Source organism: Hibiscus syriacus, unplaced genomic scaffold (genome assembly GCF_006381635.1).
Source record: "Hibiscus syriacus cultivar Baekdansim isolate YM2019G1 unplaced genomic scaffold, ASM638163v2 tig00110893_pilon, whole genome shotgun sequence".
NCBI classification, from domain to species: Eukaryota; Viridiplantae; Streptophyta; class Magnoliopsida; order Malvales; family Malvaceae; genus Hibiscus; species Hibiscus syriacus.
In genome coordinates, this window is record NW_024062901.1 from 1,642,685 (window position 1) to 1,777,190 (window position 134,506).

General features: G+C 35.0%; 6 protein-coding genes and 4 pseudogenes across 6 annotated transcripts; 3 read left to right on the forward strand and 7 right to left on the reverse strand.

Moving 5' to 3' along the window:
- Positions 1-31,458: 31,458 nt before the first annotated feature.
- LOC120145270 lies at positions 31,459-33,005 on the reverse strand. The gene is made up of 3 exons (XM_039159151.1): positions 32,840-33,005; positions 32,240-32,684; positions 31,459-31,875 (listed from the first exon to the last, which is right to left on the reverse strand). Exons 1-3 carry the CDS (start codon positions 32,988-32,990, stop codon positions 31,524-31,526), a joined length of 948 nt encoding a protein of 315 aa, XP_039015082.1. The 5' UTR covers positions 32,991-33,005; the 3' UTR covers positions 31,459-31,523.
- An 8,869-nt stretch (positions 33,006-41,874) lies between these two features.
- LOC120145361 lies at positions 41,875-43,103 on the reverse strand. Its single transcript, XM_039159216.1, has 4 exons — positions 42,724-43,103; positions 42,346-42,674; positions 42,045-42,271; positions 41,875-41,976 (listed from the first exon to the last, which is right to left on the reverse strand). Exons 1-4 carry the CDS (start codon positions 43,101-43,103, stop codon positions 41,875-41,877), a joined length of 1,038 nt encoding a protein of 345 aa, XP_039015147.1.
- A 6,273-nt stretch (positions 43,104-49,376) lies between these two features.
- On the reverse strand, positions 49,377-49,957 carry LOC120145272 (annotated as a pseudogene).
- Positions 49,958-59,652: 9,695 nt separating this feature from the next.
- Positions 59,653-62,412, reverse strand: LOC120144966 (annotated as a pseudogene).
- An 8,313-nt stretch (positions 62,413-70,725) lies between these two features.
- On the forward strand, positions 70,726-72,951 carry LOC120145037 (annotated as a pseudogene).
- LOC120145363 lies at positions 72,650-79,783 on the forward strand (annotated as a pseudogene).
- A 13,262-nt stretch (positions 79,784-93,045) lies between these two features.
- Positions 93,046-97,538, forward strand: LOC120145089 (triosephosphate isomerase, chloroplastic-like). Its single transcript, XM_039158989.1, has 9 exons — positions 93,046-93,256; positions 93,542-93,568; positions 94,998-95,067; positions 95,399-95,522; positions 96,134-96,218; positions 96,324-96,456; positions 96,585-96,758; positions 97,225-97,307; positions 97,455-97,538. Exons 1-9 carry the CDS (start codon positions 93,086-93,088, stop codon positions 97,509-97,511), a joined length of 924 nt encoding a protein of 307 aa, XP_039014920.1. The 5' UTR covers positions 93,046-93,085; the 3' UTR covers positions 97,512-97,538.
- Positions 97,539-98,348: 810 nt separating this feature from the next.
- On the reverse strand, positions 98,349-99,057 carry LOC120145066. Its single transcript, XM_039158968.1, has one exon. The coding sequence runs from the start codon at positions 98,881-98,883 to the stop codon at positions 98,497-98,499; it is 387 nt and encodes a 128-aa protein (XP_039014899.1). The 5' UTR covers positions 98,884-99,057; the 3' UTR covers positions 98,349-98,496.
- Positions 99,058-103,463: 4,406 nt separating this feature from the next.
- Positions 103,464-104,396, reverse strand: LOC120145366. The gene has a single exon (XM_039159218.1). The coding sequence runs from the start codon at positions 104,394-104,396 to the stop codon at positions 103,464-103,466; it is 933 nt and encodes a 310-aa protein (XP_039015149.1).
- A 652-nt stretch (positions 104,397-105,048) lies between these two features.
- LOC120145367 lies at positions 105,049-105,672 on the reverse strand. Its single transcript, XM_039159219.1, has one exon. It carries the CDS (start codon positions 105,670-105,672, stop codon positions 105,049-105,051), a length of 624 nt encoding a protein of 207 aa, XP_039015150.1.
- Between the last annotated feature and the right edge of the window lie 28,834 nt (positions 105,673-134,506).

Below are 134,506 nucleotides of genomic sequence, written 5' to 3' on the forward strand. Positions count from 1 at the left end.
AAAAAACATACTTAATATTCTATCAGATCAGAAGTTTTCACTAATTTGTTGGCATGTATACATTATAAGACTCTCTAGACTTCGGTTTATGCCAAGAATCGACTAAACTGTAGCTCTGATACTATTAAATATAACACCCCTAACCCGTATCCGACCCGAATATGAGTCTGATGTGTCACATTGACTTTTCAAACTTTGTCACTTAAAGAAAAACAGGGAAATTTTAAACTTTCATTAAAACAAAATACGTTAATTTACATAAAAGAGATCACGAAATACAAAATCGACCAGAGCATTCGTAATTAACAACTTATTACATGCCAACACTCTATACACAACCCAAAATACCTACTTTGCCAATTACTTCTGATCTGATCTTTTAGTAGTGATGCTATTCTTGCCACTTCTAGTACTGCTCTTCTTGTTTCCTAGTACCTACGTGTAAATCAATTACACGCAAGTCATAGACTTAGTGAGGCAATAAATAAACATGTAGATATAGATTCATGAATATGCATTCTTACCATTTGATCATGACATTTCAATATGCATGTATATATTTCACTATAACCGATATAATCATGTCATGTACATATGAAACTTATATTCTTGTATCACTTTCACCTTAATTTATCTTTCAATTGCCCATGTACATCATTGAGAACAAAGGTATTTGAGTACATTGAGGTTGTGCACTAATGTTGTCACCATAGCTCAATAATTTCCCTCATGGGGCACCGAACATTTGTTCAGTATTTGTCCCGAAGGACCACTGGATACGTCCCGAAGGACCACTGGATACGTCCCGAAGGACTAATATACCATCGACTCTTGGCATGCCAACTATACCTATAGTTTTCATATCATATAACATGGGCTTTAATATGAATACATTTCTCATTTCATATCTCTTTCATCACTTTTCATATAAACACATAATCTTTTTCCATTATTTCACATGCTTGGATTATATTCTCTGGCAATGATATTCGTTCATTCAATGTCATATGAACATATAATGAATTATGCATGAAATCACTATTACAATAGTATATGTATCAATATACATGGGTATGGAATCATTAATTCAACTATCAGAGATAGACTTATCACAAGTCTTGTCTCTATACACTTTAACTATAAAATACACTCACCTTAGCCTTGCTTTGATTCGATTCTAATCGTTCAATTGTTCTAGAATAAGATTACGCTCTAAATCTACATAGTAATACATTGATACTTATCATCATACGAATTGATATATTCCAAACTATTAATCCTTAGGCTAAAAGAAAGTTATTTTCATCTCTTACTGAAGGTATGCATCGATGCACTACACCATGTATCGATGCATCCCTTGACGGGTACATCGATGCACTACCCATGCATAAATCCTATTCGATGTTTGTATTTTAAGCAGGTGCATCGATGCACTCCTTATGCATCAATGCACTAATGGCATTCGATGTTCATTTATTTTAAATGAGTGCATTGATACACTCCATATGCATCGATGTACCTTCAACAAATTCTGGGATTTTCTCTTGATTCATCGGTACACGTTGAATGTGCACCGATGCACTCTACCCAGAATTAATTTCTTGAACCCGAAAACTTAACCATTTCATCTTAAATCTTTCATGTTTCATCCCCTTTTATATTCTTAACTCCATTACACATACTTAAACCAATATATACTCATTTATTTCATCTTAAACCTCAGAATCCTATCCTCCTTGTGAAATCCAAGAATTATACCAACTTTGCAACATGATTTAATTCTACTTCTAACCCTTAATATGTCTTAACTAGATTAATGACAAGTCAAATTTAACTTCCAATTCTAGATATGAACTCTATTCCAGTATGTCATTCAAGAACCTCTAATCTTTAATCTCTTCTAACTCCATCATCCTTTGATTTTAAGATAACTTAAGTTTTCCTTAAGCTTAGTTATCATCTAATAATCAAAACCCAAATCTTAAATTTAACAAGAAACTCAATAATCAGAAAACTCACCTTTGTTTTGTTTTACACGTACAAGGAAGAAAGAAGAAGAAAAGAACTCTGGAAGCCTTTATATTCTCCCCTCTTCAAATCCACGTGGATACATATATAACCCTTCTTTTCTTATTCCCTTATAAATGACCTTTTTTCCCTTCTATTCCTTCTTCCTTTCAATTCAATTCCATACAATAATTTACAAATAAATCTTTATACTATTCAATCATTCTATTTTAATCACCAAATTATGAGACTTTACAATTTAGTCACTAACCCGGTATTGAGGATGTTACATTATTCCTTCTCGTAACTTGCTATCGTTGACTACTGTGTATCATTCTCTTCATGTTTCCTCCTTTTAAATTTAACTTTGACTTATGTTTCTGTCTATATGCAGAGATTTTTACGCAGAGATTTATTTGCAGGGATTACTTCCCATTATAGACGCGCATATGTAGACTGCATATGAATACTGTTCAACTATTTATTTATTTATACATGCATTGTATTTTATATATTTTTTTAATTTTCTGACTGCCGGAGGTCTTCCACGGAAGCTGCTCTCAACCTGGCGTTGGGGGCAGCTTACTACCCTACCTCCCCTTACCCCATTACATATGAGAATAAGGTTTTGTTGTTGTTGTATATAAATGGTAAAACATGAAAATTTCTTAGTTATCCAAGATTATGCATGTTCTGTTGATGACATGAGGTTTCATAATTAATTCTTAAAGTAACCTTTAGGAAACATATAATTCAAAAGAAACATTCAGAATAACACATTTAGGATATCGAGTCAGGGATTCTAATGTGTTCTGAAAAAACCAAAAATAAATGTACAAATAATTTTAAAAATAGTAGTAACAATGTATTTTAGTAAACCATATTTTAAAATCATAGTAATACCCTTCACCCGTACACCGATATGAAGTTTCTCAAAACTGCATCCATAAAGAATTACACAAGGCCCATTGAGCATAGCAACCCACCTAAAGGAGTACCTTGGGGCCTTAGCGCCTACCCAAGGGAGAACCTTGGGCCTTAGAGCCTACCCAATGGAGTACCTTGGGGCCTAAGAGCCTACCCAAGGATCACTTAGGTTCGTAAGGAATTATTAGTTTGATCAGAGTTGAACCTCAGAACAATAGAATCTTACCTAGACAATATCCCAATAAAATGGTATCAATAACTAGTGATATCAGAATTAGGAGCCTAATGTATCTTGTATTAGAAACTAGATATTAGAAATCATGTTTTTTTTTCAAATAGTAGAGTTAGACTTTTAAAATCAGAGAGGATATCCATAGACATAGGGAACACACTAAAGGATCCAATTATTTTTCAGAGGCGTTTGGTAGTTATTTGGAAGGGAAAACATGAAACTTACGTAAATTAATTGGATTCCAAAAATGACATCCCTATTAAAAGGGTCTGGTAGCTAAGTGATTTAATCAAACATCTAGAAATTTATGCTTCAAGAAACATTTATGATTCGAATACGCTGGGAAAGTATTCAAGAACTTTTACATTGAAATTTACTAAAGTTTCATATATAACCAGAGTGATTCTATTATTTAGGTCATCAAGGGCATTTTAGTCATTTTGTTACCGAGAGAAAACTTGGTAATTTGGTCTAATGACGATAAAATGATAATTTATGGTATTCTATTTTTTTGATTTATCAGGCTTTTAAGTCTCGTTGAACAAATCAAACTTCAATATCATGGTATATACGGATTATTCAGTAGAAACACTTCATGTATATGCACATCTTACTACTGACTAGATCAATACCTGAACAGTTCACCTCCACAGTCATAATTGAACTTACTTGAAAGAGACATACATGAATTCAAGTGGCATTCCTCTCTGCTATTGTAAACGTAATATGGATAATCGACATACATAGGTTGTGCTCCCAAAATTCTTAGCAGCATTACAACATATAACGCTTCGTTGGTACTTCCATAGCTCATCCACAAGCATTCCTTTAATCCAGGTAATTCGAGTATTTAGGTTATCTCAATATTATAGGTTATTTTGGTTATTCCAGAGCTTGCAAAATTTCGATCATTTTCTTTGATTCATTAGTATGCAAAATTTCCAATAATTCACTATCCAACTACTTGTTCAAGAAATAATAAATTCTAAGTATTTTACCCCATCCAAGGTTAAAAACCAATTACTACAATTTCCCCCAAACATATCAAGAATTTAATAGACGTTTCAGTGAGTTTCTCAGGTCGAATACGATCTCTAAGATAATTCTCACTATTATGGTCAATTCATGTCATTTTCTACATCTCAAGGGTATTTCGTTTTTAATTTTCATCCAAGTAATTTCGACATTAATATTGTCAATAAGAATCATCAAAATTTAATGATTTCGAGGTTAATTCCTTTATTTCTTAATCACCCATCTTAAAATTATTTTTTTATCGGTCTTCCAGTTTCTATATGATCCAATTGAGTCTTAACTAATTTAATATCCTTTTTGCATATTCAATGCGAGTTTAAGAATAATCATAAGGACTTACAAGATCAATCATATTAAATCATGCATCAACCAATTACTAACATGTATCGTAAAACATGCATAAGGTAGTAAATATTACCTCAATTTTCTAGTCATATCGATAAACCATTTAAACTCCATTCGATCGCCCTTGAACTTGAATTCAATGTCCCATAATATCTCATATGCATAGAAAAATAAATTATGTTAGAAACAAAATTTAATCAGGAAAAACAAATTGAATCGGAACATAAAATGCCAAAAATATCTTACATGGATCAAATTTGGGAAACGAACCCCAAAAACAAACTCAATACATAAAAAATCAGGATAGGTGGTTCTAGAAAAATTCAATGATCAGTTAACACCGGTTAACGTTGGTCACGATGGTTCGACTCGGCACACGACTCGGCTTGGCTTGGTTTATGGATCGGCTCAGGTGTTTGGCTTAGCATGGGTAGCCTGGACCAATTTAGGTTATCTAGGCTGGTCCAGACCGTTTTCTAGAACCTTCCAGACAAAGAGCAACCCCCACATGCAGCATGTGTGGCGTCGAGCACTGCGGTAGCTTACGGTGGCCAGACGACCACCAAAATTTCCAAAATCGTGATTCAAGGCGTCTAGTCTGTTGTTAGCGTTATTTCACGATGATGAAATGATGAAAAGCGACAAATTAAACATCCCACGATGGATGAACTCTTCCTCGCTTCACACTTACCGACGACAACTCCGATGATACAACACTAGTATCAGACGACTCGAGAGAAGTATGAAAAAACGAGGGAAACCATGGTTTTTAAAAAAGCTTTAAGACATCATCCCGACCAACAGAGAAGCTTCATGACGATAGAAAGTTTGAGCTTTGGTCACGGGACAAGGACAATCACAAGGGTGACGGCGGTATACACCAGAGACACCAAAGAACGGGGAATTGGAACTATAATGGTAAGATGAGAATGAGAGAAATTTAGAATTCTCTAGACTTGAGTTGGTGAAAGTCTTCATCTTTGGGAGAGTTTCAATCCTTTAAATAATACCATTAATATTTTACTTATTAGCATCAATAGTAGGTTAATATATTTGGTAAAGGCTTAGCATCCTCCCCTCCGTTTAGACACGTGTTCAAATCATTATTTCATTTTTTGGGGCCGAAAGTGGGGTAAAAATTGAGGTTGAATCCCTAAAAATTCTAAAAATTCAATAACTACCATAAAATCTTGAGAAACTTACAATTTGGTCCTTTAAAAATTTAAGAAAAATTTTGCCCCAACTTTTGGATAGACAATTCTCCTCCCATTAAAATAATTTCATCCTCGAAATTCACCCCAATTCCAAGAAATATGGAAACTGATCTTTCATTAATTCTTCGATCTTTCAGGTAGCTTTTACAAGATTATGATTCCTCTACCAACCTTAACCCTTTGGATATGTGTTCTCGCCTGAACTCTTTCTTATCATAATTCCAAAATATGAATAGAATTCTCCTTGTAGAATCAATCAGACCCTTATTACCAATCCTTAGTCAAATAACATTTGCTTAATTTCAATGCAACATTCAAACAAAATTATTCATTTCTAACACAACAGAATCACCTCGAGATTTATGTTTTTGTTACATACATGAACACCTTCCTTTCATTCTTATTTTGGTCATAACACTGAGGTATGGGACTTAACACTTATCAGATTCCAATATCATAAGGTTGAACAAGAATGATTCTAGAAATTCTTCAATTTAGTTCATTAATGCAGAATTTTAGGGGAAACACCTTGTTAAAGCTTGGACCAAAAACTTTTTCTTTAATCGCTTGGGTAGTAGTTCTTACTCTCAAAAAAATTAATAATAAACGTGGGGAAAATACGAGGAAAAAATTTAATAAATATGGTGACCCGATCTGAGGTGTCATATTAGGGCTACCAGAGCAACCCACATAAAATACGGGGAAATAAAATTTTTCATAAACCATTGAAAAATGTAAAAAATATAATAATAATATAAGTTCAAAAAATCATTCATATATCTAATAGTACATAATATCAAAATAAGTTCCAAAAACTGACATGAAAACAAAATGTGACATATATAACCCCTAATTCACAGGTACCATACTCATAAACAACACTGGAGGAACTTCGATTACTATGTTGATAACTACACAAGATCAAATCTTTCAACCTAAAATGGTAAGTAACATAATTAACTTTGGAAAGCTCAATATAAAGACTACCAGATGCTGTTATATGACCAGCAGATATGTGTGAAACATGAAAATATCATAGTTACCCAGGCTTACGCATGTTCTAGTAATGACTAGAGGTTTCATAATTAATTCTTCAAGTAACATTCAGGAAGCATCTAGTTTAAAGAAATATTCACAATGACAGATTCATGAGATCATATCATGGATTCTAGTGTGTTCCAACAAACCAGAAATAAGTGTACAAATAATTTAAAATATAGTAATAGTTTATTTTAGTAAAATAGATTTAAAGTCACAATAATACCCTCAACTTGTACACCAATATACAGTTTTGGGAAATTGCATCCATAAGAATTTACCATAGTCCATTGGGCGTAGGAACCCACCTAAGGGAGTACCTAAGGCCTTGAGACTACCCAATGGATAACCTTGGGACTTAAGCCTACGCAAGGGATTACTTTGGGGCCTAAAAGCCTACCTAAGGGTGTGCCTTGGGGACTAAGAGCCTACCCAAGGGTCACTTTAGGTCTGTAAAGAATTAAAGCTTGATCAGAGTTGAACCTCATAACTCTAGAATCCTACCCACAATATCTCAATGAAAAGTATCAATACCCAGTGATATCAGAATCAGAAGCCGGATATAATCTTATATCAGAAAATAAAGATCATAAATCATTTTTAAAGAAAAGAGTCAGACTTTTAAAATCAAAGATATACATATGCATAAACACACTAGAGGATCTAATTATTTTTCGGAGGCGTTTGGTATTATCCGAAAGGGAATACATGAACTTACATAAATTAATCAGATTCCAAAAATGGATCCATATTAAAAGGGTCTGATAGCTAAGTGATTCATTTAGACATCTATAAATTTTTGTTTCAAGAAAAAATTTGTGATTTGAATATGCTAGGTAGGTATTTAGGGAATTTTACATTGAAATTTACTGAAGTTTTAGATATAACTAGAGTGATTTCATTATTCAGTCCATCAAGGGCATTTAGTCATTTTGTTACTAGAGAAAACTTGGTAATTTGCGACGTTTCAAAATTTTTTGATTTATAGGATTTTAAGTCTCATCGAACAAATCAGACTTTAATAGCATGATATATACTGATTATTCAGTCAGAAAAACTTCATGGATATGCATCTTACTAGTGAGTAGATTAATACGTGAACAGTTCACCTTCACATCCATCATTGAACTTACCTAAAGGAGACATACATGAATTCAAGTGCATTCCTCTCTTCAGTTGTAAATATAATAAGGATGATGACATACATAGGTTGTGCACCTAAAATCCATAGCGACATTACAACCATAAAGCTTCCCATAGCTCATCCACAAGCATTATGTTGAACCATGTTTTATAATGTTTTGATATAACAATTTAAGGCAAAATGTTTTTGGACTTGATTGAATTTGTTCAAAATTTTCAAAAGTTTTCAAAAATAATTCAAAGTCCATTAAACTAGAATTTGAGCACAAAATTGTTTTTCTAGGTATATAGTATCAATATTGTTCTTACAATATCGATACTATATGAACAATATCGATACTATTTATATGATACCGATACCAAAGGTAAGATAAGTATCGATACTCTCTAGGTAGTATTGATACTACCAGGTGTTTTCCAAATAGTTCAAATTTCAGAATGCAAAATAGGTATCGATACTCAAAGGGGTACCGATTCTACTTTACATAGTGGTATCTATACCATGAAGCATAGTATCGATACTGGTTAACCCCAACAGTCTTTAACGACTAGTTTATTTAAATATTAAAAAGGTAGTACCTATACTCATTAAAGGAGTATCTATACTCCTTGTCCTAGGTAGTTTTATTTTGCAGAAAATTAATCCCCAATAGCTCCAAAACATCCCTAACGGCTAAAAACGGCCACAAACTCATTCCAACATATAAAAACAAGTTGAGGACACTTGAAGAAGGTTAATTAACACCTATTGAAGCAATCAAACACAAGAGAATAACTTCTCATTCTTATTTTCCTTTCTCTTGTAAATATTAATGTTTTAGTGAGCTTAATCTTGTAAACACCTACCTTTTAGAGATTTTCTTGTTTACATCTTTTATTCCTTTTGAAAAGGGGATTATTTATAGCTTAGCCTATGAAAAGCTAGGGATTTGTAAATGTTATCTCTTTATTCTAGAAAAAGAAAGAACAAATTAATGAATTTGTTAGAAAATCCTAAGTGAACAGCTTAGGTAGTGGATGTAGACTTGGTTGAGAAGTCGAACCACTATAAATCCTTGTGCAAATCGTTTCATATTTTTACTCCTTACTCCCTAAACTCAAAAAAACCAATTCACCCCTTTTTACAAATTATCTGGTTGTCAATTTGAGCTTCATTTTGAATCCCAACACATTTATTTAATCTAGGTCATTTGAGTATTTAGGCCATTTTAGTATTAGAGGTTATTTTGGTTATTTCATTATTAGAGATTATTTTGGTTATTTCAGAGCTAATGGGTATTTTGGTCATTTTATTTGATTTAGTAGTATGCAAAATTTCTAGTAATTCAGTCTCCAAAATGATTATTATAATTTTCCCCAAAGATATAAAGAATTTAATAGGCGTTTCAATGAGTTTCTCAGGTTGAATACGAACTCTAAGATAATTCCCTCTATTTGGGTCAATTCATGTCCATTTCTACATCTCAAGGGTATTTTATTTTAAAATTTTCATCCTAGTAATTACAACATTAATATTGTCAATAAGAATCATCAGAATTTAGAGATTTCAAGGTTAATTCCTTTATTGCTTAATGACCTATCTTGAAATTATTTCTTATCGGTCTTCTAGTTTCTATACGAGTTAATTAAGTCTTGACCAATTTAATATCCTTTTCCATATTTAGTGCAAGTTTAAGAATAATCATCGGGACTTACAAGACCAATCATTTTAAATCATGTATCAACCAATTACCAACATGCACCGTAAAACATGCTTAGGATAGTAAAACATTAACTCAATTTGTTAGTAATATCAATCGACCATTTAAACTCCATTTGATCACCTTTGAACTTGAATTCAACGTCCCATAATATCTCGGATACATAGAAAAAGAAATTACATCATAAATAAAATTTAATTGGGAAAAATAGATCGAATCAGAAGATAACATACCAAAAAAAGATTAACGAGATTGAATTTTATGAGACAGAATTGGAAAATGGACTCATGACATCGAAAAAAGTTAGGATTGATAGTCTTGAAAAAAGTCAACAGTCGATCAATGAAGGTTCAGTCCGATACGCAACTCAGCCCGACGATCGGCTCAGTTTGGTTCGCGGCTCAACTTAGGTGTTGGCTTGGCTTGGGTAGTCGGTTCGGCTTGGGAGGTTAGCTCTACTTGGGCAGTCCGTTACTTACGTTGTTTCACGATGAATAATGACAAAAAACGACAAACTAAACATCCCACGACGATTGAACTCTTCCTCGCTTCACTCTCACCGATGATAACTCTGATGATGACAACGCTATTATCAACAACTCGAGACGTAGAAAGGAATTCATTAATGTCAACGGTGTCACTCACGAGTTACTTATCGACAGTAAAAAGATGAAAAACGAGGGGCAACCATGGTTTCCAATGAAGCTTTAAGACATCTTCCACAGCTAACGTAGAAGTTTCACGTCGAGAGAAATATTGGGCTTTGGTCACGAGACAACATCAATCACAAGGGTGATGACGGTGTACACTGCAGACTACCAAAGAATGGTGAATTAGAGCTTTAACGGTAAGATGAGAATGAGAGATTTTTTAGAGTTCTCTAAACTTGAGCTACTGAATGTTTTCATCTTTGGGAGAGTTTAAATCCTTAAAATAATACCATTAATATTTTATTTATTAGCATTAATAGTAGCCTAGGATATTTGATAAAGGCTTAGCTTCCTCCCTTTCCCTTAGACACATGTTTAAACATTTTCCCCATCTATTCATTTCTTTGGGCTGAAAGGGGGTAAAAATTGAGATTGAATCACCAAACTTTTAGAAAATTCAAAAACTACAATAAAATCTTGAGAAACTTACAATTTAATCCTTTAAAAATTTAAGAAAATTTTTCCCTAACTTCGGGGTATAATATGGTATCAGAGCCTAGTTCAACTCTCAGACTGTGGAGTTCAACTACAAAATTTTTATTATAAAATGATTTTTACATTCATTAAATATTTTCGAGTCAAAATGAGTTTTTTTAATAAAAAATATTATTACTTTTCATTTTGGTTTATTATTATTTTAATTTTAAAATATTAAATAAATATTTTTATTTGAAACTCCAAGTACAAATTCTAATCTTAGGTTTTACTTTTGTAGATAGTTTACTATGTCAACTTGTAGGAATTTTCGATTAGCGGTCGGTCAAGTTTAAGGTTAAGGTTAAGGTTAGTTTACATATCGACCGAAGGTAGAGAATAAGATAGACATTCTAGTTATGGTTTAATTAGTAGGGGTAGACCGTCTTGAGTAAATGTTTTGCTAAATATACATTGAGATAACCTAAGTTGGTATACTCTACTATGAGGCATGAGGATTAAAATGAGTCAGACGATATTCTGAGTACTTTCTTAATTCATACTATTTCCATTCCAGTAAATTTTGAAGATAAAATTTTCGTTAAAGATGTGAGAATTGTAACACCCCAATTTTTTCCTAAATTCAAAACTCTAAAAATTGAGGATTTTTCTTCAAGTCCCTAAATTGTATTTAGGATCAAATCAAATTTAACAGAAAACATAATTGGTGATTATTTTTGCAAAGGAAGCAAAACTTGAGGACTCTTTCAAAAACTCTAAGGAATGTAAGGATTTATATTACTATTAACTTTTTGTTTTTTTAAAAAAACCATGCCCCTTTTATGTATAGAAGCGGCGTCCTCCCTATTTCTCGAATTCTTTTTCTTCGATTCCTTTGTTCACTGCCCTTGGTTGCGCGGCCTGCCTTACTTTTTTAATCTCGTCACTGAATCAAGGTTATCAATGAATATTTTTTTTTAAATCGGCTGCCCCCAATCGAATTGATATCATGTTTTTAGATTTTCTTTGGTTTATTTTTAAGTGTTGTTTTAACGTTGATTGTTTGGAAAGTTATGTTATTGGGGATTAATACGTACAATCGTATTTTGTAGGAGACTCTGACTCGAAATCAGAATTATCGACCTATTCATCTTTACTTGTTAATTTTGAATCGACTCGAATTACGAGAACCAAATGTGAGTTTTAAATTGTATTTTAGTTTTAGAATTGGTTTTGTCGTTGAATTAGGTAAATAATTTTTATTAATTATTCTGTAGGACTTGATTCAGTTCAATCCACTATTTGAGATGACAGTGGAAAATATTATGTTTGCCATCGTTAAATATTTTGTCGAGATGTGTCTCTTTATTCGATGATACATTATTTTGTTTGGTTTCTTAATTGTTTGCTTTGTTGAAATTTATTGAAAGTCTGTCTGATTATGATCTAATTGTGATTTATGTAATTCGAAAAAATTGTATTGTGTTGTATGTTGAACTGTTAGAATCATAATATTGTAGTGTATACATAATATGAGATTGTGTTGTGATATCAGAATCGAAATCGAAATAGAATGTATGCGCTTTGAAATATTTGTTCATTAAATATTGTTATTCGGATCAGACATTAGATATGTATGTCATTTGCATGTCATATTGAGACGAATTTTGATAGGGAAAATTGAACGTATTTTGTGGTGTGAATACCACTTTCAGATTCAGTAGTCTCTGTTTTTGTGGCTGACCCCACTTCATATGGTGTGATTTAATTGTAGATTGTGTGGTTCTGGGGAAACCACTCTTCGAATGGTGTGACAAGAGTACGGGTTGGTGCATAAGCATTTGCATAACATTCAAGTTTATGATTATCACTGTTTAATTCAGACTATAATTATTATTGATTGATTTGAATTATATTATGACTTGTGTTTGTTTGTACTTTAGACACACACTAAGCTTTATAGCTTACACCATCGTGGGTTTTATATCAGATACTCATGATTAAATGAACCGATACTTGGAAGGTTTCTTCATTATTTTTCGATGAATTATAATTTTCAATATGAACTTTATTTATTTATTATTATTATTATTATCATTATTATTATTATTTGTAATTTGAGATTTTGAACATTATGTTTAATTTTAGAACTATTTAGGCATGTTTCTAAATAATAATTATTTAGGGAAAAAGATTTCAATTGAGTTTTTTTAGATTCAACCTAATTCTTCTAGGTCGGATTTACGGGTTACAGGTATGGAGTTTAGTACTGGTTGTTACCTTTGTTCAGATGGGGTTGATTCTAGGGAGCATCTATTCTTCTTTTGTAAGTATTCCATTAGGATAAGGAGAAGGATCCTGTAGTTTTGCTGTTTGGAATTGGAATCTGGAGTTGATTTGTGCATTGGCTAAGTACAGGAGAGGTCTCCTCGAGCAATTTTATTCAAGTTTTCTTGGAGTGCTCATGTTTACCAGGTATGGAGGGAGAGGAACTCTAGAACTTTTGGAGGTACTACTAAGGGAGCTGAGGAGTTGATAAGGAAGATTCGGGAAAATGTCTGTCTGAGACTCTCAGGGACTTTCATTGTGGTAAGCATGGACCCTAGGCTTTGTTTAGGGTGGGGATTGGATTAGTAGAGGGTGCTTTTTGGGGTTTCGGTGGTTTTTTGTTGTTGTCTTGTTGGTTCAGGACCTTTTGTTTGTTTAGGGGAAATTTTATGGTTGGTTTTGGTGGCCATCTATTGTTTTTGTTTCACTTGTAGTTTTTCGACTTTCATTGGATATGAAAATTCATTATTTATATAAAAAAATAAATTTGACCCGAATTCGTAATGCCTCAAATTGGTTGGAGAAAGTAGAAAATCTAGTTTGATTGAAGTCTATTTTCTATTTTCTATTTTTGCCTAAAGTTCTAGTTGAGAAAAAAATAGAGATATTATTATAATTATTCTTAAATGTATAATACATAATTATTACTATAATATTTGATCAAATAAGTTCAAGAATTTTCCACCTAAATTTTGAATCCGTTCAATCCAACATTATCCTTAACAAACTCGACCCAGATTCGAAATTTTAAAAAATATCCAAATATAGAATTTGGTTGATTCGACCCTATAGAATTGGGTCCAATCGGGTACATATCTCATCCAATCCCTAATAAAAATACACAAAGTCGAAAAAAAATGAATTTTACTATTGAAGGTGTCGTAACCAGTTTTCGCCCGGGCACGAAATTTTTTTCTTAGCGGGAAAAGTGATGTGAATAAATTATTTTTAAAATATTTTGGGAGTCGCCATCGGCCTTTTGGGTTAGGTAGGTCGAATACCTAAAAATTATCTTTTAAAAGAGTTTTTAAGAAAATATCAGTTAAAAGATAAACTGATATACGTTTTAACCAAAAATTCGTTCTTTTTAATAATAAAAAAGGATTCGTGGCCGATTACGTTTGAGGAATGATTAGCACCCCCACAACGCCCAAAATTGGTACTAATTAATTATAAATTGTCTCTATTATTAGAAATTTAAAAATTTAAAAATATATTTAATTCATATCCTGTTATTCAAATTTATTAATAATTTTAAGAAAATATATTAATAGATATATATTTTATTTATAAATAAGATATTTATTTACTTTGAAATATTAGAAAAGAACTTCTAGGTGCTTTAAGAGTCCATTTCTTAATATTAAACATAAATACATATTAATAAAACATTTCTATAAAAATAATTACAATTAATATAATTTATAAATAGGATATTTATTTTTTAAGAATATCAGAAAATGACTTCTAGGTGCTTTAAGACAACTCATTTCTTAATATTAAAAAATAATTATTAAAATGATTATTTTCTCTAAAAGTAATTTATATAAATTAAATTTATAAATAGGATTTTTAATGTATAAAAAATAAGTAAATAAACATTATTTATTATATATATTTATATGACTACATAATAATATAACAATAATAATTAAAGTAAAATACTAATTTAAATATATCAAAAGTAATAATAAAATAATATTGCAAATAAATAATGATCAAAATAAAAGAATTAAAATTATAAAATTAAATTGCAAAGTATATTAAATAAACAATTATCGAACTATTAGGGGTTAAAAAATAAAATATATAAATTAATGGCCTAATTCAATTTATTATAAAAATATAATTACTAATACTGTAATTATCCCTTAATTATTAATCAGTGATTAAAATAATAATTATTAAAATTAAAGGCTTTAACTCGAATAAAAAAAATCTAAATGCTAATAATGTAATTTAGCCTTATTTAATTAATCGGGATTAGAATAAATATTAATTAAATGATAAGGGACTAAATCGATTATTTACCCTAAATATATATGAATAAGGTTGTGACTAAATTATAAGTAAATAAATTTAGTGTTCAAATTAAAATATTCATAAATATAATTTAGTGACCAAATTGAAATAAATAAAAGATACAGGGACCACAGAACGATTTTAACGGTCCATGAAATTATACAGATACCCCTCCCCAAAACGGTGTCATTTGGAGAAGGGTATTTAAACCCAGAAAATCGGCCCTAAAGGCCATTGCTTCTCATTTTGCCTTTCTTCCGTCTCTCTAAATGAGAGAAAAAATTTCTCTCTGTTTTCTCTCTAAAAACTCCACTCGATGGAGTTTGACCTCCGGCCGACAACTGTACTCTAGCGCCGGTCACCTCCGCAGGCCACCACCCACAGTGGCCGGAATGTACAAAATTACCCCACCTTAAAGATCTAACAACCCCAAAGTCGAATCTGACCTTATTTTCTCCTAAAAACCTCAAGAATTTCCTAGATCTAAAATAAACCGAAGGTTTTTACCTTCGATTAAACGACAGTTCCGGCGTCGTTTTCTTTCCTCTGTGCCAACAGGTAAGTTTTTCCTCTGGTTTGCTACTGTTGGTTGTTGTTGCACTTTCTCTGTTGGTTCCCGTTTACTGTGCGTGTGTTTTGGTTTGCTCTCTGGTTGCTGTCGATGTGTTCCTCCTTGCTGTCTGTCTCCTCATCGTTCTTGCAGGTTCGGCAGCTTTTATAGCCACCACCGAGGCTTGCCTTGGACCGGTCACAAAGGTAAAGTTCGGTGAGTCACCGAACTATGTGGTGACTCACCATATAGCTTTGACGTGTGGAAGGCGTCGTGGCGTTTCTGGAGTATTCTGGCGAGGCGATGGAAGGTGGTTGAGTGTCGGCAATGGCTGGTTAGAACACTTGGTATCAGAGGCGGCAGCGTGGTCGTTCTGGAAGCTCTTGGAGCGGCGGCGGCGCTAGGGTTAGAAACCCTTGTAGGAATGATACAAACCTTAAAGGGTTTAGGTCATCTGTTAGGCCATCTGAGTTGGGCCTGGAATTGATTGGGCCGGTTCTGTTGGGCCTTGTAATATTTATTTATTTTATTTAATAATAATAACAATAATAATAATTATAATAATACTACTAATATTTAATATTAATAATAATAATCTTAAAAATAATAATTTAAGTAAAATTAAAAATTAGTGTTTACAACTGCCATTCTTTGCTCATTCTTGTGTTAACAAGAATAGAGCAAAGACGAAAAAAACAATAATTTTTCATTTGACTTCTTTTGAGTAAGATGGAAATGTTGAAAACATTCTGCCCAGAGGTCTTATGAATGACCTGAAGGTTTTGAAAACATCATGCACTGAAGGGCTTACAGATGACCCGAAGGCTTTGAAAATATCAAAAAGCTCCCGAATGCTTTTGAAAATATCATGCACTGAAGGGCTTACAGATGACTCGAAGGTTTTGAAAACATCATGCACTGAAGGGCTTATAAATGACCCGAAGGTTTTGAAAACATCATGCACTGAAGGGCTTACAGATGACCCGAAGGTTTTGAAAACATCATGCACTGAAGGGCTTACAGATGACCCGAAGGTTTTGAAAACATCATGCACTGAAGGGCTTACAGATGACCCGAAGGTTTTGAAAATATCAAAAAAACTCCCGAAGTCTTTTGAAAACATCATGCACTCAAGGGCTTACAGATGACTCGAAGGTTTTAAAAACATCCTGCACTGAAGGGCTTACAGATGACCCGAAGGTTTTGAAAACATCATGTACTGAAGGTCTTACAGATGAACCAAAGGCTTTGAAACATCAAAAGCTCCCGAAGGCTTCTTAAAAACATCCTGCACTGCAGGTCTTATGGATGACCCGAAGGTTTTGAAAACATCATGCACTGAAGGTCTTACAAATATGGGAAATATTTTATTAAGTAAGAAACTATGGAAATCGTTTTCTTATTATTTAACAATTTCATTTTTAGAAAAGATTAAATGAGAAACTTTGGAAATCGTTTTCTCATTGAAATAACTTGTTGATTGGGTAACATGCCCCATTTAAAATAATGCTTCTTTTGTGGATTGGGTCTATCTATTCCTCATATGTTTGTGTGATTCTTGCATTCGAGGTTTTGAATTATACCTTCTCATTGTAAGGTATTTTTCATCATGAATCTTCTTTTTCATACGACAATCTGAAAAAAAACTTTATGTTTGAATGCAATCAGATGTATCAATGTAATGCATTGTCTATTGTGCAAATAATGTTCTTATGAATGCATTAATGTTGATGCAATCTTCATTTGACTTCAAAGTGATGAACTCGGTCTTCCTTCACTTGATCACTTATTTCCAGGGTTACCTTCAGATATCAGTGTAGCAACCTATGCTATATTTCTAAATAAGCATTTGATCAACTTGTATCTTTGTATGTTCTTTGTCTCATGAAAGTATCAGAAGAAACGTTTCATTTATGGAACTCTTATCGTAATTAGAATTATGAACTTGTTGCCCCATTTTATTGTGGATAAAACCGACTTTCTTTGTCTAGACTTGTGTAGAAATCCAATAAAGTTTTCATCTTTGAAAAGAGAATCTATCATCCTTGAAGAATGTAGATGTAGATATGCCAAACTCAGTAGAAATTAATTAGGAAAGTAGAGTATGTTCTGATTTGACTCTTAAAACACATCATAAGGAGGATTTATCCTAATTATATTTATGTCTCCACATCTAATTGGATCTCGAACAAAGCCATTCAGACCATATCATGTCGAGATGTTTAACAACAACCTGTTGTTCAACCTTAGTTGGCTCCACTAATTTCTTGTTGCTAAAATTTTCAACTTCCCTTCTGTGGAAATATATCTTCATCATATCTCACTTTAACCTTGGGGTTGAAGAAGACAAACTTCATCTTGGATTAACAAATGGAAACCATATGATCACAACATTGGTTCAGCATCAAAATAACTGGTTCGTAAAACATTTTGACAACACATTCATCCTTTTATGTGGTTTCTGCTCAGATGTTCACAAAGTATTTGACAACATATTCATCCTTTCATGTGGTTTCTGCCCATATGTTCGTAAAGCATTTGACAACACATTCATCATTTCCTGTGGTTTCTGCTCAAATGTTAGTAAAACATTTGACAACACATTCATCCTTTCATGTGGCTTCTGCCCATATTTCTCATCAGTGAAGCTCTTTCATAGTGTTCAAAGCTTTTGTATGATGTTACAAGACCATTTGAGAACAAACGTCAGTGGGAATACAAGTGAGATGCTGGTATGACCAAAAAGTTGGTCAAATTCAAAAATATGCTAGTGTCGAATTGAATAAAAACCAACTGATCTTGATATCATTTATGGCAAGGACAAGTGTGATATCGATCACGTTTTCTTTCATAATGAGTGTTGTAAGAAGTAGAAACACATCTATTATAGGAGCTATGTATAGAAGGAGGTTCATGGAATTCTTGTTATTGTAGATGAAACGCATATGATAAACCCAAATAGATGAAAACTCAGTTCAGTTTGACTGGCGATGATAACCCCAGTAACAACGAAAATAAGAAATACATAAGCTGAGCCTCTTTCTTCGATGTCATCAAGTAAGCGAAACTGATGTGAAAAATGACTTCGTGGCCTCAACAGTATGATTGAAACTAACTGCCAAAAATCTCAAAGAAATATTTACAATCATCACAGACACACATAATACAAAATTCAAAGCTGAGATTTGATTTTGAGGAACTGAACCCTGGATCGAATGGTCTATATGGGGACCATCTTTATTCATGTAACCGTGATGTATCTTAATAAAGAACATGTTGTAATGTGACACATGGTTTAAGAAGATTGGTTATTTGAAACCCTACTTGCTGAGTAGATATTTATTCAACAATAGGACCCTAATATAACTGTTTGATGAACGAAACAATTATGTATAGTCAGCTCGACTGTCACTACCTTCACGATTTTCATTCTTCATTTCTTTCTGTCTTATTGGAAATATTTTCTCAAGTCAATGATCTTTCCACAAAATGATATAGGCCTTCAGCATGCCCCAACGTTTACTGATACGAACATTCATAATGCATCAACATTCCTGATTCTGATTGAAATGAGCTTTTAGTATGCCCCAGTATTTGCTTATTGTTGATGAGCCTCCAAAAATGCTAAAATATTCATATTACTATGAGCCTTCAAAATGCATTCAAAGTTGTTTTCTTACTGATATGAGCCTTCAAGAATGCTCAAATATTCATACTGTTTTGAGCCTTCAAAATGCCCTACATGGATCATTTCTGTCTGAAATGGGCTTTCGGGATGCCCTGATATTATATTTCTGGTTCACTCTCAACATCTGTTTGACTTGAATATCATGATCCCCACAAGGTACAATTTTGACAATGCATTATTGTGGGTATTTGTGGCTTTATTCATGACCCAAATCTGTTTATCTTGAATACTCTCATTCTGGTGTTACTAAACAGTAGTTGTCAAGTAACTTGATGAATTCTCTTCATGTTGTTTAAGAAGTAATCAATCATTCTAACGGAAATGTCTGAGATATGCGCCTTTTCTGAATGAAGTGCCCATTTTTTTGGATCTGGAGGGATCTAATCGGACAGAGTGGTATAAATAGCTTGGTAATTCATTTCAGGCTGACACTGTGAACCTTGTTTTCAGTGAAGGCTATTTCTGAAATATACTTTTATGTGGGGGAGAAACCAATTTATGTGAACAATAATCCTATTTTCATGCAATAGCAAGACTACATATACAGTGGTATAGGCTCTTGAAAAGTCTGTACCCATGCAACATGTTGATTCTGATAACTACTCATCTGATTATGAAGCGATTTTTCAGGATGATTTCACAGATATTGATAGTTCTTCTGATACTGAGGAAATCCTGAATTCTGATTCTGATAAGGAGAATAAAATGTTATACTTGACGAAAATGGGGTACTCAAAGACTGAGGCTTCAATAGCCATGGAGAGATGTGTCCCGGATTCATCAATTGCAGAGTTGACAGATTTTATATCTGCTGCTCAAATGGCTAAGGCTGCTGATGCACTTCTTCCGCTAAAAGATAGGAAGCCATTATGCAATGATACCAATTACAAGAAAAAGCGAAACTCGGGCTATGATTTTTGGAAAATGAAGAAGAAGAGGAAGCTTGAAAAGAAGCTTCTTAATGAAGATGATCAGTTCATCTTTCAAATCCAATTATTGGTTTTAGGGTTCATACCGAACCAGATCAGATAACTCAAAGAACACTTCCAGAATATGCTATTGGGCCTCCTTATTTCTATTACGAGAACGTGGAACTTGCTCCAGTTGGTGTTTGGACCAAAATGTCACAGTAATTATACGATATAGAGCCAGAATTTGTAGATTCGAAGTATTTTTGTGTTGTTTCATGGAAAAGGAGCTATATTCATAATCTTCCAATTGAGAATAGATTTTCTCTTATTCCACTTCCTCCACGCACTATACATGATGTTTTTCCATTTACAAAAAATGGTGGCCTTCCTGGGCTCCAAGAACAAAGTTGAACTGTTTACAAATATGTACAGGAAGTGCCAAATTGACAGAAATGATCCGTAAGGATCTTGAAGGTTATGACGATGAGCCACCTTCGAGTGTCCAGAAGTACGTTCTTGATGAGTACCGAAAATAGAATCTGGTATGGGTTCGAAGGAATAAAGTTATTCCATTTAAACCTGATGAGGTGGAAATGCTTTTAGGTTTCCCTAAAAACCATACATGAGGAGGAGGATCTGCTAGAGACATGTTCCCCGGTGGTATCAATGTCATGTCTCTTTTCTCCGGGATCAGTGATGCAGAGGTTGCCTTCTACAGTCTTCGGATGCCTTTGAAAACAAATGCGCAAGAACTGAATGGTGATCGATTGGAGAAATTAATGAGTAGATTTGGCGGATTCGACCTTGTTGTTGGTGGCATCTAGTTTAACAACCTTACCGGAAGAAATAAACATCATCGGGATGAACTAGAAGATTTTTTTTTGGGTGCATTTTCTTGCAATGACTGCTACAGTGATTGTCTCTTCTGTTGCTCCAAGATATATCACACTCTCATATAAAAGGTCTACAAGTGTAGAATCTGTTCTGATGTCAAATTTAAGTTCATCAATCTTCTGAAAGACATAATGGATATAATCCTGATAAGGAAAATTATCGACATGGAAGAAGTAGTAATGATGTATCAAGACTTGAGCAAGTATCATGGTATAACCAGAGTGCAGGTGGTGACTTGTTCATTCCCATAATACACCTTAATGGGACTTATAGATCTGTGATTTAATCTTCTAGAGAACATGGATTGATCGCTGGTGAAAATAATTTTTCTGGTGATGCTTATCGCCTTCAGCATGAGATAAGTGACCCTTTTAAATAGGATAATCTTTCTTGATGAATTGCTAATGATGCCATAGGAGAGCGTCACAAGTTCAATTCTCCAGACTTTCTGGCTTCTTGGACCACTTACTTTCAAGAAAGTGAAATGCTTCATCATTATGGCCTCGTTCATTCTTTTTCTTCAATAGAGTTAGAATAGGCAACAACTTGCTTCAAGGACCTTCTTCATTTGAGATTGTCTTGTTTGAAAATATTTTTCCTCCTTTCTTTATCGAAGAATGAAAGAATTTTGTAAAGTGTTGCCTATCACAGATTCACAATAAAATCAAATCATAAGCATGAATTTAATGAATATCAAATAAATCAATTACACTTTTAAATCAAAAAATAATAGTCCTATGGAAAGTGTCAAAATTATTGACCGATTTAGGGCTTAGGTAGATTTTGGTAAAGTAAGGTATCTTTGGGTTGGTCCAGGATATATGTATCTTTGAACTTTCACAAACTTGAAGAAATAGTTGTTATTTTCATCTCATAGAGATAATTCTTGGTTCCAGAATCTCAGGAACGTCTTTGGGATGTGCAGTGCTTCATCAAGAGCTTAAGATCGTCTCTTATGTCGTTGTTGTACCATTCAATATTCGAGCCGCCTTTTCATGTTTTCAATTCGAATCCTCATTTGGTTTCAAGATGTTATTTAAAAATTTATATCTTGAACCCCCATTTTATCATTTTTCTTATCATGTATTAAAGATTTTAAAAAAAACCAATTTTTGCAAATAAAAAATCAATACTGAGAGGCGGAATGAAATCTGAAGATAGTCTCTTTCACATAGAAATCCATGTATGATTAGAATGGACTTTCAGGTACGCAACGTAGGTCAGGGCTCATGGTTTCGAAAGAAAGAAGGCCCAAACAAGTGTTTAAGGGTAATTGAACCAATGATCAATTTATTCTGATGCCTTCAATCTTGCCTTGCTTGACTTGGATCTGCTTTGCTGCTTGTCATTCTTCTTTTGGATCCCTCTAGACTGTCATTTATGGGTCCATTTCCATTTTTTCACATCTTCATCATTTCTTGCTCTTCTTGTTGAATATGAATTTTTGAATTGATTGCACTTGATCAACCTTGTAGCTTGAGGCTCAATAAGTCACCCATCTTGATTCAATTTTCCCCTTTTTTCCTCTTTTTTTTGATGGATGAGTATAGGACTTCAATTTCTTTGAGCATCTCCTTTTCCTCTTGTATTTTGGAAATTCTTTCGTTATTCTTGAATGGATTGATCTTCAAGCACTTTGCATTGATCTACCTTGTAGTTTCAAAACTATTTTCATTTCATGAAGATTGCCTTCGTATTGATAATATTTATTCCTGTGGCAGATATCCTTCTTTTTGCCCCCCCAATGTGGAGGGATCTTTGGTTAGGGTTGAATCAGAAAAAGTCATTTCATACACATAAGTTTTTGTAAAAAGAGGCATCCCCGAGGGGATGAATATTCAGGATTAACTTTATTTACATGAAAACAATGTAATTAATGCATGATATATTTATCTAAATCAATCTTTTTTTCTTCTTCTTTGAGTATGCCCCAATCATTAAAAATTATCTTCGATAAGTTGATCCATGATGCCTTATCTCGTCTTTTCTTGCAGGAAGATTGAAAGTTTGGTTCTTTTGAGGTCTTTTGGTTTATGATGGTTTGTATTTGGAAAGACAAATGTGCGACTTTTGAAGTCGTGTATATGGTGTATGTTATAAATCCAAAACTCTACCTAAGAAGGTAAATCTGGATTTGGTGTCTCAAAAATAGGTAGAGACATGACTTCAAAGTCTCGGATAAATGTATGTCATGATTTGGTTTTTTGTAAGGATCAAGTAATTGGCGTTGTTCGGGATACGGAAGGTATAATTTTTTTGGATAATTCATCAATTTTATTACCCAAAGAAGCATAGAATGCTATAAAAATAACCGATCACAAAACATTATATATAAACTACATACAAAAACATCAGATCGGTTCTAAATTATACCCCATGAAATACAAAGGTTAGAGTTAACTCTATTAGTCCTATTAATGCTTTTCCCCCTAAGGTTGATTCCTACGAAATCTTTGATGCAAGTTAGGAGATCATCGTTGGCTCGGTAGCATCCTCTAAATATTCGTCTGTTACGCTCCTCCCACAATAGATAAATGGAAGCACACCAAGCAATCTTTAGGATTGTAGATAAGAGAGACTTTCCTTTCCAATAACTATAAGTCCAAACTAGCAATTCCTCCCATGTTGAGTAGTGTTTGTTAATGCTGCTGAGTAGCAGAATATGTTTCAATAAAAATAAAGCAGTGTCGCAGTCAACGAACAAATGGTTCCTTGATTCCAATTTATCGTTGCACAGCACGTAATTCCCTTCTGTGATAATTCCCATTCGCATCAGTCGGTCTCGTGTTGGCAATTTGTCTAGGATTGCCATCCAAGCAATGAGACTGTGATTGGGAATATACTGCAGGAACCAAATCAGTGAATGACAGGGAACTTTGTTCTCCTTCACCCTAATCTCCTGTAAAATATCTTTAATGGAAAATGCACCAGTTGAAAGTGAGGTTGCTTCACTGCGCAATTTAAGGATACGATTGAAACTCCAACTAAAACTGGCTCTGCTTTCTATTTGCCATAGATTACTATCCTTCATTACGTAAGCATGGATCTAAGCAATCCATAATGAACCCTCTGCTGCCGACCCTAATTAGCAATGCTGAACAGGACTGCTCGAACGAGTTCAAGTCTTCCTGCGTAACTCAGATTCTTACCAGACCATAGTGCGAGCCTAGCTTTAATACTTGCAATGAGGGATTCACAGTCATGTTCATAGAGTTTACGAGTTATCAATAGGACCCCAAGGTATCGAATAGGTAAAAGACCATATGTGAACCCTGTGGCTTGGTTGATATGCTCGATGTGGCTAAGAGAAATTCCAGCACTGAAGAACATACATTTTGTTGCATTTAAGTTCAGACCAGACATCTCATAGAAGCTTTCAAGAACAATAATGACACCAATTACTGATTCAATATTACCCTTACAGAATATTAACAGGTCATTAGCAAATGATAAGTGGGTGATTCCTACTTTCGTGCATTTAGGATGATAATTAAAAAGTCCTCTTGCAGCAGCCAGATTAAGCATGGAAGAAAGAATATTCATTAAAAGAACAAAGAGGATCAAGGTATAATTTTACCACTTGCCAAAGATCTATAACTCTTGAAAAAGAATATTTAATCTACTTGATACTAAAAAATTTCAAGATTAAAATTTAATTCCTTACTCATAACCATAAAAGCAACACAAGTTTATTTATTTCAACATGACAGAGAAAGGAACAAAAGACAAGTTCAAACAAGATGCTGAAAATAGAAAGTACTACAGTGGTAGATAACACTTCCACTTATTTATACATCATTACTCCTCTAATGTTGGGTGTGTAATAGGATCAGGTTCATTGTCCTCAGTTGCCCCCCATTTCTTGATCATTTCTCTTATCTGGGCTCATTTGGATGATTCCTCAAACGTACCAACCTCTACTTCTTTCTTAGCAGTTTTGTGGTCAGATTTCATCTCCTCGTTTATCAATTGGAAATTGGGATCAAAACAATTCTTATTGGTTACAATAGCTTTGTCCCGGTTCTGAACACATATTACAACTGTGATTGGCGTAGTATTCGTCATGTTCTCTAAACTGCCCAAAGTTTCATCTGTCCTCAGGAAGTCTGATATGGGTGTTTGAGATATTTTCATGGTTGCATCTTCCCAGTTTATTTTTAGATCTATGGGCCAATCTCGAATTACATTCATGGAAGCCTTTTTGCCATTTTCTTGCCTCTGATATTCGTCACAGGATTTGATCACATTAGTCTCCATCGAGGCAATGATTTCTGAGTATTGAACCTTAACCTCCTCTTTTACCTTGCACTTTTGAATTTCTTGTTCTAAAGGATCTTGGAAATTTCTCTCAATGTTACTAGGAACCTTAGCTGAACAATTTGGAATTCCAGTCTGGTTTATCCAATAAACCTCCTTATAGGTCCAATTCTCATTTGGAGGCCACTGTGGCTGAACAAGTCGTGGAGTATTTAATCTGGCTGAGAGCATTTTTGAATGTACTTTTTCACCTGAAAAGTGGAAGGGAGGAAATTGAAAACCTTGTACATTCTTTTTCTTATTTATCATCCTTTGACCATTTTCTATACCCCTTTTCTTTAGGTAAAGCTTATTTCTTACAACATAACTTTTTTCTTTCATTGATTCTTCATTCACCATTAATTCACCAATGCCTCTTGGGACCAAATCTTGAAGCTGTCTTGAATTACCATTCTCACTAATAGGTTCTTGATCATCAGACATTATCACGTCGAATTCATCATTATCATTCAGAAACTCATTCATAGCCTTCACAACGGGATCCTCTAAGGGTTTCCCTCCATGGATCATATAATTCATCATGTCCGTTAAAGTGGTCATTTTTTCTTTTGAATCAACCTGAAATTTTTTTGCATGATCAGTCACTTCTTGTTGAGTCTTGATAAGTTGCTCTTGCAATTTCTCGATTCTACCAATCCTTGCTAGAATATCATTCATGGCTATTATCATTCTTTAGGAAGACCAAGTTAGCTCCATTTTGATTTCAAAAATTCTGTCATGGAATTCTCCCCAAATTATTCCACGTTGTCATGATTAAATGCATGTAAAATAGTTTGAAATAAAATGTAATTATGCAAAGATGCAAATGCAAAAATTAAAATGTAAATACAAACGTAAAAATGCAAAAATGCATAATGCAAATGTAAATATGTGAATGTAACAATAAGAATGCAAATTGTGCAATATAAAAGCAAACATAAAAGTATAAATGCAAAATGAAAATGCAAAGATACAAAATACAAATGCATGTATGAAAAGGTGTTACTCAAGAGTGATCATCTTAGAACATATTTCATTGAACATAAAAGTTTTCGTGCATCAAACAAAACTTTTACATGTAGGGGATAGCTTTCAGTCCTAACTTTAACAAAACTTTACATATAGGGGATAACTTTCTCTCCTAACTTCTATAAAGCCAAGTTAGTTTCCATTCATGCTCAAAAGTTGTCATGATTGCGGCTTCTTCCATGACATTCTCTTTTTCCATCATCTTTTGTGTCAACTCTCGAAGTTGTAGACAATATTGTTCATTTTCTCTTGTGAGAGAATCTTTATGTTCAAGAAGTTCTCGTACAATATATCCATAATCATCTAAACATTTCTTCAATGTCTTGTTCTTGGACATAGTGGCTTTTAATTCAGTATCAATCTCAAGCTAATGAATCTGATATGATGCTTCCATGTTGGTTATAGCACTATTCAACATTTGATTTTTGACTTGACATTTTCCCAATTCAATGACAGTTGTATTGCGTCTTACTTCTGCAACTCTTAAATCGTGAGAAAACTTCTTGGCTCGACTTTCATGTATGTCACAGTTCTTTTTCAGTTTGGTGACCCCTATTATCTACTATTCTGGGGTATTTCTTATGCCAGCATTTTGAAAAGCTTGTCTGGCCTTTTAGAAATCTTCATGCATGGTTTCCATTTTGATGCTCAATTTATCGTTTTCAATCTTTAAATGACGTATTTGAGCCTCAGACCTCAGTAAATCTTCTTCCTTCTGGGCGCCCCTACTAATATTCTTTCCTTTGACCACTTTTGGTATTAATCTACCAGGACCTTCAGTTACCAAACTAGGTCGATCATTTATCATAAATTGTAAGGTTCCACAATCCAAAAGACTTTAGACTCGACGTTTGAAGGCAAGACAATTCTCAATGGTATGTCATTGAGCTCCGACATGATATTCACAATAAACGTTGATGGCATACCAATTCGGATACGGAGGTTGGAACGATTTTATGTAGTACGGAGCCACTTCTCATGCTTCAAGTATCTTCTCATATAACTCTTTATATGATATAGGGATATCATCAAAATGAGAACCACATTTTGTCTTGGATGGAACCTGAGTTTTAGACGTCAGGATCAGACTAAACTTTGACAATTTCAGATTACATGATTTCTTCTCATCTCTGGGAGTTTTTACAGTTGTCACAATTTCTTTGGTATCTCCAGACAAATTATGAATACGAATGATGATTGTCTGTAATTTCTCAAATTGGTTAAGATCCGAAGTTCCTTGTATATCCTAGATTGTTGGGTTATGTTTATTGACCTCTCTCTCTTTTTGTGCAAGGGTCTCTTTTCCTTTGGCCAAAACAGATATTCTACCCATCATCTTAGAAATCTGCTCTCTTATTTCTCGTATCTCCTTTTGCTCTTCAATGGGCATACGATCTTTGGGTGTATAGCTCTCCTCTACCTTCGGAGTTTCATCAGGATGTCATTCCATGGTTGCGTCATATTTTGTTCGATCATAAAACATTTTGTCCATTTATGAATTCTTTCCAATTTGATGAGCATCTTTCAAGTCAACACCTTTTGGTTATGCCATGATCATGCAATGCAAACAAAAGAAATCAATATAAACAAGTTAGAGCAAAATAACATGCATGGGAAAAAATAAGAAAAAAGTAAAATGGTTAGTACCAACTAATGGAAAGAAAAAAAAATCTATCTATCAAGGTATAAACCCTAACCTCATGCTTTATAGTTTCATGCTTTGTTTGGAAAAATTAACCTAATTGCATAATTTCTAGTTTGCATGCATTTATTCAGGAAAAAGAAAAGAAAAGAAAATAAATTAAAAGCTAGCTTATTTCTCCTTTGTGTACACCTACGGACAGAGGTTCAGTACAGTCTTAGATCAAGAGAATTTCTAGGGTTTATTATATGCAAGGTTTCAGTTCTAGGAGTAAAGGTACTCGAACTGTCCTTGTTGGTGCCCCCTTGAGTTGTCAAACCCTCAATCCTAGTCCATTACAGACTTAAATGGATCGAGTTCAATTCGAGGGGACACATTTCTCTATGCCTAACACGGAGAATAAATTCTCACGAATACATAGAGCATATGAACCCCGAAAGCTACTTGTTAGGTCTGACACGAAGAATAAATTCTCACGAAGACGTCGTTTTCACTCCCACTTAAAAGGGACAAATCTCAATTATAGAGATTATGTTTATGCAATGCAAGTGTTGTGTGTGAGGAGAAATATTCAAACCTTTGACAAATAATTAAAGAATGAAATTTAATACCTGAAAATAAAAACAAAATAAAGAATATATATATATATATAATAGTATAAAAATTATAAGTATAAAAAATTTGAAAGAAAAAGAATTATAAATTAAATAACTATGAATTTTTAATTTCTAATTGATAGAGACAATTTATAATTGATTTTAAAGCTTGACTGAGTCCCCAGCAGAGTCGCCAAGCTGTCGTAACCGATTTTCGCCCGGGCACGAAAATTTTTTTCTTGACGGGAAAAGTGATGTGAATAAATGGTTTTTAAAATATTTTGGGAGTCACCATCGGCCTTTTGGGTTAGGTATGTCGAATACCTAAAAATTATCTTTTAAAAGAGTTTTTAAGAAAACATCAGTTAAAAGATAAAATGATATGCGTTTTAACCAAAAATTCGTTCTTTTTAATAATAAAAAGGGATTCGTGGCCGATTACGTTTGGAGAAGGATTAACACCCCATAACGTCCAAAATTGGTACTCGTTAATTATAAATTGTCTCTATTATTGGAAATTTAAAAATTTAAAAATATATTTAATTCATAATCCTGTTATTTCAAATTTATTAATATAATTTTAAGAAAATATATTAATAGATATATATTTTTATTTTTATAAATAAGATATTTATTTACTTAGAAATATCAGAAAAGAACTTCTAGGTGCTTTAAGGTAACCCGTTTCTTAATATTAAAAAATAAATAAATATTAATAAAACATTTCTATAAAAATAATTAGAATTAATATAATTTATAAAAATAGGATATTTATTTATTTAAGAATATCATAAAATGAATTCTAGGTACTTTAAGAAAGTCTTTCTTAATATTAAAAAATAAATATTAAAATATTATTTTCCTAAAAGTAATTTATAAAATTAAATTTATAAATAGGATTTTTAAAATATATAAAAAAATAAGTAAATAAACATTATTTATTATATATATTTATATGACTACATAATAATGATAACAATAATAATTAAAGTAAAATACTAATTTAAATATATCAAAAGTAATAATAAAATAATATTGCAAATAAATAATGATCAAAATAAAAGAAATTAAAATTATAAAATTAAATTGCAAAGTATATTAAATAAAAATTATTAAACTATTAGGGGTTAAAAAATAAAATATATAAATTAATGGCCTAATTAAATTTATTATAAAAATATAATTACTAATATTGTAATTATCCCTTAATTATTAATCAGTGATTAAAATAATAATTATTAAAATTAAAGGCTTTAACTCGAATAATAAAAAAATCTAAATACTAATAATGTAATTTAGCCTTATTTAATTAATCGGGATTAGAATAAATATTAATTAAATGATAAGGGACTAAATCAGTTATTTACCCTAAATATATATGAATAAGGTAGTGACTAAATTATAAGTAAATAAAATTTAGTGATCAAAATAAAATATTCATAAATATAATTTAGTGACCAAATTGAAATAAATAAAAGATACAGGGACCACAAAATGATTTTGACGGTCCCCAAAATTACATAGATACCCCTCCCCAAAACGGTGTCGTTTGGAGAGGGGTATTTAAACCCAGAAAACCGGCCCTAAAGGCCATTGCTTCTCATTTTTCCTTTCTTCTCTCTCTCTAAATGAGAAAAAAATTTCTCTCTGCTTTCTCTCTAAAAACTCCACTGAAGGGAGTTTGACCTCCGGCCGACAGCCGTGCTCCGGCGCCAGTCACCTCCGCAGGCCACCACCCACGGTGGCCGAAATGTACAAAATTACCCTACCTTAAAGATCTAACAACCCCAAAGCCAAATCCGGCCTTCTTTTCTCCTAAAAACCTCAAGAATTTCCTAGATCTAAAATAAACCAAAGGTTTTTACCTTCGATTAAACGACGGTTCCGGCGTCGTTTGCTTTCCTCCGTGCCAACAGGTAAGTTTTTCCTCTCGTTTTCTACTATTGGTTGTTGTTGCTCTTCCTCTGTTGGTTTCTGTTTGTTGTGCGTGTGTTTTGGCTTGCTCTCGGGTTGCTGTCGATGTGTTCCTCCTTGCTGTCTGTCTCCTCGTCGTTCTTGCAGGTTCGGTGGCTTTATAGCCACCACCGAGGCTCGTCTTGGACCGGTCACAAAGGTAAAGTTCGGTGAGTCACCGAACTATGTGGTGACTCGCCATATAGCTTTTACGTGTGGAAGGCGTCGTGGCGTTTCTGGAGTATTTTGGTGAGGCGGTGGAAGGTGGCTGAGTGTCGGCAATGGCTGGTTGGAACACCTGGCGGCAGCGTGGTCGTTCTGGAAGCTCTTGGAGCAGCGGCGACTCTAAGGTTAGAAACCCTAGCAGGAATTATACAAACTCTAAAGGGTTTGGGTCGTCTGTTGGGCCATCCGAGTTGGGCCTGTAATTGATTGGGTCGGTTCTGTTGGGCCTTGTAATATTTATTTTTTTATTTAATAATAATAATAATTATAATAATTATAATAATAATACTAATATTTAATATTAATAATAGTAATCTTAAAAATAATAATTTAAGTAAAATGAAAAATTAGTGTTCACATAAAGCGTTGTAGTGATGGATTCTTGTTGCGAGTACAACAACAAAGAATTGAATCAGGACTGCTTTTATGATGAGTAGTTGTGAGTTGAATCAAGAATCCTGTGAATATGAAGAATGTGTAGATGGTGACGTAGTTGTACTTTTACATCCTTTAGAGTTTAGACCACTCTCAACTGAATCAAAATAATTGAATTCAAATCTGGTATTAAGAGCTACTAATAGATTATTAATAGAGAAAGCAATGGCATTGGCAAACAATGGAAGATCATTGGCAAGGGGTTAATTTGCAGGTGACTCCGCCAGAGCCAGAATTAGCCCTTATGAACCGTAAAGCAGTGATAAGGACGCCTCGGGTTGAACTCATAAGGGCCCAATTGGTATGTGTAACGACACCAACTGAACTGTATGGGAACTGAAGGCTATTGTAGGAGTTGAGAAGGGCAGTTGTGGCTTCCCTTAGCAGAGTCTTGTAGGGGTCTCCTCGCCCTTCAAGGCTTTCCCGTAGGGTCATATCCGTTCCATATCTACTAGCAGCAAGTGGCCCGAAAATAACAGAAACCTTCGACTCGGGGTTCAGTTCCCTCCAGTAGCATTTGTACTCCCGCATTGTCCAGTACCTGGAAAAGTAGAAATCCGCAACAAAATCATTGATTACTTTATCTGAGTTCGATGAATTACTCCCGGCCAGCTAACCGTGACTTAAAATTCCTGTGAATTGGGAAACTGTAGCTCGATAAAAAGTTCCCAAGTCTGATCTGTCATTGTCAGCTTTGAAGTTTTCAGCTCACATGAATTTTAACAAAAAGTGCAAATATGCATTGCTACTTGATAGCAATGAAATGTAAGGTTGCATGTGTATTCTAGAGCATGGGGTCAATGTTTGCCCCGAGCCCGATGGCACAAGTAGATTGGGTACGTCTTAACTCCATGTACATTATGTGCTAATTGGCCCTATTGATATACAGATCTAATTGTACTTACTGATGTGAACAAGCCGATGCTTCGGAGTAGGGCAGCGGTGGCATCGGAGGCAATGGGGGCAATGGCGGCAGCCTGAAAGTCGGAGGAGACCCTGTCGGTGGTGCTGGTCTAGAAGGCGTTGTAGGTGTTCCTCCAGGTGCAGGCACAGGGTCGGATGACCTCGGGCAGAACGACATGGGCTGAGCAGGTTCAGAAAGCAAAGAATCCACCCCAAAAATCTCCATGCCAAACATCCTGAACATAAGTCTAAGTTTTTGGGCAGGACCAGGAGCTGCACCGCAGTCATTCGACCCTTCTCCACTGCCCGAAACCTGGGCATTGCAGTTACTTAAGTCTGGTGTACCATCAAATCTCATCACATAGGTTCCAAATACATTTGTAGTCTCTTCCCTTGACATTGTCACCTGTCCATCACCATCAGTACAGGTAATCGCGACCTTCATTCCTGCAAGACGGAAATCGATCCATAGGAGATTCTTCAGACCATTTGCTTTTATAGTATCACATCAATTGAAAACAAACAGACAAGAAAACTAGTTGCAATCAACAATGTAGCCATCTATTCTACAACAACTGAGCAGAGATCGAATCGAACGTTACCAGAAAGGGGATAATCGAAAAGGGACCTCTCGCCGTCTCTGCATTGGTCACAGAAGACTGCACCGGAGACCATGGCAGCAGCCTGTGTCCCATCAATGGCTGCTGCAAAAATGACAAAAGCTGTGAACAGGAGCTTCTGTGCCAAATCCATGAAAGCAGGAAGATGATAAAAGTGAAAAATGATGGAATTGTATCAACACCAATGGATGTACATCTGCAGTAGCAAGGTGAAGTAAATAACCCACATTTTCAACCCTCAACTACCTCCATTAATGAGTTCTTTTGAAATTTCTGTTTGTAAAGTATAGGAACGTACATACCAGAAAGGCTAACACATTGATTGCAGAGCAGATAGATCTAAGTTACTGTTTCAGAGACCATTAAATGCACTTACAGGGATGTATTAGAAGATAATGCTGGATTTTCACTAACACTAACCTCAAAAACGAAGATCTAAAACTATGTAGCCGAAAAGTAGAGTAGTAGTAGTAAAGTGATTGCTCCCTAGAATATCCATCTATCCTCTGATCCCAATTTTAATGATTAAACGGTTAAAGGAGCGGAGGAGGGCAACCCAGAACATATAGATATATCTAGGATGAACTAGTTTAACAATCACTCCTAAAATTTTTAAATTCTTATATAATTTAAGAATTATACTCACTAATTATTTAATCTTTTATTATCAATTTTTTAGATTTTTTTAATGATTAAATGGTTAAAGGAGCGGATGAGGCAACCCATGAACACATAGATATATTTCGGATGAGCTGGTTGAACAATCACTCCTAAAATTTTAAATTCTTATATAATTTAAGAATTATACATCACTCAATTATTTAATCCTTTTATTTTTATTATCAATCTTTAGAATTTTTTAATTTTATTTTATATCCAATCAATTGAATAGAAAACTACTTGAAGAAGAAATAATTGTTCAATAAAAGGAGGATTTTTAGACTCAATCATGTGTCCTTTGGGTTGAAAAACCCACACCGAAACAACCAAGCTAACCTATTACCTTTATTATAAAATGCAACATTTGATATATAACTTATTGTAACAAATACCAAACAAAAAAAGTTGAACATTTTTATTAATAATTATATATATATATATTAACTCAATTTATTTTTATTAAATATTAAATATACTTAAATCAAATTACTTTTATTAAATATATATATATATAATTATTTATAAAATAAATCATTTAATAAAAATTAGCAATAATATATATATAATCACGAAATTAAATATTTTTAAATTTAATAATTCTAATCTTTTATTAACAATTTCATATATATATATATATAACTCAAAGTTATTTAAAACTTTTAAAGTTTTTGATAAAGTTACAAAAAAAAATTATATATATCATTAAATTAATTTTTAACTTAAATAATAATTTTAAAAATTTTATTAATGGTTTTATATATTTTTAACTTAATTTATTTTTATTCAAATATATATGAAATTGTTTTATAAAAAGTTAAACTGAGTTAATATATATATATATACTAAACTGAAAAAATCAAGAAGGGACTTCTCGCCAAGTGGGATCTTCCTAGTTGGCATCTGTTTAAGCACGTGCAGGCCTGGAGTAAGATCCCAAGCAAGCTTAGCTAAGCTATCAGCTGATGTGTTTTGGTCTCTGGGGTTGTATTCGAACTCAACAATCCAATCTTTCTTCAGCATCTTGTCAACATGTTGCAGAAGGCTAAATTGCCTCCTTTTCATCTGTCCCTCCTTTATACACTTCACTGCTTCTTTACTATCTGATTTTATCACAACCTTCTTGATTCCCATTTCCAAAGCTTTTGAAGACCCTCATGGATTCCCCACAACTCCGCCTCGAAGATGGAGGATATATCAATATTTCCGCAAAACCAATCATCCATTCCCCTCTGGAGTTTCGTATTTCGCCTCCACAAGTAGCTTCTCCAGTAGCTGATTTATGGACGCCATCAGTATGGACGGTGTGCCATTCATTATCCTGGTTCTGTCCTAGTTCCTGGTCAAGATTAGGGATGGTCCCTTCCTGCTCCTTGTTAGATTTAAGAGCATCGATTATCTGCTTGGTAATTCTGTATCCTTTATTCATCACAGTCTCTCTTTCCACATTCTCAGTGTTAAAGATCGCCTGATTCCTGCGTTCCCAAAGAGTCCATATCAACGTTCCGAATAGGCTGTTCCAATTATTTGTCTTTTTTCCAGTGTATCTATCTTCAGTCAGGTTTACCAAGAGCCAATCTTGAATATCGATCGAAAGAAATTCTTCAAGTTTCCCAGGTGCAACAAACTGTTTCCAAGTAAGCAGTGCATTAGAGCAAGTCCAGAGAATGTGACTAACGTTTTCGACCTGGTTCCCACATCTCCAACAACTGGGGTCCGAAGCCATATGCCTTCTGACCCGTTCTGCATTTGTGATGATGCGATCTTTACTAATAAGCTATCATTGATGTTCCCAAAGTCGCGTATGCTCCTAATTGATGTTCCCTTCTAGAGCTTTATAGGCGGATTTAACTGAAAACTCCCTATTATCAAACCTCCCCAATCTGGCTTGTCGTCTTGATTATCTCCACACGGTGGAAGGAGAGCCTGAAGTCTATTCAAAATATTTCTAGGGAGAAGGTTGTTCAACTCGTTCCACTTTCAATCTCCTTGATCTTTGACATAATCTCTCACTTTCCTCTCATTCCCATCTAGCACATCGGGTTGCAAACAAAACTTTTTAAGGCCCTACATCTTGTAACCAGATATCATTCCAAAACCTGACAGAGTTGCCATCCTCGAGTGTCCAAATGATTTTTTATAGAAACGCAGGCTTTAACCTCTCCAATGGTGAGAACAACTTCTATGATTCAAAATATCAGGTACGTGGTCCTTTATTTTGTACTTAGACCGCAACACCCTAACCCAGAGTAAGTCCGGCTTAGTAATCAACTTATGAGCAATCTTCATAAGGAACGCCATGTTCTGCTTTCACAAATCTTTGAACCCCATCCCGCCATGTTTCACCTGTTTACACATCGTATCCCAGTTCACAAGATGTATGTTGTTGCCTTCTTGGTTAGAGCCCCATACAAACTTTCTAATCCACTTCTCAATTTCCTCGCAGGCATTTTTCGGCAAAAGGGTGGTTTGCATTGAGTAATAGGGGATTGTAGACAGAACCGACTTTGCTAATGTGATCCTTTCGACAAGGGAGAGATTTTGCCTTCCAACCCGAAAGACGATCACGGATCCGTTGGATAATCTAATGGTAAGTAGCTTTCGTAACCCTTTTATGTAGGAGAGGAATTCCTAGGTACTTGCCTAGGTCTTGAACTTCTTTAAATCCGAAACTCCCACTAATAGTATTCCGAAGTTGAGTCGGAACATTTTTCGAGAAGAAAAATGTTAGTCTTGGGGATGCTAATATTTTGGCCGGAACTGCTACAAAACCTCTGGAGAACCTCCCTCATTATTCTAAGCTGGGCTAAATCTGCTTCAGCAAAGAAAATTAAATCATCGGCGAAAAACAAATGAGATATACCTGGGCCCGAGGCGGAGAGGTTGATAGGTCTCTAGTTGTTATTGTTGACCTCCTTAGTAATGGATTGAGCAAGTCTTTCCATGCAAAGAACGAAAGATAAGGGGAAATCGAATCCCCTTGTCGAATCCCTCTCGAAGGCTTGAAAGGCTCGGTTAAGGTTCCATTTATGACTATTTGTGTAGAAGCAGAACTAACACAATCCATGATAACCCTTGTTAGTTTTATCGGAATTCCTATGTCATCTAAGGTGTCTTCAATGAAAGACCATTCAAGTCGGTCGTATACCTTCTCGAGGTCAATCTTAATGGCCATCCACCCCTTCTTGTCCTTCCTCAATTTATAGAATGGATGATTTCTTGAGCAAGAACGATGTTATCGGTTATCAAATGACCAGGTACAAGGCTCGTTTTGTTCTCAGCTACTAATTCGGGTAAAAGACCCTTGAGTCTATTGACGATTACTTTTGTAATAGCTTTGTAAAGAACGGAGCAAAGGCTTATCGGTCGGTATTAGGTTATAGCCTCAGGTTTTGTGACGTTGGGAATCAATACAAGGACGGTCCTGTTTAACGTTGCTTCGATAGCTTTGCCTCCCAAGACCTAACGCAAAAAACTGCAAACATTTCCTCCGATTGGGTCCCAGTTTTTTTGGTAAAAAACAGCATGGATACCAGCCTCTCCAGGAGCTTTCAATGCTCCCATCTCAAATATGGCATTTTTTTTCTATATCCTCAACAAGCGCACTTAGGAGCTGAAGTTGAGCCTCATTCAACGGGGAAAATGAGCCTCTAATATCAAACGCTGGAAGATCATTACCTTCGCTAGTGAATAAATTCTTGAAGAAGCTAGTAACGTGAGCCTTCAGGGATTCTGGCTCCGAGATTCTTTGTACAGTTGGTAGTTTTAGAGACGTAAACATATTCCTCTACTGTCTGGTCGTTGCAATTGAATGAAAATACCCGGTATTTTTATCCCCATATTTCACCCATTTACAACGAGCTCTTTGAAACCAAAGCAGCTCCTCTTTTCTGAGTATATGGTCTAGATCATCTCTTAGCTGCTTTTCGAGTTGAGCGAGGAAATCGGAGTATATTTCTGCAGAGCTCTATCGATTTCTTTGAGCCTAGTTTTAATCTCGCGCTTCTTCTTATTGATAGAACCGAAAGTTTCCCTATTCCACAACGTCACTTTTTCTTTAAACCCATTGATGTTTGCCATAAACTCGCCCGAAGTACCCAGTTCTTGGATAAACTCCCCAAACTTAGGATGATCCAACCAGGCTGCCAGCAGTTTAAAGGGTCTCTTAGATCTGTCTTTTTGGTGGTCATGGGTCTGAAATAAAATTGGACAGTGATCGGAACCTATCCGATCTAAGTGTTGCGGTCTGGAATGGGGAAACATCTCTAATCATTTTCCATTCTTTAAGCAACGATCCAGCCTCTGCCAAAGATTTCCTCGTTTCCAAGCAAAGTTGGATCCCTGAAAAACAGTTTCAAAAAGACCATTGTTAAAAACAAAATCATTGAATAATTTGCTACCTCCTTTAAATTGAGTGTTGTCACCACACCGATCCTCCTTCCTAAGGATACAGTTGAAATCTCCACCTAGAATCCACGCTTCGTCTCTTCTGGGGTTAAGAGTAGAAAGGAAATTCCAGACATGTTCTCTGATAGTGGGATGAGGGCTAGCATAAATCCTAGTAAAGAAAAATCATCTAGAATCTTCAACCTTTCTAGCTTTGCCATGAATGAATTGGTTGGAGATTTTAAAAATCCTAACCTCCATTATATCCTGCCAAATGAGCCAAATACCACCGCTAAAACCTTGCGCCTCTATCCGAAAGGAATTGGTGAAGTTAAAAGAATTGAAAATTCTTACCGCTTTAGTGCCGCTCGTACGAGTTTCAAGAAGAGCAAACATAATGGGTCTGTGAGTCTTCAACATTCCTATGAAAGTTCTTTGGAAAGTAGGTTGAACCACCCCTTGAGTATTCCAGAAAATAATATCCATAGGAGAAATTAGCATGGTTCCCTTGTATGTGACATACCAGGAGTAGGGTTCTCCTTTATACCAGTATCTTGGTGATTGTTTAAATTCCTTACTTGAGCATTTTCACTAATACCCGATGACCCTTCTTAATTATGAGGGGGATCTTGTCTTTGTGTAGTAATAGCTTGTATGCAGTCCGATAATAATGGAGGATCTGGGGCTTTATAGGTGCTCGGTTTTTTCACTTTCAAGCCCTTCTTCATTCCTTTAACATTCAACCCTTCTCATTGATTCTTACGCCCTCTTCGGATTCTTTGAGAGATACTCTCCTCTCTGATAGTTACAGCTTTGTGGTTACCATGGCCAATGGGTGGGCTGTATTCAATAACTTCCACTTCATTAGCGGCCATAATTTGAGGGTTCTCCGGTAAGTGGTCTCCATTAGGTTTGTCTCTGATTTCAATATTCCCGGTCTTAACTGGAACATCAATCAAGTATTCCTCACTTATCCTAATGTTACGTTCCTGCATGCTAAGTGTTTGATTTCAGAGGAAGAAGATCACAAAATTGGATGACAGAACAATGAGAGATAGCTGAACTTTTTTTTTATATATTCTAAAATGCTGAATAATACAATGTTTAAATACTAAAAAATTTGGCTAACAATCTCCACTAATCACGTCTAACAATCCTACGTGGTGCTAAAAATAACTTAAAAACAGAAACTCAAATTTGCTCCTAACAAATAGCTAAAAAAACCAGCAACAGACTTTTGACAGAGTCTTCCAACAAAGTAGCTAATTTTCTCTGACTTCAGCTTCTCACGTGCACATATGAGCTTGAATTATGTTGCAACACCTCCTCTTAATTCAAACTCATACATACCAATTTTCTCCATAAAGAACTGATGTTTGGCTTGAGCTAAAGCCTGGTAAACAGATCTGTATTTTGGACGTTTGTGCTGCAGAATCTTAGAGTGATTGTTTCCTCTGACACAAGCTTCCTTATGAAGTGATGCTGAACTTCAATATGTTTGGTTCTTGCGTGAAACGCTGGGTTTCTTGTCATAGCAATCGCAGACCTGTTATCACACCATACTCAGTTGCTCCTTCCTGCTCACAACATAAATCTTTCAACAATTTTCTAAGCCAAACAGCTTGTCTTGCTGCTGCACCAGCAACTACATATTATGCTTCACATGATGGCAGAGCCACAATATCCTGCTTCTTTGAGCTCCAAGTGATAGCTCATGAGCCAAAACTGAAAACTGACCCTGATATACTTTTCTTATCATCTAAACTGCCTGCCCAATCACTGTCTGTGTAACCAACTAACTTGAACTCACTGACATGTTCATACAAGATTCCAAAATGAGTTGATCCTGCAACATACTTCAGAATCCTTTTTGTTGCACCTAGTTGTTGCTTTGTTGGAGAGTGCATGTATCTAGATACCACACTTACACTATGAGCAATGTCAGGACGTGTGTGAGTGAGATAATTCAGACCTCCTACAAGACTTCTGAACAACTTTTCATCAGTTTTTCCTGTGCCATCCTCCTTCTGCAGCTTCTCATTAGGATTCATAGGAGTTCTGACAGTTTCATATATTTTCATTGAAAATTTCATCAGCAAATCCTCTGCATACTTCCTCTGGCACTGAAATATTCCATCTTCTCCTTGCTTTACTTCTAGACCCAAGAAATACTGAAGCAGTCCCAAGTCTGTCATCTCAAATTGCTTCATCATTGATGCTTTGAAATCATTTAGCAGCTTCTGAGATGAGCTAAAGTAGATGATGTCGTCAACATAAAGACAGACAACAATGAATCCATTCAAGCCTTTATTTTTCACATAGAGAGTTGGCTCATTCTTACTTCTCTCAAACTGATTTTGAAGAAAGAATGAGTCAATCTTGGTGTATCAGGCTCTTGGAGCATGTTTCAGTCCATAAAGTGCCTTTTGCAGCTTGTAAACCTTGCCTTCTTCACCATCTTTGACAAAGCCGAGTGGTTGCTCAACAAAAACTTCTTCTTGTAAGTCTCCATTGAGAAATGCATATTTTACATCCAGCTGAAACACATCCAATTTCCATTGAGAAGCCAAAGCTAATACCACTCTCACAGTTTCAAATCTTGTCACTGGTGAGAATGTCTCCTTAAAATCGATTCCTTCTTGTTGTGCATACCCTTTTGCCACCAACTTGGCTTTGTGCTTCTAAATACTCCCATCTGTATAGAACTTAGTTCTGAATACCCACTTAAGTCCAATAACATTCTTCCCTTCAGGAAGATCAACCAATTTCCATTTCTCATTCTTTTGAATGGACTTGATTTCCACCTTCATTGCATCTTTCCATTCAACTTCATCTTTAGCTTCATCAAAACTGGTTGGATCTGCTGCCATTAGTGCAAAGTCGCAGTTTACATACAAGTCAGCAAGAGTCTTGTATCTTCTTGGTGTAGAATCATTCGATGAACTTGATGATGAAAGACTTGAAGAAGATGATGAGCAGTGATTTGAAGATGATGGTGTTGTAGGAGGACTTGGAGACTACTGATTATTTGTTGGCACAATTGAGTCCTCCCCTGAACTATCAGTCCCAACTGTTTTCTGCTGAATACTGTCACAACTTTCTCTTTGCTCCCAATTCCAACCTGCATTCTCATCAAACACAATGTTCCTACTGACCATAATCTTACTAGTAAGAGGGTTATACAGTCTATATGCCTTAGATTGAGTAGCATAGGCAATTAATACACATTTCAAAATTTATTATCTAGTTTAGATCTCAAATCAACCAAAGCATAAGTTGTACAACCGAAAACTCTTAAATGATTTACAGATGGTTTTTTCCTCTCCATGCTTCAAATAGTGTCATGTTCATAACTGCCTTTATAAAAGAGACATTGAGGATGTACACTGCAGTAGCTACAGCTTCACACCAGAAGTTGTTTGGTACACCTCTAGCTTTGAGCATGCTTCTTGCCATCTCTACAACAGTCATGTTCTTTCTCTCAGCTACTCCGTTTTGCTCTGGAGTATATGGTGTAATCAATTCTCTTCTTATTCCTTGCTCCTCACAAAATGTGATGAATTTATTTGACAAAAGTTCACCACCACGATATGTTCTTAAGGTTTTCACACATAAACCATATTGTTTCTCAACCATAGCCTTAAAAATCTTAAGGTTTTCTCAGACTTAGCCTTTAGAAAGTAGACCCAACTCATTCTACAGTAGTCATCAGTTATGAGCAATAATACTTACTTCCAACAAGAAAACTGTTTGCATTGGTCCACAGAGATCAGCATGTTGCAGTTCCAAACTTTCACTTGCTCTCCAAGCTCTGCTACTAGGAAATGATCATTTTGACTGCTTTCCATATAAGCATCCTTCACACAACTCAAGCTCACCAATTTTAGGCAGCCCTTGCACCATGTCTTTGGAACTCATAACTTCAACCCTACCTATTCCAATGACCATACCTCAGATGCCACAGCTTGGCATCATCATCCTTTAACTGTCAGTGCTTTGCTCACATTGCCAGATAAATCAAGAAGGAACATTCTGTTTTTCCCCATAACAATCTTTACTACAACTTCTTTGGATTTCTTATCACAGATCAAACAGAAATCATTCTCAAACAGTACTGAATATCCAAATTGAGTAATTGACTCACACTCAGCAAATTGTGAGCCAAATTTGGCACATACTGCACATCATATAAGAGCTTAGTGTTTCCTTGCTCAGTTTTGATTGCAATCGTGCCTCTTCCTTCCACTTCAAGATATTTTCCATCTCTAAGCCTCACCTTGCTCTTTAAAGATTCATTCAGTTCTCTGAACATAGACTTGGCACTTGACATATGGTTGGAGCACCCACTGTCAACATACCACACGCCACCTCCTGCATCATTGCCAGCTGCACTTTGTGCTAAGAACAACTTTTGCTCATTCTCCACAAATTAGACTTTTGATCACCCTTTTGTTTATCCTCCTCCTTCTTCCAACATAGCTTCTTTGTGGCATGGCTTATTGCAATAGTAACATTTGAGTGGACCTTATATGATTTCTCTTTTCCTTTCATATTATGTCCTCTTCCACGACCCCTTCCTCTTGAGCCAGCTCTTCCTCTAGCTCTTCCACTGAATTGCCTTATCTTTTCCTTGTTTGAGGATTTTCCTTTCACATGGAATGCCTTATCTTCCTTCTTCTCACCATTTCTATTGAGTCTCTCCTCATGAGCTTGCAAGGATCCCATGAGTTCATCAAAGGTGTAATATGGCATGTCCTTTGACTCTTCAATAGCGCTACAACATGATCATATTTGTTTGTGAGACTTCTTAGAACTTTTCCAACCACATGTCATTGGTCATTGTTTCTCCATATGACACATTTGTTGTACCAAATGGATATACGTGACAAGTATCTTGGACAGATTCTTTGTCCGTCATTAGAGCTATTTCAAACTCTCTCCTTAGTGATTGCAGCCTCACTCTAATCACCTTCTTTTCACCTAGATACTCTTGCTTTAGAGTATCCCACGCCATCTTGGATGTGGTTGTCGAGGTAATTATGGGAAAGATTTCATCATCCAAGGCCTGTTGTATCATAAACAATGCCTTGGAATCTTTCTTTCTCTTCTCTCTCAATTGTTGATCAGGTTCTGGAGGTTGAGCATCTTCAAATCCATCTTCAACAAAACCCCACAATTCTTGAGACTTGAATAATATTTTCATTTTCAAGCTCCAAAACTAATAATTTATGCCTTTAAAGAAAGGCAATTGTGAAGTGGATTTCAGATCCGTTGTTCTGCATTATGAACAACATTTTCACTCTTTAACCCGTGTTTACCCTTGTGTTTAAGTGCTCTCTCTCTCTCACTCAACAATTCCCTGGATATGAACCTGATAATTAGTTAGCTCTGATACCAAATATTTGATTTCAGAGGAAGGTCACAAAACTGGATGATAGAACAATGAGAGAGAGCTGAACTTTCTTTTATATATTTAAAATGCTGAACATAAAATGTTTAAATACTAAAAACTTGGCTAACAATCTCCACTAACCACGTCTAACAATCCTACGTTAGTGGTGCTAAAAATACTTAAAAACAGAAACTCGAATTTGCTCCTAGCAAATAGCTAAAAAACCAGCAACAGACTGTTGACAGAGTCTTCCAACAAAGTAGCTAATTTTCTCTGAGTTCAGCTTCTCACGTGCACATATGAGCTTAAATTATGTTGCAGCACTAAGGTTAGGGTTATCGTTCCTTATCATGCTCGGCGTGTAACTTTTTTTCCTTTACCTTTGGCGTTGTTTTTGTTACTACCAGTATTTCTTTCCTCATGTGCTGGAATATTACCAAATTGCTTTTTTATTTACTTTCAAGGTGCTGCCCTTGCATCTGTTGTTGATTATCCTGATTAGTCTCATCTTCAAGGTCTTGAAGAATCGTAAATCTTGATTTTTGATGGCCTATTTTCTCCTCTTCTTTCTTCCGTATTTCCTGGTTGTTTCCTAGGTTTTATACCCCTAGTAAAGCGATCATCCAAGGTTCAAAATGCGATTCTTCCTCAAGAGCAAATGGATTCCCGATATATGGTGATCACTACCCTTCGCAATACAAACTTTTTTCGTGTGGCTATACACCCCACAATCAAAGCATATTTGGTGAATACCCTAATATTCAATTCTTTGCACAAAATCATTAATCCCGATATATGTAATAGTGATTTGTTTAGATTGACACTACGACAAGTCTCCCAAATTGTCCACGCTTACCAACATTAGTATTGTAATCTATCTTGATAACTCTACCGATAGAATTGGCTATTTTCTGAAATAAGATCTTGAAGTAATATAGATAAGGAAGACCCGGAAGACGTACCCAAACGATAACCTGATAGATAGGGTCGCGGTGGTAAAACTTCTGTTCCAAGGTTGAGCAGTCAAATAACTCCCATATATCATGGTCCTTCCAAAAGCACTCCCGCATAGTTTGTTTCGTTTTCCAGCCCGACCAGGTAATAATCGTTGTCAAGGTCTACTAAATGAAAGTTTTCTTTGAGTTTTCCACAAGGTCTGGATTTTGTTCAGTAGTGCTCTATAACCAATCTCTTGTCCATCAGTCGGATAATGACTATTAGTCTCATATTCCTATTAATAATTTCATGGATTCTCTCTGAAAAACGAATCTTTGGGAAAGAACCACTGGAACCACTGCCACATCCCCTTCTTGAAGGATAATTTCCTTTTCGACGAAATTCTTGGCTCAAGCCTTGTTTTTTTTGGTGTTGGCCTATCACCATTGTTGCATATGATTTCTTTCCGCCATCTAAGGATTCTCCCTCCTTGCATGGGATGCCATTGACTGATAGTTCTTGTTTTCTTGTACGCGATAATCTTTAGACGTTTCCTCAATGTCTGAAGAAGAATCATCTTGGCCCCCTTCTCCTTGAGCCTCTTTGTTCTTAGCATTCTTTGTTACTCGATCAACCTTCATGGAAGGAGATCCCGTGACATCGCGTGATGAGCCAATCTCCATAGTCTTGATTTTGTTGAAGAGTAGCTTTTATATATATATATTTGTTGAACCATTTTTTTATTTTGATAAAACATGATATTTAAAATGTTTTAAGTTGTTAAAATTTGTATTTTACGATTTTATAAATATTTTTTCATAAATTATTTAAAAGTGTTTTTGCGTATGAAAAATACATAAGTATTATTAAGTATTTTTACATTTTATAAATATTATTTTAAAGCACAAAACACTTGATTTAGTAAAAAACTATTGTCAGTCTCGAGACCATGTCAATTTCAATACCGAAATTTCAGTAAGCTTGTTGATATGGATACCATGGTATTGTTATTGATATTGGTGGGTGAGTATCGATACTCACATAAATAGTATCGATACCGACGGTTCAACAACTATATTTTTTATCGTTAGGATGGTCGGTTTCGACACCCACCTACTTGGTATCAATACTAAATGCGCAGGTGAGCATTAAATGCTCAAAATTAATGCATTCAAGGACTCCTAATCAATCCCCATGGCTCCAAACGACTAGAATGATGTAGAATACATAAAATGACAAAGATTCAAATGGAGAACAATAAGAATTTAATCGCAAGATCAAACCAACATCAAAAGAGTTTTAGAATTTAAATTGTCATATTCTTTGTAACACACTTGTGAGCTTCTTGTTTATTCTTACTCAAGTGTGATTTCGGTGTGTGCTTAATTAGTGCAAACTCATTTGTCTTTGTGAGGTTTTCTTCAGTTTTCTAAATTTGTAATCCCTCTTCTGGAGATATAAACAAGGTTTTGGCGTATAAACATCATGTGTTATTGTAAGGTTACACTTCGTCCTCAAAGATTAGCAGATCTAGTATATTTTAGAAATATTAGTGTGGATGCTAAGGTAGTGGATGTAACTTTGGTTTAGAAAGTTGAATCACTCTAAATTTTTTGTGCAAATTTTATTTTTCCACCCTTAATTTTAAAAGGTCAATTCACCTCCTCTTGGCTATTTAAGTTTTTCGATAAAGCTAATTGGTATCAGAACGGCTCTATCGATGGTTTAACAACCTTTAGAATGTCCTAAGAGAGCTCTATCAAATTCCACAATCAACCGAGAAAGATGACTTCAACCTTCAGCTCCCATTACATTGAAAATTCATAATCGGTTAACAAGTCACCATATTTTAATTGACAAATTATGTCTATTGAAGATAGAATGATGCTCTTCATTTAAGCCAATGATTTAGGAGTTTGGAACTCAATCTAATGCCAAGGAGATTTGGAACAAACTCCAAGTCACGTGAAGGAACTGATGAAGTGGGGGAAACGAAAATCAGTCTTCTCAACCATAGCTATGAGAATTTCAAGACGAAACTGGATGAAGACATCAAAGCTATAACAGATAGATTTTATGTGATTGTCAATGGTCTCAAGGGATATATGGAGAAATCATCTCTAATGAAAGTTTGTGAGGAAGATGATTTAATCTCTTCCAAAATCTTGGCAATCGATGAAGATGACGATCATCGAAGCAAAGAACCTAAAGTATCTCATCTTGATGAGCTTATTGGTTCCTTATTCACTCATTAGTTGATGGTAAAAGATGAGGAGCACGGAACCTGAACCCGGTGGGTTCTGCCCGATCGAGTTGGATTTTGTTATAAAAAATGGCTTTGAGTCGGGTTGGATAGGGTTTTTTAAAGTAGAAGTTTGTGTAGGGTCGGTTTAGGGTAAAAATACTCGACCCGAACCGAAAAATAATATAATTTTATCTTATATATTTAGGAATAATTATAAGAGTACCCCATCTTCATATTATTTTTTCAATTAAATTCTTATTTTATTAAATAAAATTATAATTTTTCATAAATATATTTATTTTCAGGCGGGTCAGATTTGAATTTTATTAAAAAAACTCGAATCAAATTTCAAGTGGGATAAAATCACTCTAAACTCAAATTGGTTCAAATTCGAATGAAACAGATCTATTTTTTTGGATTGGTCAAAATCTTACCCAATCCATACCCATCCTAACCTACTAGACGGAGGCGTTTTTACCGAAAAATTTCCCTTATAGAATTTATTTACTTATCAAACACCCTTTTAGAAACTTTACCGATCTAGCACCCTTTACAGAAAGGCTCGGATCATCATTTGCGCCTTACACTAATGTGTGGGCCAACTCGATTTACCGATCTAGCACCCTTTACAGAAAGGCTCGGATCATCATTTGCGCCTTACACTAATGTGGTGCCAACTCGAATAAATTACAGATGATGATTCATGCCTTTCTGGGATGAGCGCTAGATCTGTAAAATAAAACGCCACAAAATATTAAGGAAGTAACTTTGTTTTTTCAGAAAAAATATAAAATTTAATTAGCTAATTATTTTCATTTCTTATCTTCAGAAAAATTAAGTCCTATGACCATAAAGAAAAACACGTGACTTTACACTTATCATTTTCTTCAAATATTTTTTCCTTTTAATAAATTTTTCATTAAATCCTGAAAATAAGATAATAAAATACCTTTTTTTCTTCAATAATAATAATAATGAAAAATAGTGTCAATAAACTTTGTCTCGTCTCTTGATTTTTTCATTATTTAACCAATAAACTAGTGATGTTTACCTTAGACAAGACCGATGTGCACCTTGATAATTAAGTTTTATCATTGATTTTTCAAAAAAAATTATTATTATATTTTTAATTCATTTTATTTTGATAATTGAGTCATTAATTTATATTTTTTTTATTGGCATCACACATTAATAAAAAATTAATGAGTTAATGCTACTGAAAATTTAAATGTGTGTCATCCCCTTAAGTAGCGAATCCCCTTGAACCAGCAGTGGTTTATAAGAATTCACTAATTATCCATTCAATCAGTGTATCAGAAACATATTTATAAGAATTTTATATTTGATATATATAATCTCAATGTATCTAAGAATAACTTTGAAGCTCAATTAAATTTAAAACGTATTCAACATAAAAAGGTTGGTTAAATAATGACAAAATCAAGAGACGAGACAATTTTCATTATTTTATTACTATTATTGAAGAAAAAATGTATTTATTATCTTATTTTTAGGATTTAATGAAAATTTTTATTAAAAAAATTAATTATTTGAAGAAAATGATAAGTGCGAAAGTCACGTGATTTTCTTTATGGTTATAGGAATTAATTTTTTCAAAAAATATGGAAATGAAAATGATTGACTAATTAAATTTTATTAAAAAAAACAAAACAAAGCTACTTAATATTTTTTGTGGTGTTTTTATACAAAAATTACTCAAACAGAAATTAATTACCTATAAACACTGTTTAAAAAAATTACAGATCCAATATCTATCTTAATACCATATCTTTCTGTAAAAGGTGATAAATTCAAATTTTTTTAAAAAAAAATGTCTGAAATTAATTACCTATAAGCAATGTTTAAAAAAAATTACAGATCTAACATCTATCTTAACACCATACCTTTCTGTAAAGGGTGATTTTTCGATAAAATCTCACTATACGGAGGTGGTACTTGGTCTTCTGTTGTGTGAAGTAGAAGATGTCACACACTATACGGAGGTGGTACTTGGTCTTCTGTTGTGTGAAGTAGAAGATGTCACAGTAATGGGTCCACATGTCCCAGAAGCAATACTGCTCACATTTTAACCTGAGTAGTCCAGAAAAGAAAATCAACATAGCAGTTGTTGTGGGGCTAAACTCACGATATAATGCACTCAAAATAAATAATTCACGAAATAACGTTCTTCCAAGATTATTTGTTGAAATAAGGCGAAATCAACAGTGTGGCTGTAGGTCGTCATGCCTTCCGGGCGACCTACGACGTGCCTTGCTTCTGTGCATGGGACATGCACAACCCAACCATAGTCGCCATGCACTCCCAACGACCTCCTAGGTCGCCATGCACGCCCGCGACCAAGGAGGTCGCCATGCACTCGGGGAGACCAAGGATTCATTCATGGGGAGATCATGCCATGCACTTGGGGCTCGATTCATGCATGGGGCACTCGAGGCGACCAAGGATGACTAAGGATCGGTTCATGCATGGGGCACTCGAGGCAACCAAGGATCGGTTCATGCATGGGAAGAATGGGGAGATCGTGCATGTGTAGGTCGCCATGGAGTCCCGGCAAGGTCGCGAGCAGGCGAGCATGCAGCAGGGGATGTCGCCGCAGTGCATGGCGACCTCCTTGGTCGTCGGGCGTGCATGGACCTAGGAGGCGCTGGAGTGCATGGCGACCTACGGCCACTGTTGATTTCGCCCTATTTCAACAAATAATCTTGGGAGAACGTTATTTCGTGAATTATTTATTTTGAGTGCATTATATAGTGAGTTTAGCCGTTGTGGTGTTGAACAGTGATGACCCACCATTTTCCATTAAATTAAGCAGAGAATTATAGATTTCCAGGGAGGAAAAAAGAGTGAGAATTGGCAGTTTAGTAAGTAATCATTGCCTTTCTTTCCTAACAAAGCTGCCCACAGTCGGCGACCACAACAGGCTTCGAGGTCCTTCCACCGCTAGACCCAACTTTCTCGATGGCTCTAACCACGTCCATGCCTTCGACCACTTGCCCAACACCACGTGCTTGCCGTCCAGCCACTCGGTCTTGGCTGTGCAGATGAAGAACTGAGATCCGTTTGTTCCGGGTCCGGCATTAGCCATTGAGAGAACACCGGGACCGGTGCTTTTGATGAAGTTCTCGTCGGCGAACTTGGATCCGTAGATGGATTCGCCTCCGGTGCCGTTTCCAGCGGTGAAGTCACCTCCCTGGCACATGAAATTGGGGATCACACGGTGGAAAGATGAACCCTTGTAGTGGAGGGGTTTGCCAGATTCCCGGTGCCTTTCTCCCCGGTGCAGAGGGCACGGAAGTTCTCGGCGGTGCGAGGCACGACATCGGCGAAGAGCTCCATCACAATTCGACCGGCCGGCTGACCACCGATCGTCATGTCGAAGAAGACCTTGGGATTCGTAGCCATGATACTGATATTTTTTAAAAGAAGATGATCTTTTTTTTTTTGCAGGGATGTTTAGATAGGGCTTTGAGTCAGAGAGGAGGAGTTATATAGGAAGAGGAAGGATCTCGACCGTTGAGAGATAGACACGTGGATTAATCGTGACGGGGAAAGATTAACCAGCGTAAGGTTTACAATTCGACTAGGGTTAATCATTGGGATCCGAGCGGCATATGGTTTTTATCGTATTGGCAGCGGGGGAGCAAAACGACACCGTTGGTCTTCACATTAGTAAAATAGTAGATGGCCGGAGTTTAGTTCTATTTTTGAACTTTACCAGTCCACTGATAAAAGGACTTCATTAGAATAGAAAATTATAAAATTAAATCCCATAAAATGATATATATATATATATATATATATATATATTGCTTTCTTTGATAAAACCTATTTTAATTTTCTGAAAAAAATCATAATTAAATTATTATATAATATATTGTATTAATTTAAACCTTTTTTGGATAAAAATTGGGTTTAATATTTTATTTTTAATAAATAGAGAGTTTATTTTGAATATAAGTTTTTTTTGGGGGGGGGGGGGAATCAAAGTTGTATTTTTAACATAATTCAAAAAAACTATGTATTCCTTTGTCATATTCAACAGTTTTGTATTTTATTAATTTGAATATTTCATAAAGAGATAATTTATTTTAAATAAATTAGCTTATCTTATTTATTATTTTGAACTTTTCATTTTTTTTAAAATTTTGTATTAAGCAAATATTTAATATGGTTGTTACACACAATTAATATAATAACGATTTTTTAATATTTTTATCTCAATGATTTTGGTACATCCTAAACTAATTAATTTTACTTTAAAAAAGTGAAAGATATTTATTTTAAATTTCCATTTTTTAATAAAAATCCAATATAATTTAATTCAAGGGATAGAGGAACCCCTCCCTCCTTGTGACCTTATTTTAGCATTTCATGTGTGCAAACATTTCATATATTATATTTCATTTATCTTCTCGGTGAAACCAAAGGTGTGTCACCAGTTTCTGTTATTTTTTTAATATTCTATTTAGTTAATTTAGATCAAATATTATAAGATGAGATTATTATTTATCTTCTCGGTGAAACCAAAGGTGTGTCACCAGTTTCTGTTATTTTTAATATTCTATTTAGTTAATTAGATCAAATATTATAAGATGAGATTATTCTTTTAATTTAATATTTTCATTGAGGTGGTTCGAATTTAAATCTTAATTTGTCTAAGGAATGTAGTGTTATATTGCTCCACTCCTTGGTGTTTCTATTGCTTTAATGATATATGTTACACACACAGCTCAAATACTCTGGTTCAACTAGAAGCAAAACTGAAACCAAAATAACAATTACTTGGCATGACAGTGGAGGTAACTTTGTCAAACATTGGCCCGAATCAATGTGTTAAAATAGAAAATGTAGTGCAATCGCATACATTCAATTGAGCACAAAATCTAAAAAGATATACGTACGCCGGCATTTGGAATATCTACAACTCCCACCTTCTGAGCAGTTGTAGCTAAGATCCCACACAACTTAGGCTTTCATACAAGCCAGGTGGCTTGAACAGCAAACCATCTATTCCTGTGTGTTTGTTGATTAGGAAATTTACATGAAATGCAACAATAGTTTAACTATCGAATTGTTAAAATAAAATAATTTTGATATGTATATATAGATAGAAAGGAAGATGACAACGATGATGATCATTGAATTGTGTGTGATAGCGATGAATAGCGTTAAGTACATGACGAAGCAGAAACTCAGATTTTCAAAGAGAGAGCACAACCACCCGATGGTTTGGTGTGGCATTAATTGTAAGATGCTTGCTACTCATTTGGTCAGCTTGCACCGTCCTTTTTCCATTTTCTTTTCATTAATTCAAATTTAGATTTCATCATGAAAAGCCAAAAGATGGAGAGAAATACGTAAGACATTTCGTCTGCTAAACTCAGCTGGTGGTACCAGCACCAGAAAGAAAAATAGGAGAAACTTCTTGTAGGTTAAATTTGGATAAGCAAAGGAAAGCAAGACCATAATGTACTACTATTTATTGAACAGAAGATAAGAAATTGACACATTAATTAACAAAAATATAAATAATAAATTAACAATTTCACTCTTGATTTGAACTTTCTTGTGTGTTTTCCTTCATTCGTCCCTCGTTCAAAATACTTTTATTGCTTGAGATACTTTTGGACAACTTCTTCCACTAACCTGGTTTAATAGCTTAAAACGATAACCTTTTTTATGGCTACAAAAGCTTAAGGATGATGGGGAGAAAGTGGTGGCAATGGAGGCCATTTTCCGAACTTTGGTGGTGGTGGAAGGACCTTGGGAGGAATCTTCGGGAGAGGAGGAAGCTTAGGAAGGGGAGGGCATGGCTTCTTAGGGAATGGAGGGATCTTGGGAAGCGGAGGGAGGGCTTGTAAGGAATGGGAGGGAGGGGTTTTGGCTGTATACCGGAACTGGTGGTGGAAGCGGTTTCGTATAGACTGGTGTCGGAGGTGGTTCGTATACCGGAACTGGTGGAGGCAATGGTTTTATATATACGGGAACTGGCGGAGGCTTGTAGATTGGAACTGGAGGGGGAAGTGGCTTCTTATACACCGGAACTGGCGGAGGCTTGTAGATTGGAACGGAGGAGGAATGGTTTCTTATACACCGGAACTGGTGGAGGCTTGTAGATTGGAACTGGAGGAGGAAGTGGCTTCTTATACACTGGAACTGGTGGAGGCAATGGCTTCTTATATACGGGAACTGGAGGACTTGTAGATTGGAACTGGTGGAGGAAGTGGTTCTTATATACTGGAACCGGAGGAGGATGTGCTTCTTGTACACTGGAACTGGAGGAGGAAGTGGTTTCTTATACACCGGAACTGGTGGAGTTTATAGATTGGAACTGGGGAGGAAGTGGCTTTTGTATACTGGAACTGGCGGAGGCTTATAGATGAACAGGTGGAGGAAGTGGCTTCTTGTATCTGGAACTGGCGGAGGCTTATAGATCGGAACTGGTGGAGAAGTGGCTTCTGGTATACTGGAACCGGTGGAGGCTTATAACCGGAACTGGAGGAGGAAGTGGTTTCTTATACACCGGAACTGGTGGAGGTTTATAGATTGGAACTGGTGGAGGAAGTGGTTTCTTATACACCGGAACTGGTGGAGGTTTATGATTGGAATGGTGGAGGAGTGGCTTTTTGTATACTGGAACTGGCGGAGGCTTATAGATTGGAACAGGTGGAGGAAGTGGCTTCTGTATACTGAACTGGCGGAGGCTTATAGATCGGAACTGGTGGAGGAAGTGGCTTCTTGTATACTGGAACCGGTGGAGGCTTATAGACCGGAACTGGTGGAGGGAGATTTTCGTAAACAGGAACAGGTGGAGGAAGTGGTTTTTTCATAGGGATATGGGGTGATGGTGGTGGAACCCTTTCAATGGCGGAAGAGGAAACGTTGGCAAAGGAGGATGGTTCCACTTAGGCAATGGAGGATGTGCCACTTGGCAATGGAGGACTTAAAGTGAGGCCAAAAGAAGGCCGAAGCACACGTTACAGGTGAGAACCTCAGCTTTCCTTTCAACCCCAAGCTGTGTTTCTTATCGCTAGTGGACTTCAACACGATCTTGGTCGACTCCATGCCGTCATGAGCGGGACAAGGTGCAGCCGACACACTATGAAGCTGCGCATAGCATTCTTCCTTCAATCTCCCATCTTTAACCGTATCCTCGGAAGTGATACCTTAAAATTCCCATGTTCAACCCCCCGAACCTCGTGTCTTGAAGTACTTCCATCTTCTGGCTTGCAGTCGATGTTTACACGAAGCCCTGAAAAAAATGTTAACACGTATCACATATACACATTCATATTTACATGCAAAATGATACGCATGCAAATGACGTGGGTACCTGAAATGCCTGGCTAGTCTCGAAGTTATTCTCTGCACAATCGGCGCACTCACCAACCCCGATAACCTCGACTGTTTTACCATCCGCATTCGAAAACCTAACGACAATAGCAAATAGAGAAAGAAGCACACGGGTGCGCCTCCTCGGATCTTCATCGGGAACCGAGCTTTGACGGTGTCCCTCCTAAAACACAAACGGTTTAGGGAACCAAATCAAATGATATATCAGCTAATTAGCTGATGATCACAAAGCAAAATTGAGGTTGAGTGATCAGAGATTGAGTACAAAGGTTATATATAATGATTTAAGGGGAATGCAATGCATAGACACAATTGAGCAGATGGCATTATCTTTTTCATTCATGAGGTCTCAACTGCAAACAGCTAAATTTTGCTGTCCCTTAAACCTACTTATTGACTTCATAAATATAAATCTTTGATTACAGATGAATTTGGGTTGAACTACGAAGATGGTCCTTGCAAAAGCAGTATGAGAGATGAGGTTAGTGCGTTATCATTGACAGCTTCACGTGAATCAACCACATGCCAACCCGATTAATTACTTGGATAGTCCTATATTGAATTGCCAGTCATCCATGGCTTCAAAATTCAGGTTAGGGATTGATTAATTTGTAGGATATTTTCTTTCTCACGACCTAATTGTTGGGACCATACCTTCATTCAGAGAATTAATAACCAAGTGGCTTAGGGTCTAATGTAGCTGTGAGTTTGAATCATAATAGTGGAATAAAATCATTGGTTAATAGGTCTTTGAATGTAAACAGTAGGCTAATTGCAGTGGGAATACACATGCATATTTTGACACTACTTGAGCTAAAAGATTGAAACCAAAGAAAACAATGCACTAGTATAACCTTTATGATTATTCTTCTTAAAAATATCATTTTTGAGATTTGAACCCGAATCCTTTTAAAGGTAAAAATCCTCTTATGACAATTTCTATAAATTCAAAAAATCTGAATTTACTCTTTCTTTTTGCCTGCATTTAGAATTTGCTAGGTTTGCCAAAATTTGGCACCTTGGAATTTGGACGATATGACAGCCTTGAATATTCTGGTAAAATTTTAACCATGTGCAAATATAATAGGATGAGCTGAGTGATTGAACCATTGCTAGCTAATCGCTACATCTACTTTTCTGCACTAATTAATAAATCCATAAATACAATGAAACAAATATATCAGATATATAGTTTTAATGATGCTCGGAAAGAAAAACTGGATTTTCAACCCTTCGTTTTCAGAATTTTAGGTCATTATCTGCCAAAACGACTACAGATAGGATAATCATATGTTTAAGAAAAAGAATAAACGACACGATCAACCAGACGCATTAAGCTGTCCACATAACCTTGAAAACAAAAAAAAATCAGGGCTTTTAATGTGAAAATATAGCTACAAGTCACATAAAAACGTGGGTCATAAGCTCAAGCTCAACTAAATTAGACACTGTTATGATTATACCTTTATGTTTGGTAAGTGCAATGACGGATTGAGGTTTTGATATCTCTAAAGTTTTAAATTATCGTATATTTAATTTTTTATATTTTTTAATTTATCCCTTCTAATATTATAAGTATACTTCTCTAACATAAAACCATGATCCATCCATGATAAGATGGATTGTGAATGATATAAATTCACAAACCGCAAATGATAATGAAGAATTCTAAATTACTCGTAGGTAAAGGCAACTAAACCAATGTTTTTGACAAGGTCAAATATCAGTCATTAATTGATATCCCATAGGGCATTTTTAATTCTAAGATGACCATCCTTCACATTCAAGATGTGGGCCTGTATGCATGGGTTTTATGTTATGTGTAGAGATAGATGCCGCAAATTTAGGTAATAAGAATTGAAAACACGACTGAATTAAATTTTATGTACTGTAGCAGTATTTAGGTTGTACAAAAAACAAACCAGAGGTTAATAAAGACCCAGCACAGCAGAATTTGGTACAAACCCGAAGGATTTTAAGATGTTCGCAAGTTGATATTCTTGCCATATTTGAATGCTTCCAAGCACATATCAGCTTTTTTTTTATAAATCGAATACGGTACTTTTCGTGTACACAAAGTAATATAGCTGATGCAATGACTTTCATGGATAAAATCAGATCTCCAACTTTCACAAAGGCTTGATTTCAACATCCTCATGAAAATAAGAGTGGTAAAAGAATCGGTAAAGGAAATTTTCACATGCTACAACTGCAAGGGTCCTTTCTCCTGTGGCCTAATTCTTAACTACTTGCGCCCTCACTTTGAATTTCTCTGGACTTGATAAGTTTCGGCCATCTACTTTTTTTCTTTGATTTGGAAGCTGACTGAGTGGTGGTTCCCTGAAAATTAGGACGACAAAACAGGGGGGGGGGGAATTCGGCAAAAGAGTAAAAGAATGTTATAGATTAGTGAAGTATGCAACCAATTCACGATGTCCTATATTTAAGACAGAGGTCCATAATAAGAGGTCAATTTCATAGACAATCGTACCCACAAGATCAAAAGTTCCAGGCTGCATCATATTTTGACATATGAGCTTAACTGCAGCACTTTCCTTGCAAAATGAATTTATATACAGTTCTTAAGCATACAACCCCAGAGGAATCATTACCTGTAAGTACTTGCTAACAGCAACATGTACGGGAAAGTAACTTGCACTGAAGAGGATACAGTCGCATTGTTGAAGGTCTATATTAAACAACACATTTTAGTTACATAATCTACAGGCAAATGTGGCAGTTTCAATCCAACAACATAAGCCGTAAAACTCATAGATAAGTGGTGTTTTATCAACTTCTTAGCAATAAAGAAGGTTAAAATCCTTTTCAAATGATGCAACAACTATTTTATAGGGTTTGGGGTAAAGTACAAAAGAATGCAAAAACTAAAAAAAAACCACAGAATAGTCAAAACAAACAGCACAATATTACAATTGCAAAGGTGACCAGGTAGAGCATGATATCTAAACTGAATTGACATGCCCAGTATAATAAATGTAGGGTCCACACCCACACCTAAAAGTTAAAAATACAGAAAATTAACAATAGTAACACTGCCATTGTTTCTTAGACTGATCTAAATGCAGGTTCAATATCCATACTTCAAATTAATAAGCATCAGCAAAAATAATCACTTCCACTATCACTGTTAAAGCTCATTAAATTAAGCAGTAGCACAGGGAACCCAAAATAGTATAAGACGTTCAATAAAGATACCACGAGCAAGAGAATATGCATGATTTAGTCAATGCCTTTTAACCATGTAGACAACAAAATAGGAAAAGCAAGCATATAATGATCTAGAAGGGTAAAAAACAATAGATGCTTAGTTTAACTTATAAAAATAAAAGGAAAAATATTCAATAATGTAGAATTTTTAAGTTATTACATTATAGAAATTAATCAAAATGAAAACTGAGCTGGCTAATGATGCATGAGTATTTGAAAATATCACGAGAACAATATTATGAAAACCTATGCTTACATGAGCTGTAAGATTTTGAACAAGCAATTGATGATCATAAGGGAGATGAACACTGGCTTGGATTGCAATGATATTTAAAGGTGACTCCCCTGCAATTTTTTAAAAAGTATGGTACGCATGAGAGAGAACTGGCATGGCTAATGAAAAAGTGGCAAGCATTTAAGTCTAGCTAACTAAGGACGGAAAAATTAATATTTCAATACATAATATATCAAAATGTAATGTGAAAAGAGTCGGTAAAGTTGTGAAGACAAACTAATTACCAACATATTCCATCCCAACTAAAAGCTCAGTCTCTTCTCCGGCAACAACCACTGCCCAATAGAGAAAAGAATGAAGAGAGTTTAACCATTACCAACAAATAAAAATGTAAACCACTTCCAAAATCATGACATCAAAATGTTCTTACATTTCGCACTATTTTTGGGGAAAAGGCATACAGTTTCAACTCCCGGAGCTGGGCCAAAGCTCTAACCATCAGTATCTGGAACATCCTCACCAACAATCCAAAGATCTCCTCCATCAACAACTTCTGCAACAACATCTGCATCTGCTTCTGATTGACCCACCCCTAGCCACTATCACAGAAACATGTCACTACATAATTTAAAACAATATTGAGTTATTTATCTCTCAACAAAGGTAAACGAAGATAATGTAACAAACAAATTTAAATCGGGAAATACTACTTCAAGAATGTTACATAAAAGTAGTTGACAAGCATTCTCGCAAAAAAAAAAAAAGTACTCGACAAGAACGCTTTTTGTTGCCATTTCTTAGAGCAGAAAAAGAAAGGTAAACTAAACTATAAAAACCGGTAAAGTCAAGGTGGGAAAGGTATAAAATTATCGAAAGAAAATGAAATGTCAGGGACATGCAATACAAACATGTTAGAACACAAAGAAATCACGTCAAATTCACACTATCGAATCATAAATAGAGAGAGAAGAAAATCAATTCACATGGATGTAAAGGGGAATTATTTTTATATAAAAAAACACTAAAAGAGAACGAATAGAACCGCAACTCATTTCACAAATCAAAACAATCGCACGTAAGAATGCAAGACGAAAATCCGAAAGTGACATTAGAACATGTAAGCTCAAATAGCAGATTAATGTTAAATGAAAAAGAATAGATTTAGATCTGGAAAACAATTTACAGACCTTGAAGAAGAGGAGTAGCGCAAAGAAGAAAGCCCTGCAACTTCTCGTAGTCATCTTCAAGAGTTTCATATTTCGTTAACGAAAAGAAAATAATAAAAATAATATAATAGTATTAAAAGAGAGAAATGATCGGTCCGTAAGAAATATGTGTTAATGACTAATAAGGCTGGCTGGGTTTTCCAGCGCCAAATATATATCAGACCCGAATAACAGAGCTTAACGAATGATCAAAGCCAAACGTTTTGTCGATGGCAGCTTAAGTAATAGGGTAAACTCATAAATGGTCTCTAAATTTATAGGAACTTTTCATTTTCGTTACTTAACTTATAAAACTTACAATATAATCACTAAACTGTAATTAATTCTCATTTCAGTCAGCCAAGTCTCGAACTTCGCAAATGCAAGTCACAACCACCAGCTACGATCAGACCAACCAAAACTCAAGTCACCGTCTCCAGTCTTATTCAATTAATGTCCACAACAATGGAAGCTAAAAAACAAGAAAAACAAACAAGAAGTAAAGAAAAACGAACGAAAATTATTCATCTCGATCTTAGAGAGTTTTATAAAAGTTACAATTATCCAAAGATTAATATAGATTGATTTCAAGTTGATTCTACGATTTCTAGTGATAAATCAAAATGGTTTAGTTTGTAGTTTCAATTGAAAAGTGAGGAGATCAAAAACAAATTGACGAGTTCAAATCGAAAGAAAGAGAGAAAGAAGAGAAATAGTTCGATAATTTTTTTGAACGGAAAAACTACTAAACAACAACACAAATGATGGAAAATGAGGAACTACTAAACTACTATCGATTGGACTAATGCAAATTTGAGAATATTAAGATTTTTTTAGAAGGGAGAAGATGACTAACTTTTTTTTTACAATAATTAACGGCAATAATAAAAGTGAAAGCGAATTGAAAATTGAATGATTAAATTATGTCTTAAACGTTTGGTAGCCAAAATACAAATGCTCTAAAAATTCAGGAGCATTTAGGTAGTTTACCCTAAATAATGATACTGCCCAATACCTAAAAAAAGGTTTGCCGGTACAAGTTATTACCGAGTGAGTCGATTTGTATCCATCGAAATTAAAAAAAAAGAGGTTAGAGTTCCAAAATTTTCAGACCAAAAAAAACATAGCGTAGCAAAACCTTAAGATTTTATCTAATCTATAAATAATAAAAATGTGAGATACAATATGAAGATTAAAGCCCGAGGCAATGACACATTAACAAAACAAAATTCATCAAAATAAATACAATGAGGTCCTCCCCTCCCATGCACTGGAACGCCCATTACCAGCATAAGATCAATCATCAGCCTCCGTGGATGGTGTAGCGCTCCCATTTCTTTGTTGGGTCCTATATCTGCCATTGTACAAAACAAAATATAACCACTAAAATTTAGTCTTCATCCTTAAACATATCACATCACATCAATTCTATCAAGTTTCCACTGCATCAGTGGTGATAAACAGAGATATACCTCCCATCTTGATGCAGGGAAGATGTGCTTGTTCTTTTCATACCAATGCCTCTCAACTACTTTACCAGCGTGTGACTGTCAATGATCGATCAAAATGGGTTTCATTAAGCACCACGCTATACCAATAGTTTTAAACTCTTCATGCAACTACAAGAGGTGCGGAAAATACCTCATCTTTCTCAATTGTAGCATAGGATATTGTTCTCACATCTTGCTCGTCAAAATGGAAAAGCTGTTTTGAAAAAAAAAAAGACAAACAACATTGATAAGCAATTGATGGTAACTCACTATAGCAAGACTAAGGTGTAAAATTTTTTGAACTGCAAACTACTGATAATAACTTCTCCTTTTTGGCTCAGGTTCGATGTAAATAATAAAACAATTTGTGCAGTCAAATATACAACTACTCGTCAGACCTAAGATATGGCAACTGATACACAGAAAAATTTAGAGAGCATTACCGGTCCACTTTTTCCCTCGCCTTATTAACAATCAGCTCATAGCTATGTTGCTGAATTTTCACAAACATGAAAAGAAATGAAATGAAATTAGTTAGCATCCATTTAGCGCATTAAACATATTGCAGTAATTCAAAACCAATTTTATGTTCAACTCACATGAGGAATGATAAGATCTTTTACATAAAGCAGGCTTTCCACTGTATGTCCGAATCTCTCTGAACTCTGGTGCAAGCTGCTGTACTGCTCCAAGACATTCTCCTATGTATCACCCTTAGGTGCCTGAATAACAGAAAAAAAACAATTAAAATGACGGTCATCCTTTTCTTCTTTTTTCCCGTTAAAAAAGGAAGCAGAAATTAAAGCATTCAAATGGATAAATTTTGCTTAGGTAGTTTTACTTGCCTTGATCACTTGTCTATGGCCAGCTCCATCCGAATAGCTGTAAGTTATTTCAAGGGATTCATCTGAAACACACACACACACACACACAAAAGAGAGAGAGGTCAAGACACCATATTTAATGCATCCATGTCCAAACAGAAAATATCAGAACAAAGCTTACTCTTAATTAGCTCCTATTCAACAATCCACTGTTTTCGCAGAATTTCACGCTCAGCTTTTTCCTCAGCTTCCCGTTCACTGCAAGATCATCCTCATCAAGTCTAAGCTAAAATGTTGGGTCCGATACTACATGCATATAATACATGGCACTACCAGACAAGCATATAGAGAGAAATGTCACCTATCAGGCAGAAAGCTTGTTTCCACTGTGGGATCTTTGCCGAATTTCCCTCGACTAATCTTATGTTCTGGACTTTCTGCACAGAGAAATGTCACTAGTAGCCTATTACCATTTCCAGTTAATAGTTGAAAAACAACACTTTTTCATATCGTTGGGTTGGGTCTGTCCATGCAGATGCAATACTTGATATCACTTAGCCAGACAAATGTTAAGACAAAACAATTCTAGATCTCTGAACATAATCGAAAAACGGAACAGAGCATAAGTAAAAGAGTTTTGAGCGGTTAAAATTTTGCAAAAGAACAATTACACCATTACCTTTGATGCATCTTTAGCTAATTGCATCCACCAATATTTGTATATTTGAGACGAACAAATTATAATGCAATAAGCATAAAACTGCCATAAATTTTTAAGAGAAAAAAAAAAACCATTTCTCACTGTTTTTAGCATCTTCCTCTTCACTTCCATTCTCCAAATCGTCAGCAAACGATAGTCTAGAATTCCCTTTAACCTTCCTCTTTTTACGCTTTTGCAGCTGATGCTCTTCCTCTCTGCATATCACGATAACAACGAATCACTAAATAGAGGAACATAATTCATAGAAAAAATAAAAACAATATATTATACATCAGACTCACTCTTGTTTAAGCTTCTGGAGTTTCTCCTTCTCTTACTCTTCAATCTTGTTTCGGATGTTAACTCTCTATCAAAGTATCAAAAGAAATTCAAGTTAAGGCATCATATTTTTAAAAAGAAAAAATGAATAATACAAAACGGAATGAAGCCTTGAAGAATTAACCAAATTAAGAAACAAAATTACCTTCTCGACATATTGCTCTCTCGTGACCAAACCAACCGTTTCTTTTTAAAAGCAGTATCGAGAATCTGGAGAAACAAATAAGAACGAAAGAATATGGATCAAATGAAAGTATTAGGAGTAGGGAGGGATGGAAAAATAAAACCCTAGGGTTGTGAGAGTTGGCGGACCTCGGACGTACTTGAGCCGAATTGGAGGAGACCGGTTTGGCCCTTACCGGAAGCGGACTTGGTTTTAAGCTCTTGGATTTTGCGGCGCTCGGCCTCTCTCTCCTTCTCCAAACGTCGGATCCTCACCGCATCTTGGGCCGTGCCCACGTACCCGTCTCCCATAGCCGACATCTTCTGCGGTTTTTTTTTTCTTCCGTTTTTCTTCTTCTTTGTGTTCAGTGACCCCTCTCTAGATCGCATTTACTTCCCTCCCTATTTGGATATTTGTGCAACTGACTTATGCATAGGAAAAATAAGGCATAAATTACATATTTAATATCTCAACTATTATTTTTATTTATTTTGATCATTTAATTTTTTTAAATTATACCTAATGTTATATTTAAGATTCATTTTGGTTAATCGTTATTAAAAAATTAACATAACTACGGGGATGATATTTTTTTTTTCATTTTTTCATTGATGTCGTGAGAATATCTTATGATGATACAATCACTATTAATTTTTAACAATAAGTGAAAAAAATAAAAATAAATGATATGTATGATTTTTAAAAAATATATATGATCAAAACATATAAAAATAAAAATGTTAGTTAAAGTACTAAAATTATTTAATTTACCCAAAAAGATAAAAAATATAAATTTTATGATTTTTTAACAAAATATACTTTAGGTTTAGGTCATGGGTGGCTCCGTAGTTCATGGTATACCTAAGACTCAATTGTGATTTACAAAAGAATTTGCATATTGCCCACCAAGAGTGACGGTGGTAGGATTCGACTTAAATTCTCGAATCCCAATTGAGTTCGATAACAAATATAGTATTATATCTAAATTTTAAATTTTAATTAATCGTTTATTTATTTGTTACAGCTTACAAGTAGCTCGAGGCAGTTTGGCATGTTTTTGAAAAGTGACTTTTAAAAGTATGGTAAAATAACTTTTAAAAGTATAGTAGAAAATAACTTTTAAAGTGTTGTGTAGCAGTGCAGTTTAAAATTTAACTGTTTGACTTGTTAAAAAGTAAGTTTGAAAATATAAAATGTCCATAAATATTATGTTATAAATTAAAAATATTAAATTTAAATTTGTTGAACTATGTTTCGATATAACAATTTAAGGCAAAATGATTTTTGGACTTGAATTGAATTTACAAATGTATTTGGACTTAATTGAATTTATTCAAAATTTACAAAAATAATTCAAAGTTCTTTTAATTTAAAACATCCCCAACGGCTAGATATGACTTCAAAACACATTTCAAGCTATAAATACAAGCTAAGGACACTTGAAGAAGAAAGAGAACAACTATCCAAGCAATCAAACACAAGAGAAGAGTTTTCATTCTTATTTCATCTTTCTCTTGTATATATTTGTTCTTGTGAGCTCAATCTTGTAAACACCTACCTTAGAGAGGTTTTCTTGTTTACATTTCTTATCATTTTGTAAAGTGGAAAGGTTCTAGCTAATCCCGTGTAAAAGCTAGGGAAAGGTTCTAGTTTAGCCCGGAAAAACTAGGGAGTTTGTAAGGTTACTCTTTATCCTCAAAAGAAAGAACAAATTAGTGAATTTGTTGGAAAATCCTTGGTGAAGAGCTAAGGTAGTGGACGTAAACTTTGATTGAGAAAGTCGAACCACTATAAATCGCTGTGCAATTACTTTCAATTCTCTGCAAAAGCTTCCACCAAATTTTTAATTGCCAATTCACCCCCCTCTTGGCCAAGTCTGTCAATCGATTAACTTAACAATTGGCATCAGAGCCTAACTCATTAAGAAGGTTTAACCACCTTGAGACGATCCTAGAAGAAGCTCTACCAATTCCCGACACAACCGAGAAGATGGCTTCCACCTCCGGCTAGTTCCACATGGAAGACTCCCTACCAACGGACAAGCCTCCATACTTCAATGGAGACAACTATCATCATTGGAAGAAATTAATGAAGGTATTCATCCAATCCAATGATCTTGATGTATGGGAGATAATCGAGAATGGCTACTCTTCTCCAAGAAGAAGGAGAAGAAGCGGAGTAACAAAGAACGGAAGAAAGCTCAACTTAATGCCAAGGCCATGCACATGTTGTTTTGTGCATTTGGTCCTGAAATCTATGAAGGGGTTTCTTCATGTTCAAGTGCCAATGAGCTTTGGAATAAGGTCGAGGAAATCCATGGAAACAAGAAAGAAGAACCAACAAAGGTGGTGTCTCTAATGGCTTATGAAGAGCCCGAGGTATCTTCTAACTCAAATGAACTTAATTCATATACATTTGATGAGTTACAAGATGCTTTTAATAGGTTATATTCGGAGTTTGAGACCATGAACTCCAAATATAAGAAAATGATTTCAAAATTTAAAATTGAAACGATTTTCTTTTGAAACAAAAATAGATTTTGAAAGCCAAAATGAAATGTTGAAAAAGGATTTAGAGCTTTCAAAAATAAAAATTGATAGTTTTGAAAATAAAATTTGATTTAAAAGTTAAGCTTGAATGCTTAACAAAAGAAAAAGAAATCATTTTAAATAATTCATTTAGTTCAATAATGACAATATGCTCACATTGTCATTATCATAGTCATTTGGAACATACTTGTCCTTTGAAGAAAGGAAAACGTTTTAAAATTAGGCAAGTATGGGTTCCGAAAGGAACAAGGGGCATTGAAACTAATGTCCAAGGATCCAAAGCAATTTGGATACCAAAATCTACTTAAATGTCTCTTGTAGGTGTGTGGGAGCAATGGTGATGAGAGTGATGATATTCAAGATGCTCTAGCCACACATGAAAAAGGAATGGGTAACCTCTAAGCTTAATGCTTTTAATTTAGGTTATTTGGTTGCTCATTTGATTTTAAACATGCATGAGTTTTGGTTTTAAATGATTATGCATCATTGTTTTAATCTCATGTATGTTGAAAAGATGATTATGATGAACATTTATTTTGAGAATTTTTAGTTCATCATAATGAATTTTGGGTCGAAATTGGTTTTAAATGCCAATGATATCTCTCTAACAATTGATATCAAATTTCAAAATACTTTGATTTTTAAATTTTAATTTTTGGCCTAAATTTGAATGTTTATGCATGTGGTCTAAATGAAATGAATATCTCTAGCAATTGATATCAAATTTTTAAAATTGCATAACATTTTTGGAAAACTTTATGTAAATGCACTTAATTTTAGCAATTGGTATTAATATCAAATTTCAACAATTGGTATTGCATAAAGTATTTTAGACTTGGATACATTGAATTTCATGTGCTACAAACATGTTTGTTATTCCTTTTAGAAATTTAATATTTTGTTTAAGTGTCAAGATCTTAAAAGCTTAATTTTGTTTGGAATACATTTATTGAGGGGGCTTTGATTTTTCAAATGATTTTTAAATGTAAAATTTACTACTTACTCTCCAAAGTTATTTTAAACTTCAAAGATCGAATTATTTTTGATATAACAAAAAGGGGGAGAAGTTTAGTTTGAAAAATTCAATTTCTTAATGAAAAAGGGGGAGCTTAATATTTTCATATGTTTTCCAACAACTAGAATCTTTTTCATTAAACATTTTATTAAGGGGGAGTTTTTGCCAAAAATAATTTTTCAAATGTTTTGTTATATCAAAAAGGGGGAGATTGTTGAACTATGTTTCGATATAACAATTTAAGGCAAATGGTTTTTGGACTTGAATTGAATTTACAAAATGTAATTGGACTTAATTGAATTTATTCAAAATTTACAAAAATAATTCAAAGTTCTTTTAATTTAAAATTGAGCACAAAAATGTTTTTATGAATAGTATGTAAAAGGGGAACCGATTTCCCCCAAGGGGGTACCGATTCTCTCACTGTTCATCAGCCCAACGGTCATAATATTTGAATATTATGAAGGGGTATCGATTCCCTATGAAGGGGTACCGATTCCCCCCATTCTGGGCAGCCTATTTTTGCAGAAAAATCATTCCCAAACGGCTCCAAAACATCCCCAACGGCTAGATATGACTTCAAACACATTCCAAGCTATAAATACAAGCTAAGGACACTTGAAGAAGAAAGAGAACAACTATCCAAGCAATCAAACACAAGAGAAGAGTTTTTCATTCTTATTTCATCTTTCTCTTGTATATATTTTGTTATTGTGAGCTCAATCTTGTAAACACCTACCTTAGAGAGGTTTTCTTGTTTACATTTCTTATCCTTTTGTAAAGGGGAAAGGTTCTAGCTAATCCCGTGTAAAAGCTAGGGAAAGGTTCTAGTTTAGCATGGAAAAACTAGAGAGTTTGTAAGGTTACTCTTTATCCTCAAAAGAAAGAACAAATTAGTGAATTTGTTGGAAAATCCTTGGTGAGGAGCTAAGGTAGTGGACGTAGACTTTGATTGAGAAAGTCGAACCACTATAAATCGCTATGCAATTCTCTATCTTTCAATATCCTTACTCCCTAAACACAAAACCTTTCTGACCCCTCTTTGCAAACCGTTCCGATTGTCGATTCGAGCTTCCGAAAATCCTAACAAAATTATACTTACACTTATTAATACTATCATATATAAAATATCACTTAACCTATAATAAAATATAAAAAATATTTTAAGATAACTCATAATTATAATAAAAATATTTTTATAATAACTCATTATTAACATTTAATATATAAACCATAAATTTTATTTATTTTTAAATAATTAAAATAAATTATTAAGTAATAAATTATTTTTTAAAGATGTTAATATTAAATTATTAAAATAAAATGATAATTGAATGGAGTTCATGCATTAATAAGGATAACATTATAATTTGCTCCCAAGTTCAAAATGAAAAAAATTGTAAATCCTAGCTTTTGCGGTTGGTTTGAAACCATAGTTTCCACTGCAATTTTTTACTCATTTGACATTGATTTTGTGATCAAAACGAACTTTTTAACTAAAAGTACGTTTAAAAAACCACGCCAAGCGGGGCCTCATTATCTATAATATTAACTAGATGAGATATGGTGTGTTAATAGTTTGACATAAACAAATATGTAAATTACATGTTTAGTATTTAAATTATTACTTTTGTTCCACTTTAGTATCTAAAATTTATTTTTTAAAATTATATATAACGTTTAGTTTTGGTTTCATTTTTACACCCATCATTAAAACTTTAAAGTAATATTGATGTATCACCACAAAATAATGTCACTTTGTCATTAAAAAATTAAAAATTGTCACACCAGTAGTTTTGTTAATTTTTTAATGGCGAGATATCAAATTGATACCTAAATTAAACATTAAATATAGTTTTGAAGAAAATAAAATTTAAGTACCAAAACAAAATAAAAGTAATAATTTATGCATTAAACATGTAGTTTATCCTAACTAAATAAGTAACAAAAACATTTTAATCTTGGCTTAAATGTAGCATTACCCCTAAACTATATATATTTTACTTAGTTACCTATTAAAGTATTTTTCGAAACATTTTGTCTCCAAAATTTAAATCGTTTTTTCATTTGTCTCAAATTATTAACTCTATTAAAAATATGAAAGTAAATTACATATTTAAGCATTCAACTATTCATGTAGTTCTTTTGGTCACTCAATTATATATTTTTTCATAATAATCATTAAACTTGGGCCTGTTTAGTTTCAAAAAAATATTTTCTATGTTCTATTTTGTTTTCTGTTTTTATTTTCTGAAAATATTTTTATTTTCAAATTTTTGAAAATGAGAAAACTTGTTTGGTTAATTGAAATTAAAATAAAATTTAAAAATAAATATTGAAAATATATTTTATATCGAATTTTTAAAATAGAGATGAATGGATATTATTAAATAATTAAATTAAAAATATATTTATAAAAAAAAATGCATTACATAAATTTAACATGTAAGTTATGCAACTATTAAACAATAAAATTGATAATGAAATTAATATAAAATTATTTTTTTAGTTTATAATAAAAATACGATGTTAATGTCTATTAGACATCAATTAAACTAAAAATGCACCCAAAAAATACTGTTGTAAAAAAGAGCACACAAAATATCATCAAAATAAAAATACATTTAGTGATATTAAGCCCTCAAGCTTTTAGAAAAAAAATTGTATAGCCACGAAGGGCCCGTTTGACAAGGACTTTTGAAAAATAACTTTTAAAAATGTAGTAGAAAATAATTTTTAAAAGTGATATTTAGAAGTGCAGTTTAAAATTTAATTGTTTGAGATTATTGTTAAAAAGTAATTTTGAAAAGATAAAATGTTCATTATAGACATTATGTTGTAAATTAAAAATATAAATTTAAATTATATTTACACTTACTAATATATAATATATAAAACATATCACTTAAACTATAATAAAAATATAAAAAAATATTTTAAGAGAATTTATTAATAATATTTTTAAACTATAATTTTTTAAAGATGTTAATATTAAATTATTAAAACAAGATGTTAATATATAATCGAGTGGAACTCATGCATTAATAAGTGTAAAATTATATTTTGCTTCCAAATGCAATGTTGAAAATGAAAAAACTACAAATCTTGGCTTTTGCGGTTGATTTGAAACCACCGCTTCCATCGCATTTTTTATGTTATTATATTTTCACTTTTATTGTTTCATTTTTCGAAAATCATTTTCTAATTTTACAACCAAACACATTTTCTTTAACGTTTTCTATTTTCTAATAAAATAAAAATAAATTTTATTTTCTTAAACAAACATACCATCAAATTTTTAAAAATTTAATGATGATTTTTAAAAAATAGCTTTGTGACTAAAGTAGAATTGTGAAAATAATTGAGTAGGTAAATTATGTAATGTACTCTTTTGTTTTTAATGGAATTCACGATTTAGATCAACGAGATAACGATTTAGATTATGAGATACAAAATATTTACAATTATATTTTAAGGAACAACTTCATGCAAATAGCATATACTTTTATATTTAAGCTTTTATGGTGCGTTTGGTTTACGGAATGTAAGATTATCAATGTGAATAAAAGATTATCGGGGAATAAGATTACTGAGATTATTATATTTTGTATTTAGTTGGTTTAGCAGGAATGTAAGATTATATTGTTTGATTAAAGGAATAAAATATTATTGGAATGTGTATTTTATCAAATTGTCTTTATTATATATTTATTTTTTTTAACAAGTTAAATTCTACTATAATATTACTATAATTAATTTATATATATTCTTTAAAAAATTTAAATTCATAAAATTTATATTTTTTTTTACAAAATTGAAAAGATAAATAAGTTTAATGAAAGGGTAAAATTTTATTTTAACCCATGAACTTCATATAAAATTTTAATTATAGACTTTTTTTTGTAAATCTAAAATAGTTTAAGGATAAATTTGTTAGATAACCTTCGTAGAATTTTTATTATTCAACGACAGAAGGAGGATATTTTTGAGAAAAAAATTAAGGGTATTTTAGTCCAAAACGCCGGTAATTCAACAATACCAAAGGGAAGGGGGTAATCACATCCCCGATAATATACCCAAAAATACACTGTTGGTAATAAAAGATTACTGAAAATAGGATTATTGGCCAACCAAACGGGAGAATGAAGATTTTATTCTCCGGGTAATATCTAGGGGTGTGCAAAAATACTCGACCCAGTTGACCAGACCCATCGACCCGGATAAAAAAACTGGGTATTTTTCTAAAAAATTACTCTGCTGGGTCAGGTACATGACCCGATACTTTTCGGGTCGAGTCCGGGTCACAAAAACTGATTTTTCCGGGTACCTGGTTAAGTTTTTATTTTTTTTTTAATTATATATATATATATTTAATTTATAAAATACTTATAGTCTTATAACTTTTCATATTGAAAATGATTAAAACGTATCATTTAGTTCAAATATTATATAATAACATTATCAATTTATCATATAGTATTTATAATATGTACATGTAACATATAGACAAAAAGACAAGTTAAATCAATTCATAGTAGTTAAATTAACAAAGCTGGCATGCTCATAATTTACTAAACATATCAACAATCACTACACCTATTATACACTTTATCTCATACATGTAACTATACTAAACATGTTTTTATTATCATATATTTATATTATCAGTATTTATTCTAAGTATTCTTACTAGATTAGTTTAGATTTAAAAATTTTACATTTGAAATAATTTTTATCATAGTATCAATTTTGTATTTCGAACTTTTAAATTTTGTGTTTGGATGTTGGAATGTGTAATTTGAAGTTTCGAATATTTTAATTTGTGTGTGTTTTTTAATTTAATAATTTGAAGAAAAAAAATTCGGGTATCGGATACCCATAAAATTCGAATACCCGATTACTGAATATCCGGAACATCTGGATCGAAACACAAATCGAAAAATCACTAACTCAGATATTCTACATACCGATAATTGAATATCCGAAAATCCAGATATCCAAATTTACACCACCCTAGTAATATCTTATGCGACGGCCCTTATTTTTTTACTATAGTGCAGTGTAGAGACTGTTCGATATAAAAAGGTCAAATTTCCAATAAATATTCATTTGCGTCAGAAAACTACGGAATCTATGGTTTACGATAGGCTTTATGCTCTCATGCGTGGATTTCCAATCATCAAAAGGCATAATAAGAGCCAAGAATAGACGTTATAAGTGAATTTGTGAAGGTTCTGTTTAATCTCAAATCATGGATCAACTCACGAGCGATTCTGCTTTTGTTCAATCCATTCCATCTTCTAATCCAAATCCTTCAATCATCAAGTTCCTTCAACCCCCCATCGATCCACTCCTCCCCTCTACCAGCCGCGCCCAATCCAAATCCAGGTTAGGTTTTTCTTATCTCCATTTTTCGTTTTTCAACTTTTTTTAACTTTCCACAACGATTGATTTTTTTGGCGGGATTTAGTTTTTTTTATTATTGTATTCCATTGATTTCATGCTTTTCTGGCAGCCAAAGGGTTGAAGGGGAACCCAAAGATTGTATCGCGAAGAGAAAACTTCAAAAGGCTGACCGTGAGAAATTTAGAAGGGACCGTCTCAATGAACACTTCCTTGAGTTGAGAAATGCACTTGGTAAGTTTTTTAACTTTCCTTTAAAACAATCACTTTATATCCCCGCCAGAAGAAAAATATTGGTTCTAAATTAAGAAATTTGGAACCTGCATAATTTGGTCGCTACAATTTGATTTGAAGCTATTGTTTTTATTTGCATATGATTATTGGTATTGGGTTTGGGGCCTTGAGCTTTAATTCATCGTGCAGAATGCTAATGCCAATGAAATTTGATTGGAAAATTGCTACTAAATGCTTCCAGGTTTTTTACACCATTGAAATTTGTTTTTTTCCTGGTATTATCGGTGAAAGTCTTAGTTCATATCTATGTGAACAAGAGTTTGACTATATTACTTGATATACAGTTGTAGTTGTTATATTTTTATCTTTCCCTATAAAAAATTCTGAAGGGTGATGCTTATTCGTATGAACAATCCAGATCCTGATAGGCCTAAAATAACAAAGCAACCATCCTTACTGATACAATTCAATTGCTGAAGGACCTTACGTCTCAGGTCACGAAGCCGAAAGAAGAGTATGTTACATTGACTGAAGAATTTCGTGAGGTTATCCCTGTCTATTTGACTTTATCTATGGTTCTTAGGTTTGCAAAACTCCTGACGGGGATTTTACACGGTCATTTTTTTTCTTTTGGAGCAGTTGACACATGAGAAGAATGACCTCAAAGAAGAGAAGGCATCTCTTAAATCTGATATCGATAATCTTAATATTCAATACCAGCAGAGAGTCGGAACTGTGTTTCCATGGGCCACGATGGATCGCTCAGTTGTCATGGCCCCTCCTTATCCATATCCAGTACCAATGGCAATGCTTCCTCCAGGAGCCATTCCTATGCATCCATCCTTGCAACCATTCCCTTTTTATGGTAATCAAAATCCGGGGATCATTCATAACCCCTGCTCCACTTTTGTCCCATACATGACTCCTAATACTATGGTTGAACAGCAGTCAGCACAGCCTATTGCTCCACCTGCACAACAAAGCAGCCATTCCCATGGTTCAGGCAAACAAAATTCAAAAAACAAGTCCTCATGGGAGAGCAAGACTGAAAAAACTGTGGATTCAAATGATGTCTACTAAGCTTGAGTTAAAAACACCAGGTTCAATGGTAGATCAGTTTTGTTTAGAATGTTATCCCTTGGTTTGTGCTTTGTGGTTGTCCTAGTGGGTATTGTTCCATTATATGATTTAACATTAGTTAGAGTGCATGCCTGCATGGCTGACTTAATGGTGTACATCTGTAGGATTTATCATCAGGCCAAAAAAGGATGAAGAAATCTTTAAGGAAAGATGACAGTAATACAGAAAGGAGTTATTCAAGTAGGTGCTCCTCATCTTATAGTGTACGGGATAGCTCATCCAATAGCATGGTGGGTGGAACAAAGCCTGATGACGTAGATGGGTAAACAATTGACAAATGCCCGAGCCAGGTTGTTTGCAACTTCTGCGCATCCTGTTTTCCTTTTATTCTATGCCCTAGTAGTTCCTAATTTCTCGTCCACTTGACAATCTAATTATTTTCCCAGAAACTTTATCAATTGGAATTGCTGTTATGAATTCTAGGCTGGGTTTGTCCTGAATCTCACTTTCTGGAGATGGAAAGGGATGGTGGTGATAATCTTCTGCTCCTTCTGTTGTGGAATAGAATTTCAGTGGAACTAACAAGCAATGTTGGAACTGATGGTTGTAAAGGTTGATAGACTTGGTTTTTATGTAATCCATTTATGTAAAGTATTTCAAAACGGGGAAAAAGTATTTTCTCTCTCTCTCTCTCTCAAAGGCTGATATCCCAGATTCCAGGTAGAAAAGTATTGATGAAACACCTAGATTGCTGGAGTGTAATGTTGACCATTGTTCTATGATATCTGTTAAAATTAATCTGTTTCGTGCTACAAAGAATAATCTAGCTGTGTTGGACGTTTGCAAGCTTTGTGTAGAGCAATATTGTGCATGGTTAAACATAGCTTTCTTAGGTTCCCATATGGAGAATATTGAATTGTAAATGTTTGAATGTGGAGTTGTACTGCCAGTGACAGAATGGTAAAGGTTTGCAGTATCTTGGTGGTTATGTGGATTTTGCTTGCCAAAAGAAAACACATGGAAGATGGAGAATTTTCCCAGAAAGTCCTTGCCTCCCTCTTTGTTTTGCTTTGGTGCCTATTATAGTAATAAAATATCTTGTTTTGAATATTAAATCACATTTCCAGCCAAGTCCTTTACAAAGTTTTCTGCGTAGTTAAAGCTCCCCTCTGTTCGTGTTTTGGAACCTGGGAAAATGGACCCAGAAATTTGTTATGAAAGAATGCCAGTGCTCTTAAATGTTCGTCTCATTCATTCACTTTATTATTGGTCGCAGCCAGGCATGGACCGAGGAGGGAGGAAGGGTTGTTGTGGTAGTCATTTTCTCAAAAATTTTAAACAATCATATATTTTAGACATTTTTGTTAAAGTTTCTATTAATAATGTATTTTTGTTCCTTATAATTCTACATGTTCATCTATCTCTAAAATTTTAAAAGTTTACCCAACAATAAAATATTACTCCGTACAACATTCATGGTTGGTGGTTGAACCTATTGGAGATCAATGATCATGTTACTTATTTTTGTTTAATCCACAATTCAGCCCCTCAAATATTTATACTTTACACTTTTAAGGCTTAAACTATTTTTTGTTCAATTCGCCCCTTAAACTACCATTTTCGCCTAGTTGTCCTAAAAATTATCAATTTCCGACAACAATGTGTCAGCTTTTTTGTTTTGGATAAACCAGGGGGCAAATAACAATTTAATAGGCAATAAAAGTATAGGATGTAAGTGGGAAAAATCAGGGGATAAATTGTGAGTTAAGCCTTTTTTTTTTTTTTTTTTTGCTAATGCTTGAACCAAACAATATAAAGACCATGACAACGGTGAAGTAGGCTGGTCGTTGTTGGAAAGAATTAAAAAAAAGGGTAAGACAAAAAGTGATCTCAATGTCTCAACCATTGTAAAGTGTCTTTGACATGTTCATTACATGCAGTTTCACACTTTTTAACCACTTCGTCATGTGATTAATCTGTTCAAAATCTTAACATCTCAACCCATTGTTTTTTATGAGTTGACAAATGCATATCATTTTACAATAAATTATCATTAAATTGAAACTCTGGATTCTATATGTGTCTCCTGAAATCATCAAGTGAAAACCTTTTCTCACCTTTTCACAAAGATTTGGATAAGTGACGGGATGGAAACGAACCGAATAAATATAAATGAGAATATATTCATTTGTTTAACTTTACTCGAAAAAAAAATGAAAATAAATAGTTAAACGAATAAAATCTTTTGTTCGTGTTTGTTTGTTATGGACTTATTCATGTTCATTCGTTAGGATGATAAATAAATAAAAAATATATTTGAAATAAATAGAACAAGGAGAAAAGATAAGGAAAACGGCAGCGGAGAGAAGAGAAGGAGAGCGGCAGCTACTTACCTGAATACCTGGCTTCTGGTCTTTGACGGTCCGGTGATGCGACGGTGGTGATCGCGCTGGGTGGATGGAAGTTGGAAGGCAGAGCAAAAGTAATTTAGGTTCTTTTTTCATTCTATGGTAAAATGAAAATGATAGTGAGGTGAAAAATACATATGTAAATAAATTTAAATGAATAGATATAAATAAATAAATATAAATAAATGAAATATTGAAAGTTTATCAAACGTTTCTTTTGTGTATATTTATTTAATTAAACAAACATAAAATCTTATTTATACTCATAATAAATAAATTATTTCAATTATTCATTGTTCCTTTCCCTGGAATGATCGTAGACTTTGGCTCATTCGATTATAAATAATTCTTAATCTCGTTAAAAAATCATATCAATTATCCATCATTATATCTTTAGATTAATTTTTTTATCAACATGATAACTCCTAAAAGTTGAATGATCATGAGTAATTTACGCTTAAAAATTAACTTATAAGATTATTTGGAATTAATTCTTATTTTTCTTTTTTTACAAAATAATATTTCTTCAAATTCAATAAATTTGAAAAACAACGTAGATATACCCAAAAAAAATCATTTCACTTTTTGTTTTTGTTTTTTTAAGAACAAAAAGAAATCCAATCCAACGCAACGGAAAACAATTATCAATACAAAATTAAAATTAATTATTATTAGGGGAAAGTGGAGGAATTTTGGAGAGATAAGTGTTGGCAATGGAGAAGGATGTGATTCAAAGCTTAATAATGTTGAGGGAAGCAATGAGAGGTCAAATCATTCAGCTTCTAATGATGGTGCTTCCAACAATGCTCATCAGAGATCTAAAAGCTTTTCATTTAGAGCTCCTCAAGAGAATTTCGGTATCCAGGATTTTGAATTGGGCAAGATATATGGTGTTGGTTCCTATTCAAAGGTTAGTTTCATGTATTTAATTTCTGCTACCTGTGATTTCTGGGTTTCTTTTTGTTTCTTTTAATGTCTGATTATTTATTCACATGTGCATGCCATGGCTTTAAGATTTTGATATGATGTGATTATTTCTGATAAATTGTGTTTTTTTGTGGATAAGTTTTAGCTGTCTTTTTGGGTTTTCAATGGTGATATTATATGTTTGAATGGAAGGAAATAGATTTGCCTAGTTTTATAGAAATTTGATGCACAGGAAAGAACATAAAACATCCTTAGTTTCCCAGGAAATGTGTATTATTCCTGGTAAATAGTTATTGAATTGTTCACTTAGTACTAAATTGCGGTTGCGGATGTTGCGGCGGTTGCAACCTGATTTATTTCCTAAAAATAACCATGATTTTGTGTTTCGGTTGCGGTTTGTGATATCATTGTGACCTTGAAAAACGTTATGATACAGCCGTTACACATTGTTGCGGCCGCAATTTAATTCTATGGTTAGTATATGTTTGTTTGCTCACCATTTTCTCGTGTGAGCATATGCCTTGTTCGGACTACTAACATTGTCATCAGGTTGTGAGGGCAAAGAAGAAGGATACAGGAATGGTGTATGCTTTGAAGATCATGGACAAAAAGTTCATCACCAAGGAAAATAAAACAGCTTACGTAAAGTTGGAACGAATTGTTCTGGATCAACTAGACCATCCTGGTGTTGTGCGCCTGTATTTCACTTTCCAAGATACTTTTTCACTGTGTAGGTATTCTTGGATGTATTAACTTATAGTATTCATCTCTTGATGCTCTTCAGCTAGTTATATCTTTCCAACTCTTTTGATTTGCGTTGTTGTTTGATGAGGTTTTCTTTGATCATGTTGTGAAGACATGGCACTTGAATCTTGTGAAGGTGGAGAACTTTTCGACCAAATTACAAGAGTAAGTCGCTCTTAGCATATGACACTACATAGTTGTGGAGATTTCACAAAAAACAGATGTGGTTTTTACTTGATTGCATCTCTGCTGGTTTGTTTGTGGTTCGGTACTCACCTTCTGGTTTCATTTTCTGCAGAAAGGTCGTTTACCCGAGGATGAAGCTTGCTTCTATGCTGCAGAAGTCGTAGATGCTCTTGAATACATCCACAGCATGGGATTGATACATAGAGATATTAAGGTATTCCCCAAGCATGTAACTTTTGCAAAGAACAAACTGGGATTTACGTTTTCAAATCTTAATTTTACATTAACCATACTAACATTAAGCTAAATGGCATTTTGTTGTTAACTATATATATATATATATATTTACGCTAAGCAAGTGTTAAAGTATTTAAACATTAAAAGTCAATCCTCCTGGTTCAACTGGTGAACCGAGAATCAGAGGTCTGACTGGTTCAATCTGCAGTATGGTTTTTCGAACATTGATTTTCTGTTATATCGACATCTGAGAAAAGCTAAATGTTTCTTCCTCGGCAGCCAGAGAATTTGCTACTTACTACAGATGGGCATGTTAAGATTGCTGACTTGGTAGTGTAAAGACCATGCAAGATAGCGGATTACAATCCTTCCTAATGCATCATCAGGTAAAATCATCATTTTCTTATATTACTTGGGTTCGGGTATGAATGTTAGATATGGATGTATGTCCAAAACAGGTATAATCATATATATATTTTTTAAGTTTTCCCATGTGTTCGGAGGATCTTTGAAGGTTAAGATTGTCTTTGGTGCCCTGTCCAGATGACAAGGCATGCACGTTCGTTGGTACAGCTGCATATGTTCCACCTGAAGTCCTAAATTCTTCTCCTGCAACTTTTGGGTAAGAGATCTTCAATTTCTTATTGAGTTAGTCTCATTCTAGATTAAAATTGTCAAATCCGAAACAAAATCTTAAGCTTACAAGAAGTAATTGTAGAATTCTTTTCTCCTTATTTTTTGTTTCCCCCTTGGCCCCTCTTCTACCTCTGTTTCCTTTTATCCCACCAATTGGTTTCCGAGATAGTGCAAAAGTAGATAATTGTGTTTTAGATTATTTTTCTCCTTGATCTATCCATTTTGTTTATGATGACTAGTTTGTTTGTATGTACATTTCGCACAGAAATGACCTCTGGGCACTTGGCTGTAGCCTATACCAAATGCTTTCTGGGACGTCTCCTTTTAAAGACACAAGCGAATGGCTTATATTTCAAAGAATTATAGCCAGAGATAAGATTTCCAAATTATTTTTCCGAAGAAGCCCGAGACCTTATTGATCGCTTATTGGTGAGCTGCAATTTTATGCATGTTGGATTTGGTTTCAGCTGTGCATCCAGAAACTTGTATGCTTAAGATCATGAAGTTGATCTCGTTATCTAGTTTTGTTTTTTGATCCGTATCATATTTGTTTCCATACATTTATGAAAAATCGACTATAAAAGAAGCTCTGTAACAGGTGTCATTCTGATTTGTCGACTTTGATCCAAGTTTTCAGAGAACTTAGGAACTGCATAGTTTTCCTATGATGGAAGATCAGCTTATGGTTTTCAAGATCATGATATAATTTTCCATCATTTTGCTTTAATATCAATCTTTCTGTTTTCACGAGCTTCATGATAAAAATTCATAGCCTGTTATCTTCAAGTGCAACTGCAAATACTTTTTCATTTTGATTACTCTTTTCAACCAGGTTCGAGTCAAACACATTACATTGTACTTTTGCCTCCTTTGGCTTCAGGTTATCCTATGTTATGGGTGATCTTCACTTAAAAGTAAAAATTTTAGCGATAGAATTGTAATGCAACACTGCTGCAGGATCTTGATCCCAATAGACGACCTGGTGCCGGACCTGATGGTTATGCCGTGCTCAAGAAGCATCCTTTCTTTAAGAGAATCGAATGGAGTAATTTAAGAGCACAAACCCCTCCTAAACTTGCTTTAGACAGAGGGGTATGATTGCACACATGTTTTCAGTCATTATTTACGGTGGAATTCAACTTCTCTTTGCATCTTGTATTTCAAGAGTTTTAGATTTGTGCTATTATCTATTAATTTCAGGGTCAATCAAGTAAGGGAAAAGATCGTCACGATTCTTCAAGGGCTCCTTCGCATGTTAGATCTGGTTCGGGTCGACAAATGATGGAAACGTTGGCACTTCATTGCAAGCTGAACCACCTGGCCGTATACATGGATCTGCCTCTATTGAGTCCTTCGACTCGAAATGGTATTTCTTTTCTATATTCTTAGCTCGTGTTCTTTAATGATAGAGCTGAATCATACATATTTTCAACTCGGCGAAGCAAGTGTAGACCGAACATAATCGAATTCACCATGAATCATTCGGTTGGAAACAATTGTTTGCATCTGTGTAATCGGGTCTTAGTGTTTTTTCATTATTTTCCCTCTGGTTGGGGCAGACTGAACTACACTGGTTGTCTAACACATGCATCATATCAACAGGCAACAATTTTTGGACCAGGGTGAATCTGTCCTTATGATCTCCATGGTGAAGAAATTACAGAAGTTATCGAGCAAGAAAGTCCAGCTTATCCTCACCAATAAACCGAAATTGATCTATGTCAATCCCGCACACTTGGTTGTGAAAGGTAACATTATTTGGTCCGACAATTCTAATGACCTGAGTGTCCAGGTCACAAGTCCGTCGCACTTCAAGATCATTACAGTAAGTTTATGACATCTTTGTAGCAATGCATGCTTTTCTACTTGTTTTACTGTTTTATCTTCTGATCTGTATTTCCGGTACTTCAGCCACTAAAGGTATTGACGTTCGAAGATTCGAAACAAAGAGCATTTCAATGGAAAGACGCAATCGAGAGCCTTCAAAAACCGGCGAAGTGATCGATAGTCATTGTTATGAAGCTCATTCTTTCCACAGTATGATATATTATAGAGGAACTTGGTAATCAACATCCTGCAGCAATTATTTATTTCATGAAAGTGGTACCGGGTTCTCGGATTCTCGGATTCTACCGTTTCCGAGTTCCAGTAGCTTCGGGTTCGGGTCCGGGTCATTAGGGTTTTTTCTTTTTCCTATTTCAAAATTCAAACCATGCATGCCGGGGATATTTATATAAATTAAACATGTCCAAAGTACGGCTCATACTTTGAAAAGGTATTTTCAAGTTTGGTATATTCTTGTCTGCTTGAATTAACATTTAGGAAAAAAATAAGTTAAGTGCTCTATTTCAATTAGATTTTGAAATTAATTAACTTTATTCTTTGACCAAATTAATATTTATTATAAAAATTATATCTGGATAGTAATTTTATTTAGATACTGCAATTATTTATTTTATTTTAGTATCAAATTAATATTTAAATACTTCTTTTATTGATTTACAAATTGAATTAAAAGTGCTATCAAAATTATCATAAAATTACTTTTATAAAAAGAAGTCAAATAATTTTTTTTTAAAATGGGTCAATCATGATTATCATACTTTTAAAATATTAATAGTAACGATTAAAATAACATTAAAAAAAGTCAAAAGGATTAAAAAAAATGCGAAAGCTAGGGGTCAGGACCTACTAATTTATTATTATTATTATTATTATTATTTATTATTATTATTATAAAAACGAACGTTCCATATATTAGCCATCAGCAATTAACATACTAGAAATAAATTCTGGAGAACCATAACTATAAAATAAAGGTAAATGAAGTTCTAAACCAAACTTAGCTAAGTTATGTGCTACAAAGTTTGCTGAACGACGAATCCCACGTACTCGGAGACTGGCATGTGCATGGATTAATTGCTTTGCTTCTGCAAGGTGACACCCTACGATGGATAAATCCAGTTGAGATGAGTTCAGTTGTCGGATGATATTCAACGCATCACTTTCAATATAGACATACAAAACAGGAAGCTCAACTGCCAGGCGAAGGCCATAGGCAATAGCATTGGCTTCAGCAATACTGCTGTCCGAAATCCCAGGGAGAGGAATGACTTGGCATGCAATGACTAAACCATTGTGGTCGCGAGCCACAACACCCAAAGCAGATCGTCCTGCAGAGATAGAACAGGCAACGTCTGTTGTGAAATTCGGGTTAATTTCCACCAATAACAGATTCACCTTCGAAACTATTATCTAGGTGACTAGTGTGAAAATGATTGTACTAAAAATCACCCCAAGGTATATTCCCAGGAAAGAGGAGGGGTCACAATGGTCCCTCTTAAAACCCACTTTCCTTAGACAGAACTACCAAGACAAGTAATTTTAATAGGACAATAATTAACAACAACTATACCCGACAATAGCTATTAAATAGACATAAAAGAGAACACCAAAATATTTCACTAATAGAGGAAATATTACAAAGAGAGAAAGAATACAAATAGCCTTTAATATAGAAGAAGGCTTATATTTGTGGGATGATAAACTAAGGAGGATGATGGCTTTATTTATAACAAAAGAATTTCCCCTCCTCCTTATACACAACCAATGTGGGACTTTGCCAAAAACCAACAAATCTCCACCTTGGCAAATTCCACACACATCTCTAAAAAACAATCTTTTAATTTGTAACAATATTGACCAAGTCTAAACAATGTTTAAACTTGACCGCAGTTACCACTTTTGTCAACATATCAGCAGGATTCTCAGTGGTCCGAATCTTATGGATTATGACTCCACCTTCTTCTAGAATCTCTCGTACAAAGTGATATCGAACATCGATGTGCTTCGTCCTTACATGGTAAACCTGGTTCTTTGCTAAATGAATAGCACTCTGACTGTCACAATGCACTTTGATGTGTTTTTGTTCCATTCCCAATTCACCAAGCAACCCTTGAAGCCAAATTACCTCCTTCACAGCCTCTGTAACTGCCATATACTCTGCCTCTGTAGTAGACAAAGCCACTGTTGACTGTAAGGTGGACTTCCAACTAATTGGTGCCTTTGCAAATGTAAACACATAACCAGTAGTTGATCGACGCTTGTCCAAATCACCTGCATAGTCTGAATCACAATACCCAACTACACACTGACCGTCTTGTTTGTCCTGCTGAAAGACCAAACCAACATCTACGGTGTTCAGAATATACCGCAGAATCCATTTCACAGCTTGCCAATGCTCCTTTCCAGGATCATGCATATACCTGCTCACAACCCCAACTGCCTGTGAAATATCGGGTCTCGTACACACCATTGCATACATCAAGCTACCAACAACACTTGCATACGGAACTTGACATGTATTCCTGTTCTGCATCATCCTTAGGTGACATTGATGCACCGAGCTTGAAATGAGGAGCAAGAGGTGTACTAACTGGTTTTGACATCTCATTTATGCCAAAACGTTTTAGTACCTTCCTCAGATATTCTTTCTGAGACAAACAAAGCCCCCCCCCCAATTTCTTATCCCTTGAAATCTCCATGCCTAGAATCTTCTTCGCTTCACCAAGATCCTTCATCTCAAACTCCCTGTTCAATTGAGTCTTTAGTTTCGCAATTTCTGTCTGACTCCTGGAAGCTATCAACATATCATCAACATAAAGAAGAAGATATATATAGGATCCGTCTTCTAGCTCGTGTAAATACACACAATGATCATATTTACTTCTTGTGTACTTCTGCCCTATCATAAACTTGTCAAATCGCTTGTACCACTGCCTTGGAGATTGCTTCAATCCGTACAAAGATTTTTCTAATTTGTACACCATCTCTTCTTTTTCAGCAACTTTGAATCCATCTGGCTGAGTCATGTAGATTTTCTCATCCAAGTCTCCATGTAAAAATGCAGCTTTTACATCCATCTGAACTAGTTCCAAATACAACTGCGCTACCAAAGCCAACAAAATTCTGATGGAGGAATGTTTTACAACTGGAGAAAATACTTCATTATAATCAACTCCCTCCGTTTGAGCGTAGCCTTTAGCCACCAATCTTGCTTTGTAGCGGATGTTATTCTTGTCAGGAAATCCATCTTTCTTTGCATATACCCACTTGCACCCAATTGCCTTCTTTCCCTTCGGAAGACTAGCTAGTTTCCACGTATGATTCTTTTGAAGGGATTGCATTTCTTCATTCATGGCGATCCTCCACTTTTTATGTTCTGAACTTTGGACTGCTTCATTAAAAGTGGCAGGAACATCATCAATTGCAATTGGTGATGCAAAAGAGACCATATCAGCATAACGAGCAGGTTGTCTAATGGTCATCTTTCCCTTTCTGAGTGCAATTGATTCATGTTGCTGTGGAGGTTCTTGGGTCCCTCTTCTTCTAGCATAGGAGAGTCAACATCAGTTTCTTTACTGGCTGGGTCAATTCTGCTTCCTTCAAACTCCACCTGTTTGGGAGTTCCATCTGTCAGCTCCAATTTTTCTGAAGTCACCTTTCTCAACATGGTAGATTCATCAAAGGTAACATCTCTGCTAAAGATTATTTTCTTTGTTTCTAGACACCAAAGACGATAACTTTTCACACCAGAGGTGATCCCCATAAAGATCGCCTTCTTTGCTCTTTGATCCAGCTTTGACTCCTTAACATGGTAGTATGCAGTGGAACCAAACACATGTAAGGAATCATAATCTGTAGCAGGTTCTCCAAACCATTTCTCTAATGGTGTTTTACCACCAATAGCAGTCGATGGTAAGCGGTTGACAAGATGACAAACATAGACCAAAGCCTCAGCCCAAAATTCTTTGCCTAACCCAACATTAGACAACATACACCGAACCTTCTCCACTAATGTTCGGTTCATACGCTCTGCCACCCCATTCTGTTGTGGTGTACTTCTGACAGTGAAGTGCCTGACAATACCTTCCTCTTCACAGACTTTCAGAAATAGATCATTTTTGTACTCTCTACCATTGTCTGTACGGAGACGTTTGATTTTTCTGCCTATTTGAGTCTCCATCATCTTTTTCCATTTAAGGAAAAATCCTAGCACCTCATCCTTTATCTTCATTGGATACACCCAAACTCTCCGGGAAAAATCATCAAAAAAGGTGACATAATAGTGTGTTCCTCTCAATGAAGTTGTCTTGGAAGGCCCCCATACATCTGAATGAACATAATCCAAAATACCTTTAGTATCATGGATTGCTGTTCCAAATTTCACCCTCGTCTCTTTCCCTTTGATGCAATGCTCACAAAAAGCTAATTTGCAAGTCCGAGCACCCTTCAATAATCCTTGATCTATGAGTAATTTCAAAGATTTTTCACCAACATGCCCCAAGCGCATATGCCATAACCTGGTTACTTCTGAATCATGTTCATCAGTAGAAGCTGCCACTGCTGCTGTCCTAACAATTGTACTACCCAGAAAGTAATACACATTGTTTCTTTTTCAGATTCCCTTCATTATCACCAGTGCACCAGAGATAATCCTCATAATCCCATCTTTTGCCCTCACTTCTAAACCTTTTGACTCTAAGGTTCCCACAGAGATGAGATTTCTCATTAAATCTGGTACATAATGGACACCTGTTAAGGCTCTGATTGATCCATCCTGATTCCTCAAGCGAATTGAACCAATCCCAAGTGTGTCAAGAGGGGAATTATTTACTGTGTAGACAATTCCACCTTTTAGTTCTTTAAAATCAAAGAACCATTCTCTATTGGGGGTCATATAGTGGCTACAAGCCGAATCTAACAGCCATGAACTGGAACAGCTGGTTGATGGCGTAGCAGCGAATGCGAAATCTGAATCTGCATTATCATACTCGACCACATTTGATTCTGAGACAGCCTTCCCCCTTTCAGGTTTGCCTTTATTCTTTAGCCTGAGACATTCTTTCTTCCAGTGCCCTTTTTCTCGACAAAAGGCACATTCATCTTTGCTCAATCTGGACTTTAACTTCGATCTCCCTCTCCTTCCTTTATTCTGACTCTTCGAACGGCCTCTAACAACAAGAGCTTCTGCTTCGACACTTGTGTTTTCTTGTTTGTCTTTCTTTCTCAATTCATAACTATACAAGGCAGCAGTTACTTCACTGAGAGACACATCAACCTTCCCATTAAGTAGAGTAGTTTTAAGATACTCAAACTTATCAGGAAGTGATCTCATCAACATCAGAGCCAGATCTTCGTCTTCAAAAGTCACGTCCATATTCATCAGATCAGTCACCAGCTGATTAAAGCTAGTAATGTGATCATTCATAGTGGTACCTAGTACATAGTTGAAGCGGAACAATCTCTTTTTCATGTAGAGTTTGTTCTGACCGCTTTTCTTCAAAAATTTCTCCTCCAGTGCCTTCCACAATTTACTTGCAGAAGTTTCCTTAGAAAATGCATACTTCTACTCTCTAGAAAGACACGATTGAATAGTACCACATGTCATTCTATTGATCCTCTTCCATTCTTTCTCCTCAACATCATCTGGTTTCTCTTCTTCAATAGCAATGTCTAGACCCTGCTGAAATAGGGCATCTAGAACCTCACTTTGCCACATGCCGAAATGACCGGTGCCATCAAAAATCTCCACTGCAAATCTAACATTTGTCACAGCATTTCTTGCCAATATTGAAGATGAAGAAGCGTCTGTCATTTCTGCTACAAATTCTATTTAATAGCTGCCAATGCGGAATGTCAATTATCCAAGGAAATTTTTTCTGATGTGGAAGATCAGTCTAAGCCGCAACCACAGAGCATACTAAAATAAACCAAGAGCACTGATACCAATTGTTGTGAAATTCGGGTTAATTTCCACCAATAACAGATTCACCTTCGAAACTATTATCTAGGTGACTAGTGTGAAAATGATTATACTAAAAATCACCCCAAGGTATATTCCCAGGAAAGAGGAGGGGTCACAATGGTCCCTCTTAAAACCCACTTTCCTTAGACAGAACTACCAAGACAAGTAATTTTAATAGGACAATAATTAACAACAACTATACCCGACAATAGCTATTAAATAGACATAAAAGAGAACACCAAAATATTTCACTAATAGAGGAAATATTACAAAGAGAGAAAGAATACAAATAGCCTTTAATATAGAAGAAGGCTTATATTTGTGGGATGATAAACTAAGGAGGAGGATTGCTTTATTTATAACAAAAGAATTTCCCCTCCTCCTTATACACAACCAATGTGGGACTTTGCCAAAAACCAACAACGTCAACGTTGATCTTTAGGGTATAAGTGGTAGTTTAAACCATTTATCCCAAGAGACCCCAGTTGAAGAGAATGACGATGCCAATAACCTATGAGCAGTGTCAAAAGCTGAGAGGTGAGCCTAGCTTGAACTTACTATCACCCAACCAGGAGTTAGTCGTCCTTCCAGCACGAATTCATATTCTACAACACCACTGGTAGAAGACGGAACTGATCTAGCGATAGTAGGGATTGGAGCGATTGAAGCCAATCTCCTGATGAGCTCATCGGTTGAAAAATCCTGGAGTGTATAAAGCCGGTTCCTTGCAAGATTTGTATCGAGTCACACAGCTGCGCAAAGCATGGAGGCTATTCTCCCCTCCTTAAAAGAATTACATCCTCAAAATTTACTCAAGTCATAAAAATATAGGAACTGAGCTTCCATTCCATCTTCATTCTCTTAGATATCCTTTCCAGGTATATGATTCCTCTACTAGACCTTAACCAGTTGAATAGGCGTCATCGACAAACACTTCCTTATCAATATTCCAGAACTTGAACAGAATTCTCCTCATATAACTAAACATATCTCATTCTCCAATCTACTTGAGTAGCAAATCTTAATCTCATCATTTTACTTATAACGTTTGGTTATGGCTTAACCAAAACTCAAATTCAGGTCAGGAGTCGGATCAAGATTCTTGAACAAATAATCTCCCATGTTACTCGCGAGGCAACTTCCAAGATTGTGACTAATTCTAACATTAATCCCTTTTTCACATATTGCGTCATAGCATATAGAATACTTTAGTATACTTATTACATAATGATTTCTTAACATTAGAGTTCTAACTTAGAGGGTACGATCATAATCTAGGGGTATGTACAGACCAGACATCTTTTGACTATCGACCGACCGATCTATCTAAAAAAATTCGATTCAACTTAGGCTCTAATACTACTAAATGTAACCCCCACCGACCGATGCGGGTGACCCGATCAGATCCGGGGTGTCACATTAGGGCCACTGGAGCAACCCACCGTAAAAATCTTGGAAAAATTTAAATTTTTGTTAAAACACGTAAAATCATAAAATAATTTATAAATACAAAAGTAAAATTTACCAATATTCAAAAATAAAACAGATTTCAGACTATTATATAAAAATAAATTACAATCTACATGCCCCATAATCACATGCACCGTTATTCGCTAGTAACGCCAGAGGAACTTCTTTACTGATATCGATAACTGCACCGATTTGATTCTTTTAACCTGAAATAGTGAGTAATAGAGTGAGTTTTGGGAAGCTCAATAATACAATACAACCAGATGATGCTGAAGAACATGTAAATAATAGGTATGAATAATTTTCCTTATTGGTTCATACATCTACAGACTCTTATGCTAAGTTGAGGTCCCACTGATATATCAGGTAATAAAATACACGAAACTTCCAGTTCAGAGTAAAAGTTCAGAGGACTAAGTTCAAGAGATTATAAAATGATATCTAGTGTGTTCCCACAACACCAGTGAAGATGTACATATCTTTTTTAAAACAATAGCAATTTAAAATATATTTTTAAAAAACCATAGTAAAACCCTCCAACCGAACGCCAATATGCAGTTCCCCATAACCACATAACCTAAGGGAGCACCTTGGGGCTTGAGAGCATATCCAAGAAAGTTCTCGAGGCCTCAAAGCCTAACCAAGGGCCGCTTTAGGTCCATAAGGGATTATCAGTCGATGTTGAACCTATACAAGGAATTACCAGTAGCGAATGAACATGCCAGAGTCTTTAGTCATACCAGAGTCCTAGAGTACCCCGTATAAAAATAATTTCAGTCAGTAAATAGAGATATCAGAAATCAGAGCAAAAATCAGATATCAGAACAGAAATAAGAGAAAACATCCGTGTGAGCAGGGAACACACTAGAGGTTCCAAATATTATTCGGAGGTACTTGATAATCTTATCAGGAAAGGAAACACAGATCTTCAGTATACCGATAAAATGCCATAAATTAAAATCACTATCGAAAGAGTTCATTAGCTGACGGAATCATCAGTTATTCAGAATGTGATTTATCAGGATCATATAATATTCGGATATTTTCGGAGGCACTATGTAATCAGAAATGTATTCAGAATCCTTTGCAACAGAGTTACTTGTGTTTTCAGATATGACATGAGTGATTCCATTATATAGGAAATCAAAAGCATTTTGGTCATTAGGTTCTTGGAGAATTCTTAGTGATTTGAGCTAATAAGGAAGAAAAGAATATTCAGGGTATTTACGATTTGTATCGATCTATCAGAGTATCGAGTTAACTCGAACTGTACAAGTCCCAACAATGATACTTGTGAACCGGTCAAATTGTTACACTTCAAGGGTATTCACTCTTTAATACAGAGAAATCTTGTCAAATGATCATCTTTAGAATCATCGCTGAATGGATCTTAGGGAGACGAACAGATTTTCCAATGGTCTTTATTTCATTTATACATTGCAACAATATCAAGAAATGTCGATGTGCTAGATTCGTGGTTCAAAACCCTTATGGACGGTACAATAAATAAGATTATCAGTGTTTTCAGACTTATCCAAGCTATTCGCTTAATTCAAGGTCATTAGGGTACTTAAATCAATTAGTATTCAAGTTTATCCCAGACACTTAGGAGTTTCTTGAGTAATTCTATCGTTTTAACAATTCGAATACATACAATACTTCCATTTAGTACAACCTTGTCATTTCGAGTAATTCAGATGAGTAAGGCACATTCGATAATTTAGCCTCCGAGTGTTCATTCAGGAATTAGAAATTTTAAGTCATTTACCATCTCAAGATCATGAGTGATTAACATGATTATTTTCACTTTCCAAGAAAATCCTTATCTTTATATCATACCGTATTTTTGTTGTTTCTTATCCAAACATTTTCGACATTTAACCTTTAACGAGATTAATCAGAATTTACGAGTCCCGAGATTGATTAATTTACTGATTAAATCGTTGAACTTATATTTGTTTCTGATTGGTCTACCAATTTCTTTTACGAGCCGTCTGAATCTTATACAATGTTCCGCCTTTATTCCAAATTTAATTTGAGTCCAATGATAATTAAACTACATGTCATTGACCAATTATTTTCATCCACGCAATTACCAATTATCAATGTGTTCCGGAAAGCATGCAAAAGGTAGTAGAGTATTACCTCGATTTTTGTGCTCCACCAATCGAACATTTAATCTCCATTCGCTCACTCTCGAACTTGAATTCAACGTCCATTAAATCCTCGGATACATATCAAACGAATTTACGTTAGAAACTGAACTTAAATGAGGAAACAACTTGAATCTGAAGATAAAATAATGAAAAATGACTTACTGAGTGCGATGGCAAAACCGACTTCGGATTCAGACTAAGGACTTCGAAAAACATTAAATATGACTTTTTCAAAAAAAAAATTGACTTTTTCGATCAAAGTCAAAGTCAACGATCAGACATGTCAACGGTCAACGAGTTGACCTGGTCTGAGTTGACTCAGCTTCTAGAATACTCGGTTGACTCGGCTGAAACGAAGCCCACGCGCATTAGAGACGCATGGCAGCGCGTGTGGTGGACGAGGAGGATAGGGGCAACGACTGATTAACCAGAAAGCAATCAAACATCAAAACAACCCACAATCAATCCACGAATCAACCAAAATCTATCAGAATAAAAGAAAATAACTGAAACACTTATCCACGGCCGGTGATATGCGAAAACGACGACAATGGGCGACGAACCCTGTCAGGTTTTGGTCGCACGACACCGGTGATTGCAATGATGAAGGCGGTGAGGAACGACGGTCGACGATTTGGCCAGAATCGACAAAATTCACGATGACAGCTGGGTTGAAAATATCGAGACTTCACAGTGAACGACGTCGATTCACGACGGGATAGGGGTCGGGTTTTGATCGGAATAGGGTAGTGGTCATTTTGAGGGTAGCGATGTAGGCTAGGGCGACTGGATGACGATGGATTGAGGCAGTAAAAAGGTCGACGGGGAGAAGGAAATTTGGGAGTTAGGGATTCTGATTTGGGGTTGATAATTTCAGGTTGCTCTATCGGGATGTTTATTTTTCACTGAGTAATAAAAACAAAATAATTCAGGATCAAGTCCTTGAATTTTTCACAAATTTCAAAATCGAGCTACAACTTTTAAAAATTTACAATTTGAACTCTAACTTTTCTATTGTTACTGGCAGATCTCAGTGGACTGTGTGCATAGGTGACATCGACCATAAGATAAATCAGCGAGTTGAAGTCGCCGACATACCTACAGAGCTTCATGAAGTAGCCGCCATACCAAATTATGTATTTCTAATTTGTTTTACTAAAAACATATTTTGATAAATGAACTTTATAAAAAATATATATATATTTTAAAAAAATTGTTTAAAATGATCACTTGAATGATATCTATTATATCATTTTATGTTGTTTAATATTTTTAGAATAATTAACTATTTATTGTAAGTATGTACTAATATATTTAAAAAATCATATAAATTCTCCAATTATATGTTTAACATGAATTTTAAGTAAAAAAATTAACTTACATCTATATAGATGAATATTAATATTAATATTATATATATATATTATGAATTTAACAAACATTTCGACTAAAATCGAAGAAATAAAAGAGTTAATCTACAACACCATTCAGAATCAAATAACAATGAAATTAGCAATACCTCATACAGTTAAACAAATTCAGATATTAGAGTTTTAAAGATTAATAGAAAATTGGATTACCAAAATTTTGAGTTTCTAAAAATATTTAAAAACAAAAGGAAAATGAAACTGAAACTGAAAAAAAATCTTACCCACAAATTTTGTTCACTTGGTTTAAGCCACGTGGATACAGTATAAGGGCACTCATTGTCATGTTGCTATTAGTTTGCTTATAGACATGGTTTTCAGAATCAGAACGGTTAGCGAACTGATCATGTTATCAGTTTATTGATTTAATCGATTGAATCGGTTCGATCGGTCGAATCGATTCGATCGGTCGAAAGAATCAGACGACGTCATAATTATTTAAAAAATTAAATAAAAATACCAAAAATATTTAATAAAAAATAATTTTTATATCACAAGTCATATTCAAAGCAAGTCATAATATATATAAGTTAAAAACCATAAAATCAAGTGAAACAAACTGATTCAAATTAACTACAACATAATATTTAAGGTAAAACATATTAAATAATAAATATAATTATATAACTATAATTAAAAATTAAATTTGGGGTAAAAAAATCATAACAAAATGATATTGTTTGGTTTAATTTAAAAAACAATTTTCACATGGCTAAGAAACATAGAAGAGCATACTAAAAGTCTAAAGAGTAAAAATATGAGAACAAAACAATCCCACATGACTAAGAAACATATAAGAACATCCAACTAACTTCTATAAATAATAGAATTAATTTGACATTCAAAATCATGGAGCCTTTTGGTGAGCATTGAGTGAACTATTCTTTTTCTTCAATTAAGCTCGAATTTTAGGCTTCAATCGAGCTTCTAATTTTTTTTGAGTTCAAGCCTTTTCAAGTTCAAGTTTTAATATTATATTTTGAGTTCGAGTTGAACTTGATAATTCTTTTAAAGTTTTCAAGTTCGAGTCGAGCTCAACAATACTCGAGCTCGATTTGGCTCGTTTAACAAACGACGTTGTTTGGTTTAATTTATTTAAAAAAAATTGACGGTTTTTTTCGGTTTTCAGCCGGTCCGGTTTGAACGGATCAGCGGTTCTGGCCGGTTCACTAGTAGCGGTTCAACCGGTGTAGATTGAACAAAACTAGGCAACGATTCCCCGTTGAACCGGTCGGTCCGGTTTTCAAAACACTGCTTATAGAGTTTAGTATCTTGTGAGCATCTCGAATTTGATTTGGTCAAAATTTGATAAATGTTCGAATCGAGTTGGTTCGACTTGAACTTAAACTCGACTCAAAACCTTAACGAGTTAAGCCGAACAAAGTATAACTCGACTCGATAAGTTCGCGAACAGCTCGTTAAATATATTTTTAGTAATTACTTCAAAATTATTTAATTCAAAAAATAAATCTAAATAATAATTATTAATTTATTAATAAAAAATAAAAAATAACAAGTTAACTAAAATATTATTTTTAATAAATAATAAAATATTATTGGTTAATAATATTATTTTAATACAAAAAAAACACAACCCTAATATCCTCATATAATATTAGTAAATTTTATTTTTAGTTAAAAAAATAAGGTAAATTTTTAGTAAGCTTAACGAGTAACGAGTTAAGCTTAACGAGCAACGAGTTGAGTTGATCAATATTTTTTTAACGAGCACGAGTCGAGCATAATTTTAAAGAGCTTAACAAGTAATAAATCGAATCGAGCAATAAATTTTTTTAACAAATATGAGTTCAACATTACACAACTCATGATCAACTCGCTGGTATCCAACCACTAGTTGGTATCCAACCACTACCAGTACTAGATCTAAAAAACAATATTGAAAATCTAATCAACATTTAAACGACATCGTCTCATCGAAATTCTAGTTCACTATAGTTCGAATTTATTCTCTTGAAAGGGCGGAGACAACTACGAATCATGAAAGTTGATTCTTTTTTCATTGTAAGGTCATATCAACGCTCTCTTTTTTTATTATTATTTTTATTATGATAATTATAAAATATTATTTATTTTAAATATTTTTAATTATTTAATAATAAATATTTATTCATTATATTATAATTGTTGGTGTTTGAATATATAATATATAAAAATAACAACCATTATTTTATCTATTGAGATAAGTTAATTTGTGTTGTACATTGACTACTTATCCTCTTTTATATCATTACAAGGATAATTATATATACAATTTTTTAAATAAACTAACTAATAATTTATATTTAAAAAACAAACATAAAATTAATAGATTTATAAATAATTTATTATTATTTAATTTATAATCATTTATTTATTGAAATGGTTTCTAGTGAATATATATATATATTATTCACAAACATAACTTTCAAAAAATAAAACATTAAATTAATAAATATATATACACGTTTTTTATTATTCTAACTACTGTTATTTATTAAATAAATTTTAATAAAAAATAATTTTAGTTTAAATATAAATAAATATTTATATTGCATTTATCATCGACGGGGTTGCATCCAATCCAACAGGTTACACATCACACCAACCAAACCACCCACCTCTGCTGGAGCGTGAGGTTGACGGTATGGAAGGCGCGTGAGAAAGCTTATTAACGCTATCCTTTGACAAATGACAAGAAACATAAAATCCCTCGGAGAGCTTATCACCTCACCTACCTAGAAACACCGAAGCCAAGAAACAGTCCAGCGGTTAAATATGGAAATGGTAGCTACTTCTTGCCCGCAGTTCAGTGGACTTCGCCGCTCATCTCCCACCTTCCACAATGCACGATCTCAATCTTTCATTCAACGCACCAACTCTCAACTCCAACTCTCCTCTTCTCGCAAACCTTGCCGATCTGTTGTTGCCATGGCCGGCTCTGGGAAGGTACCCACCGCTATTCTTTCCTTTTTTTATGTAAATCTTTTAGCGGCTTTGAGGAAATTAAATGTATAATGCATAACAAGATATAAATATTCAAACTAGAGAAGGATGAGATAAACTATTTTGTCGTTAGGTGCCTAAGTATATGTGCAACTTTTTTGGCTGAAAATGAGTTAATCAAGTTTGTTGAGAATATGAGCAAGAGTTTTTCTAAATGTGCAGGTTTAATTGTATTCATTTTCCCTATATTCGGTCGTTTATTAACTAATTTTCCCCTTGTACTTGCAGTTCTTTGTTGGGGGTAACTGGAAATGTGTAAGAACTCTTAATCTCAGATATTATGTTGTCTATGTTCTCTAATCTCTATGGCCAACTATTTGAAGTGTTATTTTTTTTTTATTTCCATTTAGGCCTTGCTTTAAAGTTTTTGTGCTTATCTGGTGTGAACTCTTTTTTCTAAGCTAATACTTGTCTCTGAAGTTTGTTATGGCTTCTCTTGAGTAGACTATTGTAATTTTGAATCAAGTGTTTCTTCATGGTCGTTCTCGTTCTGTATTTTTTTACTTGCCCTCCCTCTCCTAATTTTTCACTTTTGCCATTCAAGTTATGTACATCCAGTGTTAAAAAGGGGCAAGGATCACTAAGGCGATAGGGGTTTTATAGCCAAGGCGCAAGGCGAAAGACACGTGCCTTAGTGAAGCGAAGCACACTTTTCGAAAATAAAAGATATATAAGTTTTTTCCCGTTGTATAATCAAACAAAAAGAACGCTTCATGCAATATGATCATCAAAGAGTATTCCTTATCAGCATTTTATGTATTAAACACCACTTTTGTTCCATCCACCATTGAAGAACCAAGCAAACCCCCTTTCCTTCCTTGGTCCACAATACATAAGAAACTGAAACAATAAATAAAAGTCTCATAATGAGTTGGCATCAGCTTCTTACTTGTCTCCCTCTTGTTAACACCACCTACACCCTAATCCTCCCTTTTCATATTTCTAAATTTTGTTTCCAAGCTTTTATTCCTTTCTCACGGATTCAAATTTCTCCGTATGTTAAATGTGCTGCTCAAGAACCCATAACTATGCAACAAAACTCACTGAAACCTATCTTTTCCTCCCGATTCTCAATCCGTGCATGCATGCCTCTCTCATTTTGTCTGCTCAGTCGGTTGTCTTTTTTAACACCAAAAATGGCCTCTATTCATCCCCCTTTGTTTCTCTCTCTTTCAAACTTCAAGACAAACAGTAATTATAGAAGGTAAAGCACCCACCTTCATCTGTATTTCAGGCCAAATTTTCTTACGTCTCCCATGAAACTCTCTTTTCTAATCACCCTCACCATGTTTTACTCTTTTCTCCACATACATTTCATTTTTTTCTCTCTTTTTTGTTGTTGATATACAAGTTAGTATGTAAAACATAATAAAAAATATAAAAAAAAGACAAAATAACAACAACAACAAAATTGAAAGGCGACGCCTCGCCTTAGCGCCTTAGGCGCGCCTTTTTTATCAGAGTGCTCTCTTTTTCTTGTTAATTTTCACTTTCTACATTCTAGGTACTGTACATCAAAATATAATTCATTTTGTTGTTCTATATATATATTTGGGTTTTTCCTGTCAGTATGATTTCACACTGTAACTGTTGGGCTCTGTTCATGTGTAACAAAACTTGCATATCCATCTTATTAGTTCTCTTTTAGTTTCCTTTATTAATGATGTTTATTTTGTTCGTGTAGAATGGAACAAAAGACTCCATCACGAAGCTTGTTTCTGACTTGAACAGTGCAAAGTTGGAGAGTGATGTTGGTAATTTACAGCTTTCACTTCCCAATCTGCGAGAGATGTTAAAATCATTATGGAACTATGCTTGGGGGTTTATATTGGCTGGTGGCGAATAGATTTGACTAAAAGATTTGTTAACGTTTTTTGTAATATTGTTGGCAATGCTTTCACTTTTCACATGCCTCCTAAACAAATGCAACTTCTTGTGCTTTCTTGGAAGCAATTTGTATAGTGGTGATTCTTTTAATTAGACTTGCTAAGTGCATTTTAGATGCCATGTGCTTTTATTTCATTATGTTAACTGGTTTCATGTTAAATGTTATGAAGATTGCTGATATTCATGCTTGTCTAACAGATGTTGTTGTGTCACCCCCCTTTGTCTATCTCGATATGGTGAGCTCTTCATTAACTGATCGGATTGAGGTATCCGCTCAGAACTCTTGGATTGGAAAAGGTGGGGCTTTCACAGGAGAAATCAGGTTAGCTAACTTTTGCTTTATGTGCAAAACGAGTTAATATCTTTTAACATTTTGTAGCCTTTTAACATTGTTTTATTATTTTTATCTCTCACTCCATTGTTGAATATTATTTTGTGTTGAAATTATTTTGTGGAACTTTGATGGACAGAAGGCTTATTGCCTTTTGGCCATACTGATAACAGTGATCTCTTTTTAATGTAATTTCTTTCTTGTGTCAAAGTGTTAAATTTGTTGCCTTGATGCTAGTGAATATTTGTTCTTGCTGGTGTATAAGTTTCAACTTATTCAATTAATATCATTGACTCATTGTTAAGTTTATATTTTATCTCCCGTAGTGCAACTACTTCTGTTGATTTAATGGAAAAAACCTAAACAGAAGTGGCAGTTCCTGTCTCATATCTCTTTCTCAACCCATTGATTGGTGTAAGGTGTGGCAACTTATAATAGGTTTCAACTTTCAAGTTTCAGATGACATAGCTTTACCTTTTTTTAGTTAATCTGTTTTGTAAACATATTGGAAGCTGTTTGCTAATCTTCGTTTTTTTCAAAGTTTTGGGTATTTGGTCCTAACTTTTGTGTCTATGATATGATTCATCTGATTCTACCTGTAGCGTGGAACAACTGAAAGATACTGGCTGCAAATGGGTCATTCTGGGGCATTCTGAACGCAGACATATTATTGGTGAAGATGATCAGGTTCGGTAGTCACGTTCTGCAAAAAATCAAAGGGCATGGTTGTCTGTGGTTATTAATGCAAAATATGAAAATACTTAGTACTGACTGAAGATTTATTGTCCTCAGTTTATAGGAAAGAAAGCTTCTTATGCTCTGAATGAGGGTCTTGGAGTGATAGCTTGTATCGGTGAATTATTAGAAGAAAGAGAAGCGGGGAAAACTTTTGATGTATGCTTCCAGCAACTGAAGGCTTTCGCTGGTAAATTTGCTTGGCTTGTTTTTGATTTCTGTTACTTTCTTTCCTCATGAACTATCATTTTAGGTTATCTTGTGAAGACTGAAGATGGGAGGGCTGTGACTTAATTCCAATGATTCCATCATTTGCAGATGTTGTACCAAGTTGGGACAATATAGTTATTGCTTATGAGCCCGTATGGGCCATTGGGACTGGTAAGGTGGCTACACCCGAACAAGCTCAGGAGGTACATCTAGCTGTTCGTGATTGGCTTAAAAAGAATGTTTCTGAGGAGGTGGCATCTAAAACACGTATCATATATGGAGGTAGCTTGGTTACTATATTATTCTTCTATGTTTTCTTTAAATTGTCATGCAATTCCTCTTCAAGTAGTTATTTGTGTGCCATTGATACTCTACATTTTTAATCTTTGATATGAAAAGTTATAGATTTTATGATTGTGTATTTCTAAGGATCCTCGTGTGCAGGCATGTCATCAAAATTTGCATGATCTTCTTTATGCTATTGTATATGTAAGCAGAATGTACTTGCCTAAATTCAGTTCTGAGAGCGTTCTTCATTTCCCTTTCCTCTGATCTGAGGAAGGGGATGTTGTATTATCCTGACAAGTTTGATTAGTTGTTTAGTGGCATTACAGTTGAAAGCTGAAGAGACCTTGATCTTGTTCTAAAATATCGTCGTCAATTACATCTAGCTTTTGAGAATATCCTATTCTTCTAGATCAAACTGTCACTCACTGCTAGCTAATGACTCTCTTCATCTCTTTTGCAGGGTCCGTCAATGGAAGCAACTGTGGTGAGCTTGCAAAGCAATCTGATATTGATGGATTTCTTGTTGGTGGCGCTTCTTTGAAGGTATATTTCCCATTAATCATTCTGTTTCATAATGCTATCGATAAAATGCTAGTGTCTGGTTAGAAGAGTGCTTAGAATACCGATTAGCAATCAGTCGGATCAGTGCCAATGATTTCATTCTATTTCAATCTAATCTTGATGCTGCAGGGGCCCGAGTTTGCTACAATTGTCAATTCTGTGACGTCCAAAAAGGTTGCTGCTTAAATACATATATATATAGTGGGTTCGAGTGACAATAAAAGGAGCAAGAGAAGGTGTTTCAGGTTGAAGCTTCATGGGTGACGTATGAGTTATAGTGTTATCCAATGACGTTTCGATAACTTATTCAATTCCTTCCCTTCCCAAAATAATAGGAAAAATATCTGTTGTATCTTTCTAAAAGAAACTGTTGCGGGCACTATACATAATTCACTGCCATTGATAAAAGAGTGCATGGTGCACTCCAAATGCTTACTGTTTGATTCTCATCTGCTAATCTGAACATTTACTCATTTGGTTTGTTCTAAATTGTGGATTGAACCAAGAAAAAATGCCCTTTTTTTCCCTACAACATTATGGTATCGTATTCGAGTCTTGAGAATGATACAATTACTTGAAAACTATAGAAGAATCATGATCCAATTTTTATTTTCAATTAGTTTGGAGTAATTATAAAGTAGTATTTATTTTTTAAAAAAAATAGTTATTATTAATAAACACACACGTTCTCGATGTAATTGCCTAAACTTGGACTTCTAGGAATAATAAATAATTATGACTGCTGAAAAACTCTATGAAATAGGCAATGTTGCTTGGAATGGATATTCATGTTGATAAAACACTGGACCACTTGGCCAACGGTAGGTTTGATTTTGTTGAATGGTGCAGTCATCAAGGCTTAAAAACAGGGACAGCTCGATTGTCATGACAAACCCGAAACAGAAAGCGTCAAATTTGAAACCGACGTTTCATTTGGTCGACAAATCGAGAATCAACAGAGGGATGGTCGGATATCTTTTTTCAAGTCCAATTTTCCCAGAAATAAACTTTGGGTTTCGGAAGTTAAATAAAATAAGCAAAATCCACCCTCAGTCTTATTGTTTTCAGAACTGTTACTAGCATACATATCATTGGATCTAACAAGGCAAAACCAAGTTAAAAGAAATAGAAAATTACAGCATGGTTTCACAAACTATAGTACTAGTACTTATCATACAAGCCAGCTCTCACGAAAAATTGACTGGTACTGCAACAGGACTAACAACAACACAATGAGAGCAGCCACTGCCCACGGCGATGTGCCTTCCGAAGAGAGTTGATGAGTCCGGCGGATATGTTGGTACGCTGATGAACCAAACAGCATACCGAAAACATCCACAGACGAAAGCCATCTTGCCAAGATGATCAACACTACTGGTGTGGCGAAAAGCACCCAACTCATTTGCTCTTCAGCAGATTCCACAGCTGATTCGTAGTTAAGGTAGGTTGATATTCCGAGAAACACGGACGTGAGAGCTAGGATTAGCATAACTGGGTAAGGCAAAGGGCTTAAAGAGAATGAATCGAAGATGGAGTATTTTCTTCCATAATAGGCCATTGAAGAGGTCAGTCTGTATTTTCTGGTGTGTGAACTAAAGAATGTATTTATAGCAAAAGAGGGTGTCTGGTCTGGTTTTTGTGGTTCACAGCTTAGGTTGAACCAGGGTGCTTCTGGACCGTTGATTTTGTTCCTGTTTATCTGTCTGAACTGATTGGATTTAGGTTTTTGAACTTGGCATTGTGGGACACACAAGGGTTGAAATATAAGCACGTACTTTTTGTTTACATTTGTCGTCATCTTCTTCCTATTGTCTTGGTTATGGTTTTAAGCATACATAGTATAGGAGAGATGTTGAAAACCTCCATCAAAATGTTGTTTTTTCAATACAAAAACTTGATATCCAAAGGATTTATTAATTATTAATTTGATCAACAATTCAAGTCTTAAATCATCATTTGTTTATCTTATTCTGATTTGAATGGAATTTCTGTTAAACTATAACAAAAAATTAAACCAGATAATTCTTCAGAGTACAAGGAAAAGTTTGCAGAAAGGTTAATTCTTGGAATGCTGCTGTCTGCAATACAAGAATTTTGAATGATTAAACATATAGCAAAGAGAAGGAAGGATGCATAGCAAGCACCTAGGAATTTGTTGCATGGGAAACATACGTTGAATTTAATCATCTCCCTAATCCAACGTCTTAAAATTAGCAAATATATTACTTCCCGTTTCACTTATCCCCGCTACAAATCATTTAAAATCAGAATCATCTCATTAAAAATAAGGTTTTGTTTTGAGGTTAAATTAAATTCAGATTCTAACAATTAAGATTTGCAGAACATACCCATGACGAGGAGAATGAAAAATGAATATAAAATTGGAAGTTTTAGTATTCATGAAACCACCGGCCTCCGGGATTATCATGTTGCCTGCCTCCATGCTAAACCACAATATTTCTTCTCAAAACTAAACTAATTTCTACAAACTGCATTTAAATCATAGGCCAACACGTACAAGGTCAATTGACAGAGAAATAATTTGCTAAACAACTATTGTTCTTTGTTTTGTAAACCATTTTCTATCACTAGTCTCTCAATTACTCAACTTTCTAGAAAAATAAGCATATGAAAAATGACTACAATTATTGGCTAAAGGAAATTTCAAATTCAATTCTCTTATAGGGTTTTTTTCCAACTAAAATATCTCTAGATTTATTATCAAGATTACTCCAATTTCTAGGATCATAAATGTCTCAAGGAGGGACCATGTTTTGATCAATCCCAACATCTTCAACATTAGTCTTATTTTGTGTGTGATTATGACCATTTAAATTAGAAATGTCATCATCTATATGATTTAGGATATTATCATAGTCATTTGCATCAGTAGCACCCACATTGGTATAATTTAGAGAACTATCAAGATTATTTAAATTCACATGAACATCATTTAAATTTTAATTAGAAGGTGCTCCTACCTTGTTTTTAAAGAATTTGTCAAGAGTTCCCTTTTGTGATACTATTTTTTTGAATTAAGAAAGGAGACTATTACAAAGAAATACTAAGTGCGGAGGGAGGCAGGACCATAGAGGTCACGGTGGAGAATAGATAATCTCTTGGGGGGGTTCTATGTAGGTCTGAACTTGTTCATTTGTAATAACAGTAGATTTGGCAAGGAAATCTGCTGCAGCATTGGCTTCAAGCCGAATGAGGATGAATTCAATCATCCATTGCTTTGAGACGAGAGTTGCAATAGAGCGAACAAGGGCGATGGTGCTGCAGCTAGCCATTGGCGAAGATACGAGATTAAGAGCTTTGGCACAGTCGGTTTGGCATTGAAGGCGTGTGATATGAAGGGAGATCGCCAATTGAAGTCCTTCAAAAATTCCCCAAAGTTCGGCTTGAAGAGGCGTTGAAATTCCAACCGGTTTATTAAAGCCAATGATCCAGTCACCATTCGTATTCCGGATGATGCCACCCACCGATCCGTAGGAGGAAACTTTGTGAACCGCTCCATCCGTGTTAAGAGTAGACCAGTCTGGGGGCGCTGGCTTCCATTGCACAAGTTCTGGTCGAGCAGCAACAGAATCTGTTGGAGTAATGATATTTGCCTTCGATGATATAAAGGGCCCAATTTTTGTTAAGACAGAGGAGTTGGTCATTATGGATGAACAAATTTGAGAATATGCATGCATTTTGCCTCTTCCAAATCTGCCATGCGATGGAGGAGAAGAGTACCTTCCATGGGATGCTTGTGCCAGCAAAAAGGTTGTTTGATTCAAGATTCATCACGAGCCAATCAGAGGCGTTAGTGAAGAAGAAGTTCGGTAGGGGCTGCTGTCGGATAATCTGCTACCAAAGTGCTGAAGAGTGCTGGCAGTCACGTAAAACATGCAGAGTAGTTTCATTAGCTAAGCCATATATTTGACATAAAGGATCATCTGTAAGTTTCCTTACACAGCGATTGACATTCGTAAGAAAGCGATCTTTGTATGAAAGCCATAGAAAATTTTTAAGACGCTCCGGGATGGTCATACGCCAAAGCTTAGTCCATATTGCGTCTTTGGGGTCCCAAAGATCCTTGGTTATAAGATCATATGCAGATTTTACTGTGAACTCACCATGTTTTCCTTGAGACCAGCAACATCGATCCTTACCAGCTGTTAGGTTAGGGGTTGAACGTTCAGATGCGGAATTATGGAGGGCTGGAGAGACTGCGGAGTAGATTCCAGTTCCAATTACCATTTGGCAGAGTAGCTTCGCAGACTAGCATATTGTCTTCTATCGAAACATGATCTTGTTTCCATTCTGATAAGCGTCCAAGATTTGGCATCCAAATGTCATGCCAAAATTTGATCATAGTTCCATCGCCTATAGACCAAGATAAGAAGCTGTAGAAACCATTCCAGACTTTGGATAAGGACCTCCATAAGTGGGAACAATTCGGTCGGAATATGGAGGGGGGCAGTTGGAGAGAAGCTTATACTTTTGACGAAGAAGCTTTATGTAGTATTTCTCTGTATCCGAAGCAATAACATAACATAGTTTCATATGGAAGGCAGAGTTATGATGTTGTAGCCTCCGAATGTCGAGTCCTCCATTATGCCTAGGTTGAGATAAGGTGTCCCAACTGTCGAGGGGGATGCCTCGGTTTGATTACTAGAACTCCAAATGAAATACCGAACTAGTTTTTCAATATCGTGACAACACAAGAGGGGAAGCGGCAAGTTTGCATGAAATAAGTTGGGATAACCATGAGTACGGAGTTAGTGAGGGTAATCCGTCCTGCAAAAGATAAGGTTCTAATCGACCACCCATGGAGCTTTGATTTTATTTTATCAACAATGAAGTTATAAAATCACAGGTGGCTCGCTTATGCATCACCGGCATTCCAAGATGGACTCCTAAGTTAGGAACTTGTTTGATGCCGAGATGAGAACAGACTGTATTTACTGATTCTACACTTGTGTTGGGCGAGAAGTAAACATGGGATTTGAGATTGTTGACTTTGTGGCCCGAGTAACGACCAAATTCCTCCAGAATGTTGTCAATTAGAATTGCATGCGCTGCAGTTGCTTTGGCATACAATATTAAGTCATCTGCAAAGAATAGGTTTGTGATAGGAATACCTCCACGAACTAACTTAAATGGTTTCCAAGCGCCCTCCTCGGAAGCAAGATGAATGAGATGCCCAAGTCTTTCCATGGTAAGAACAAAAAGGTAAGGAGAGATTGGGTCTCCTTGTCGAACTCCACATTGTGGTTTAAAATCATTGCTAAGCCCTCCATTAAATTGGACCTGCAATGAAGAAGATGAAATACAATATAAGATGAGTCGCTTAATTGCCGGTGGGAAGCCTGCTTCGGAGAGTGTATCGGCTATGAAGTCCCAGCGAAGATGATCAAAAGCTTTTTCCAAGTCCACCTTTATCGCCATCCAACCTTCTTTGTCCTTTTTGGATTTCATGGAGTGGATAATCTCCTGATTAATAATGATATTTTTTGGAGATTCTACGGCCTTGAATTAAGTTGGTTTGATTAGGCGTGACAAGTCGAGGCATAATTTACTGAAGACGCTTGACAATGATCTTAGTGACCAACTTATATAAGACCGTACAAAGACTGATAGGTCGAAAGTCCTTGAAGCTCGAGGGACTTGGGATTTTGGGGATAAGGGCAAGAATTGTTTTGTTCAAAAGGGGATCAATATTATTACCACTAAAAATGTTTTGGATCGTAGAGTAGACTGAAGTGCCAACAATGTCCCAATATTTCTGATAGAAGTGTGCGTGTAGACCATCAGCTCCTGGAGATTTGAGTGGAGCCATATCGAATAGCGCCTCCTTTATTTCCAATGAGTTTGGCATCAATTCTAGCTTTTTCGTTAATTCAGGGGGAAGAGTTGGGAAACACCCCGAAATAGGATAGGTGCCATGTTCTTTCTCACAAGATGAAAATAGTTTCTGGAAGTAAGAGTTGGCTTCTTGTTGAAGAGTATTAAGGTCTGAGAACCAATCTCCAGTTGAGATTTGAAGAGAGTAAATTCTATTAGCTCTCCTGTTTGTAATGGCTTTTTTATGAAAATAAGCTGTGTTTCTGTCGCCGAATGATATCCAATCCGAGCGAGATTTTGCTTTCATAAGAGCTCCTCTTGATCAAGGATTAATTCAAGTTCAGCTTGAAGCTTAGTCTCAAGTTGCAAGAGATAAGCACTGTGCTTTTTATCCAGATATCGTTGGATGCCCCTTAGACGCCCCATAATGTTGCGCTTGCGGTGAGAAAGCTGCCCAAAAGAGTGTTGGTTCCAGATTTTGGCAGCGCTACTGAATTTAGAGATAGCTTGTGTAATTAGAAGTGAAGAATCCCAGTTATCGAGCACAAGTTTATGGAAATCTTTGTGGAGAGTCCATCCCACAAAGTATCGAAATTGACTTTGATGCCGCTTATTGGAGTTTTTGCCAATAGAGAGTAAAAGTGGTCTATGGTCGGACTTCATTCTGAGAAGGTGATAAACCAATGTATCAGGATATGCATCAAGCCATTTGTCGTTGCATAAGCATCGGTCGAGGCGAACGGCACAGGGTCCTCTATACCAAGTAAAGTCAGGTCCTTGATAACCAAGATTATGTAGACTTGAATCAAAGACAATATTACTGAAATCTTGATCCGATACAGGGATACTAACACAACCTTTTCGATCATTTGGAGATAATGCTGCATTAAAATAGCCTAGGATAACCCAAGGCTCGTTAATATGATTGGAGAGTAATTGGAGATAAGACCAAAGAGTTTTCCTTTTGGCAGGGTTTGGACTTGCGTAAACAAAAGTAGCGAGAGCGGAATGGTTGTTGGACTTACAGTGGATTCTGCACTGGACGAATTGAAAGTGATTGAAAAGAACATCTATTTGAATGTGATCATACCAACAGATCCAAATGCCTCCAGAAAAACCATCAGCTTCTACTCTAAAAGAGTTCGGAATTTTAAGTTGAGCAATAACTCTGTCAGCGACATGTTTACTTATACGGGTTTTAACGAATCCTACAACATCCGGAGAATGATCTCGCATATATTACCGAGTAACTCGATTGAAATTTCGATGGCCACAGCCTTGAGCGTTCCACATAAATATGTTAAGATTCATAAGTAAAATAGAGTGTGAAGGGAGTGGGAATAAGATCCCATTATTCTATCATAGCTACAGTTCCTTTGCTCGTTGCAGAAGGAGCTAGCACTTCGGTTGGGATATGGGGATTATCTCCATCTACCAGTTTCACAGCTTGGTGCTTGTTCGGGTCAAGGTTCTCAATCAAGTTCAAACGTGACAAATTGGAGGAAGAAGCTCCACTAGATGTATTACGTGATCCATGCATGGGAAGTTTAGATAATACATGCAATTTGGCGGGTTTACCTCCGAGATGAGTTTGCTTCTTGAGGCCGGAAGGGACAGTTGTGGCTTTTTTTGGGTTTGCTAGAGCCTTATCCTTCGATTTTTTTTTGTCTGTGTGGGTCAAAGGAGATATTGTAGGGGGTACCATAGGTTCCACTTCGATCACCCTAGTTTTTGGGTGATTTTCCTGATTATTGGGGACAACTTCAAAAATGGGATTTGAATTTGTTATAATGGGGCTAGAATCATTGACCAATTGCTTTGTAGAATTAAGATTTCTTGAATTACGTTTTTTCCTTTCTACGAGCATCCATGGCCCGAATGCTTCATCCTAGACTGAATTATCTGTCGTCGGAGGTTGCACCGAATGAACCTCAGACGCTGGTTGAACATCTTCTTGTACTGGTAGTTGCGAACAAATGTCTTTATGGTGACCGTAAATGCCACAATGGAAGCAAATAGTAGGAAGAGACTCATACTCTATGATTTGAAGATGACCATTGATGAGGAGTTTGGATACCAAAGGCCGATGGAGATTGAGACTAACGGCTAGGCGTGCAAAACTCCCCCTGCAACCATTATCCGTTTGGAAATCGATTTTGATCACAGAGCCAACCTGGTTTCCAATAGCTTCAATGAAACTCCTTTTGTACAGGGTGACTAGGAGTCCCGATAATCGAATCCATGCCATGAGATGGCTAGGATAATCTTGGCTTGGCTGAAAATCAAGAGACCATGGCTTAACTGTTAAGTAATGCCCGAAAATAGTCCAAGGTCCTTCTGTAAGTACCTTCAAATAGTCACCATAATTGTTGAATTTCACAAGGAAGTAGTCATTCTCAATATCTATAAGTTTGAGAGGGAAGGAAGGCTTCCAGATACCATATATGCAATTGTACAGGGTATTGTAACCCACTCTTCGACCAAGAACTTTAACTACGAGTGTTAAATCCATGCTTTTAACGGCCAGTATTGGACTCGTTCTGAAAAATCTATGGTTGGAATCCCGTTAGAGGAGCCGAGAGTAATATCCTCTTCAAGCATATCATCATCTATCGATCGTTTAGGATCTGGGTGAGCAATAGTAGCACAGCGCTGTGGGGAACTATGGTGGAAGAGTTAGGCGGGTTTTCATCTCTACGTCTTTGTTTTTTGGGGAGTCTGGCATCGGCGGAGGGAGCTTCAGAGGGTTTTATAATTTTTGGGGCCTCCCCTTTTGTGATACTATTAACTCATCTCTTTATTTTCTTTTTTTTTTCACTACCAGACAAATGTTTTTACGCGACATTATATGCAATGCAACTAATGTAGAAAAGAACCATAGAATCTGTAAAATGGGAAGATCCTCGATCGAAGTATTTATATACCAAATCCGCAACACGAACTTTGAAATTAAATAAATAATTTACATTAAAATTTTAAAAATCAAATTATCGATAATAGTGTAATAAAATATATTTTAAAAACAAACCCACGAACTTGGTTATAAAAAATCCCAAAAGAAATAAACTCCAATAGAATTTTACCTTCATAGTTATATTTAAACTTGGAAATGAATTGAAAAGTCATAATAATAATTTTCAGATAAATTTTGAAACATGAAAGAAAAAATGCAGATTAATTATATTTAAATTTTTCTCTCCTCTTTGAGTTTTATAGAGAAAAAAATAACCTTTAAAAAATTTGAAAAGATAGAAGTTGAAGAGGTTTAATTGGATTTTGTTTTTGAATTTGAAAATAATTCTTAAAAAAAGTTGAAAAGATTTTTTTCAACAGTAATATAAAATTCTAATAATCACAATTTATGAAAATTAACGTTTTGAAAATAAACCAAAGAAAATTAACATTTGGCAGTTCAGTTAATAGAGTTTGTGGCTAAAAACATTTTTATGGGAATTAGAATTTATGAACTTGACAATTACTTGTTTGAAATGGGCACAATACAGTTCCTGGAACTAAAATTCATGGGCCCGACCAAGATATTCTGGTCCATGAGTCCAGCTTTTGCAACGGCCAATTGTGTCCCTTGACATTCCTTTGACACACTAGCAAATATTATGGCTAAAATTACATCTTAGGGGGAGTTTGGTTAAGGTAGTCTTGGATTACTGGAGGGGAATGGAATGTCATTCTTTCATTTAGATTGCAAACATTCCCAACACCCGGTAATTTTGTATTCCCAACAGTGATATTTTGGGGGCTTATTATCAGGAATGTGATTCCATCATTCCCTTAGGTATAGTTACATTCCCGAAGTTTTGGATTAAAATGTCCTTAATTTTTTTTTAAAAATATCATTATTTTGTCGTTGAATAAAAAATTTCTACGAAGGTTAAATTGTAAATTTATCCTTAAACTATTTTATATTTACAAAAAATAGTTCATAATTAGAATTTTATATGAAGTTTAGACGTTAAAATAAAATTTTCGTTAAAATAAAATTTTACCCTTTCATTAAACCTATTTATCTTTTCAATTTTGTAAAAAAAAATATAATTTTTATGAATTTAAAATTTTTAAAGAAAATATATAAATTAATTATAGTAGAATTCAACTTGTTAAAAAACAAATATAAAATAAGAACAATTTGATAAAATATACATTCCAATAATCTGTTATTCCTTTAACCAAACACTGTAATCTTATATTACTGCTAAACAAACCAAACACAAAAATGCAATATTCATAGTAATCTTATTCCCGCCAGTAATCCTATTCCCCGCTGATAATCTTACATTCCGTGAACCAAATGCACCTTAAGGGAATTAAAATTTATGGGCCCTAGGTGGGTGCCCCTCTTGCCCCGGCCCAGGGCTAACCCTGCTAATGACTTATTTCAGTTAAAAGATCAGGTTTCTCGTTTATGATTTTCAACTGCTCGAGTGGTGAACTTTTGATATGGATGTTCTTCAAACCAATGCACTTTACAGTTGTAGACACTCATTTTCGTCCGATTTTTTTTTCTTTCATTTCACATTATTTATTATATTATATATATAGTAGTATAACATCATTTTTTGAAAATGCTTTTGAAATGATATAATATATAATTTCCAGAAAACGGTTTTCGAAAATGTATAAATTATATAGTTTTGAAAACGTTTTTAAAATATATATATCATATATAGTTTTGAAAACGATTTTTTGGGATATATATATTATATAATTTTTAAAACATTTTGAAAATAAATAATATATATTTTTGAAAAAACATTTTTTAAAATATATATATTATATAGTTTAAAAAAATTATATATAATATATAGGTTTTGAAAAACATTTAAAGAAATATAGTTTTCAAAACATTTTTGAAAAATTATATAATATAGTTTAAAAACATTTTTTAAAACTCATATAATATTTTTAAAATACTTTTTGAAAACTATATAATATATAGTTTTGGAAAATTTTTAGAAAAATAATATAAAGTTTTAAAAAATGTTTTTGAAACATATATATTATATATATTATATTATTATTATAATAATTATTATTATTATTTATTTACTTCCCATTTTTTTATTTATTTGTCCAGGGTCCAACAAGGTCAAAAGGGGATAGTTCAAGTCACGGTTTGGGTCCAGAAGCGGGCCTAGACCAACCCAAGACCTTAGGGTTTGAGAAACCTATCATAACAGTCATCACGCCGCAGCCGCATGGGAACCGTTGGATCTGGCCGTCTGATCCAACGGCCAGAAGTCATCAAGAACAACCAAGTCACTGGTCGACCGAAATCCTCGGCCAAATCGCAGGAGAATCGGAACCAAGGCCAATTGTTCAAGCACGACCACCATGACTGAACCATCCCGAAAAATCGACGAGCACTCTACAAGATCCGAGGCTACAACGGTCAGTTATGGGGTTATAAAAGCCCCAAACAGATAACCGAATGGGGTCCTTCAACAGAATACAACCACGGCGAACCAGAAACAGAGAGCCATAAAACCGAGACCATAATATCGGTCTACACAAAAACATCAACATAGAAAATAGAGCCATCACAAAACAATAACCACGGTAACATCATAGTACCATCAACACAAACAACATCAACCAAACGCCACTAAACCGAATCACAAACGGAAAGAAACACAAAATAAAAACCGTAAAAAAACTGAAGAGAACCAAGAGGAGCCAAGCCTCACAACCAGAGGACCGCTAGAAGTCGAAAAAATCGACGGTGAAGGTAAAAGTCAAAGAGTTTTTTGTTAGATCTACTCCGATCGATGGGGTTTTTGGGGATTTAGGCTTTGGGAAAGTGTTTAGGACGGTGAGGGGTTTGTTTTAGTGTGGTGTTTGTTTTTTTCGACCGCCACCGGCAGCGACCGGAGCGGCGATCGGCGACGGTGGCCAACTTCCCATCGGTGGGAACTTGCTAGAGAGAGGCGAGAGAGAAGTATATTTAGAGAGAGAGGGAAAAACAAATAAATGGGGAGATATGAGGAAGAAAAGCTTTATTTTAGGCTTAAATAGCCGCATCAAAACGATGTCGTTTCACCTAGAGGTCTTTTGCGCATTTTTGGGCATGGGTAAACTATTACACCGGTCCTGTAAGTTGTATGTCTTACGTTTTGGTCACTGGATTAAATCTTCAATACTTTTTATTTGGATTTCGAATTTATTAATTTTACATATTAGTCCTTTTTATTTATTTATTTATTTATATATGTATGTATATATGTATGTATATATTTTATGGTTTCTTTTTTGTTAATTTTTATAGCAATTTTCATTATTATTTTTTCTCTATTTATTTATTTCATTATTATTATTATATTTTTTTTACCTTTTTGACTTTCTTTTTTTTATTTTCTTTTTCCCTTTTTGATTTATTATTTTGGTATTTATCTATTTATTTAATATTTTTTATTTCTTGGATATATTTAGTTCTTATTTATTTTATTTATTTTAACATTTTGATTTTTTATTAACATTTTGCCCCTTTTTAGAAGAATTCCAACTGATCCAAGGTAAGCAATTCGAATTGAATTTTTTAAATTTTAATTTAAATTCTTAATTTTCGTAATTAAAGACAACCGACCAATTAATTGGTACGGAAAGGGCGGTTCAAGGGTGCTAATTCTTCCTTGACCGTAACCGACTCCCGAATCCGATACATTTATGGTAAAACGCAGATCAGATAAGATGTTATTCGATCCACCTAAACATCTTTTAAAGTGATCGGTGGCGACTCTAACCCATTATTAAAGTCGAAGCCCAATTACGGGGCCCAATCGGAAGATGGTCGCTACAGCTTGGCGACTTCGCTGGGGACAGGAAGTGAGTCATGCCGAAATTAATTTTTGGTTGTCTTTTTTTTAGCAAAAATTAAATTTTAATTTATTTATTGATTCCAATTATTTATCTTTGATTATTTTTTTTTCAAATAAATAGTTGTAAATGTTTTTTCAAAGATTTCAGATTTTTGAAAAAAAAATTCATCTCATGCTCTATACGCGAGCTCTGAACCCTATTTAAGTGAAGGTGAAAGCGACGTCTTCGTGTGAATTTATTCACCGTGCGAGCCTAGCAAGTAGCCTTCGGGATTCATACCTTATGTCTTCGTGTGAATTTATCAGTACGGGCATAAGGGAATGTTTTCTCTCGAGTAACTTAGTCCACATAAGCTTGTAATGGGTTAGGACTAACGGTCTAGAAAGCCCAAGGAGGCACCGGCAAGGAGAACTCGATTACCTCTTTTAGAACCTAAACCGGGAGAGTACATAGAATTAAAGCCCACCCCAAAACCTCATTCCAAACCCTAGGCTGCTTGATTTTATTTCCTGCTTTACTTTCTGTTCAAAGCATACGAACTAGACAAATATGCGGTTTAGGATTTGTTTGAAATTAACATGTGGGATAGAGATCATGTCCGGGTAGGAATTAAAGCAAGTGGGGTAAATATCATGTGGGGTAAGGCTTTTATTTTTTTCATGATTTTTTTATTATTTTCACCTCACTAATTCTTTTCATTTTTGTTTTATTTTAATTTATTTTCATCATTCGCATCATTTAAAAGAGGTGTTGATCCACCAAAAACGTGTTTGGTAAACATGAATAATATGTATTAATGGACAAAGGGGTTGTAATACAAGAGATGAAAATGCATAGGATAGTCTACAAGGCGACTATGTGTCGCATTCAATCCAGAAGAAGTGGTACCCACAATTGAAGAATGTATCACTGCTGCATTATAAGAACTCATAATGAACTGGTCTACATCAAGCATTAAAGTCTATCTTTGAAGAACTGACTGACAGAGGTTGCAGGGCAAGATGAAGTTACTGATCTTGGGAGTCCTTCAAAGACAACAATGGCAAAACGATAGCTGAAATTTGAGACCCTTGTTGACTAATTCAGAAACAGACAAATGAACTTTACATAATTCCTATCAATTGAGGGCTCCAATGACGTATTCGTTCGGAATAGGTTCAACAAAAAATAAATGTCATAGATGCATCCATTCGAGACTTCTTGGACCAGTACAAAAAGTAACTCAACATTTGCACGGTTCGTCCAGAGAAGCCAAAGCGGTTCGACAGGTTATTCAACCGGTGATAGATGAAGGCAGAAGACTAGTCAGTATCAGAAGTTGTCAGGATATTTTTATCTCTTAAAAATAAAACACTTTTGTCCCCAATAAGGATTATTTCTAATAACAGACACATTTTTAGGATCAATGCCTCGAACATTGCATGCATTATGCATTTAAACATTTTTGCATTTTGTTATTTTTTCTTTACATCGCATTAACTAACGGAATAATGTCTAATCAGAAGGAGCACATACTGGATACACCACCTCAAGCATTAGACACCCCATCCGCATAAACCGCTTAAAAAAGAGGAAAATGGAAGCCATAATTGCTCAGATCAAGGAGAACATGTTGAAGCTCCAGAGGGAGTTGGAAGACAAATAATCAAGTAGTTCTGAGTACTCTGTACAATCATGAAAAATCAAGAGTCCTTGGTCGATCAAATTGTGGCCAAGTTGTCTGGTCTACATCAAGCAAGTGCACCTAGGATAGGTTTACCAGAATGGTAACTATACACCTACCCCGCAAGTGGTTATCGTACCTGGAATCTTACCTGAACTTTAAGGGGACTTATCTATGCAGAGATACAAACTGCTATATTTAACCCTAAGAACAATCGGGTTATTACCATGTACAGGATTTGGACGAAGAGGACAAAGCGAAGAAGATGGAGGAAAAATCAAGCAGTTGGAGGAGCAAATGAAGGTAGTTAAAGGAGACCATGACTACCATGGAGTCGATGTTGCAGAACTCAGTCTAGTCCCAGACTTAGTTCTTCCTCCGAAATTCAAGTCCCCTGAATTCGAGAAGTTTGACGGGAATAGTTGCCCATCCGCTCACATCACCATGTTCTGCCGAAAGATGATAGGATATGGAGGAAACGATCAACTCCTGATTAACTTCTTCCAAGAGAGTTTGTCGGGCTCAGCCATCCAGTGGTACAACCAGCTAAGTCGATCAAATATCAAGACCTGGAAGGACCTGACCAAGGCATTTCTGGAATAATACAAGCATGTCAATGACATAAGGCCAGATCGAGTTATGCTACAAAGCATGGAAAAGAAGCATAACGAGAGTTTCAGACAATACGAACAAAAATAGAGGGATTTGACGGTACAAGTTCATACACATTTGGATGAAAAGGAAACCCGGAAGCTTTTCGTACAAACCCTGAAGGCTCCGTACTTTGAACACCTGGTTACGATTACATCAGGGAGCTTTTCAGACTTATTTATGGCCAGAGAAATGATCGAGTCAGCCATAAAGCACGGCAAAATTAAGGATGGGGAGGCCAGTAAGAAACCCCTATGCGAGAGAGTGATAAAGAGATTAAAACATCAACCATGCCAATAAAGGTATTACAATCTCCAAACCAAAATCAACTGCAACTGTACCGTCAGGTACTTCTAAACAAGATTCCAGAGAACCAATGAGGGAAAGGGAACATTTCGACCCTATTCCTATGACCTACAAAGAGCTTTACCAGCAACTTCTTGACACCCATGTAGTGTCACCATACTCGGTGGAACCCATGAAGCCCCTATACCCCAAGTGGTATGATGAGAATGCTCATTGCGAATATCACGACGGTGTCCCAGGGCACACAATTGAGAACTGTTACACATTCAAGAGAGTCGTATAGAAAATGAGTAACCAGAACTGGATCGACTTCAACAACTTGGGGGCATCTAAGTGAGTAAGATCATTTCATCATTTGAGGCATTTTGTTTGAACTTGTTTTTTTTCACTTTTTCTCAAGTTTTTGTAAGAACATTTGAATAATTTATATTACTTTAGTGATAATGAGCAATGAATCACATTTGCAAACTTGCAATTCTTTGATATCAACTGAATTAAGAAACTCTGTAAATGTTCAAAGTTACAGACCTTTGATAAAGTAACATGATTTAAAACAAGGACTTTGACCTTACCCAGAATATACCCTCAAACACTATACCCTGCTCTTGCAATTAACCAATATAACATTTTCCTTTCATAAGGTGCGGACAACATGGGGCATCCTTTTGCATATGACATTACTATGCTTTTTATTTAAGACGTTCAGTGATGATAATGATTTTCACAGATGGAACAGTCGAGTAGGTGAATCTAGTTTAGGTCAATTGCTTGAAAATTGAACTCTAAAGATGAAATTTTGACTTTCAATAACACCTTTACTATAACAGGTTCTTCTTGACAATATAAAGAAATTAAATCCGTAAAGATGAGCTATTCCACTAAGGTAATTGGTTATAGAGGAAACTTGAAAGCCTTGGCCTTATGAGTAGATTTCAAACCATGACATTGTTAGAACACTTGGCAATTCGGTGTTTGCTCCATTGCTATTGTCCGGCCGTAGACTTTGTGATGAGATGAACCCTTCAGTTAACTTTATAAAAATGATTATAATGTTAAGCTGTCCCTCTAAAGCAATTGGTTAAATGCCCCGGCTTTATGGATTCAGCTAGCTAGATAACGACAAGTTAAATCAAATTTATATAAGCAAGAAACTTTCGGTAATGATGGACTAAGGGAGTTAAAGAACACCTGTTAGTCAATTTCACACGAGCACTCAAGAATTTCATTTTTAGACCGATATTTATGCACTACCTTTGTTAGAGAAGCTTACAAAACTTGAACAAGTGGAAAATTTTAGAGAACTGAAATATAAGGTCTAGTAATTGATAATGCTAGTTGCGTCATTTTGTCCGCATCCAATTAAAATGCCAGGCCAAAGAAAAAACATGTTCAATGACCAAGCAAAATTATATTTTTTTGTCGGAACCTTAGAAAGGAGGCCAACCTAAAGTCAACTCATCCACTTAAACATTTTTCAAAGAGCTATAACTCTGAAAGCATTAAAAGAGCTATTGATTCCTTTGATATACTTTGAACTCATATTTATAATTCGATTCAATTGCGAGCCTGAATTAAGGAGCAATATTTTACAACATTTTTATCATTTTTCCTCCTAAAACAAGAAAAATGAGAAAAACATTTTCAAACAGAACAATCTCAGATTTGAAAGGTTTGTAAAGGCAAAGCTCGAAAAGAGAATGAGGCACGATCGATTCCAATGACCAGATTGGCAGACAAAGCACGAGACTCCATCCAAGAAATAACACATAATTCATTCATGTTGTATGCATCTTAGATATACTTAGGTACATCACATTCATCATTTCAGCATACATGATTTTTTACAGCTTTTAGAGTCAAGTTTCGACTTCAAGACGAAGGATACTCGATTCCAAAGCACCTTTAAAGATCGATGGTGGTTGCTTAACTCAGCAGCGAGAAGCTACACCTTAACCGACTCGACATATTACAAGATTGACAATCAACTTCAGATAAGTTCAAGACCTTATTTAGAATGAATTCATTTCGGCTAAACTCAATAATGAGTAGCAAGTTTCCAGTTAACACTTTCAAGCCAGATTTCAATTCCACGATGGAAGATATCCGACTAACAGAATTTATCAGTGAACTTTCTCGTGAAGAGAAGTCATCCAAAAATCATATTACTTGGTTCAGACCCGCTCAGAGGAACCACCTGAAGAACTATGACCGGCTTAGACCTGTGAAGGGAATCCATTTTTTTAAAGATAACATTTGCAGCATAGATTAAGTCGAGAAGGGCTATCTGCCAAAGACCCACGAGTTCGATTACACTCAGCTTCGAGGGCATCATTTACACATAACTCAAGGCTAGAAGGGTTATTTGTCACCAAAGACCTTCGAGTTCGACTACGCTCAGCTCCAAGGCATATCATTTGCATCATAACTTAAGTCGAGAAGGGTTATCTTCCAACTAAAGACCTTTGAGTTCGACTACGCTCAGCTCAAGGCACATCATTTGCAGCATAACTTAAGTCGAGAAGGGCTATATGCCAAAGACCCTCGAGTTCGATTACACTCAGCTTCGAGGGCACATTACAGCATAACTCAAGGCTAGAAGGGTTATCTATCACCAAAAGACCTTCGAGTTCGACTACGCTCAGCTCCAAGGCATATCATTTACAGCATAACTTAAGTCGAGAAGGGTTATCTGCCAACAAAGTCCTTCGAGTACGACTACGCTCAGTTCCAAGGCATATCTTTTGCAGTATAATTTAAGTCGAGAAGGGCTATCTACCAAAGACCCTCGAGTTCGATTACACTCAGCTTCGAGGGCACATCATTTACAATATAACTCAAGTCTAGAAGGGTTATCTGTCACCAAAAGACCTTCGAGTTTGACTACGCTCAGCTCCAAGGAACATCATTTGCAACATAGCTTAAGTCAAGAAGGGTTATCTGCCAACCGAAGACCTTCGAGTTCGATTACATTCAACTCAGAGGCAAATCAAGCTTACATCATAGCTCAAGGCAAGAAGGGTTATCTGTCAATAAAATTGTCGAGTTCGATTCCATTCAGCCCGATGATACCTCAATCACACTACTGTCGGTTACAATCGAGGTTTTCAAGTCGATTAGAAGACACGGGTTAACCATGCCTCAGTGACAAAAAACTATTTCCCGACATCATAGCTTAAGTCGAGAAAAGCTATTTGTTAACGAATACCTTTCGAGTTCGATTTCATTCAGCTCGATGGCTTATCAACCACATGGTGGAGTCAGAGAATTACTTTCCAGTCGAATTTTTAAACAAAGGTATTTAAACCGAGAAGAAAACCGAAACCGACTACAATGAGAAGCCACATTCCGATTCAAATTCCGAACTACAACTTCAATTCCATATCATTTCAAGTTGGGCTCGATTTCGCGACGAATGAGTCATCCGCAACCCAATTTGACAGGGAAATATTTTTAAACTCCACCGGACAGAAATTTGTGTCCTTTTATCTTTGTCCTACTTTTTGTTCCACGAAAAATGACAAAGAGGGGCAGTTGTAGACACTCATTTTTGTCCGATTTTTTTTGCTTTCATTTCACATTTTATTATATTATATATAGTAGCAATCATTTTTTGAAAATGCTTTGAAATCATATAATATAATTTCCAGAAAACGATTTTCGAAAATGTATAAATTATATAGTTTTGAAAACGTTTTTAAAATATATATCATATATAGTTTTGAAAACGATTTTTTGGGAAATATATATTATATAATTTTTAAAAATTTGAAAATAAATAATATATTTTTGAAAAAACATTTTTTAAAATATATATTATATAGTTTTTAATAACATTTTTTATATATAATATATAGTTTTTGAAAAACATTTTGAAAATATATAGTTTTAAAAACATTTTTGAAAACTCATATAATATTTTTAAAATCATTTTTGAAAACTATATAATATATAGTTTTGGAAAATTTTTAGAAAATAATATAAAGTTTAAAAAATGTTTTTGAAACATATATATTATATAGTACATATTTATTATTATATTTATTTATTTACTTTTCATTTTTTATTTTGTCCATGGTCCAATAAGGTCAAAAGGGGTAGTCCAAGTCACGGTTTGGGTTCAAAGTGGGCCTGAACCAACCCAAGACCTTTAGGGTTTGAGAAAGCCTAACATAAACAATCATCACGCCGTAGCTGCATGGGAACCGTTGGATCTGGTCGTTTGATCCAACGGCCAGAAGTCATCAAGAAAACCAAGTCACTGGCCGACCAAAATCCTCGGCCAAATTGTAGGAGCGGAACCAAGGCCAACTGTTCACACGACCACCGGACTGAACCATCCCGTAAAATCGGCGAGCACTCCACAAGATCCGGGGCTACAACGGACGGTTATGGGGTTATAAAAGCCCCAAACAAAGAACCGAATGGGGACCTTCAATAGAATACAACCACGCGAACCAGAAACAGAGAGCCACAAACCGAGACCATAATATCGTCTACAAAACATCAACATAGAAAATAGAGCCATCACAAACAACAACCACAGTAACATCACAATACCATCAACAAAACAACATCAACAAACCACTAAACTGAACCATAAACGAAAAACAAAGCAAAACTGTAAAAAAAATGAAGAGAACCAAGATGAGCCAAGCTTCACAACCGGAGGACAGCTGGAAGTCGAAAAGCTCAACGGTGAATGTAAAAGTCGAAGAGATTTTTGTTAGATCTACTCCGATCGGTGGGTGTTTTGGGGATTTAGGCTTTGGGAAAGTGTTTAGGACGGTGAGGGGGTTGTTTTAGTATGGTGTTTGTTTTTCCGGTCGTCACCGACGACAGTCAGAATGGCGATCGGCGACGGTGACCCGGTGGTCGACTTCCCATCATGGGAACTTGCTAGAGAGAGGTGAGAGAGAAGTATATTTAGAGAGAGAGAGAGGAAAATAGATAAATGGGGAGATATGAGGAAGAAAGCCTTATTTAGGCTTAAATAGTCGCATCAAAACGATGTTTCACCTAGGGGTCTTCTGCGCATTTTTGCGCATGGGTAAACTATTACACCGGTCCTGTAAATTGTATGTCTTACGTTTTGGTCACTGGATTAAATCTTCAATACTTTGATTTGGATTTTAAATTTATTAATTTTACATATTAGTCCTTTTTATTTATTTATTTATATATGTATGTATATATTTTATGGTTTCTTTTTTGTTAATTTTTTATAGCAATTTATTATTATTTTTTCTCTATTTATTTATCTATTTCATTATTATTTTTATTATATTTTTTACCTTTTTGACTTTCTTTTTTATTTCCTTTTGATTTTTGATTTTGGTATTTTATCTATTTATTTAATATTTTTTCCTTTCTTGGATATATTTAGTTCTTATTTATTGCTATTATTATTCTTAACATTTTTGATTTTTTTATTAACATTTTTGCCCTTTTTTTATAAGAATTCCAATTGATCCAAGGTAAGCAATTTGAATCGGAATTTTTAAATTTTAATTTAAATTCTTAATTTTCGTAATTAAAGACAACCGACAAATTAATTTGTACCAAAAGGGCGGTTCAAGGGTGCTAATAATTCCTTGATCGTAACCGACTCCCGAATCCGATACATTTCTGGTAAAACGCATATCAGGTAAGATGGTATCCGATCCACCTAAACATCGTTTTAAAATGATCGATGGTGACTCTAACTCATTATTTAAGTCAAGCTCAATTTCGAGGCCCAACCGAAAGACGGTCACGACAATAGTCATAAAGATTTAAGGACTTGAGGGAACATAGCTATGAAATTAAATCACTGAAGCACTTATCAGGGATTCTAGCATATTGCAGCATCAAGCTTGGACTGACTGTCTGTACACGTAAAAGGTTGAAGCAATTCCATAACCATACATGCTACCATTGAAATAATATCGATTTATAAATGTTAATTGTCACTTATTTAGTTAGATAGTTTGTTATTTTGCAGTTAGTTTTAGTTGGAGATAAAATAGTTATATTAGCCTTGTAAACATTTTTAATACATGAAATATATGTGAATATTCCACTGTTAGGTTTTTAACGTGGTATCATGAGTCATACGATTCGTTTTGCTTGCGTCAGGTATTTTTGGGTTAAGTCAGAAGAGTCAACATTTTGGTCAAAATTGTTTTAGGTTTTCTTTTCCCCTCTTTCTCCTCTATTCTCTCCGTTTCTCTCGATTGTCGATGGAAACCTTAGCACTCGATTTCAATCACCCCTTATTTTTACATGCTTCTAATGCACCAGAATGCCTTCTCGTTTCTCATCAGCTTCTTGGCATCGAGAATTATGGCATCTGGAGCAGATCCATGAAGATTGCCTTGCTTGCAAAAAAACAAGCTAGATTTTGTCAATGGCGACTGCACGAAGGAGAATTTTGTTCAGATCTTGCATCCGCAGTGGGAGATGTAATGCTGTCGTTTTATCATAGCTTCTTAACACGGTGAGCAAAGAACTCTCAGCTGATTTGGTTTCACGTCTAGCGCTGTTTTGTATGATAGGATTTGAAGGAGAGGTTTGATACGCTCGATGAATCCCGCACGTTCTTTCTTCATCGCGAAATAGCCTTATCGACGTAAGGTTAGTCCACTATATCTGCCTATTTCACTCGCCTTAAACTTTTGTGGGACGAGTATGGGGCTTAGTACCATTCACTTCTTGTGGTTGTGAGATCTCGCACAGAAATTCTATACATCAAACACAACATAGGCTCTTCAATTTCACACGGGTCTCAATGAGACATAATCACTGTTCGAAGCCAGATCATGTTAATGCAACCATTGCCATCCGCGAATCAAGGATATTCAATGATTCTTCAAGAATCACAACGATCTCACACGTCTGGGCTTTCTCGAATTTCTGATGTCAGTGTCATGTATTCTATTTCCATTGGGCCTACTGATCGTAAGCGTTTTTTGGGCGTTTGTGATCACTGCAAATTGTGAGGACGTAATAAAGAAACTGCTATAGGCTGATAGGTTTTTCTGTTGATTTCAAGTTCACAAAGAAGGAGAGTCGGACGGCTTTAGCTTCAAATCATTCGGTTCTTGGTCCTCACAGTCAGGAGGGTGTTGAGTCTCATTAATCTGTTGCTCCAAGTCAACCAATAGCTCCAATGTTACACATGCTCAGTACAACCAGATTCTAACCTGCTAAATAAGGAACTTTCTGCGGATTCGGCTTTAAATCCTGTAGTTACTGTTTCTGACAATCTGGTTCGAATTGTCATTCTTTTAATTGGATACTGGATACAGGGGCTACTAACCATGTGCTCTATGATTTTTAAAATTGATTTCTCCTATGTGTAGCTCAGAGTCTAAGTTTGTACACTTACCCAATGGACAAACTGCCCTAATCACTCACTAGGTTCTTTTTGTTTTAATCAGGACCATTCCATACCAATGATTTATTTATTCCCCAATTTTCACATAATCTCTTATCAGTTTTCAAATTAATCAGAGAACTAAATTACAGTATTTTTTAATCCTGATTTTTGTGTTCTACAGGATCTCTCCACCGAAAGGATGAAGGGAATTGGTAGAGAATCTCGAGGATTGTATTTCTTTGATTCTTCTGGTTTAGGTTCTAGTATTTTTCCTTACCAAATTGTAATTCTGTTTTGCCAATTATTCAGACTCCGTTTCTGTACGTGTTTCCTCTAATTTTAAGAGTCATTTCAGTATTAATACCACACTTTGGCATGTTCGTTTAAGGCACTCTTCATTGTCTAGTTTAAATAAGGTACCTTATTTACAATCATTCAAAATTTCATGCTGACAGTGTCCATAAATGCTCAATTTGTCCTCTAGACAAACAATCTAGGTTACTCTTTTTCCCATCGGCACCTCTCAAGCATCAAAACCTTTTGACTTGATCCATATGGACCTGTGGAGCCCCTATAGAATACACATAGTGGCTATATATCTTTTCTTACTAGTTGATGATAACACAAGGATGTCTTGGGTTCTTTATTGAGGCTTAAGAGTGACGCCTTCTCTAAAATAATTCATTGCTTATGTACAAAACCATTTTTAACCACTAATAATTCGTTAGAAGTGATAATGGTTTTGAGTTCTTTGACAAAGAGAGTTCTTCTTTCTTTCTACTCTAAGCATTATTCATCAGAGTTCATGTGTACATACCCTTCAGTAGAATAGTATTGCTGAAAGAAACACAAGCATCTATTGGAAGTTGCTATAACCCTTAAATTCCATTCCAAAGTCCCTATTAAATTTTGGGGTGAATGTGTCAACTCATCCTGCTATATAATCAATAGACTGCCATCTTTTTCCTTGGGTGGTAAGAGTCCTTTTGAAATTCTTTATGGTAAACCTTCTAATTTGTCTCACATGAGAATTTTTTACTGTTTATACTATGCCACTCAACCAAACTATAAAGACAAATTCTTCTCTAAAGCCATTCATTCCATTTTCATGGGATATTCAGCAAACCAAAAAGGATATTACTGTTCAATAGAGAAACAAAAACCTTCTTTGTTAATAGGGATGTTAAGTTTCTTTAAGACATCTTTCCCTTTCATTTTCCTATTTCTTTATCTTCGCCAATTTTTTTTCCTGTTCAAGATATTTCAGAATCAGATTTTCTGATTTTGCCTTTCAATAATCCTTAATCAAGTTCCTCACCTTCTAATTCTCCAAACCAGTTTGCTTCACCTTCAGTTTTTCAAATGCCACTGATGATCTTGAACCAGTCCCTAAACCAGTTTAATCTGTTTTTCCTGAACCTGTTCCTAGTTTAGAACAGCTTGTCAGTTCTGATATTTCTTTGCCAACAAATGATTATGTTGTTCCTAGATAGTCTACCAGAATCAAGAAACAGCTAGTTTGGTTACATGATTATGTTCAGTCTTACTAATCTTCATCCCTTCCAGGTACATATCCTATCTTTAATTTTATTTCTTATTCCCATTTGCCTTTTGAAACTCAACTTATCTTTCCTCTATTTCTCACTTGATCCCAAGACTTATAATGAAGCCATTCAACACCTTGCTTGGACTCAAGCCATGATGAAGAGATTTCAACTTTGAATTCAAATAACACTTGGTCAATGGTTCCTCTGCCTTCTGGTAAAGTTTCTAGTGAGAGTAAATGGGTGTACCGAATTAAATACAAACCAAATGGTGAAATTGAAAGATTCAAAGCCCATCTTATGGCCAAACATACACTCAAAAAGAGGGGTGGACTATGTTGAAACATTCTCTCCTGTAACAAAGTTGGTCATTGTCAGGGCCATTTTTGCTATTGCATCCATTCACCAGTGACCTCACTTTCAAATGGATGTATATAATGCCTTCTTGCAAGGTGATTTGGTTGAAGAAGTTTATATGACTTTACCTTAGGGATTCTGCAGTCAGGGGGAGACTAGAGTGTGTAGACTACAGAAATCCTTAAATGGATTAAAACAAGCATCAAGGCAATGAAACATTAAGTTGATAGAGGCATTATTGATGTCAGGATACTCTCAAAGCAAGTTTGATTATTCTTTGTTCTCTAAGTTACAAGGGAATAAAATTGTCATGATGCTTATTTATATGATCTCCTAATTATAGGAAATGATAGTAACTTGATTAAGGAGCTAAAAGGGATTCTGCATAAAGATTTCAAAATGAAGACCTTGGAGAATTAAGGTACTTTCTTGGTTTGGAGATTCTAAGGTTAGACAAAGGGAGACAAAAGGATAATGAACCAAAGGAAATATGCTTTGAAATTAATTGAAAAAACTAGACTAGGGGGAGCTAAGCCTTCTTCAACTCCTTTGGAACATAATAAAATTGACTTCAAATGATCTAAATGATGTTTCGAATGATGAGCTGTTAGAGGATAAGATAGGTTATCAGAGGTTGATTGGAAGATGATCTATCTTATTAATACCAGACCGGACATTGCTTATTCAGTTCAACTTTTGAGTCAATTCATGCAGAAGCAAAGATCTTGAAACAACTTTAAGAGATGTAAGGTATGTTAAAAGAATCATGAGCAAGGAGTTTTATTGAGTGCATCAAGTCAATACCAACTCCAAGCATATTGTGATTCAGATTAGGCAACCTGCCAAATGACCAGGAGATCGGTGACATGATTTTGCATAAAGTTGGGGGATTCCTTAGTTTTGAAAGTCTAAAAAATAGAACACGATAGCACAGTCTTCAACTGAGGCCGAGTATCATAGCATGGCTATAATTGCTTCAGAAATATTTGGTTGACAAGACTATTGAACGAACTAGGTTTTAGAAGCATGAACCTGTAAAACTGATGTGTGACAGCCGAGATGCCCGCCAGATTGTAGCAAACCCGATTTTTCATGAGAGAACAAAGTAAATTGAGATTGATTACCACTTTGTTCATGAAAAAATTCAAGAAGGATTAATTGAAGCCAAACATGTGAAAATAACTAGGTAGCAAACACGTACTAACCAAGGCGTTGGGAATTCAACACACAATTACTTAGTTTTCAACTTGGGGTTAATAGACATTTTTAATCACCTACTCGAGGGGAGTGTTAATGTCAGTTATTTAGTTAGATAGTTTGTTATTGTGATTAATTTTAATTGGAGTTAAAGCAGTTAGATTAACTGTGTATAAATACATTAGCCTTGTAAACATTATTGATACATGAAATAAATGTGAATATTTCATTTTTAACAATAAATCACGCTTAGAATCAACCTTGTCATAAGTTTATTTCACATCTAAAAATCACTTTTAAATAATTTAGTTAACTGTATAATTTTCGTAAACGACACAGACACTGGGAAAAAATGCAAGTGAATAGTATAACGCTTGCGGGCCAGAGAATAATATGATGCTATTGTATGAGTACAATATGTGACCCGAAACCGAGACCAATATGATGCTTGAATTACATAATAGTATGGTACTCGGAGAACAAGTTTGATTGTTTGATGCACGTGATTTTATGGTTAGTCATGTAACACCCTAAAATCCTAATGAGATTTTGTTTCCAAGTCATATATCAAAAATAATTTTGAAGATTAATTTATTGCTTCAAGAAATAGATTGTGTTTAAGGAGAGAACTTAGTTGATTAAATGTGGTTCAATTCGAGATTGAACTGGAAACATAAAGGTGATAATTGAAAGTTTAGGAACTGATTTTAAAAGACAATGAAATTTGAGATTTCCCTTAGTAATGGTACAAAATGGTACCTTTAGTGGATTTGTAATTGGGGTAAATTACACCATTCATCACTGAACTTTATCTTCTCTCTTATTTTGCTCACTGTATTTTCAATTATTCCAATTTACTGGCTGAAGAATGCTCTTGTTTTGGTCACCTTAAATTATTTTATTATTATTATAGCATGAAGCGACATTTATTATTATTATTAAATATAAAAATAATTTAAAATAAGTAATAAAAAATTTATTATTATTATTATTAAATTTAAAAATTTAAAATGATTACCACCCACTATCGACCACGGTTAATAACTTTCGGCCTTCGGAACCGAAAATCGTTCGGTCTCAATTTCATGTGCCACTTCGCCTCAACTCCTTGAGCCTGAATCTGGTGGTTGTTCACCGAAAATGTCCTAAAGCCCGTGAATCTCAATTAAAATGTTTCAGTTTCCTCTTTTTTGATCTTCTATTCGTGGACTTTGAAGCATGTTCCGAAAAAAATGGAGGTTGGACTCAGACTCATGGGTTGAGGTGAAGTGATCCATGAAATTTGGGATTGAACGACCACCATCTACAGTGGTCGACGACGATTGATGTTTCGATTTTCTCATTTTTGATCAGATTCGAAGCATGTTCCGAAAAAATAGACGTTGGATTCAGAATCAGGGGGTCAAGAAGAAGCGGCCGATGAAATCTAAGACCGAGCGGGCACTATCAGGTTTTAGTTTCGCAGCTCGTTTGTTTAGTAAATTAATTGACAATAATGAAATCATCTAATGTTGGTCATGTTTGGATAGATTTGTGTTTTGGAGGGTCATGGGAGAATGTTCATGGTGTTTTATAATATATGCCTTTACCCATGAATCTTCAACTAAAACTGTCATTAAAAAAGTTAACTTATGAAATTCTAATGTTACGTGTTGCAAATAAATTGAATTTAGAGCCCCTAAGTGGATTTAGGCTATCTTATCAGAAAAATGGTAAAGTTTATTTGTTAACCGACAATGAAGATGTTGAACGATTCATTGCTTACATTAGTGTTTCAAGTGATGATGTTATATTGTATGTTGTTGAACCTAGAAGTAGTGAAGTTGGGTCAGTAGCGGGTAGTAATCAACTAAGTTTTTCAACCCTAGTTTATGGTGCTCAAAATTTAATGGTTCCACCACAATTTCATCACCAAGCAAATATTGTTTCACCATATTTCCAATACCAAACACAATCTCAAAACCCACAACCTTTCCCTAATCCAAATTCCAATCAACTTTCAGCACCAAATTCCGGTTTTCGTATTGACCAGTTAGACGATGATGAGCCAACAAAAAAAAATTGTGAGTACTAGTCAGTATTCGAAATTTGATCTTGGTCAATACCCGGACTTTGATCTTGTTCAATACTCAGATTTTGATGATTTTTCAGAAGAAGAAACAGACCCTGCGTGTAATGATTTTGATATTGGTCAATACCCGAATTTTGATGATGAAACAGCCGTTGCCGAGGAAGATGTTATTGATGATAATGAGGAGGAAGTTATGACTGTAAATGAACATGTTGAACATCCATTCTGTAATTCATATAACACTGAAGAAGAAAAAGAAGAAGAAGAAATCCCTAAAGAAAAGTCCCCTAAGAAAATGACACGGGAGTATAACTGGAATATGCCAGAATTACTTCAGATACCGGAAGAAGAGTTGGTGAAGATAGCAGTTGATTGTCACACAAAAATTATTCGTATCAAAAGATGATTGTTTTGATACAAAGGAAGACTTGAAGATAGCTTTGTATACGAAATGTGTGGAAGATGGCTATCAACTAAAAGTTAACAAATCAAGCAAAGATCGTTTCAAAACAAGGTGTATGATTGACAAAAACTGTATGTGGCGTATGATTGCAAAGAGGATAAAAGATTGCGAAATGTTTCAAGTTAGGACTTTTATTGATAAACATACATGTTCAAGAACCCAAGTTTTTCCTCACCATAGACAGGCAAACAAAAAGGTGTTGGGTGGTTTTCTGGCTGAGTTAATGTTTTTGAATGGTAGGGTATATCGGGGACATGAAATTATGACTGACATGAATGCTCGGTTCAAGATTAGTATCTCATATTCTCAAGCTTGGAGAGCAAATGTTATGCCTTGGAATTGTTGAGGGGTCGCCAGAAGCATCGTTTGCCCAACTGACGGCTTATTGTCACAATTTAAAGCTGAAAAATCTTGGGTCGGTAACTCATATCAAAACAGATAGAGATGGACGCTTTGAGTTGCTGTTTATCGCCATTGGTGTTGCGGTTAGTAAATCAATATAATTTTGTTGACTCATTTTGTTAGTTACATGCATTTCACATTTAAATGATTATATTCTTGTGTATATGATTTTGTAGATTCGTTCATTTATTAATGCATGCGCCCATTTATTATAGTTGACGGAGCACATTTAAAAGGTCGATACCTTGGAGTAAACTTATTAGCAGTAGCCATGGATGCTAACAATGGGATACTACCAATAGCTTACGGGGTTGGAAAATCTGAAACCTCTGATTCATGGACATGGTTTATGGGGCATATTAGGATTGCATAGGTCCTATTAGCATCTGACAATCATATCCGACAGGGCAAACTCAATTGACAATGCTGTTAGAAGGTGTTTCACAGATGCTTTTCATGGACTTTGTGGTGTTCATTTGTATAGAAATCTAAAATCAAGGTCTGCTGGTATAAAAAATAACAAATGGACATACTGGAAGACTGTAAAAGCTTATCGGGAAGTGGATTTTAATAAGCATATAAACTGTTTAAGACGTGTTTTGCCTCAGTGTGCTCAAACACTAGAAGATGTCGGGTTTGAAAGATTGTCAAGAGTACATCAACTTGGAGCAAGATATGGTTTCATGACGTCTAATAGTGCAGAATCAATCAACGCTCTAAGTCGTCATTCCCAGAAATTACCCATTACTATGTTAATGGAGTTTTTTCGAGCCTCTATTCAATAGTGGTACTACAAGAAAAGAAACCATGCAGGTATTATTTCTTTAAATTCGTAACTTATCATATATTTTACTAAGTATTATTTATTTAAATTTATAGGAACATTGGAACATCGTGTTACACCATGGACAGAAAAAAAGATAACGAAACGTGTTATGAAGTCAACATCATGGAGAGTTGAACCATGTTAAAACACTTTGTTTGAAGTACTGATAATAACTTAAATGGGCTTGTCGATCTAAATGCAAAGACGTGTAGCTGTATGAAATGGAAAATATCTGGTTATCCGTGTGGCCATGTTATAAAAGTTTATCTTCATCTAAACCAAGATGATTCAAGCGCATACGCTATGAATTGCTACACTACAGAAGTATATCGACAGACTTATGGCGAGATTGTCTACCCTATTCCACATCCTTCTGAGTGGGACATACCAGATGACTTATAAAAAGTTTTGCCACCAGCCATGGACAGAAGGCTACCTGGCCGACCAAAAAGTCACGATCGTATACCGTCTAAGGGTGAAGAGAAGAAGATCGACATGTAGTCGGTGCAGGAAAGTGGTCATACAAGGTTGACATGTGGATCACCAGTGCCATCACAATCATCTTTTCCTCTACCAAAATATGGATCCTCATCAAAATCCAAAGCTCATATGGTGTCAAGTAAAAGGCAATCAAAATCGCAATCATCTTTAAAATCCCAATCATAACCGGCTTCACCTTTTAGGACTGTTAACTTAGGTGATTTTTAAATGCAAACGTTGTATTATGTGGATTTTATGTGTGAACTTTTAACATTTTCAGTTACGCATGTATTAGTAACTTGAGTTTGAAAATTGCTATGATATGTTCAGTTGTTATCACTTATTAGGCATTCATTTGACTATCGCAACACGGAAATGACGTTCGCAATAATCTTAATGTCTATCGCAACGCGGAAATGACTATCGTTATGCGAAATGAAAATCGCAACAAGAGAATCGCAATGCGAAATGAAAATCGCAACGAGGGAATCGCAATGCGAAATGAAAATCGCAACAAGGGAATCGCAAAGCGAAATGAAAATCGCAACGCGAATTTAGTTTCGCGTTGCAATTTTGTCGTTGCGATTTTCATTTCACGTTGCGATTTTCATTTCACGTTGCGATTTTCATTTTTGCCTTCAACATAATGCATATTGAAATCAACAAAATCAACCATTACATTTCAATCAATTAAACCAGTACAAATAAGAATTAGTTCACATCAATTAAACAATCAACTTTTACAAATCATATTTACAAATCAATTAAACAATAAAAAATAAGCAATAATTCTTATTTCCTCATCACTATTGAATCAACTTTGCATCCATAATCATTTTCACGCAGCTCACTTATGAGATTAACCTGCAGAAACCAAACATTTGCTCAAACAACACTTTCTACACATCTAAAACCTACAAACAACAAATTATTGAATTCTAGGTACTTAACCAAACATTTTCAAACCAAAAGCCTATAAACTTACCAATTGTTTATGGACATTTTATAACGCGGATGTAGGTAGGCAGCGTCTCGTATATCGATCTAGCCATATAATGCCGAAACCACAAGCCTACTGCAGCTCTATCTCTATCGATGGGAGGTAGATACTTTATACTTCCTGTGATCAAACGCTCCAACACCAAGTATACGAGAGGACCACAATCCCCTCTAGGTCCTTTCGTTTGTTGTGGTGCGGTCTCGTCTCTGCTAACTGTAATATTGAGCTTCTTTGGCTTCTTGTTTCCAGAACGAGTCCAATAATTTATCGCATCCAAGAATTTAGCCAAATGAGCTCCAACCTTATAATATCTCTTAAATCAGCCAATGATATGTAATTTATCATGCTGTCATACTATTGCCTTAAGGGATGGGAGTTGAAGCTCGACGAGAAGCCAATGTTTACGTTCCAAAACAGGGATAAACACCTGCAATCATAAGTATATTTCATTCATTTGCGCACTATTTATCAATACCTTTAAACTCAATCTAATAAATACTACCTTATCGACCTCCCACCATGCAGGATAAAGTTTAGCTTGTCAATTGCCCAACGCAAATGATTCATCTCGTTGATTCTTCAAGTGAACGACGTTAAAAGACGTCGGCATAATTGTATATCATGTATTTCTTTTATTTTCTTTAAGTTTCCTGATTATTAGAAGACGTGACACCCACGCATCGATATGCTGTTTTACAAAAAAGTCATATAGTAACTTACATAATTTAAAAAAAAAAATCAAATTGAAATATAAGAAAATATAAGACTTACCCCTCCATCGAAATAGCTATTGTCTTCGACCCCTAATAATACGCCCCACCAAGACCGATCAAGCAACAAATAGATATCATCGTTGAGCTTGCATATGTCAGTGAAACACCCCTGGCTCCGCTCATGTAGATAAAAATCAACTGCGGTCTTAGCCCAAAGGGTTTATCCAGAATTGTGTCCGGTAGTTGTCTCTTCTCCACTTCAGATACCGGTATGGTACTGGCCGGTAACTCATACGAGAGCCAACTCTCATCCATCATGTCCGACACGTCAGAGGGTTTCTCAAGAATCTTACATATGACGCCATGTGAATCGGGCTCTTGAATGGTGGGAGGGACCTCTTCAACGATGACAGTGGCCTCTTGAACAGTGGGAGGGGACTCTCGAGGAATGATAGGGGCCTCTTCAACGATAGGAGTGGACTCTTGAGGGATGACAGGCGAGTCGGGCTTCTTCCTGCGGTGTCTTTGCACTATTGGGGTGTACGAAGACTTAATAGCACGTGCACGCCGTCTGATGCGTGAACTCTGTCGTGCAAGAAAAACCCGACGTAAAGCATCCACCTTATTGGACCGCTAAATAATTAAATAAAAAAATCAGTAAATAAACATACATGATATTTAAACAGTGAAAACAAAGACAAATATGTTTCAAACTTGCATTGAATTCACCCAAGTCATTATTCTATCATAGTTCACAAAATGCATCAGATAACAAAGGCAAATATGTTTCAAACTTGCAACACTGTCAACTTAGTATTTGTCTGTCTATTGGTTGAAGTAATGCAATTCATTCAAGTTTCAATTTGCAAAAGAATAATAGTTTTTGGAACTTAAAATCGCAACGTGAAAAATGACTATCGCAACGCGAAATAAAAATCGCAACGAGAGAATGAAAATCGCAACGCGAAACGAAAATCGCAACGCAAAATAAAAATCGCAACGATATAATCGCAATGCGAAATTAAAATCGCAACGCGATTATAGTTTCGCGTTGCGATTTTTGGTTTCGCATTGCGATTTTGTCGTTGCGATTTTCATTTCGCGTTGCGATTTTTGTTTCGCGTTGCGATTTTTTTTTCGCGTTGCGATTTTCATTTCAACCAAAAGACAAAACAGTGTTGCTAAAATATAGTTTCAAGAATAACTATTTCTCTTCTTCTGCAAATTGAAACTTGAATGGATTGCTGCATTACTTCAACCAAAAGACAAAACAAGATAAATACTCTTTAGAGTATTAAAGATACAGTTAGCAAAATTGGCAGCAAACGAACAAATTTACTTTCAACCAAAGACAAAACAAAGACAATACTAACTTCACAGTGTTAAAGAATACACAGTTTAGCAGTTGGCAGCAACCGAACAAATTTACTTTCAACCAAAAGACAAACAAAGACAAATACTAACTTCACAGTGTTAAAGAATACACAGTTTAGCCGAATTGGCAGCAACCGAACAAATTTACTTCACCAAAAGACAAAACAAAGACAAATACTACTTCACAGTGTTAAAGAATACACGGTTTAGCAGAATTGCAGCAACCGAATAAATTTACTTCAACCAAAAGACAAAACAAAAGACAAATACTAACTTCACAGTGTTAATAAATTTAGCAGTATTGGCAGCACCGAATAAATTTACTAAGCAATATAAGTGAAATGGTTAATCTAAGTGAAATTACGAGTAAATTTCATCAAGTTAAATATGAAAATCTTAAACTTGCCTCGTTGCGTAGAGTATAAACTCATTCTGCAACGATACTACCATCTCACGTAGAGCGGCAACTCACCACTAAAGTAGACACCTCCACACGCCATGCACCATCGTTATCGCGTAGAGTACCGATCTCCTCACGCAAGACATTGACCTCATCACGTAACTCCCTTGACTCATCCCATGGAGGTGGAGAACAGGGAGATAGAAGTCGTGGCATTTTTGCCGGTCGCCTATCATGGGTGATGGTGGAGAAGAGGCTCGATGATGTGACGGGATAGGTGATGCTCTCGTTGTAGAGGTGTATAGTCGGGTCGATCAGGTGATGGCTCTGGTGAGGTGATGGCTCTCGAAGTGGAGGAAGTGGAGGTGCTCATCATTCGTGCCATCAAGAAAATGCTGACTAGCTTGCCACCAATCAGTGGCAAGCTCAGCCTCCGTGGGTGTCAGTCTCATTAATGGAGTGTTGGCCTCCTAAAAATATAAAAACTCAACAAGTTAAACGTCTACTATTAAATTTGTTTATATGATAGTATTTGTGTTAACTTATATTATTTATTGTCATATGGTATTAAGTCTTCCCATCCAACAGACGTTTCCTCTTCCAGGAAATAGCCCTAGGAATATCATTTGAAGTTTTTAATGCATATGTCCGCATGCTGGGGAAAGCCTCGAATCCAAATCTACAAACAATATAACAAACATAATAATGTTAAATAATTAATTATAATTTTGAAAACATTATATAGAAATTATTACCTTAAAGGCCCAAACAAAGCCTAACAAAGTGTATTTCGATCCATCGCCACGTAAACTTTTGAGGTCATCAAAGGCAGACGACAACTTAGTCCAGGTACTTTCCATATATACGAACCCCACGGAAACAGATTCCATGCATTTAGGTCCTCTACCAATAATATTAGCTCCTGAGGAATAGGTTGTCTGGCCTCTCTGCCTAAAAGCCGGCATACAAAGTAGTAGAAGGCATACTCGGACACCGTCATTCATCCGAGTAAAACCATCTTTTTTTAAACAATTTCTTCAGGTCGTCGACTTGTAAGTTCGGCTTCTATTGACTCATCAGAAAACCCTGGATACCATGATGGGGGTGATATGACGAGTGTACCTGCCTACATCATCGTGTCCGAATCATAGACCAGTGATTAAGCAGAACTCCTTCCGCCCAAAACAAGTATACGCCGGTGGAAAATGAAACCATATCTCTTCCTCACCACGTTGTATACTGTCGAGTAGATCGCTAGTCATGGTCTGAAGCCACAAATGGGTCAAATTAGCATCTCCACCCGGATGTTGTACTCTCAGCCATGGCCGAAGCAGGTTTCCTCAAACAATTTATTTGTGCAGGTGAAAGCTTCGAAGCAATTGTAGTGGCTTGGCTAACTTTTCCTTAATGTCAATGAAGCCGAAAAAAATTTCTACAAAAACATAAACATACCAAGTTAGATATACCAAAAACTACACTGTGAAGATATACCAAAAACAATAACATAAATAGTTTTATTCTTGAAACTAAAATTTGCAACACTGTTTTGTCTTTTGGTTGAAATGAAAATCGCAACGAGAGAATGAAATCGCAACGCGGAAATGACTATCGCAACTAGAGAATCGCAACGCGAAATGAAAATCCCAACGCGAAATGAAAATCGCAACGAAAGAATCGCAACGCAAAATGAAAATCGCAATGCGATTTTGGTTTCGCGTTGCGATTTTCATTTCGCGTTGCGATTTTCATTTCTCTCGTTGCGATAGTCATTTTCGTGTTGCGATTTTCATTTTCATGTTGCGATTTTAAGTTTAGAAACATTCTTCTTCTGCATTACTTCAACCAAAAGAAAAACAAAGACAACTAACTTCACAGGATTAAAGACTAAACAGTTTAGCAGTATTGTCAACAATCGAATGAATTTAATAAGAAATCTAAGTGAAATGGTTAATCTATTATTGAAATTACTGTAAACTTATCATCAATTTCAATATGAAAAACTAAAATAATGCAAAAATTTCAAAATAAAATAATAAAAAACTAACCCTCGGAGGTTGATTTTCCATTTCTGAATGATTGTGAGGGATTTCTGACCGTGAATGGTTGTGAGGGATTTCGCCGGCGATGGGGACGGAAATCTTCGGAGATGGGGACGTATTTAGCCGTAGAGAGTGAGAGATGGAGATGGGACTGAGTTGTGATTTTAGGTTTTAGGTTATGAGTTGCGATTACGGGATATACTGTGGATGGTTCAGTTTCCGATATATTAAGAAATTCGTGTTTGGAATTTGAAAAACAAATACGCGTTAATACGAATGGCGCTATGTAAATCGCATTGCGATAGTCAAATTCGCATTGCGATTTACGTATTCGCATTGCGATTTTCCTAATTCGCATTGCGATTTACGTATTCGCATTGCGAATTAGGAAAATCGCAATGCGAATTTGGGAAATCGCAATGCGATAGTCAGAATCGCGTTGCGAATCTGGAAACTGATTTGCGATACCGGAGATCGCGTTGCGAATTATCGATCGCATTGCGATTTAGTTGGTCATTTTGGCGAATCCAAAAAAATATTGATTAAAATCATATATTATAAGGCATTTTTTGTCACTGAGGTTATTTTCTCTTATTAAAATATAAAAATAATTTAAAATAAGTAATAAAATATTTTATTATTATTATTATTAAATTTAAAAACATTTAAAATGATTACCACCCACTATCGACCACGGTTAATAACTTTCGGCCTTCGAAACCGAAAATCGTTCGGTCTCAATTTCATGTGCCACTTCGCCTCAACTCCTTGAGCCTGAATCTGGTGGTTGTTTCACCGAAAATGTCCTAAAGCCCGTGAATCTCAATTAAAATGTTTCAGTTTCCTCATTTTCGATCTTCTATTCGTGGATTTTGAAGCATGTTCCGAAAAAAATGGAGGTTGGACTCAGACTCATGGGTTGAGGTGAAGTGATCCATGAAATTTGGGATTGAACGACCACCATCTACAGTGGTCGTCGACGATCGATGTTTCGATTTTCTCATTTTTGATCAGATTCGAAGCATGTTCCGAAAAAATAGACGTTGGATTCAGAATCAGGGGGTCAAGAAAAGCGGCCGATGAAATCTAAGACCGAGCGAACACTATCTACAACCATCAATGGTGACGTCCAACGCCGACGGACAATGGACGATCATCTTCTATTTTTATTTTATATTGTGAATTATTTTTATATTAAATAATAATAAAAAATACCATATCATACCAAAATAATAATAAAATAATTCAAAGTGATCAAAGCATGAGTAATTTGAAAGTTTAGTGAGTAATTAAAAAATTGAAAGTACAGTGAGCAACTAGGAGAGAGAGTAAGTTCAGTGAAATGATGTATTTACCCTTAAAATTGCATCATGCATGTCCTCGTATTAAAAATTTTAAATTTTCATGCCCAATTGCCGGTCTCCTCCAAATCCTGCAAAGAAGGATTACCGGTTGAGCAGGTAAGCTCTAGGAGCCTCAGCTCTCATCAGTCTCCAAATTCAGCTTATTTCTTCCATTCTTTTCTCTTCTCCTGGATTCTTGAGAGAGAAACTACTTGGCTATTTGCTCACTTACTTCATTAAAAATGGTTAGATATTATTATCTCTTCTTCTTTCTCTTTTTTATTTTAATAATTAATATGATTTTACGATGAAATGTTAACGTATCTGAT

Bases quoted from the DNA above. Each gene is read 5' to 3' on its own strand.
- LOC120145270 (XM_039159151.1), bottom strand. From the start codon at position 32,990: ATGGATTTGGCACAGAAGCTCCTGTTCACAGCTTTTGTCATTTTTGCA. The intron at 32,685-32,839 runs GTAACGTTCGAT...TCCGTCTTGCAG, and splicing joins TTTCGATTATCCCCTTTCTG to GAATGAAGGTCGCGATTACC. The intron at 31,876-32,239 runs GTAAGTACAATT...CTACTTTTCCAG, and splicing joins GCATCGGCTTGTTCACATCA to GTACTGGACAATGCGGGAGT.
- LOC120145361 (XM_039159216.1), bottom strand. From the start codon at position 43,103: ATGAAAATATTATTCAAGTCTCAAGAATTGTGGGGTTTTGTTGAAGAT. The intron at 42,272-42,345 runs GTGATCAAAAGT...GCAATGATGCAG, and splicing joins GGAGGAGGATAAACAAAAGG to GAGGTGGCGTGTGGTATGTT. The intron at 41,977-42,044 runs GTGAGTCAATTA...ATCTGTGATAAG, and splicing joins TGGCTCACAATTTGCTGAGT to AAATCCAAAGAAGTTGTAGT.
- LOC120145089 (XM_039158989.1), top strand. From the start codon at position 93,086: ATGGAAATGGTAGCTACTTCTTGCCCGCAGTTCAGTGGACTTCGCCGC. The intron at 96,457-96,584 runs GTAAATTTGCTT...CATCATTTGCAG, and splicing joins GCAACTGAAGGCTTTCGCTG to ATGTTGTACCAAGTTGGGAC. The intron at 97,308-97,454 runs GTATATTTCCCA...TTGATGCTGCAG, and splicing joins TTGGTGGCGCTTCTTTGAAG to GGGCCCGAGTTTGCTACAAT.
- LOC120145066 (XM_039158968.1), bottom strand. From the start codon at position 98,883: ATGGCCTATTATGGAAGAAAATACTCCATCTTCGATTCATTCTCTTTA.
- LOC120145366 (XM_039159218.1), bottom strand. From the start codon at position 104,396: ATGCGAGATCATTCTCCGGATGTTGTAGGATTCGTTAAAACCCGTATA.
- LOC120145367 (XM_039159219.1), bottom strand. From the start codon at position 105,672: ATGGATTTAACACTCGTAGTTAAAGTTCTTGGTCGAAGAGTGGGTTAC.